The sequence below is a fragment of the Ictalurus punctatus genome, chromosome 8, assembly GCF_001660625.3.
Source record: "Ictalurus punctatus breed USDA103 chromosome 8, Coco_2.0, whole genome shotgun sequence".
NCBI lineage: Eukaryota > Metazoa > Chordata > Actinopteri > Siluriformes > Ictaluridae > Ictalurus > Ictalurus punctatus.
In genome coordinates, this window is record NC_030423.2 from 15,472,519 (window position 1) to 15,616,697 (window position 144,179).

Genomic DNA, 144,179 nt, shown 5'->3' on the forward strand with positions numbered 1-144,179 from the left:
GATTTATGGAGCATTCCACTAAGCTTCAGGTTTTAGTCAGTATGCTACCAATGAATGGAAGTTCGCTGGTTCCAGTTCATTTGTGTCATTTGTGTTCGATCATTTCATTAGAAAACTTCAAAAGCTTTCGGTGCTTTAATGTTTATTTATCCTGTCAAATCATTAAGTTGTTTATCATTCGCACATTATTCGCTTTTCTCCATCAGGTGTGGTTGATCTATTTGGTCTGGAGGAATTTGTAACATTTTGTCTCACACGAACATACTGATTAGTCACAAACATTAGGCACAAAATGTTTTCAGACAGGTTCAATAACAGGTTTCCCTGTAAGCACATCGTAAAGGAATCCCCATGAATATTTCCAGCAATTTCATTATGTAATGTTCGTCACTGTTTGAAATCAGACACCAAGGCCTGTTGCAGGTGCTGAAGGGAGGGGAATTGATCTCTCAATGTCTGTGTGGGCATGTTTTTATATCTTGGTGGGGACCAAATGTCCATACAAGGATAAGAATATTTGACAGATTCTGCAGCTTTTTTTTTTTTTTTCAAAAAAAAGAGTCAAATTTTCCACATTTGCTGCATTAAGGTATAGAACTAACTAGCTGCATTAATAATTATGTCAGTGGAAGGACAAAGGTGCGTGTGTGTGCGTGTGTGTGCGTGTGTGCGGGTGTGTGTGTGTGCGTGTGTGCGTGTGTGTGTTAGTGCATGGTTGCTGCTGTTTGTTTCAAGCTCAATCTGGAGTGAGAGACGTTCAGTCCCATGTCACCCTCCAGACTTAGAGATGTGGTCCAGACACCCAGTCCAGCACATTTCTCTAGGATGGTCAGTCTGAACGAACCAGCTCATAAACTCTGTAACAGATGATAATCAGCATGGCAAAAACACCAAACAAGAGTAGATTAATGGTGGAGCAGCACCATTAGCTTTGCTTACACAACAGTAGCACGCTGGATGTTAGAATAGTGTCAAAGAGTGAAAAGTTGCCTTTAAGACAGGTTTGGAGCATAAAGCCAACACACACACACACACACACACACACACACACACATTCACATATTTGTTTTCTTTCATCTTTCACCCATATAATTTTGGCCCTGCCTGTCTTTCCAATCTATGCCATCTGCCTCATCATTTGTTAAACTAGTTGATCTAACAAAGCAGATGAGGACCTATTTGTAGCCATTGAAGAGCTCCTTTTCTCCCTTTTGTCCCATTTTCTCTGTTTCTCTTTTACTAGATGGCATGTATCTGGAGGATATTTATTAGAGTGTAAATGCATTACAGGTTTTTTTCACCTCCTCGGCTCCCAGACCATGAAGGCCTATCACATCCCACTCAATAGTCTTGCAGATATTTTACTCAGTATTATGAATCACCAATTATCTAATCTGGGTGCAAATGAAAACAAACGACTTCCTTTTTTTAGATGTCATACATTATGTAATGTGCATCACATGAGTGTCTGCTCGGGCTGTGTGAAGAGGCACGCAAGGTTTGTGTATCGGGTTACAGGATGGAACTGGTGTGTGTGTAAAAACTAGGTTGCCTTTTTTCCATTACTTTATTATTGCATAACTCTCTGATTGCATAACTCGCTGATGTCCTGTCCCAAGAAAGAGCATTAAGACACTACACCCCAGGCTCTCCTCAAACACATATATTCTTTTTCTTTTTATACTCTATGCTTCTTATTAAATGTCCTTGTGTATGTTATCCAGGCTGATGTTCTAGTCTTATCATTTGCCCCTACACACCACACTACCATTTACATATGCTATAATATTCTTCTGGTAATTTTTGTTCTATTTCACCCCTCCTACCTACCAAGGGTTTTTTTTTTCTTCTCACCTCATACACACATAACACCACATGGACCTAGTCTCCTATCATATCCTCCCTTCTGTTCTGCTGTGGTGAATGTATTTTCATATAATACAAGTGGGTTTTTTTTCTGGAAAATGCTATAAATCTTGGTGTTTGCCAGTTAGATACGAACTGCTCTGTATTGTAGTTCAGGATTCACCTTTCATTCTCGCACCAGATTGGGTTCTACCTCAGCGTTCACATCTTACATGCTCTTCAGGTGAGGAACAGGAAGGAAGACCAGTTACTGGGCTATAAGAAGTGCTCTCTTGAAGGACGTGAGCTTCCACGCTGCACAGCTTCAGTTCCAGAACTAGATAGGTAAAGTTCATCATGACAAACTTTAATGTTGGCTTACAAAGCCAGTCGGAAGGGTTGAAGCTGATTCATAAGCTTGAAGCTAGGTTGAAGTTGAAAGACAGAAAGGGTGGCAGACAGATAGAAAGACAGACAGACAGTTACTGGTAGAAAGATAGATGACAAATAGAGTGATACAAGTAGAAAGTCAGATGGTGCTAGAAAGTGACACGAGTAGATAGGTGGAGAAAGTGTTATTAGTAGGAAGACTGAAGGAGTGAGAGAGTGATACAGGTAAATTGATAGAAAAAAGGAGACAGAACATGTGTGTGTACTTCTGGTAGATTGATAGAGAGATAAATGGAGAGAGTGTGTGGCATTGATAAAGAGATAGATGAAGTGAGAGGATCTGTTACAGGTACACTGACAGAATGAGAGGGAGAGAAGAAGGACTTCAGGACGTGTACACGCAGGGGTGTGATCGTTTTGACAGTTGGTGTTTGAAATCTTGAACAGTCTGTTTAAGTCTATGGGAGTTTTGGGGAAGAAACTTGAAAGCTCAAGGATTTATAACAGTCCAAATTTTTCAATTTAAGTCAATCAGAATTTTGGACAATTTGAGCCTCTGTAATGGGAAATAGCACACTAAGTCACAACAGGCTGTGGTGTCAGAACAGGCTGAAGGTCTTTGGCGAGTTTGGTGCAGGTAGCTTGAAAGGTCTAGGAGGAGTAGTGTTTATAAAGGTGTGGGTCTCATAATAATAATAATAATAATAATAATAATAATAATAATAACAACAACAACAATAACAATAGACTAAAACAGCAGAACATATTTCCCTCCAGGTCTTCCATATGCCTAGAAAGTAACTCAGATTGCTTTCTCAGATTCTTATTATGCTTGTCATAGCCGGATATGGATGTTTATGACTAGCAAGTTGCTTCAAGCCCTGTTTCTCTTTCGTAGCTCTGTTCTGCTTTTACTTCATATCATATTCATACTGCAAGGTACATTAAATTGTTTTTTGATCAGAAATGCACAAGTTCCCTACCTGCAAAGTAAAAATGGTAAGAATTCGATTGACTGTGAACTGTGTACAGACCAGGGTATTGAGGTAAATGTCAGTGTTACCTTAGAAAGGCTTGCTCCAACCCTTAATGAGCTGGAACTGGTTTTCAGTTCAGGAGGGGGTCCAGAAATACTGACCTTTCCCGTCTTTGCTCCAGCTGATGTCCTTTTCAAAGCACAGGCAATTCCATAAACTTTAGAAGCACAATTACCAAACCAGCTAACAATTTTAGTATTAGACAAAAACTTTTAGACGTTTCGGTTCTAGCAGCTTTGCCTTAAAGAAAATTCAGTCTAAGTTTTTGGCTAAATGGTTTGTAATTGTCCCTACAATTTTGCTGCAACATTAGTAGTTGTAGGAACATAAATGGTAGCAATCAAATTCCCATGATGTTATTTTTTGTCTGAGAACTATAACATTGTGAAACAAATTCTTAAGGTAGATAATTTAGGAACATTGCAGAAAGGTAATCTATATACATATATAATGTTATTTTCAGCTCCAGCTTAACCATCTTAGAACCTGCTGAATTCTTTCTGAATGATCTAATAATATTCTCAGCTGGCTGTATGTATCCTCAAACTCCGGAGGGTCTCCACGATGTTTTAGAAATAAACAACAGAAATAAAGAACACAAAATGTATACTAATCAAATGTCCACTGTCTATAGATTGTCTATGTCATGTACACTCTCCTATTTGAGCTCTCAGTCTTATGGTTTAGGCACTCAGAATATGATTATCAAGTGTAATTCCCTTCATACTTACTGGACAGTCTTCCTAAAATTAAAACCAAACCAGTGTTGACCAAATAAAAATATTCCTTTTTATACAATTTTAATAGCGTGTTCTTTGTTTCACAATGTACTAAGTAATCTGAACTCTCACACTGCCTGGAAACTGGTTGTATAATCTTCTATGCTTCAGGAACAGGAGCATTGCCGCAGGCCTTATAAAAGCCCATCCTCTCTGTTAAACACACTATTCTTAACCCTCCTGTTTACTTCAAATTAACCTGTCCACTCCCGAACCATCAGTAATTTCACACCTGGCACTCAAACACTATTCTCCAGACAATTATTTTTTTCTCAGCACTTCACTCGCACTGTATGTTATGTAAGATCTCCCTCTCTGGCTTTTGAACAACTCTGTAAAGTCTGCCATTTCAGCCATCCTCAGTATAAATTGTAGTACCTGAAGCCTGAGGTTTACTTCAGATACTTGTAAAATATATATTTCAAACACAAAATACTGTTTTGTCGTAAAAAGTATTTTTGATCTAGAAAAAATGTAACCAGGTTGGAGGAGAAGAGACAAACTGGTTCAAGCTGACAGGAAAGCTACAGTAATATCAATAACCACGCTTTACAACTGTGGTGAGCAGAAAAGCATCTCCAAATGCACAGCTAGTGAAACTTTGAAGTGGATAGGCTACAACAACAGAAGCCCAAATCGTGTTCAATTCCTGTCAGTCAAGAACAGGAATCTGAGGCTTGCTTGTAAGAACTTCATCTACTATGTCGAATGACCGACTAGAATTGATCAATCTTGCATCTTTTAATTTTCTCAATATACAAAGCACATTATTTGGACAAATGTTTGTGGACACCTGGCCATCACACTCATTTGTGGGTCTTCCCCAAACAGATGCCACAATGTTGGAAATATATAATTGTAGACAATGCCTTTGTAGGCTGTAGCATTACAATTTCTTTCCACTGAAACTTAGAGGCCCAAACGTGTTGCAGCATGACACTGCCCCTGTGCACAAAGTGAGGTTCATGAAGACATGGTTTGCCAAAGGTTAGGGTGGAAGAACTTGAGTGGCCTGCACAGAGCCCTTACCTCAACCCCACTGAACACTTTTGAGATGTATTGGAATGCTGACGGCACCCCAGGGCTCCTCCTCCGACATCAGTGCCTGACCTCATTAATGCTTTTGTGGCTAAATGAGCAAATCCCCACAGCTACATTCCAAAATCTAGAGGAAAGCCTTCCCAGAAGAGTGACAGTTATTATAAGAGCAAAGGTAGCACTACATCTGGAATTGGATGGTCATAAAGCACATATGGGTGTAATGGTCAGGTGTCCAAAAACCTTTGGCATTATAGGCCATACAACAAAACTGTTCTGTTGCCAAACCAAAACAACATGAACTACAAAACAACAAAACAAAACAAAAGAGTTCTGTCATCTATCCTTTCGTGCAGTTTGAACTTTGGATTAGACAATATGTGCTTAGTCTATCTACAGTGAGTTGTGGCTGTTGTTCTACTTTCCTCAGTGCCTCTAGAGCAGTGTCAGGTGTTCTCACACACCCCATAATTCCATGCACAGAAAGAGTAATTAGCTTCCTGCTGAGGATGGTGGCTTTAAGGGAACGTCCCCTGCTGCTTGCAGGGAATGTATGAGCATCTTGCCATCCACACTGAGATGGGACTGCGGCTCCACTGCATCAGTCCCCTGCTGGTTGGCCCACATCGCATTCTTTTTTGCAAGAACCTCTATAGAAGGAAATTAAATCTATGTTTGGTCCAATTTATGTGTATTATCTTTACTGCTGACAATTCTAAATGAAAAATCAAGCTTGTGGATCGAAGGTGAAAGGTTAATGAAAAGTGCACCGGGTTGTATTCCCAGTCAATTTGAAAGAATCGTTTAAATCCAGAATTGATGGATGATGTTTACACTGCAATGCAGATGATCCCTTACTTCATGTGTAGCTTTTGATGTTGTGAAATTAAACAGCATGAGAGCTTTAAATAAAACGATACAGAAATACAACAATGTTTTTATCTTTGGTTGCTGAACAAAATCCAGTCTGAAAATTAAACTGTCCACACCTTCATCTGTCACACTTCCACCTGCGATTTTCCGTTTTCCAGTGGAACATTCTCACTCTCTGCCAGCATAACTGGAACAATATCCTTCACTAGCAGCTGTAACGAGATCTTGATGATGTGTGCCTTGACATTATGGTGGAGGGTGCAGTATTCTGTCTGTGATAAAAGAGTTTACCATCCCTGTCACCCCTGTCCAGGGTGGAGTTATTATACATCACGTCACCTTCTTTCAGAATGCAATTTTTGTTCATGCAGGCCGCACCTTTTACATAGAAAACTGAATTGCAATTATGACTAAGCAAATACATGCCCTTACTTCTTTCCTACTTATTCGTGACACAGGTCTGAGATCAAGTATTCTTCTGTCATATATTAAAGAAGCAGGCAGAAATATGTTTTTTATTCTGTGATTACAAGCACGTGAGGTTATCTAGTTCTTCCACTGACTCAACATTCAGTTGGCTTGTTTTTGAAGTTTTTCTCTCGTAGTGCATTAGCAAAGCCGTGACGCACTCAGTCAATGAGACAAAGCCTTTCGCAGTGACTCATGGCATGCAGATTCTCAACGCTGTATTGTTCCCGAAGCAAAAAAAACAAAAACAACACAGATTATGTGCGGCTCTACAGACCAGAATAAATCCCCATTGTTTTTGCATTGTGCTTTTTCCCAGGCTGTGAGGAGCTTCACATGTCTACCTCATAGTTATCTAATCTCACCAGGGCTCTGCTTTCTTTGCCTAACTGCCTTCTTGATCCAAAGCATGCAGAATCAACAATCCAGAGTTTTCTCCAGGAAATTAATCTTGAGTCATTCAATAAGAGGATTATAGTTGGTAAAGGCAATAACAGGCTAAACCCCTATGACATCTCACACATGTACTGATTCAGTAAATATAATTTTCAAACCAAATTTACCAGAACTCTTGACTTTTATACCAAACATGCAGCTTGCTTGTAGCCAGACATAACATGGTGCCAGCCAGAGAGACCATATTCTGCACCTTTTTTTTTTTTTTTTTTTTGTCAAAGTCATCACGGTGAGTATTGTTATTGTCCTATTCATTCTGATTCGTTCTGTAATCTAAACATGTCACGCCATGCATCACTGTGCATAATAAGAGAAACATTCTGTGATTCTCGGGAAAAAACGTCAAACTCTCCCCCTCAAAATACAATAAAAGAGGCCTTTGTCTTATTGGTTTCCAATAATTTATGTCATAACATAGCAGCGATTACATGTTGGAGGGGGCTGCATCTCTGAACAACTTGATTAACGCCTCATGAGTCACAATCAAAGAGGTTGTGCAATGGGCAGAAGTAAAAAAAAGTCGAATTTCATTAACTGGAATTTCATTTGTGAGTTTTTTGGTGTAAAGGTTTTTTTTTTATTATTTGTTTTGAGTGACAAGAAATTAAGCAACTACAAAGATGTGGAAAATGCCTATACTTCCCTTATACAATAGTTATGTCTGGAAGACACAGTTGTTGGTGCAATTACACCAACAGGCATCTGCTTTATCTCCCGTGCCACCCATTCCAAGTAGGCTTCAGCATGCATCTAGATAATAAGCGTACAAAGCCGCCATTATGGTCCATGAAGAAATGGCCCTTCGTCCTGGGCACAAAATTGCCTTTGGACTTGTGTCTCATTCACAAATAGTTTCCGCAGCAGGTCAATGGCAGTTGCTAAGATGCTGCCCGCGCTGCCCATTAGTGGTGTTGCGTCTCGGCCAAGGTCGCACTCTGAGCTCAGAGAGAGGTGCATGCTTTTTATACCACAGCAGAAACCTACACTTTTGGTGTCAATTTTACCTACACTCATAACTAGTTAGCATAGGAGAAATGGATAATTATATGTTAACAACAGTGCTTGAACCGGAACCTGAGAAGCACGTGGACAGTCGCTATAGGGAAGTGTGGCATCACATCAAACTGGTAATGCTATAGCCGAATCAAGTGTCAAAAGATCATAAAAGAGCTGTCTTTCAGACCGCAGTGTTTTCAAAAATAGCTCCTGGCGAGGGAGACTGGACAAAGAAAAAGACTTTAAAAATTCACCACTCTCATGAATAGCCAATGAGGAAGAGCTGAATGCACAGCCAAGAGTGATTTATTTGGATGGCAGCACATTCTCTTTGGATTGAATATCTTACATGGACAATCCCCATACAGTCGCAGACTTTTTAAAGATATCCTTTTACATGTCACGTTAAGTATTTAAGACTTTAGTCATGTTACTCTTGTGTCGTCTTGCTGGTCTGAAAAGCATATGTCTTGCTGATTCATATCCAATTCGCAGTTAACAGTACTTTGAATAAATACCTCTGTAATGCAATCAGAATATTGCAACTTGAGGTAACATTAAATAGAAAACATTCAGGGAAGGGAAGTTCTGGGAAAAGATGGATTAAAGATTGTTGATGCAGCTGGTTTCTACTGGTGAAATTATACACACAATTTAGAGCCAATAACAGACTTTCCAAATGATCAACCAGGTCAAAGAAGGGTATTTGATGTTGATGTCACTAGGTGAACATACTATCACAAATGAAGCACTTGCCAAATTAAACCCAGATCTTTTGAATTTGGGGGGTGTTTGGGGGGCATGGGGGCTGGGTCTAGTGGGATTAATCAGGTTATTTAACTGCAATTTATTTTCGCTTTACTGAGATGATAGTTTGGCCTGCCACACTGACAGCTAAAACCTGCAGGGCTTTCTTTTCCCATGAGCCTCACTAAACTCATGCCACTTTCCAGCTGGATTATTGTGGGCCCCTTTCCAATAAAGCACAAGTCTGCATGGGGCACTCTGCCTCCAGTCCCGTCTCTGGCCAAGACACAAGTGCACTATTTGTCACTCTGGAGTTTTGGAGACCGCAATGTCTTGACAGCAGGTTTTAAGACAGCTTGGTTTATAAGAGCATGCCAATGGATTAACTCATTCTTATTATTTATTTTGTCAAATACATTTAAATAATTTCAACAAATATCAGACATATTCCCATGTAAGTTTTTTTTTTTTTTTTTTTTTTTTTGGGGGGTAGGGGGGGGTAATCTTTATTTATACAAAGCACACATTTCTGTTCAGCTCATACCTTATTAAACAATCGGTGCGATGCATTTGCATACATTAGTGCTGTGTGTGACGGCATGTACATCTAGTTCTCCAGAACTTTAGCTGAAACCAATCTCAGATCCTAGAGCTCAGTAGTCTCCTGAGTTATTACAGCTGCCTATGTGACTGCTGAGGGTTTTTTTTTTTTTTTTTTTACCTAAACAGCATGTTTATACACAGCATGTTTTCCTTCAGCTCATAGCTTATAAAGCCTTCTTCTCAGCAAAAAAAATTCATTAAATAAGAAACACATTTATAAGCTGTTTATATGGAGCAAATCCGTGTCTAAGTTGTAACTATACAAATGATAACGCATTTGAACGAGCAAATTAATATAAACCTTGCAGTCAGAGTCATTACTGAAAATGAATCAACACCTTCTGACTAATCAGATTTGAGAATTCAGCAATGAATAAGTTTACATACACATCAATATTCCGATATTAATCGAAATTTGGTAATATTCTAATTAGTATTGAGTCATGTAAACGCTGCAATCCGATTGCTAGATTCAGATTAAGACAATATTCTGATTACCCAGATTCTGATTCTCTCCCCTGGAATATACCTGTTACGGAAACTTTAAGGAAAATTGTTGCATGTAAACACCTTATTCAGAAAAACTACTGAAATGAGATAAATGCACATGCTCAGTCCACAAGGAATGATGCTTAGCTGTAGGCTAGGTATTTAGGAATGGCAACTCAGGTATACTTACCTTAAAGGAATTTGATGTGCATGTAAATGTAGTCAGTCTTGTGGTTTAAACTACATTATTGTGGCCCACGTCTAGTGAAAAAAAAAAAAAAAAAAAAAAATCTAACAGCCTCCTCAGACTTATTACAGTTAAATGACTGCTGAGAGAATGACAGGGATATGATATGACTAGTGGAGACTGGAAGACAGAGTGATCACGAGTGGAATTCTCCACTGCAGGACTGACATGAAAGCTACCATTGTTGCCTTTATATATCCATTACATAATTAATAGCACCTCAATGACTTCAGTGCTTCATTTTGCTTTTCTTTCCCTATTCTTTGGGTGCTTTACAAAGATACAAACATACAAACAATGTTAAAGCATCGTATGCCTTATTTAAACTCTTGTCTCCAATGAGCCTTAAATAAATACTCACTGCATCCATTTTTAGATGTGCTCTGTGCTGAAGGTACTTATATAACACCAGAGGAACACTACACCATAAAATGTGGAAAATATCTGAGCCGTGTACTGAAATGTGATTAGATTCACAGTTAAGTGATACTGCAAGTGGTTAATTTCTCCATAACAAGTACAGAAAAAGGCATACGGAAACTTTGCCAGGATTTGCTGTGCTTTGGGAAAGTAGGGTGCATGAGATCAGATCTGTGGCTTTCTGGTATGCGCTAATGCTCCGTCTGTTTATGTGTCAAATGGGTTGAGGAACAGTTAGGTTAAACATAAAACCTAAATAATGATCTCTGGAAAAATCGTTATGAAGTCAGACATACAGTATATTGTGAATTGTGATAAATGCTGTGCAAATAAAGATATTTGATGAAAGCCAGTCTGCTGCTGCACACTATAAATACACGTGTAGTATACAAGATAAGCCATGCTCAGCTCGAGTTTGCTGAAGTACGTGTTTGCTTGCATGTCACACTAAAGACCAAGCTGAGCAATAATCTCTAGCACTTTCAGGTGATAATGACACAGTGCACTGAAATTCCTTACTGGCAGGTGTTATGAAATGCAAATGAGTAAACACAAAGAATATGCTAGCAGACAGGCCATTTTCTCGCCAAAGCGAAAACCATTATGTGCATTTAACCCAGATTTAACACATGCCTGCCTTACACATTTACTTTGTACAGACAGGTTTGATGGGCACTTTAACATCAAAAAGGGTGTTCCTCTAACACAGTCTCTAGGCTGTTAAACACCAAATATTTACCAGCCTGGGTGTTTGCTAACCGCATTTTAAACTGCTCCCCAACAAACCTGATAAACCAATGTCAAAAAACCTTAGCCTATTTAAGCAATATTACATGAGGAAGAGTGCAGTTATACTGAATGTGTTACGAAACGGGACTGGTCTATTACGAAACGGGACTGGAGGCAGATGCAGGTGCAGGTCAAAGTCTTTATTAATTAGCAGGCAAACAAAACTCAGGGAGCGCGGTCTCTACTGACTATACTTAAACTCTGGACATCTAGCTACAACCGCTAGCATGCTACACGTTAGCACATACCGTCATACTTCATTGACATGACAAATGTAAACCAAATAATACTGCGCCCAGTGCGCAGTCATGGAGGGGTTTAAATAGTCAACATAATCAAACCAAAACATGGACACCTGGGGCAAATCAGAGACATGATCAGACTTAAATTAATGTCCAAGCAGGAAGCAAACGAAAACAAAAGAGTCACGTGACCAGTCAGAGGCCGTGCCGCAGTGCCCTCTGCTGGCCGTGGCATAACAGAACCCCCCTCCAACGGGGGTCCCGGGCCCCTGTGCGAACTGTCTCTCGCTGCCACGGAAAGCGAAGCAGCCTCCGACGGGGAGCAGAGGGGCGGAGCAGCACCCCCACCGGGGTTGAAAGTCGGAGCACCGCCCCCGGCGGCACTGGAACGCCGGGCAGCGGCTCTGGAATGCAGGGTGCAGCCCCCGGCGGCTCTGGGACTCTGGGCGCCGCCTCCGGTGGCACCGGAACTCTCGGCACTGCCCCCTGCGGCACTGGAGGGCTGGGCGGCCTCCTTGGCCGGGCAGGGCAGCAGGATGGCTTCCTCGGCTGTGCAGGGCAGCGGGACGGCCTCCTCGGCCGGGCTGGACAGCAGGGCAGCTTCCTCGGCTGTGCAGGGCAGCGGGACGGCATCCTCGGCTGGGCTGGACAGCAGGACGGCCTCCTCAGCCGCCTCAAGCTGTCCCTCTTAGGTCGCCATGTTGACCTCAGGTGGGTGCTCCACAGCTGAGACCTCCCCGTAGGCCTCAGGCTGGAGCTCTGCTGTCCTCATTGCCCCCCCAAAAAAAATTTCTGGGCCAGCCTTCACCTCTGGACTGCGCAGCATGGTGTACCTCCCCTGCAGTGGGAAGCCCCAGATGCTCAGGTCACTTTGCTGGCTGCGTGGCACTGTACAATTCCCCTGCAGTGGGAAGCCCCAGATGCTCAGGTCACTTTGCTGGCTGTGTTGCACGGCGTCGCTCTTCGGTGGCGGGGACGGGGTAAATGGTGCAAGGGATGACGAGGCGCGCAGCTCGGCTTTGCACTGAGCAATTTCCTCTTCGAGCTGTTTGCTCATCTCCAGGGATGAACGGTAAAGCGCCCAAATCCTGGCCTCTTCGGCGGCGCTCATGGATACCTGCTGCTTCCGCATTTTTGGCGAAGTATTCTGTTACGAAGCGTAGACGGAGACAAGCGCGGGTGAGCGGAGAGATGGTGTGTGACTGAACACAGAACGAGAATCGAATCGGGACAGAGCAGGTAAGCTGTATATCAGGGACGTAGGCAAATTCGTAGTGAGAGACGAGCGTGAAGTCGAGCACCAGGGAAAACACTTATAATGAAATCGGCTTGGTAAATGAACAGAGACGAGGCTGCTGAGCGGATACTTCGCAAGCGGCTAATGCTAGGAAGGCCCTTATATAACCTCAGGTGTTTGCAGGTGTTCGTGACTAGAACTCTGGCGAACTCGAGCGCGGGTATGACTGGGAAGTGTAGTCCTCCTCCACCACGTCCCTGGGCGGCACTACACTTTGTGAGCTGCTGCGCCGATTTCGCCGTGTCGTAAGAGAATGTCAGCATGGCTGTGATTTGCTGCAGGCACGACCCTCCAGGGCGAGTGCTGTAGGTAATCGCAGCTGTGCCGATATTCAGTATAACGTACAATTGCGAGTGCAATATTACAATATCACAACAGTTCTATAAACAAGAAATTAATATTGAGTAAATGTCATTTCAGACACAATATAGCCAATTGATACAAAAATAGATCTTGAAGAAAACACTCTCACTTTATAGCCCATATCCCACTTTATAGGCTAGCTAGCTCACAATTATTTGTACATTCCTGTTAAAGGTGCTTCCAAAATTGGCATTCTTTCTTCCTTTTCATCTTCCCTTTCATAAAAAGTTATATTCCTGAAAAGTATCATTTGCCATGTGCACTGATGATGTCACTAACTCTACTGTAATAACTGTTTCGATCTAGGAAGTGGAATTTTGCGTGTCGAACACAGTGATTCTCAATGAAATGTCCCAGTGTGGTTAAAGGAAATATAGGCACACTTGGAACGCTACTCAACCAATCACGTTAGTGGACTGGAACTAACTATTGCATAAATGTAAACAAAATGTTAAAACTCTTTTAGCCTTAAAACAATAAATATTACAAAAAGCTCTTAGTTTTGTTTTTCCGGTTCATTTTTCCAATTCGTTTTGGGGTTAAAATGAATGAGTATTCTTGAATGACCCAGATGTGTGTCAGCAATTACTGGGTAGCTAGTAGCAAGAAGGGTAGATTAAAGATTAGTTCCTCTTTTACATGCTCTACATGCATTAAAAAAAAAAAAAAAGGATATTCAAATCACCTGAAGTTTCTGCATATGTTAATCCTATCTTTTATTAAAACAGATTAAGTGTACATCTTAAACAGAAAATAGCCTAGCATTTCCAGGCAGGCTGAAAATGTACTAAAACATATTTTTTCTTAATTGGACTCATCAATATTCATGTATTTTTAGATGTACTATCAATTTTTTTTGTAATTAGTCAATATATTTAAATAATAATAATAATAATAATAATTGTAAAAAATAAATAACACTAAAATGTAAATCCCATTCAGTGTGTGCCAAGAAAAGGGGTGGAAAACCTTAAAGCAGTTACAAATACTGAAGTTACTTCAGAACAAACATGATGTTATGCAGAATTGGAGCTGAGAAGCTGTGGCCAGACTAGCTGGAATGGTTGATCAGAATGTCCTTGGCTGTCCAGATGGTTAACACTGTTTATCGGAGTGTGACACCATCAGCAGGTCAGATTTGACATTAAATCCACCGTCCCAACATGGTTGATGAGAAACACCACTGTTCCACACCGAAAAATCTACTCTCTAATTACCGCTCAGAATGATCTATGGCTCCCCCTGCTCAGACAATTAGGAAGCCATGGAAATTGCTTTACTTTCCCGCCAGTATCAACACCGGTGCAGCCCACAGCTGATTTGGACAATACCTTGGAGTACTGGCTCACTGGAAGCATGCCAGAGTAATGTTCAAACATTATTGTTCAAACAAATGCCAAAGTACTGTTCAAACAAGGCCTTTTAAAATAAAATCTCAATTTGATTGCTCATGATTTGCAGGTAGTGTAAGCCATACTTATGGACTGAGTTTATTTGCATGTCATAGGACAGAGTGGGAGTTTGTGGTATTTCCTGGGTCGTTGTTTGGCAGAGTAAAGGGGTCAGACACGGGTCTTTCAACTGGAGGAAAGAGTATCAGATATCAGGGACAACTAGCAGCAATGTGGGCAACAAGAACACTGCAAATTTTTCCAGACCGTTTTCCACAGCTGGAAACTAGTATGTATGTAGACAGCCTGCATTTTCTGAAAACAAGTTATACCAAGTTATATAGTTCTGAGGGTGAATGCTTTGATATAGACTTCGATTGGTTCTTCAGTGATTAGCACACACGTGCACAATCCAAGATAAATAGGTAGTTTTGATATGCAACAGCCTGTTTTTTGAAACTTCTTCAACTTCCAAATCTGAAAAAGTGCACCTTGAACCTCTGTAAACCGTCTACAATATGTAATTTGAAAAGCAGATAAAAACTGAATACAACTGACAGTTATGGTTGATTTGAATTTGGCTTCAGCACTCCTACTGTCTGATACCATTACATCACCAGTAATATTCCTATCTGAATAGACACCTGTCATGATGATGAGTGGCAGGCGGCTTCACATTTAATTGTTATGCTTTTGATTTCTCCCCCAAGCAGATAATGGACTGCAGATGGGCATTTGATGGACCGTGGCATAGCTGTGGAGAGCAAGGACTGAGTGCTTGGCTGCAGACCCAGGCACGGTGTGTTCAAACATTCATTCTGGTGCCTCCCACCACTGAGGCATGAAGAGGGAGCAACATTATTTCTCAGGGCTATCTTTTACAGAGCTAATCCCTCCATGGTGCTGCTGAGGAACACAATAGGTGCATGCACTCCCAAGTTCACAAATAAATAAGCATACTGTTCCTGAAATAGACAGGTAAAGAATAGAGGTGATGCAAGGTATTGGATCACTGCAAATTTGAAATGCTTAGGCATCAGATCAAAGAAAAAGCTCTGATGTCTAAACATATATCAGCTTTCTCAATGTCAGAAAACTCTTCCAATCCAGACTTCAGCAAACTCTTATTTGATCAACCATTTACTAATTCAGCTTATCATTTATTCATTCACTATTCATCCACTCTCATAAACAAACAGAATATTCCCATCTGAAACAGTTTGCATTCTACTGTTATTTTAATCTATCCATTTGTACAAATCCAGCAGAGTTGAACTTATTTTATCTCATGAAATAGTGAATCAATACATAAACCAAATAAGGCTCTTATAGTTATAATGATATAAGCTTTCAGGTAAGCTTGTACCATTAAGTACATAAATCTATCACCAAATAAGTGACTCACACCACTTAAACAAGGCTCCATTAACAAAACCATGCACCAGTTCCTATTACTGTCTCCTAATCATTAGGGCCATTCAAGCATACTGTTTGACAAATGTCAGCGATGACTCAGTAGAAAGGGTGGAGAGATTAGTGTGGACCCCGCACAATAGTCATCATGGGGTGAACGTGTAGGCTGACAGCTTTGCATTTGCATAATTCAGATCCGCTGTGTATTATGGACAGACAAAACTCAAAAGTCACTCTTTGAGTGTACTGCTAAAATTGTTGCATAAAGCACTTTTGTTAGTTATGTAAATGATCATACAAAGTATAATTAGAGTTAATGAATGTCACTTATGCTAGTACTGCATCATCATGGGTGTCACAATGAGGAGAAACTTGAATGGGTATGTCAAACCCAACTATCTATCATATAGACATAAGACAAGGCTAACAAAAATTTTCATTAATTATTAAAATATGTTCAGCTCCTGTTTCATTTGAGGGTGGCACATTGCCACCTCACAGCTCCAGGGTCCCCCATTCAATCCTGAGCTTTGTTACTCTTTTTGTAGATTGTCACATGGTCTCTCCGTGTCACTGTGGGTCAGTGTTCCTGGGATTTCAGATATACCACAACCCTGACGAGAATAAACTGGTTACTAAAGATGAATGAACGAATGAATGAATGAATGAATTGCATATACCCAGACAAACAGTAATAATAAAGGTGGAAGAAAACTGAGTTAATTGAATTGAGGTTGAATTGAGATTTGGGCGTTAGAAAAGCCCTGCTTCTTTTGTTAGGACTAACAACATGGGAACCATTCAATTTATGTTCTCTCAACATTGCTGAGATTGCTGAGGGTGGTGCCACTTGAAGTACCATGGAAATGGGTTTGGACCTCAATTTCACATGGACAATTTCGCTGTGCTGCTGGAACTACGGTTGCTACTATGGCTTTAGGATTGCAATTACCACATTCAGTTTTACACTCAAGTCTCCTTTAGTGGACAGTTCGACAAAACAGACTTAAAACCATAGATATATATATATAGATATAAAAACCATAAGGAACTTCCTTTTACTGTCACACTATCCGGTGTCACCCAGATGAGCATGGGTTCCCTTCTGAGTCTGGTTCCTCTCAAGGTTTCTTCCTCATATCATCTTAGAGAGTTTTTCCTTGCCACCGTTGCCACAGGCTTGCTCATTAGGGATAAATTCACACACTTAAAATCTGTATCCTGTGTTTTATATATTTCTGTAAAGCTACTTTGAGACAATGTTCACTGTTAAAAGCGCTATACAAACAAAATTGAATGGAAACTTCTTACAAGTGGGTGACCTTTTGTTTTCAGTTTTCAATTTTGTATTTTTCGCAATTTTGTATATCAATTTTGAGCAAAGACAGGCCTAGAAAATATAAGCAGCCCTTCAAATAACCAGCTAATCAATCAACAACTGGATCGAGTTTGTATTTGACATCATTTTCATACAAAGCCATGTGAAATGTATTACATCATCATCATCATCACTTATTTTTCCTAGTGTCCATCCCAAGCATTAGTCTAAATAAAGTCTAGCCTGGTCTGCAGTGCCAAACCACAAGCGTGTATAATCTTGTGTGAATGACGCCTGAATGAAACCAGTCCAAGAAAACAAAAGGCGTAAAATCTTATCTAATTATCTCCCCTAACGACGAGCGAACCATTTCTTCAACAACCCTTTAAAATTAGAATTGGTTGCTCTCTTCCTCTTTGCTTAAAAACAACAACAACAACAAAACAAATCGTCTCCTTGGCTGTGCATATTAATGAGGCGCGAGCGAGCCCTTTTTAAAAGCTGCCGCTCGAGCGCTCCGTCAGATGCGTGGACAGTCTGTGGTGGAGTCACTTCAACCTGCTCACGGCTGTAATCTCCTGAGACACACAAACACACTGAACGACAAAACTAGACCGTTTCCACACGTTCATGTCACAAGACATTGACTTCTGAGAGACAGGATATTAACGTTTAGGAGCGTGTGAGTTTGGTGAATAGAAACCCTGCTGAAGAGGAGCTCCTCAACCTGCACTGGGATGAATCGCTGCACAGCCGCGTTACTTCTGTTGGTCATTGCAGTTTATTCGCTCAACACAGAAGGTAAATATTCTCGTTTTCTTAATATTTTTCTGCTCTTTCTGTGGGGAAAACCCCCCGTTAAAGTTAATATGTTACCAGTACAATTTGCCACATTCTCAGGAAAATGTTACTAAACTGTATCTTTTCTGTGACTGGGGTACTTGTAGGATGTATTTTTTCAACACGGTAACGTCCATGTTGTGTATTTTTAACTGATTTCAAGTACATAGTTTCACCTTAAGGGCCAATGTTAGCCTATACCTTTTAATTAGCTTCTAGAGTAAAGAATCAAATCCCAGTTAACAAATGCTTGGCAGAACATTCTGGAAACATTTGTTTTTCATTCCAACAATGTTCTGAGACAACGGACCTTTTTTTAAGTTCCAGGAATGTTTTCTTTACTGAAATATAACATTTTGCACAGAGAACATTCCAGCAACGTTCGCATAACTTTTAAACAGCCTTATGAGAACCTGTGATGCTTCAGAGAACGTTCTCCTAACGTTTAGCTACACAAGCTGAACCTCTCAGGAACCTCGTGCTGGTTTGTAACATTCCCAGAACATTAAGGGAACATTCTCAGATCCATCAGGTTCAAATTATGTAAAGTTATCAGATTCAAACCTTTCGGGAACTTTACAGGAGTCTCAGGGAGAAAGTTCCCTTAATGTTATGGCAACCTTTAAATAATTTGAAAAATCTCAGGAAATGTGCGGTAACCTGCAATGGGTTGGAGAACGTTGTGTTTTTTAAGTTCTCAGAACATTCAGGAACAGCTCTGACCTTGTTAACCAAAATAAAACAGTCCCAGAAAGTTATGAAATTGGTCCACCAAGCCTCCCAAACAAAAACAAACAAACAAATCAAAAGGGAACAAAAAGTTAATTCTAGGGAAATGTTTTGTGTTTGCTAGAAATGTACACTTCCTGCACTTTTGCAAGTTAAAAATAAAAAATAAAAAAATAAATACAGGTTCATAAAAAAATAGAAAGATGTATTCTCGAGGGTCTGAAGATAGATCACAGCAGGTTACTGTAGGATATTATGCATGAAGGTGACTTGCCTTCATTCTTGCCTTCTGTTTGGATTCATTCATGTGCCTGAGTGTGTTATAGGAACATAGTCAAGGTTATAACTCAATATCATGTTAAACTATCTCTGCTTGGAGCAGCACAACTGTCAGAGCTGGATTTTTTTCTAGCTCTGAGTAAAAACAATTCTTCGAGCACTTAAAGTTGGCACAGTAGTGGTGTATAGTGGCTCATTGTGTTGGATGAGTTAGTTTTGGCCCCTGGCCCGGGAGGATGCTGAGTGGAACAGGAGAAGATTGGTGGAGCAGAAGATGTAGGTCACACGTCCTTTTTAAAGCCAGCAATCTAAACGCAAGTACATCTTCCACAGACTCGCGCGTGGTGGAACATATTGGAAACATCAGATGTCACGGTTTAGACCTGTAAACGGATAACAGGGTACATTATATTATTGTAAGCAAATTTGTAAGGATTTACACAATACACTCTCAGAAATAAAGATACCTTCTTGTTGGATTGGTACCATCAAGGGTACATCTTTTTTTTTTTTTTTGCACCTTTTGTACCGTTTTCCAAGGAATGTTCATGTGGCGTACCTTTACTTAGATTTTAGAGTAGTGATCCTACCAATTCTTGTTAAAGGTATCTACGTACAATATACATACTGTACTAAGGGTACAAAACATGTCCCCTTGATAGTACCAATCTAGCAGTAAGGATACAGTTTGGTACCTTTATTTATGAGACTGTATGGTCAATCAATATCCCATTGGGCACTACATGAATTATTTTGAGCAGGTGTTTCTCTTCAAAAACACTATTTTCTGAAGTATTTCTATAACCATTCCGTATTCAAACAACTTTTTTTATTTTTCTTACAGCATACAAATGCAGATGCACCAGGAAAGGCCCCAAGATACGATACAAGGATGTGCAAAAACTTGAAATTAAGCCTAAACATCCTTTGTGCCAGGAGAAGATGATATTGTAAGTGCTTAATCTTCTGTCTTTCCTCTCTGACCATGCATCCATTGTCATTTTCCTACATACAGGACAATCCATCGGTATGGGAAAATAATAAAAGTAAGGCAATATCCAATGTGTAACGAGAAAGAATGCGTGTTTGCTGTAGATGGTAACCTGATTGCTGTGTCCATCACTAAGAGCTGGGAAGGTTTGCGGGGGAGCTGCTTACTGCTCATTTATTATTGACATTGTGTTACATTAGAATCAATGAGACTCCAAATGGCATCTCATCTCTTATTTAATTCCAATTATCAGTTATCTGATATTAGTAATACCCTGAAAAGGAGTAAGCGGTTGAAGATGCAGATGGTTGAAGATGGATGGATGATAGATATTAGTAATGTTATCTTGTTTTGGGTTTTTTTCCTCATTGCAATGAAGAAAACATATTGTGCCCTTATTTATTTTAAGTAAATAGTATTAAACTGTTTTAAGATTATAGGGAATTTTTCATCAACTGGAAATTGTGAAACACAAATAAAAACAAAATTCCAGAGTATTTGGGGCTGTAATGCAATTTGGCCAAAAATTATTGTGCATGATTCGATTTATTGCAGTTCTGGGAAGTAGTAGATAGCAATATACACCTTGTGTACACAGACCAGGATGTTGTTCTGCCTGTTTATACTTGTGTTTATGCTGCATTCAAGTTGAAAGCCTGGAGGTACACAGATGGATATCAGCTTAAGAAAGCGTTCCTGAAAAAAAAAATGTATACACTGCTGCCACCTGCTGTTCTTTTTAGGAGTTATGAATGATAAAATATTCAAGAGGAAAAGTAAAGACTATCAGTATATACATATTTGCATAGTTACAGGGATATGTGGATAAATGAAATACGTGTATACGATACTTGGGAATTAATTAATGAATTATTCCTGTGAGCAAAGTGTCATCCTAAATAAAGACATTATACAGCATTTTAATAGTTTAATTCTGAGAGGGTTTTTGTTCTGTTTCAAATGTTTCAACACAAAGTATTCATGAAACTAAGAAAAGCACATTGTGAACATGTTAAAAGATTATTAAATTGGTAGCATCTCTCTGTCTTTCATAATTATGAGCATTCTCATATGAGGGATCTGTGTTATAAAATCTAAATTGACAAACGTATATATCAATCACACTTACATAATTCTCTTTCTGGACGCAATGCCAGAGGACCTCAGTGTAATCCTGCATAAAAAGGTCTGTTTGTATGAAATTGTGGGTTCTAGTCTGAGTGAAAAACAATCTTGCTGACTGCAGAAAGACTCCCTATTTTCTCTCTCTCTCTCTCTTCACTCTCTCTTTCCCAGTGCCTGGCAGCAGACTCTTTCTCACAGTTTAGCATTCTGGAAGCCTCCAAAGCCCCATCTTAGTTCTCACTCTCTGTTCTCCAAATGTAGTGAAGAGTTAAGTGTCAAGAGAAGGCTCTTCTGGCTACAGTGCTGTATGATTAAGTAGCAAATGAAAAGGATCCTACTTAGCAAAGTCTTAGTCAGCACATTTCATCGGTTTCTGTAACTATTAATTGGTTAGCAGGATTCTTATGACCAATTTAAAAAACTGCAGGATTGTGTTCTTTGCTACTTGGATTTGATTCTGTTACCTAGCAAATGTTAAGAGGATCACTCTGAGGACAAAGTGGTTTGAACTACTTAGAGGACGAAGGTAGAATTATCTATACTCAGTCCCCCTTTAGCTACTTCACAATGTTTTTACAATGGTATTACTGCATGTCATAATACTCTCACGCTTCATAATGACAGGATTGGACACAGGCCATATAAGAACCTAATAATAACAAAACAATGTATAAATAGTCTTCTGTTTGCAGATTATGACTGAATACATGTCTGCCCCCCTCCTCCTCCTTCTTCCAACCCATCCCCATGCTCTTTTCTTTTTTTTTTTTGCTCTCTCTGTTGCTCAGCGTCACCATGGAGAATGTGTCCCGTTTCAAAGGTCAGGAATACTGCCTGCACCCCAGACTACAGAGCACCAAGAACCTGGTCAAATGGTTTAAGATCATGAAGGACAAGCACAAGTAAATGGCAACACCAACAGAACAATATCAAATACAAAACACACTTCCCTTTGGCTTCACTGGATAGCAAATTATCTTTTATTAGTATGAAATTGCAGGAACACTGTCCTTTACAGTCCTAGATTTTGACTGAATCAGTGTGTGATACAAAAGATATTAAGTACTAATAAAAGTTATGATGACTCAAAAGGTTTTAATGAAAAATGTGCATTACAGATCTGGGAAAACATATACTAGATAGGCAAAAAACATTAAAGAAGAACACCCCATGACCAAGGACATAAACCAGAAATATGGTATATATACACAGTGTGATTAAGTAATAACAAGGCACAGATTCCTCCATGGCCGGGAACAAATGGAGCAAAATTGTCCATGCTCTCTGAGTGGGAGGATAGCATACTCTCTCTCCCCTGTCATTCCCATAGGCACTAGCCAATCATGAGCATCTGTAAGCTTATTTATGAGGAAGAGGGCAAATGGCACTTTCCTCTAAGTGCGATATCATGCAATTGTGATGTAGTTGGCTGGCTTCATGTGTCTCAGAGGAAGCAGGTGTTATCCCTCAATATCCCCATATATATTTATAACTTTTCTAACTATGTCAGCTGACTAGACAGTGGAGTACCTAAAAGATTTAAATCAGTTTTCTCTGATGTCTGCAATTTCTACCAAGACCAAAACTTTTTTTGATTCCATTTGTTTTACAGGGTATATGAAGCCTAATAGTGTGAAGAGTTACGGAGGTTGAAAGTTCTGTGGAATGTACAAACCCACCATTGTGCATCTGTGGATCAGCAGAGGACCAGTTTTCCAAGAATCGCGAGGCATTTGCTCAGACAAGCTTACCAAGCACAAGACCTTTTCTTCAGGAACAATGTCCCAAAAAATACAAATAAAAATCTTATTCACATTTCAAATGTAATTGTGGTCCAAAAGAAGCACTATGTATTTATTCCAAGTGTTAGACTTGCAACAAAAAAAAAAAAAAAAAAAAAAAAAAAAAAAAAAAAGGCCGTGTAAGAAGGTCTGTGAATCAGATTTAGATGCGAGTGATCACTACCTTTTCAGGTGGAGTGTTTTTAATCCCCTGATATAGGCTTCTCATTTATTTTTGGTCTGAGTCATTGTGTTGTGGTATGTAAAAGGGTAATGCCACAAATGTTATTTAACTACCTGAGAGAAGCCATACAGTAGTGTACAGTAGTGTCCAGATGGTTTAAACAACATAGAGATCTAAAGGGGTTATTCACTTCCCCAGTCGTCCGTACGTGAATACAGACCATATGTTATTTTGATATCTCAGTAAAGTTAGTTTCATATGTGGTGATATAGAGCACAACCATATTTGAAAAGGGAGTATGTATGTATATAAATATCTTGTAACTGTTTACTGTGTGCCATACCACCATACAGCAGGTAAAATTAGTTAAAAAACAGAATTGTGAGCAAAGCAAATATTTTCAGTTAGCACTGCCAAGAGTGTGCTCATCTGCACAGATTTGCGAAACCTTTCATTTATCTTCATGAACATCTCTGCACAGTTACATACTCTAGAGAGTTATTTAAAACCTCATATAGTTTATCTACAATATCTGAGGGAACATGTTCTTATTGCACTCCATTTCTTCCTCCAAACACTACTGAGGTATAACCTCTTCATACACACATTTCTGAAATATGAGCATGTGAATTTTGAGGCCTACAGTAAGACAGTTTGTTTACCTAAACCTCTGTATTCAATCCTAGCTCATCATAAATTCTCCACCACCATTCCATGGTCTACGTGGGCCTCTTCTATAAGGTTTTTATTACTCAGGCTTATTTGGTATAACAAGTCTGGTAGATTATTTCCAATGAATGGATTGTCATGTAAATTATATGTACGAGAAGTATGCATCTTGTAAATACAGAACATTTGGCCTAGGTGATTCGTTTCGAATTTCATAGTAGAATTATATGTTGTATTTTAAAGCTGTTTCACTATTTAAATATACAATAACAAAAATATTCCAGCCTTTGTGTTTGGGTTTACCCACCAAACACTGCTTCAGTTGCATTCCAAGGAGTGTAATGTACAAGCACAGCAATAAAACTATTTAAATGACTCTTATTCTGACTCTGTGTTATTCTAGTCCTGTTCACATTATACTAAGTATATAATTTATATACCGTTGAAGATTAGGGGGGAAATCACCTGGTCTTTTTCCAGTCTTCAAGTGTCTAGTTTGGGTGACTCTGTTCCCATGATAGCCTCAGATTCCTGTTCTTGGTTGACAGGAGTGGAACCTGATGTGGTCTTCTGCTGTTGTATCCCATCCACCTCAAGGTTTGATGTTTTGAGCATGCTGAGATGCTTTTCTGCTCTCCATGGTTCTAAAGAGTGATTATTTGAGTTTCTATATCCATCCTGGCAGCTTGAACCAGTCTGGCTATGTTCCTCTGACCTCTCTTATCAACAAGGCATTTCCACCCACAGAACTGTCACTCATTCACCTCTGATCTCTCACATCAAAAGGTGTTACATCTTGCAGACCCTCTGCTCACACAATCTTTTTTGTTTTTTGCACCATTCTGTGTAAACTCTAAGAGACTGCTGTGTGTGAAATTCTCAGGAGATCAGCGGTTTCTGAAATACTCAAACCAGCCCATTTGGCACCAACATCGATGCCACGGTTAAAGTCACAGATATCAAATTTTCACATGCATTGCGCTGCTACCACATGATTGGCTGATTAGATAACTGCATGAATGTGGAGGTGTACAGGTGTTCCTAGTAAAGTGGACGGTGGGTGCACATTTGATATCAAACCATCGTGTTACACTTGCATATAAACAGCAGGTGGCAGTAGTGCAGTATATAATTGATGTGTTAACTGAATTCATGTTAGGAATTTCTGATGTTTTCCAGATTCTGCTCTGGAAAAGGTCTTTCGCCCATGCACAGTTTGATTTGGAAGGCTAGGATTGTTAAAATAAGTGTTTGTTTTTTTTAAAGTCCAGATGTCCAAAGAATTTCACACGTGTCTTTGACTAAATTGGATCTGAGGTGAGAAAAAGGAGTAGAAGCAAAAGGGCAGATTGTATGCACTGCCCACCATTCAACATAGGGTGGTGCTCTTGTTCAGCCTAGGCCAAGTTCATGATGGTGATTAAAGACCCTACGTGCTACTTGTTAAAAACTGGCAAGTTACCTTACATTAGATTATTCACAACTAATGACGAGTGCTGTATGGAGATCTTGAAAATTAGGTCTATAAAGTTATACATTAGTTTAACTTCATCAGGATTGTCAAACTCACATTCTGGATGCCACAGACTTAGAGATCTGTGTTTTCCTTCTTCCGACACAAATTCAGCACATGAAACTAATAAGCCAAAGATTTGGATCTGGTGTGTTGACCCCTGTGGTGCTGTAGTAAACCTCTTAAACTGCATGCTAATCTTAGAGTATAAGTATGTATATATATATATATATATATATATATATATATATATATATATATATATATATATATATATATATATATATATATATATATATAACTGACTCTGAGTGTGACTAAAGTGATACTGCATCAGTCATAGCAAGGCCTTAATAAGTAATCCCACTGCACTACTATTAGAAAGTAGTCGCACGGCATTGTGGGTAAACTTGTCGATGAACGCTGATTAAACAAAAAAATATATATAAAACAAAACACCAATTTCAATACAAAAATTAATTTAGGGTACAATTGATGATTACATATTATAAAGATTAATATATTTTTATGTTAAAAAATAAAGTGTAAACATCACTCATGGACGGGAGAAATGGAAAGTTGTTTGTTTGTAAATCTTGAAATGTCATACTCGTCCTTTGCCTCACTCTACCTGAAATGTTTGGACTGCCCTGCTTTATCATTCCTTTTATTCCGCCTATGTGATAAGCACCGCGAAAATCGTCGAAACCGAAATTTCTAGAAACAACGCCATGTCTGTGAAGTTCTCAGGCAGCGGATGCTGGAGGCTGTCGAGTCGAGTGCGCGTGCGCAGAGTGAGAGGCGGGGCCAGGATTTTGGGATGCCTCTGTCCACTGTGGGTGTGTTGAATTTGGGCAGTACTGTAAACGAATTCGCGACGGCTCTAAAGCGTTTCACTCCATTTTAAGCGAACAAGGAATGAGTTAGAAAAGCTGAGCATGCAATTTGGGTATCTTAGCTAGTCTTTCGCTGTTGTATAAAGGAGCTCTGCGGGACGACAAATTGCAAAAAAAGCAATTTGTTGCTCTCGATTGTCGTCAGATTTGACCTGGTAAGTGTTCAGCTTTCTCGATACCATCGGAGTGACTAGCTTCGAGCTGTTGCTAGCTGCCTTACTTACTGTCTTAGCTTGCTAGCTTGCTAGCTTGCGACCTGAATGACCACTTCAAGTACGATCCAGCTGGCCTATATTCTCTCGTGCTTGTATTATTCTACTTGAATACACTCTAACCATTTCCCCCTTAGATATGTAGTTCTGAAAACGGTTGTCTTTTAATTATTATTCTATTTAAAGTGTTACGCTTTGTTTCTACCATCTGCACCAATAATGCAATAAACCTACATTCCAGTGCTCATCACAGGCAGAGCTAGTTACATGACTCTTTGAGGATGTCCTTTACCGTAGCTCTGTCGTTATTATTATTATTATTATTATTATTATTATTACTATTATTATTAATAATAATAATTTCACACCCACATTGTTATTAGTTTATCTCTCCAGCTAGGCGGGACGTGTGTCTGAATGAATGCGAGCACAATTTTGGTTCGTTGAGAATAACGTTACCTCTGTGTTGTTCACCTCAGTTTTCTGGAAATGGACGTTAGCTGTTTAGCTAGATATTAAAGTGTCTTAAATATTTTGTTTATGTGTAACGTTTCATTGACTGTATTGAGTTACGCGGTTAGTGTATCTGCTAACTCATCCTGACCTGTCAAATTCAGCCAGCTAAGCTAATTTACTAGTGAACATGAGCTATTAATAATTATAACTTAGTTATGGCTGCACGTCGCTGCCACTTCCGTTTTATTTGGCTAATATGAGCTCGATATTAAAGCATTATCTGTGTGGTGTGTGTATTATATTCTGCTTCAGCCCAATCCCTGTCTTCATCATTTTCATTAAGCTTGGTGTAAAGTTTCGTTATGGTTATGGGGTGTGAGTGTGTGTGTGTGTGTGTGTGTTCCTCACACATTGTAGCTACTCAATAGCCCCAGACGCCATTTTAACTGTAAATACAATTTTACAAACCCCCTCAATACTTATTTTCTAAGTATAATCAGGCTATTTGAATATCAGGCTCAGTTTCAGTTATAGTTTTAGTTTTATGGACTGGTGCATAGAACTTTCCAGAACTTTCCACCTTATGGGCAGTTGGACTGTTTATACTGCTTGTTTTATGAGTCATTCAGGTTCCTATTCAATTCCAGTCAACAGGACCAGATCTATAAGGATTCAGTGATAAATATAATTACTTTGAAAGGCCTGACCTCTTATTTTGGTTTCTACAGACCCCAGTTTGAGAACCACTAACTTAACCCACACTTATGTAAACATGATCTGTATGTTGGCAGAGGTACAAAAGGTCATATTTGAGTTTCAGCCAAGCTGAGTAAGGACAAAGAGATAATTCTGGTCCCTTGCATAGATCGTAGCTTAAATTTGAATCGTACGTGAGTATCTGCCTTTACCGAATGACTGAGACACTGAGTGAAGCAGAAAAACTCCAAGCCCTACATTCTGTATTGTTGTGGATTCAGATATAGATGATAAATATGGATAAATATGGCAAAAGCATTATGACCTTTGCGTTTGATAACAAAATGGAAGTAAACAAAAAGAAAAGAATTGGTCTTTGGTGTTTTTTTTTTTCATGTACCATGCCAAAAACGATTGATTTATATCAGCTATGTGTTCCTGTGAGTATCCGTGAAGTGGGCCAGTGTTGCCAATACCTATCATACTTTCAGAAAAATTGTATTGTAGTATAAATTATGCCAATTTAAATGATATATTGTTATAACACTGCCATTTGTATCATACTGGACTAATCAAGTCAATTCTTATCAGTTGTTATGTGTACATAACAACAATTTCTCCTTTTATTTGCAAGACGATAACAAGAAAAATATAAGACTGTGAAAATGGGAACACTATGAACATAAAATCTGAAAAGTAAGTATTAAAACACTATTTAACTTCAGGTTTCAGGAATCTCCCGGATAGAAGAGGTTTGTCGTGTTCGATTCGGAAGCGGGGACTGATCTGCGGCATACCTTACAAATGACCGTTTTCTGGTCAGTGTCTGATTTGTTATACTCAAACCACTTTCAAACGACAGAAGTAGCTCCTTTTTTAGGTGCATTTTCCTCATCTTTTAGTTGGGCTGATGCCTTTTCTGTCATGTAGGAAGATACAGTGCCCTCCACTAATATTGGCACCCTTGGTAAATATGAGCAAAGAATGCTGTGAAAAATTGTCTTTATTGTTTAAACATTTGATCTTTTGTTCAAAATGTTAAAGAGCCACTACAATGTTCCAGTAGTGTCTGGCAAACTGAAGATGCTCGAGTTTGTTTTTGGATGAGAGTAGAGGCTTTTTTTCTTGAAACCCTTACAAAAAAACTTGTGGTGATGTAGGTGACTTCGGATTGTAGTTTTGGAGACTTTCTGACCCCAAGACGCAACTAACTTCTGCAATTCTCTAGCTGTGATGCTTGGAGATTTTTTAGCCACTCGAACCATCCTCTTCACAGTGCATTGAGACAATATAGACACATGTCCAATTCCAGGTTTAATCATAATATTTCCAGTTGACTGGAATTTTTTAATTATTGCCCTGATGGTGGAAATGGACATTTTCAATGCTTGTGCTATTTTCTTATAGCCACTTCCCATTTTGTGAAGCTCAACAACCTTTAGCCGCACATCACAGCTCTGTTCTTTGGTCTTACCCATTGTGATGAATGACTAAGGGAATTTGGTCCATGTGTTACCTCCATATTTTCATCCCTGAAACAGGAAGTCATGGCTGAGCAATTTCCTGTTCCTAGTTACGCAGGTGTACTAATTTTTTTTTTTTTTTTTTTTTTTTTTTTTTTTTTTTTAAATATTAATCTGAATGTACTTTTTTTGATAAACCTTTGTTGATATCCATGAGAGCAGAGTATTTTTGTGAATTCTTTTTAACAAAAGAAAGTTAAACAATTTTTCACAGCCTTCTTGCTCATATTTACCAAGGGTGCCAGTAGTAGTGGAGGGCACTGTATTTATCAGTGGACATTTTTTCTATAATCCTACGATATGTATTTCCATATCGCACTAGATCACAATGTGTTTTTTGAGAGATATCACACACATCAGCAGTGCATATATGCAATGACTTACTGATCAACTCCACTCCCACTGTCCTGAAGCACCCGATTAAACATTTAAATATATTTTTGTGCCTAGTATTACCTAACATTAACCTATTTGTTTAATGCAGAGCAACTATTTAGTTGCTGCTGTGTTAGCCTAAGTATCATAATCCAGATTGTGCATCATGGAAAATGCCTTCAGCTCTTGTAAAGTGATATAATTGGCCTTATCACCCACCCCACTGATATAGCACATGACAATAGGTAGAGTAAGTGACGTGTGGCAGTTAATCATGTGTTTGTTGATAATTTTTCCATGTTCAACTCGTTATCTCCACCAATCTCTTTCGACACATTATTCAAGGGTATTAAGTGATAGTTAAACACCGTTGCAACATATTGTGATTTTTTGCGTGCACACACACACACACACACACACACACACACACACGCAATGATCATCATTTATTTTCTTGCACTCTGTGGCCAAACAAAACCAAGATCCCCTGAAGAGGCAAGAACAGAATATCTGAAAGACGAGACAAACCCATGCATTCACACCAGCATGAAACCAACTCGCTTCCCAAAACAGAAAAGCGGATGCTAGAATAACTTCTCGCAGGCTCTGGTTGCTGTACTGCATGATGCTGTGCAAAGGTGGCCTGCCCTTTAAAACATGCTGAATGTGTGTCATACAGATTACAGCTAAAGCCAGCTGTCCTCAAGGAGATTTTTATCTCTTACTTGGCCCAGATGAAGGCCTCTGTGCCAAGCGACAGCTTCTTTTCAGACTCATCCCACAATGAGCCTTGGAAACAGTTGGAGTACCATATGGGTGTGTATGTGTGTGTGCGCGTGTGTGCACGCGCGCGCGCGTGTGTGTGTGTGTGTGTGTGTGTGTGTGTGTAAGCAGTTATCTGGGATAATGCTATTCAAATGGTCACTGAATTCCTGGTCAGTTAGTGCCAAATCAAACATGTTTTAATTGCCGTAGGGTTTTTTTTTGTTGTTGTTGTTTCTCTCTCCCCAGTAACGAAACTGAAATATGAGCATACTTCCTGTTGTGTTCAGTGAGAGTGCGGTTTGTTTTCTCAAGGCGTAACATAGATGCACAGGCAAGAGAACCGATCAAAATAAAGCAGCACAAAAGCAAATATCTGACTCCTGCCTAAAAATATTTTTTGACCAGAAGAGAAAGGTGAATTTTTAGATTAGAATATGAAGTTAATCAAATAATTGTATGAGGTTTAAAATTATTCTATAAATACAATATTTATAACATTATTATTAGTATTAGTATTGTATAAGCATCTACTCAAACAATAGATTTCTATTTATTTGTTCTGTCAAAAGTAATTCTTGTTAGACCTCCTTTTTTCAATAATAGTATTTTCTGTCATACTCGGTGCCCTCCACTAAAATTGGCACCCTTGGTAAAATATGAGCAAAGAAGGCTGTGAAAATTAGTTTTTATTGTTTAACCTTTTGATGTTTTGTTTAAAAATTTCACAGGAATATGAGGTTACACACAGGCCAAATTCCTTTAGTCATTCATAACAATGGGTAAGACCAAGGAATATAGCTCTGATGTGCAGCAAAAGGTTGTTGAGCTTCACAAAATGGGAAGTGGCTATAAGAAAATAACAAGCATTGAAAATGGACAGGATGGCTTGAAGTAGGCTGGGGTTGGATCTTCCAGCAGGACAATGATCCAAAACATCAAAATCAACACAAAAATGGTTTACTGACCACAGAATCAAGGTCCTGCCATGGCCATCCCAGTCCCCTGACTTGAAACCCATAGAAAACCTGTGGGGTGAACTGAAGAGAAGAGTCCACCAGCAGGGACCTCGACATTTGAAGGATCTGGAGAGATTCTGTATGGAGGAATGATCTCAGATCCCTTGCCATGTATTCTCCAACCTCATCAGGCATTATAGGAGAAGACTCAGAGTTGTTATCTTGGCAAAGGGAGGTAGCGCAAAGTATTGACTAAAAGGGTGCCAATAATTGTTGGACACCTAGATTTAACAGAGTTTTTTTTAATTATTTTTTTTATAAACCTGTGTTTTGTTTGCAGTTGTTTGATATCCCTGAGAGCAGATTATTTTGTGAAATTTTTTATTATTTTTTTTTTTTTAAACAAAAGATCAAAAGATTAAACAATAAAGACAATTTTTCACAGCCGCCTTTGCTCGTATTTACCAAGGGTGCCAATATTACTGGAGGGCACTGTATGTGCCAAAATCGACACCCATGTGGAGTATTTGCAAATGTCAAAATCCAAACAAATTCAAACTTAATGAAGGTTGTAGCTGATTTCATTTTTGAAAATGTAATCTTATTTTCCATTTGCTCTTTTTTTGTTTGCAGTAGGGCTGCACAATTAATCGGATATCGATCACGATTACAATTTTGACTGCCCACAATTAAATGAACATGATTGACTACGATATTGACATTTAACGTTTGTCCTCCGCTCATAGAAAACTCCACTGTTTTCTCCACTTGAATCAAGCGCTTCCTACACTTACTGCCAATCACATAGAGAGGCGCAGGGCTGACGTCATTTTGTAGTGCCAAAACCTGGAAATGGAGTTAACATATAAGCACTTGAGCTTCCAGTTTCTCTGCGAGCTCCAACGCTTGCGCGAGGGGAAATCATGACACTAGCACGATGCATAATGAATAATTGTGATAAATAATCGAGATCTCAATATTGATCCAAATAATCAGGATTATCATTTTGGCCATAAGCGTGCAGCCCTAGTTTGCACACATGTAAAATCCCTTCGGCATCCATTACCATGGGAAAAAGAACATTCAACATAAAATAGAGAGATGATTGTTGGCTTGCCAATAATTTTAAAACCAGTATTTTGTAGAAAAAAGTTGCAGTACTTCAAAAAGCAAAAAATGTTTACTTAAAATGATCCAACATTTCTGTATGTCTATATGATGTTAAATATCATTTATTGTAGGTCTTCTTATTTTTGTAGTTGGGGAATTTTGATTGAGCTCATGTTTCCCAAGAAGTTGGATACTTCGGAGAACTGAAATACTAAAAATCCCCAGAGAACGTGTAGTTTGCTGTTATCCGGTCTCTCTGCTCTGTGTGGTCCCTTTTGAATTTTGCAAAAGTTTTGCCGGCTTCTCTCTAAACCAACCCCCCCACCCCCCCATGCTAATTATTAGTGCTTAATTTTGTGTTTCCTCTTTGCAGAGTGTTTTGAGGGTTAGTGCATCAGAGTGGAAATTTCCATTTGCCACAAAGAAAGCTCTCTTTTCATCCTGTAGACGCACTGAGATTCGTGTAATGACAACAGATTGGTTGTTTTGCTGTAGCCATAGTGCTTGTGTTTGGTGGGCGAAACAGGACGCACTATTGTGCAGGAAGGTTATTTGCAATCTCTGTGGAACTCTAGCGTATAAAATGCAAACACGTTCAGTTACAAGTTATAATGAGTTTGACGTGCATCATTTTCTGGTCAAAATCCAATTGAACTTGAGCAGAGCTAGTGAAAGTTATAAGGATAAATTCAGTTCCACATGCCCAGAGCTGCTCTCTCTGTGACCTGCTCCCCTGTCATTAACATGGCTGTCGTTAAGCCATCTCCTAAATAGATCCATCTTTACTAATTAATTACATGCACGTGAGATCTCATCTCTGTAACCAGCGTGTACACAAGTTAGTGAATTTAGATGATTTATGCTTGTCTCTGGTGCAGCACTAATGCTTGAATGGGAACAGTCACTGAACAAACCTGTCTGTTGAGATGTGTGTGTATATGTATAATACAAAATACTGCGTCGCAGAACAACGGAAAAATGTAAGAATGGAACATATGGTACTTAAACTGGAAGAAAAGAAAAAAAACGCACCACTCAATGATGGCACTTTGCCTGCCTCATAAAGTTCTTCAACAATGTCAGACTTTGTGAGCTAAAAGGTCATCGCTTTCGATTTGTGGGATTAATAGCAGAGCTCCTCTCTGTTGAACAAAAGCTAAGATGCTTGCACTTCACATCTTTCAGCTCAGTTTTAGAAGCAGTTTGGCCTCATTTTATTCAGGTGATACTACAGTAGGCAGCTATAAGTATAAATAAATATAGATCGTTCACAAAGTTTGCAAGGGTGTGTAATTACACAGTTGGTAGGCATGTGAAGTGGGCCGCTTTTCCAATCTCAAAAGAGCTTTGTGTGAATGCTGATTGAGGTAATTCAGTAACTAATAAACCGATGCCATGTTTAGAAGGGGGGCTGAGAGGAGTGTTACAGACGTCAAGCTTGTTTAAGTAGGTAGGCCGGATATTCAACCTTTCGTGAGGTTAGACATTGTTAGCTAACTTATTACAGTTTGAATGTTGGGTTTTATATACATTGTCCTTCAGTGCCCTTCCGAATCATAAATATGAGCAAAAATGAATACATATTAATTCATAAAATAACATTACACAAAAGAAAATTCTGTTGAAACATTGGAACAAAATGTTTTATTTTTGTTTTATTAAAAAGAATTCTTATTAAAACTACAGGGTGTCCTAAAAGTCTCCATGCAGAGGGGAAATTAATACTTTTTAGCAAAATGTCACTTTGTCTACAGTACACTACATCTACATTACATCTACACTACATTGATGTCTACATCAACCCTGTACCTTTCTGAAGACTTTAGCTTCAACCATATTTCCGGTGAGCCCACCGGACCATCTCATCATTGCTATAAGAAGTTCTTGATCAACTGAAACAGGTGTATTAGAGTTTGGTTGGAGATGAAACCTGCAGGAGAGGGTTGGTGACCACTGTGCTACATGATTACCATTTCTTTGTAAAGTCGTCTCTCACACTCATGATAAACTCATGTTAACACATGCATGTATTTATAACACGTTATGCATGTACTTGCATATTCATTGCGACGTTGAGACAGCTTCCTGATTCAGCCACGAGAACGGTTTCAATACGTTCTTCTTTTGTCAAAGGCATGAAGAAGTTTGGAGGACAGTTTGTTAAAAAGTGTTCCCTATGTGTGGAGACTTTTGACTATTTTATCCTGGTGCACGTATTAACAGCCTTTTAAATATCTTACTTAAACCATTTTTCCCCCATAAAATGTGTCATGCATGCAAACACATTAAATGCATTAAATGGCACTTTGGACCAAATATTTTGGATTATATACTTTTTAGTGTTTTTATGTACATGAAATGCCAGGAATGCCTTTTAGTCTTTTGTGAACACAGGGTGTGACCTTTACTTGTGTGTTAGTGACCTTAATTATGATCGAGTTAATAGTTAATTAATTTTACTCATTATGCCTGTTTGCTGTCCTCTCTCTTCAGTTTAACTACTGACGTCCTGTACAGGATTTGCGGTCCGTCAATGAGGAACTACAGGCTCATCTTTTGCCATAACCTGAAGCAGCCATAGATGGTCTTTCAGTTTACTGCTAGTGAGTAGAGCAGCGGATACAGCAAACATCTGGATTTTTAAATCAAAAACACGGTGAGTAATATTTTTCATTTCCATTTTAAAGAATCAGCGCTTATTATTGCTGCTGCCTTTTTTTTAATGAAAGTACCTTGAAATGGTACATAAGCTAAAAAGAAAACTAGACCATGAAAAAGTATTCTGATAGGTGTATTATATTATGTCATGTGATATATGTTGATAAGGATAGGACGTGATGAGTAGCCTTGCAGCTCAGCCTCCTGCTACCGTCAGTGTGGTCTGCGTACCATGTTTGTCGGTTCATTTTACATAACCTTGTCACCTCACTTATGTAACTCGGCTCCACGTCTCCACGTTTCAGCTTCGGCCTGCTTTGTTTTTGCTGTTGTATTTGTAGCATTTCCGTGACTGTTTTGTGTCTGTCTGCCATGCAGAGCGACTGAAGTGGTGCGGCTGTGGAAGCGATGAGGAAGAGCCTCTCTCGTACCCTGAGCGAGTCCCTCAGCACAGCCAGGGTGTTCGGTATCCCTCTGGAGGAGGTGCAGCAGAGCGGCCAGCCAGGCCACGAGGTCCCCCTGTTGGTCAGGACCATCGTAGAGTACATTGAGGAGCATGGTGAGTGGGAGCTGGCATCTCGTTTTAAATGGCATAAAATGTGGTGTTCTACAAGAAATCTACAGAGAAATCCAGGTTCAGTGAATATGCAAATTGGAAACACCTCCAGACCTACGTGCCCTGTCCCTTCCACTGGTAAACTGCACTGTCTCTATTTGCATGTTAGAACACAATTGGCTTATCTATTTTATGACATTCGCCACATGTTCAGTTCTATCTCCGATGAGATTTTTTACCTCTCCCATGTTTCTTAAAGGAGTGTAGAAAAAGCATAATCAGTGCGTTTACATGGACAACAATAATCCACTATTAACCCGATTAAGACAATACTGTGATTAAGAAGCTACCATGTAAACAGCAATTTTTAATTACCTTAATTTGATTAAGGTCATACTCGAAGTAAGCACTAATTGAATTAAGACACATGGAGTACTCCTGTTTTAGTCGCATTATGGATGTGTATTACAGACATGTAAACACCTTAGTCACATTATTAACGTTATGTGGGAGTTTTCACCACATTTTGCGACAGGACACGTACACACATGGCAGTGCTCAATATTTTACCGCGAGCAAGAGAGTACGGCTGCGTTCCAAACCGCATACTTGCCTACTATAGGCCTGTAGTGGGGAAAAATACATGTATCTCGGCTACTATATAGTAGTTAAGTACACGGTTTGGGCGCAGCCCACGGCTTCAAGCAGTCGTCTATTTTCACGTACAGCATGACAAATAATTAACTACACTTGAAGCTTTCGTAAAAAAAAAAATTTAATAAAAACACCCAAAACTGTATACGGTGCCATAACGAACAAACTGTATGTTGATACGTTGATGCATGCATTAGGACTATAGACTTAAATGTGAATGCTTTTCCCCCTCACTTATGAATACCCTTATGGCCCTGTGCAATTCACTTTCTAATTAGCGGCAATTCATTTTTATTCTTAATGCAAAACACAACAACTACGAAACAGTACAATGAATTATGAAGTGTTACATATGAACTTGACAGTACATGCAAGCATCTTGTCTTTCCTGACAGAATTATACTGTTGCTCATAGTAATAGTGTTTTTATTGACTTTATGATTGCTTCTTTTAAAAAGTCCTTTAAAAATATGACCGAGGTGGACTGTGACTTGGATGGTCACCTGTGCCGTTAGTTCCATGTAGCAGTCCACCCCTGTAAAGTCTGCCCAGTGGCATCTCCCTTCAGTTCATTAGAACATAGTGTAGGAGGAAGTGTAATTAAATACAACAGGCAGCAATAACTCTGTTATATTTCTGTGAGGATGCTAGTGAGACCTCCCATAAGGTAAGTGGTTATCTTCTAGTGGCATCTGGGATTTAAAGAAGCAGCTTCTGCCCAGGCAAAACACTTTCTGCATGCTAATTATAGTTCTAGTGATGTATAAACCAGCACAATCTAGACCCCCAGGGCCTCAGCAGTGAAAGCAGCTTTTGTTATTTTCCAACAACATTTCTGGAGATAGAATTGTAAATGTGGTCAACAGTTATGTCCAAAACGTAGTAGACTTTTTTGACAGCTAAATATGTTTGTCAAGGGCTAATTCTGAAAATGGTGGCTGATTTGATTTTGGCTCAAGGACAACAGACAGAACAAGTTTTGTTTTTAACATATACTAGAGCTGCTAGGTATTTAGGGCCACATTCAAGTGTGCTGTAAGCTGTCGGTCATAGACCACAAGTTATTTTAGGCATGTGAAGACAGCCTACTCTTGACCACAAACTTTTTGTGATCTTTACCAACTGAGAAGAGCTCATTAATTTTTATCAGATAAATTTTACTCCTAGATGGATGCAAGTGGCATGACAATCCTGTGTGTTGAGAAACTTTTTTTTTTTTTTTTTTTTTTTTTTTTTAAATCAAGACTGAGTTAATTAATATCTAATTACAACGATAAACAACCGAGTTGCAATAATTCCAACAATGCAGAGAATAACTTTTAGTTAATGAGATTTTCCCATCAGGCTTATAACAAAACAGTCCTCTATATGTGGATTGTATGCTAATTCCAGTGTCTAAAATCCAGCCTCGAACTTGACATGATCTGCCTTTGAATAGATGTCACCCTTCTTGCTTTAAATTTTATCTTTTAAAAATTCCAAGCATTGCAGAATAGCATGAAGCGGTAAACAGGCCTTGGTCCTGCAAAATAACAATGTGTGTGTGTGTGTGTGTGTGTGTGTGTGTGTGTGTGTATGTGTTCACAGGGGGTCTGGGCCTTGAAGGTCTGTTCCTGGTGAACGGAAACGCCGAGCAAGTTGAATGGCTGCGGCAGCGCTATGACAGTGGTGAGGAGGTGAATTTGGAGAAGGAGGCAGATCTGGCCTCAGCCGTCAGCCTGCTGCGCCTCTTCCTGCAGGAGCTCCCTGAGCCCATCATCCCTGCAGACCTACAAACACACATACTGCAACTTTATCAAGGTGAAAGTGTGTTCTCAGTTTCTGTACAGAATGTCCGATTACTTTGAAACATTGCTATGCTCAGTGTGGGTTTTGTTTGTTTGTTTCGCTTTGCGTTTCAACGAAGCATGTGCTTTAAGAATGCCATGGTTGTCTTTGTCATTCTTAGTCACATTTGACTACAAGTACAAAAATAAATTACCAAAAAGGGGACAGTAAACAAACAATATAAAGGTATTTTTTCAAATGTAAACATGGCTGGCACCACCCAAACTTCATCCGTTACACAATCATGTGGTCTTCGTTCCAAATGTGAAAAATCAGCTTTGATGAATAACAGCCTTTGAATATTTTCTCATTCTATCTCTGCGTGTTTGCTACTGTATCTATCTGCATGCCAATCTTGCATGCAACAGTAACACCCTTTCCTTCACATTCTCACGTCTGCAGTCTTGTTTACCTCAAACATATTTGACATTTCGGATCTGTTTGACGTGGTTTCATACTTCATCCTCAATGAACCGACTATGTTTTCACCCATTGTAGAATATAGCGGCGAGGATGAGTTGGCGAGAAACATGAAATACGTCTTGCAGCAGCTTCCCCAGGTGAACTACAGCTTGCTGCGTTTTCTGTGCCGCTTCCTCTCTAACGTGGCTTCTCTTCAGGAGGAGAGCTGGAGCATCAGCGCCCTCGCTGCTGTCTTTGGTCCTGACATCTTTCAGTAAGACACTACACGGTCGTGATAGTAATAGTGATAATGATTTTGCATCAAAAAATACCCACTTACCTTCAGGGTTCATTGGAATTCGTTCATTGTTGTCTTGCTATTTTCACTTGATATAACTTTTGTGTTCACCGAGTTCTGAACGCTTCACGTGTGTTCTGTGCTTTGCAGCTTAGATACAGATGTGGAGGAGCTGAGGGAGCAGGAGTCAGTGAGCCGCATTCTGGCTGAGCTGCTTGAGAACTGGGAGGACTTCTTTGACACCGAGGATGATCTTTCCACTTCTAACGACTATAGCTCCATTAACGAACAGGTACACATACGTGGTCACTATGTCATCATGTCAACAAATCAATTTCTATTCACAGTCTAACTTTGTCTAAGGCAGTACAACCTTCTTATCTTTATTCACACCGAGATTGTGCATTAGGATGTATTGTAATGACATTCTCTTAATCATTCATCTTTAGTTGAACTCATGGAAGTGGCATTATTTTTATTTTGTTACTTGTTTGGGAAAGAGAAATCGGAGACACACAAATCCCCCAATCTGATTAATGACTTATATATACTTACTTATTCAATAATATCATGTAATTTTCGTTTTCTAGAAATAAAAGAATGAGCAGCTGTATCACTGTCAGAACCATGATCATCTCATTTTAGACGCTGCAAATATACAAAAATATCATTGGGAACGATCAAAAATGTTGTTTATATTCAGATCTCTAATGCATATAAAACTGTATATGGCCAGGTGCATCCAGGCTTTTAGGGGTATTAACCCCAGAGAAACTTGCTTGTCCCATGCTAAATTAATTACTGTCCTGACACGAGAGATTTATCAAAGAGGAAACATGTAAAAGTTGTAATACAGACTTCATCCAGAGGTAACAATCTCATCCAGATAGGGCTTAAGAGTATATTAGATTGATATGCTTAGTTCAAAGCAGATTTTTACAAGAGCACCACTGTGGCTGAAAAGGCGTGGTTATGGGCTTGGTGGTTGGTGTTTGTTTAAATGGTTTCAAAGTTTGTTGTTACGTTGAGCTCATGGTATGATAGTACAATGGCACAATGTTACAGTGTCTCTAAAATTATGTTTCACTTCTTGCTGCCTTAGGAAAGGAAACCAAAGCTGTGTCTATCAAATACATATATCCGGCAAGCCGCACAATCTTTCACATGTGGAATGATACTTGTTATAGTCTGACAATTACCTTATGGGACATTGAAACCAAAACATGCAAAGCTGTCTTTTTTCATAAAAGAACCCTAATTTGAGTGAATTGGCCTAAGCCATGCCCATGCAAACAGCCCGTGACACTCTGGGAACCTCGTCTAGACATACACTACCAGTCAAAAGTTTAGAAACACTCCTCCTTTATTTTTATTATTTTCTCCACATTTTATAATAATAATAAAGTCATCAAAACTTTTGAGTAACACAAATGGAATTATGGGAATTATGTTGTGATAAAAAAAAATCCAAAATAAATAAAAAATAATTGAGTATTTTAGCATCTACAAAGTAGACACCTTTTTGCCTAGAATTTCCAGAGTGTATTCTTGGCATTTTCTCAACCGATTTCTTGAGGAATTCCTCTGAGATGCTTTTTAAACAGTATTAAAGGAGTTCCCGCCTACAATGGACAGTGGCTGCTTTTCGAAATATTTTGCTCCAAGTCTTGCATTTTCAAAAAAAATATAAAAAATAATAATTTTTGTAAATAAAATGTTAGTTTTCTAATGAAAGAAATGAATGTGTTGGCACTATTATATTTTTGTCTACAACACCTATTTCAAACATTTAATCATACACCCTCAGATCAAAAGATTTTTAAGATCATGAGAAACATTTCAGTCGAGTGTCTCCAAACTTTTGACGGGTAGTGTACAGGTCTACAGTCTCACTGCTGTACACGTCAGGAGTACAAAGCCTGAATGAATTTATGAGCTGGGATTTCTTCTCGTGCATGCTGCAAGGCCATAGGCTCGCTTCTGTGCACCATACTGGGAAGGCTTATCCTAACACTCCGTTACTGTCAGAGAGAAGCAAAGAGAAGACATGTGTAGACATACGTGAGTTGAGCCTTCTGGCTTGAATCCAGAGTTGCATCGGTTTTCAAATGAAAATTAAAATGGACATGAATCACTGGGCTCTGTCTCTTTCTGTTGAGACACATCCATCCCCATTTGTAGGATTTAGTTTCACCCTTTCCTTTTGCCTAGTTACCACATTTTGTTATGAAAATTCGTTTTGAAAAGGCTTTTATGAGCATCGCAAGTCAAGTCTGTGGTATTATTGCTTGCATGAATGAATGGCCTTGGCCTGAAATAGTAGAAGCTACAGCAGGTTATGGCCTCCTACATCATGTACTGTCTGTGGTCAAAAAGGGACAGAATATGGAGAAGAAGAAAGAACAGTCTCACCAGTTCAGCCCTAGTTCTCTTTTGAGATAACAAAACAGTTGATAACTTATCTTGATAACTAATTGATTGAGCTATCACTACTTTAGTGCAAACCTATTTTAGGGCACTAGTATAGAGAGTGGTTCAGGGCGGATCTGAGTTTATTTTGTTGTGTAAATAAGACCAAGCAGGTGATTGAATCTTTTGCTGCTTTGGATGTTGCCTAGCATGTATTTGACGGTTTAAAAGCATTTACTTGATTAAAACATTGAGATATCACTCTATTGAAAAAAGGCTTTCAAGTTCCAAAGGTTCTTCTCATAATGATGGAGGAATCTCTCTGTTGTGACTCGTCCTCTTTGAGGCACTAATCTCATGTCTGGACTTGGACAGATGTTTTGGGTGTTTCTAAGGATAACCATCCATGCTCCAATATTCCTACACAATGTTTTTTCTCTTTTTTGCCAAAGGCCACGTCTTTTTGTCCCTCACATTCTTAAAGCTCCCCACTTGTCTTGTGTGGGTAAACCAACTGTGCCAACACACAGAGAGCTAATTTGTCGTTCCACCTATGTGCACAGACAGCAGTATGTGCTTATCTATTCCTCAGTGAGTGAGAGTACACACCTTTAACGTGTGCCTGTTTGCACGTGTACACTTAATAGCTCTTAATTAATCATTGCAACTGCTAATTAGGCATATGTTGTGTAATCAGAATATTCCGCATATTAACAAAGCCTCTTGGGGCGAAACAAAAGTGCATTCTCGGCATAATTTCAGCTGCTTGCAAGAAACAACACCCAGTTACAGGGAATTTAGGAACAAATCCTAAATTTAGATGATTGATTGTGTTCGATTTAGAGCTGTTCTATATCACATGTAACCAAAAACAGCCTCTCAAAGATAAACTTGTTAAGAATAAATTCTTTTAGTTAGGGACATCATTTAGTATGGCAACAGTCACAGATTGCCTGGTGAGGGTTTTTAAAAAAAAATAAATTATTAATTTAAAAAAATAAAAATAAAATGAGCTAAATGATCTCAGAATGGTTGAATCATTTAATGCGCATTGGACCAAAATAATCAAAAACTTCAGCACGTCATCATCCTCTACCCCCGTTCTGATATCAAAGACTGCTGTGTGCTTACTGTTGCCAAGCAGCAAGACAGAAAACAGAGAATTCTGACCCTATGAAGTCTGTTGCAATGAGAAAGAAACCTATTTACAGTCTTTTAATGATTAGCTTATTGGATTTAAAAGACCCAGCCAAATGAAGTTACTCTAGCTACTGTAATTAGATGCGTGTTAAGTCTATTTGTGTTGTGCTTTTGTTGTCAAGGTATTTTCTTACTACTGACGTTGTTTTACCGCATGTTTGTTCTGTGTCTCTCGGTGATATTGATTCACAAAATAAAACCAGCTATTAGATTGCCTGAAAAAATTAATCTCATTTTTGTTTTGTAATAGCTTTTACTGTTTGCCACATGGTCAGGATTGAGTATTTGGGAGACTTGTATTGTCAACTATTATAGTACTGCTTTTTGTTTAACAAAATGATGTTGAATGCTTTCCTTCAGGATTCTGGCAAAAAGCAGTGTTCTCCCCTCAGGAGTGCTGGACGTTACAGGCACTGTATCATTCCCTGACACTTTTCTAAATATCTCTGTAGAGTGTTTATCTAGGCTGAAACCTCCATCAATGTGACGTACAACTCAGTATTAGCTAAGTGGGCCTTTAATTTTTATACAAAACACACTCAAGACTCTTTTTCTTTTTATACTAGATGAAGATTTGAGGGGAAAACCCCCATTTCACCCCCATTTCTAAACAATGGCCTGGTGCTTAACACCCGAGTGCGCACCATGCCCAGACCTGGAACCCACTCGCAGAGGGCCTGTTGGGTTGGTGATGGTTCCGAATGACAAGGACCCCTGGTGGTTATCCAGTGTTCTTGTGATGGTGTACACAGTGAACGACAGTCACATTTGTAACTTGTGTTATCTTCGCTGCACAAACTGCTCTTTACAGGATTTTAGCTTCCTACAAGGAACCAACCTTCCTTGAATCTTGAGGGATGGTGAGTCAAGTCAAGCCATGATTGTAGCTCAAATGGAACATAATAAGTGACTTCAGGAAGGTGCAGTCTGGCCCATTTTTTTCTTTGTAGGCAAGCATCATTGTTTTAAGTCTGATGTTGGCAGCTACATGGAGCCAGTGGATGTAAAGCTGCAATGGAGTGATGTGGTGTAACTTGGGGAGGTTGAAAATGAGTGGTTGGATGGCACACAGGGGAAGACTTGCCAGGAGCAAGTGGTAGTAATCCAAACTCAGGAAGACAAGGGACTGCAAAAGTGACCATTATGGGGAGAAAAGGCCGGATTGTCCTTTTGTTGTAAAACAGAAAACGGCAAGACCAAATCAGATTGGCAGCATGAGCAGAGAATAATAGCTGGTTGGCCAGAACTACAAATTTTTGTCTGTTGTTAGATGTCATAATCATTGAGTTTTTCAGGGAATTAGTTTTAGTTGATGAGCTACCATGTTTTGTGAGATGTCCACCAGACATGTCAAGATGCAAGCTGAAACTTGCGTGTCTGAGGGGAGGAAATGAGAGAGCGAGTTGTATATCAGTGGTATGTGAGGATATGACCTTACTGAAAATAAAAGAGGGTTAAACATTCAGCCTTGTGGGATTCCAATAAAGAGTCAGCGTTGACGTTCATTCATCCGGATGTCTGTCCAGGTAGGAACAATCCACCATGATTATATGCCAGTGACTCCAAGTCTCTTGAGGATGGTCAGGAGAGTCTTGTGATCGACTATGTCAAAGGATGCCGAAGAATCGAGAATCATCAGAACCAGTGATAGCTTGGCTGATATAATGGCATGAAAGTTCTCAGTAACAGCCACCAGGGCAGTTTCTCTAAAGTGTGCCACTTTCAAAGTAAACTTATTAGACTAAAGGAGGTCATTCTGAATCTAATCATCCTCAGGGTTTGTCCGTATTAATATTGTGCACTGTCTTACCAGTTGATAATGATAATTAAATAGTCTCAGTGTTCTCCAGCCTTGCACCACGTACATCTCAGCTTGCCACTGGTGTGGCACCGGTTTAAACGAGGTTTAAACCAGACAGTTTTCACTGGCCTGCTCCTTTCTTACTGTACCTGCTACTTCAGTAAAAGCCCCAAAACAGAACAGTGGCAGCCCTGGTAAACATGCATTTGCATTTATGGCCTGTACATTTGCATTAATGTCGTAACCATCTGAACGTGTGTTGGAAAGTGTGTATGGTCTAATTATTACACTGCAGAGTGACAAATTTGTTAAACAACAGTGCAGCATGGGCAGACAAGAAAGCAACAAATTTTTTATTTTGGGCTGAATCGAGCAAGAGAGTAGTAAGACGAGGTATCTCTATGCACTATGTGAAGACTGGATGTGCTAAACACTATCATTATTACATTAATGGGATAATAGCTCTAAGCCTGTAGAGATGTGTGTAGATCCAGATCCTGCAGCACAGCCATTACACCTGCCGCATATGACTCATATCTGCATACATGATGAGTAGCAACCGCACACAGCCAATCAGAAGCGGCCGGTGCGGTTGCTATGGCAATGTGGCAGTAACACTGCAGCAGATGTAGAGGACGTTTGGGATTCAAAGCAGTGCTGCAGGCAATCATGTAGGCCATGGGGCTTTAGGTTACATCTATGCCAAAGGCTTTTCACGTTACCATAATGACTGCTGTTTTTGTTAGTTTGTCATTGCCCTACATCAGCTTGAAGCATTCATCAGTAATACTGTGTTTTAGATGTTATATAACTCTGCAGTATATCATGTCCTGCACTGATTCACATCAACTTAAGTTTGTGATAGAAGCTCACTTTATTACAGAAGTGTGAACAACAAACCTCTGATGTCATGGGGTCTACATTTAGCTTAAATCTATACACAGAGTTCCTATTTAACAAGTAATAACTGACTAAGCAAAGCACGGTCTAATGTTACCTTGGGAGTGAGTATAATGTCAGATACTTCATCAGCTGAATGAAAGAGATCAAAATGTACTGCAACACAAAGACGCATGATAAAACGAGGGTCAGAGATTGACGTGTCTGTAAGACGTCCATGTGATTCAGAATCCTGACATGTTTGTAAGATGACAGCTGCTTGGACACGGTTCTGAAATTTTTCCCTTCATATTGTAGATCAGTGAGCTCCTGGAAGATGAGAAGATAGAAGCGTGTGAGGAGCTCCTGCAAGATGCCGAGGACGGTCCTTCTTCACTCTCCCCAAAACACCCCAGTGTCACCCCTTCTTCTAGGTAGGAGCATCTAATTTTGAGCCTTCTAACCCATTTCAGTTTATTTTTAGCTTTTTGAGGATGATTTTACAGGACTGATAGTTTATTATTATTATTATTATTATTATTATTATTATTATTATTATTATTGTTGTTGTTGTTATTGTTATTTGAAAAAAGTTTGTTTAATTAACTTGACTTAATGACTGTCCTGTCTGGCTTTCTCTCTGTATATCTGACAGTGAAAGCAATTACAAATTTTAACCATAAGCAAGTTGGGTGAAATGGGAGTAATGATGGGAATGAATGTCTCAGTCTATTCCTATCACTCTGGTCCAAAGCCTAATCTAGTCCAGAGAGCATGAACGTAGCTTGCCGAGATAAACAGAAACGTGCAAGGCTGTGTTCATATTTTAGTGCTTTTTAAAAAATAAATAAAAAATAAATAAATAAAAAGCGACTGCCTACATTTTTTTTCTGCTGATATGAAAAAAGCATATTGTGCTATAGTGTAACATCATATCACAAGTTAATTAAAGTGTCAAAGTGTTGAGGGTAAAAAATGATCAGATACAAAGCGTAGATACAAAGAGTAGTCCGTTGTTCTGGTTACAGACATTTTTTCATACCGGCACAATAAAGCAGCAGCATTTTTACCACTAAAATTAGAACATGAATCCAGCTCTCAGGTCTGACAAGCTTGTTTAACACATACTCTCTGGCTTGCAAGGTTGTTTCCTGCATTGTAAATCAATAAACATTACATGCATCACAAGTGGCTAGTTAACACATTGTTTTTCACTATGAAGTAGGTACAAAAACATACAATACATTACTGTATTTTATATAACATCACCTGAAAGTAGGTGGAGTTTCTCTTGAAATAAAACTTTCATTTTTAATTCAGGTTTTTTTATGAATCCATGCAACCGGGTGTCTTATTTCATGTTAAAATGCGTGTGGGCCTGCTGTGTTTCTTGTAAGCACAAGACAGTCAACAAATTGAAAGGAGTAAATAGATGTCTTAATAGATGTCTGCACAATCAAAACAGTAAATTGTAAGAATACTTTAATCTTCAATGAACATCTAAAAATTAGTGAAAATGCAGAGAGGTTTATAAACCTTACCAGTTGGTAAAAAACAAAAACACAAAGCGCTGAGCAGTGCAATGTCATTCTACTCTATGCACTAGATAGGGCATTGAGGATTTTGTTATGCTTTATGTAGAGCAGTAAACGAAGTAAATAGAAAACCATTTGGGCTGCACTATTTTGAGCTCCACAAGTGCTGTTACCTGGGCAAGAAGTATGATTAAATTCAGCCGGGGTACTTGAGTAAGCCAGAGATGTGGAGGATCGTGGGTAAATTTGCCGAGCCACAACCATCCACTGGAAAAGCGCTAGTAGTGTATTCTGGCATAGACTTGGACCCTCAGATTTAGTAGTGGAAGGCATGACCATGTTGTGTACTTTGTCACATGATCCTTTCTCCCATCCAGCTGATGGTGTATCCTGAGACACTGCACTGGATAAAGACTTAGTGTTTTTAGCGTGACAGTTTTTAATTTTAAATCCAACATATTCCAGTTTGGCAGAATTTATGTTTGCAGATTAGTCATGTGTAAAGCATATTTTGAAATGAGTACATGCTTCTAAACTGTTAATGTGCAACCAGGGCAATCTAACTTAAATGGTACATATCTTTTATCTCCGTTTATTTTTCTTTTGTCACTTAAGACTATAAAGCACTATTGCGATTACATAGTTGAGCTGCGGCTTTGCTGCTTGTGCAGTCGCTGTTTGTTTCTCCCACCAAAGCTCCTGTGATCCCTGCTAGGCTAAAAGGGTACAAACTTGATTGAAGAAGAGAGTTGAGCCTGGAGGTCGAGACTAGAACAGTTCTATTGGCTCGCTGTTTGAGCCCTGATCCTCCCCACCTGTTCCAGCTTTGATGCAAGGTGAGCAGTCTGGGACTTTAGAGTATTGCCCCAGCCTGCCATGTCCTAAATGTCAGTCTGCCACAGTGTGGGGGATGCTGTTAAATCATTAAAGGCAGGAGCCTGAGGGGCCTGTTTGAATAGGGAAAATATACAGTCCACATTTACATGCATTTTAAAGGTGTGTCTGTTTTTATAGACATGCTTCATACTTTGAAAATGCTGTGTACAGTGGACACAAGTCACAACCAGTATATTTGAGTGGCAGTGCCCTGGTACTCTATCCATGGGAAGTCTAAGTGGTAAACATAAAAAAAAAACAACACATGATGTGTTTCCACTACTTGGTTCAAGACGTTTTACTAATTGTCATTTTGAGCAATGCAATGAATTAAGAGCACGTCAAAATATTCTGGCATTATCATGGATAGGTCTGAAATAATGTCAAGTATTGTCTGACTAAAAATGTGACATTTCTAGCACATCAGCATGTGCTAGAAATGTCAGTGCATTGTGATTTTCTTTTTAGTTTTATTACATGCTATAATATGAAAATGTAGTACCATTAGCTATATTTACAAATAGTTGATGGTGCAGTGTGTTTACAGCACGGTAAAAGTCATGCATAATAATATTAACAAATACTTATTGATTTGTAGCTGTAAACAAAACTCCCAAATACTTCTCAAACCAATGGGATATTGTTACCGTACTTTGAGTACATTAAACCCTAATCTGAACAAAGACTGGCATGATGGCATTATTATTATTATTATTATTATTATTATTATTATTACTATTATTATTTTGTCTTTGAAAAGACCCAGTCTGCATCAAAATATTTTTTTTTATATCTCAGTAATTAAGCACTTCTTCAGACATTGGGAATCATTTATCAAGCTGGATACAAACAAATATACTCCACCAAGGATTATGAAGTACTTGAAAATCCATTTAGTTCTGAAAAAGTTTGTATCCTCCAAGAGCTCTTGAGTTATGCGTTACTTTATGTATGAGGAGACTCGCTAATGTGAGCCTCAATTTTTGGGCTTCATATTGTAACATTGGTATGAGTTGCTGCAATTTTATATACAAATTATGCTGTCAAATTTAAATAGCGTATTTATTTCAATTGCATACACAAATTTGATAAAAATCTTGACACCTCAGCCATTTCATAACCTGAAAGAAACCAATCCAAAACAAATCGATATATAAATAAATAAAAATTTAAACAAGAAATGGCACCGTATACAAGAAATCAGTGTGTACCTGTGGTAGCTATGGTATTTGGGTATATATTATTTAGAAGACTCATCAAACCTCATCTAGCAGAGGCTTGCGTGAAATCTAAGTACTCCGGTTTGTTATTTGCATTACTAAATGCATTTAGAAACTGTCATACTTTGGCAAATAAGTGGCAGGACAGTCTAGAGTTGTTTGTGTCGCAGTCCTGCGGCGCTCCCAGTTTCAATCTGACAGGTCGACACACTTCAAAGCTAAATTTAAACCCCACCATATATCCATTTCTCCAGCTATGGAAAGTATTTTTCATCTGCCCCTGAAATAAACAGAGCGATGTACTTCGGTGTTCTTGATGTACTTTGTTGCGAGTGGCTGGAGGACATAAGGGACCATGATAAATACATGTCAGTCTAGCATGTCGGTCTAATTTCAGATTCTCAGAAGTGTCACCTGAGTGCCTTCCTGCTCCCATTTGACCACCTGATCACGTGTTAAAGAATCAAAAACAAATGCTCTGTTCAATGATTCAAAATGACTCTGTTCAAAAACAATGATGCTCTGCATCATTTATATCTCTGACCTCTGCAGACATCCATAAAACATTGAGGTCAAGTGCATACATCTCTGCCTCTTGATGTGTAATTCTGATGGTCAGGCAGCACGCCACCATCAAATCATATGCACTATATAAAAAAAAAGTTTGTGGACACCTGACCATCACACCCAAATGTGGTTCTTCCCCAAACAAAGAATGTCTTCGTATGCTGTAGCATTACAATTTCCCTTCACTGGAATTAAGAGGCCCAGACATGTTCCAGGATGACAATGCCCTTGTGCATAAAGCGAGGACCATGAAGACATGATTTCCCAAGGTTGGTGTGGAAGAACTTGAGTAGCCTGCACAGAGACCTGACTTTAACCTCACTGAACACCTTTGGGATGAACTGAACTCTTGTGGGTAAATCCCCATAGCCACACACCAAAATCTAGAGGAAGGTCTTCCCAGAAGAGCGAAGGTTAGTATAACAGCAAAGGGGGGACTAAATCTGGAACGGGATGTTCAGCGAGCACATATGGGTGTGATGGTCAGGTGTCCACAAATATTCATATAGTGTATGGGTGGCAGCCTGTGAAATCCTTTCACATGATATAATTTTCTACCTTGGTCTCTGTGTGTGTGTGTGTGTGTGTGTGTGTGTGTGTGTGTGTGTGTGTGTGTGTGTGTGTGTGTGTGTGTGTGTGTGTGTGTGTGTGTGCAGGCTTTCCTGAACTGAAATGTTTCTTGTTTGCATCTCAACCAGAAATTAAGTTCTAGCATTTGAAAGTATGATTACCTCTGGAAGTGAGAAGATTTAATTCCAGCTCTGGTGCAGGAGCCTTGCTGTCGTTTTGACAACGGTGACGGTTTAAAAATGGAATACATCTGGCTTACATCCGTTTTGCTTAGTGTTGTCATGGTACCAAAATTTCAGTAGTCTGTACCAATGCCAGTAGAATTCCACAGTACTCAGTACCAAAGCAAAACACAAAAACATGCTAATTGAACAACACGTTATTTTATTAATAAAGTTAAATATCAATATAATATGTATTTTTAAAAATGCAACTTTGTGTACTTCAAGTATATAATTATTACTTGCGCTACTAGAGTTATCCAGCCAAAAATAGAAATGTTTTTTTGACTGATATTAACGACATAAACAGTGCTAGCCACGCATCTGTTTTTTTCTAACACATACATTTCAGATATATCGGTCATCAAAAATCCTCTGGTGTGTAAATTTAGGAAACCCCATCATGTCCTCCCATTTATTTTCCCCCAATAAAAGTTAAAGCATTAAATGGTCAATAAGGACTCCTGACCGTATTAGCGTTGAACGTACGTATGCTAAACATTAAGTATGCAAAAACAAGGATTTTTTTTAATACACTCGAATTAAACTATGCTACAACATGCATAATGCAACTGCTGCCATCATTTGAAACTCACCTGCTTGAACTCCTTGAGTAAATACTGCAGTTAAGCCAGCTGCTCCTCCTGAAAGCACAGTCAATCTAGCCGCACATAAATTTTAGGGGCGTGGCTTTTACACACTTGGGGGTAATAGCACTGAAAGCACAAAGCGAGCATCCGAGAGCTCCTACACAGCAAAAGCAAATTAACATGTGTCTGAATTTGCATGTATTTCGCCTACTATATAGTAGGTAAATTTGCGGTTTCGGACACAACCATTGTCGTCTTGTTGCACCCATGAAATGTTTCCTACGTCAGTACCGGATTGACCTGGTAGTCGGTACTACCTTACTACCCTACATTACGACATATGGCAGACGCCCTTAATCTCATCTATACGTTTCATCTGAGCAGTTAAGGGTTAAGAGCCTTGCAAGGGGTTTGAACTCACAACCTTCCAGTTGGTAGTCCGACGGCTTAACCACTGAGCTACCACTTGACAACCCTGGTGAGACATCTAGATTTAGACAATGTTTGTTTCTTAAAGCTGAGATGTCAGAGTATTTTATAGCGCAGAAACTCCATGTATGTTATTTAACAAAACCTGATCTTTTCATCCTTCTTATCTATTTAACTGAGTCATGTCAACAAGCTACTGCATACAAAGTGCGATCTTAGTTTGTCTGAGTGACAGAATTCTTCCACAGCATCAGTAAAGGTTTTCCCAGACCGTCAGACATATTCCATGTGAACTTTAGATCACAACTTGTGCTGTTAGAAAGTATGTGGTGCTTGTCAAGTGTTCATCTCAAACTGCTTCCTCATCTGTTTATTTTACCCTTCCTGTATTATTGCGCTTATCTCAACAAAGCTGCCGCTGCAAAGGCAAATGAGTCGGAGTAGGTTCAGGCAGAATTGTGCTTGTACATGTCACTTTTTCCTGATACAGCTGTCCATTCTCATGACTCGCGTCAGGTGACATGAAACTGTGGTCTGCCTGAGGTTTAGAAAAGTCTGAATGAAGAAGGATATGTCCAGTGTTACTGTACTGAAATGTACTGTATTGTCTGTGTGGGTGTATCTGCGTGCGTTTTTCCTCAGAGGAGAAGATGTTGTGTAATTCTCTCAGAACTATGCAAGCACATTCCAGTAAGGGGTTAAGGATGAGTGCATCAGGATGCCAAGGAAAACCACCGCCGAAAGCAAGTTATATAAAATAGAAGTGTGACAGGTGCTGGGCTGGCTGTCTGTCTGTCTGTCTGTCTGTCTGTCTGAGATCTGCAGTGTTGGGGTGGTTGTGTGTTTGTGTGACCTTACACAGCGAGTTGAATGGAAGATGTAAGGATAAGCCCCTCCCCTGCAGGTTTTTTATTGGTTCAGAGCGCTGCTGATTACACTGCGTCACACAGCCCTGTATTTGAGGGGGGTCCAGCTTGTTTACTGCAGCACTTTCCAGCAGAGTGCCGAGCCCTGCACACACACACAGCGCAGACCGTAGGCCGCATGATGAGCGCCGGCAGCCTGTGCTTGCTCTTTGACCTGCTCATACAGACTTTAGCTCCTCAAAGCGCCCAGTCCGGATAACCAAGTGCCCCAACTGGAAACGCAGCAAAAACGGCTCACTCGCGCAACCCAGGCTGCCGAAAATGGCTTGTGAAGTCCTCCTACACAGGTGATGTAGAGAGAGAGAGAGAGAAGAAAGAGCTAGGAAATCTCTGTGGGCATACTGTGTTTCATAATGGGACTGAATTACTTGTGAAAGTTTCTGGAAATGGAAGTTGAGCTGCTAATTCAGAGCACTGTTCTCTGGAGTTGCTCAATTTATAGTGCCTTTATCCCTCTGGATCTCTAGGCCAGGGTTTAGCGATACTTATTTCTGCTCTGGACAGGGTTTCGTGTGACATTTGGATCAGATTAAGTGCTAGTTACCCACTGGCCTAGCTTCACAGCAAATGCCATACTAGACCTTATTTTTGACAGTGCTGTTTTTTGTGGGTATATAAGCAGAGTTGCTTATTATAATGTAATTCTGGGCAGTGAATGAAGACTGAGAATTAATATCTATATGTATTGTGGTGAATGAATGTTTTTTTTTTGTTGTTGTTGTTTGTTTTGTTTTGTTATTAGCATTGCTAATTCTGCCGGGAACTGTAAAGCTGCTGAATCATGACCAGCTTCTGCATTTGACAGCTTTATGCTCTACACACATTTGGTTAGCAGTGTGTGTGTGTGTGTGTGTGTGTGTGTGTGTACATGAGCTGTCAGCAGGCTAAAATGCCAAGTCAGAGGAAGTGTATTTTATTTATTTATTTATTTTCATTTTTTTATCCTTGTTTACTTCTACCTTTATAGCACATTTCTCTGCCTGTAAATGGCATGAAATAACATGCACATATTTTACCATAAGGTAGATAGAGCATGACATTTCATCAGTAAGGATTCTTGTCAAATATATTTCCGTTTTGGCAGTGTGTCACTTAATGATTAAGGGGATTTTGTCTAGGCCAGTCTTTGAGCTTTGCCCATACCATTACTCTTATTAAATCTTTATAGTTATTATTTTCCTGGTATTTGCTTTGAGGCTTTGCCCTGGGTGCAAGTAGAAGAGGAAGCACACAAAGTTACTTTTCTATAGAGAAATGTGTCTTATGTTCAGAATAATAATAATAACTTCTGTAGTGATCTTGACTAGCTGTCTAAATATATTATTCTGGGAAAACAAACACTTGATTGACAATTAGTGCTCATGCTCTGAGAAGTCAGGGGCACAGAGAAATCTATCTCACTATACTCGATTCATTTTGTTAAAACTGCGGTTGGGGCGGGGGGTTTCAGTATGCTGAATTAAGTGATCACACACAACTTTCACTTCCTACTAAGGGATAGAAGTAAAACACATTCTCTGATCTGTGGTTAGGAATCTGAGCACAGCACAGCTCTGTGAAAATGTTTGTCCAGCAGCACAGTTCAGTGTAGACGCTGGCATCGATCCAGACTGCACCATAGCGCCTGAATAGCTATCTGACTTGGAATGTACCTTTCCGCTGCGTACATACAGGACTGTTTATTCGTGTCGCTGTTGCTTGTTACACTGAACCACAATGTCATTGCAGGCTCTTAAAGCACCTGTTGTGTCCGTGTCATGTTTTCTTCTACTCAGACCATTAATCTGACCATTAAGCAAAAGCTGGAACTCAGCATGTCATGTAAGCAGCATTCCCCCCATGCCAAACATTGTTTATAGGATGGAGAAAACTGCTGAATAACCCCCACCCCCACACTTCCTGTCAGACACCGTCTTCCTGAACTCTTCACTGTAAACCTATCACTTTCAAGGAAGGACAACATATACTGTATATCCTGCCCCTGGTGGCAGTGGAAGGAAGGGCTTCAGGCTGTCTGTAGATGAGTCTGGTGCACTGTTTCAGGGTTATGGTTCACCAATATTGTATCGTGTGTGTGTTTTCAATTCATAAAAGTCATACCAAATACATGTATTAATCATACATATTAATGCACTGTTTGTTAAATATAACCACAAAACATATTTATTATATATGGTCATGGATATGGCTTATCTTTTCATTCAGAGAGATAACACATCATAATTTTAGGCATTCTATACATTTAGAGCCATACAGTGTATGGGCAAACTAGCATTTAATGGACCCATCTCCCACACAGTGAAAAGCTTGCACACTCCTACATTTATACAGATCCAAGGCTGTTTTAAAAATGTGGACCGTTAGAAGTATTTATTTAATATTTATTCGCATCCCTGAATGGTTATGCCTCTATTCATTGAATAACTTGCATGAATGCAAATTTCTCAAGACTGGATCACTGATGTACTATGAGTGAAGGACTAAATGAAACAGTAGATACACATCTAGCTTTGTTTATCATTAGACTATCCTTAATCCTGATTCTCAAGAGAGTAATAGAGTCAGCATTTACCTAAGGTTAGCAGAGTCAGCGAACATTGTAAACTTTTGATGCCCTCATGTTACTAAAGAGAGCCAAAGAGAATAGTATTTTCACAAAATGTCTGCATCTTAGTGTTAAATTCAATTAAAAATATCAGTTCAATTTTAAAATTTCTGGTGCTTGATTAAGGCAGAGCAAAAGTGGCCTCTCCTGAAATGGGCAAGTGCCACACCTTACCAAGCACCCGTGCCCTGTAAACAGTCCTAACTTGGTATGTCCCAACATTTAAAATAATATTAATAATTTTTTTAAAAATATCTACCAATCACCGCTTCCGCATTCATTTCTTCAGTATGCTTAGTTCCACCTTGCACAATTCTGTAATGCTTAGTTGAGACCTGATGCTACATATGGTCAAAGGCTGTGTCAATATCCTCACATTACCTTTCTTTTCTTCTTTTCCAGCTCGCATATCACTTCCATCAGCATTCTTCCAAGATCTGCAGAGTAAGTGCCCAAACATCTTCCTTTCCAATCTCTACTCGTGCAAGTGTGCTTGTTCATTTAATTCCATAATAATGTGAGGCAAAAAACGTTCAATATGCTTTGCACTTTTTAACCACAAGTTGTGTGTGTGTATGTGTGTATGTGTGTATATATATATATATATATATATATATATATATATATATATATATATATATATATATATATCTTTTTTTAAAAATTCTTTGTATTATAATGTAAACCTGACCAAATGTACAGTGGTAGCGATGCCATAAACAGTCTTGCAAGGTGGAAGGTGAGCAAGACGAAGCTGAACAAATCCGATTATAGACCTTAATGCACTTAAGGCTTGCAGACAGGCTCCAGGAGAGAGATCCGAGAACAGAAAGTCTGTCAGATCATTAATGGAAACCAAAAAAAAAAAAATTTATGCCCAATGACTTATATTTTACTTCAGCATCAAATTATTCAGTATGAACAGGGTAAGTCAGAACAAAGCCTATGCGTCCATTGCAGTAGTGTAAAGTGTGAGAGGAGTATAATGGTTGACAAGTACAGATTAGCAGGAGTGTGCTTTCTTCTGTTTGTCCAGACCTTTTAGTTGTTAGCTAATTTAATGCTGTGGATGCAGAGCAACAAAACAGAATAGTGTAAAGAGCTTGCACTAACAGGAAATTTGCTGCATAGCCAGGGGCCCATTACTGATTCTACTGAACTGTGCTGTCACTGCATTGATCTATTGGCTATTTCTCTATCATATAGCATTAGCATATATTCAGAATGGCTTCGGGGATTGCTGATGCATATAATCCTGAACAAATGTTTCAGGATACATTGGCCAGAGCTAAGGTCTTTAGCAATTGCTTCACCAGCACAGACAGTAAAGTAAGTCTCCACAGAGAGATGAGTAAGGATCTGTGCTGTGTGAAGTTTGGCATGCATAGTGGCAGAGTGACCCAGCAGCTGCATGTGGACCAGTTGTACACAAGTCATGAGTATTCGGCATCCCAGTGCCACAGCTGTGCAAGCCATTGCCTTACATGGCAGCATGGCCTTCAAGTACTTGGCCATTAACCAAATCAAGCTCAAAATACCCTCAACCACAGACCTCAATGGATCGAGGTGCTTAGGATGGTGGGTTATTATTCAGGACTCAAGGCAGTGCTCACAGGGTTGCTTCCTCCCAGCGAGAGAATTGTCTCTAACCTTGTTAAACTCCATTTCCAAGCTCTAAATGGGTCACACAGTATCAGAGAGCTGAGGAACTGAATGTACTGGCCTAAATGCAACACTGTGCTCTTTCCGCCTTAATGGCAAATTTCTGTTCCATGTCATTGGACGAATGAGCTTATAGTTGTCATTATATTCCGCTTTTAGTTATGCGAATCTATTAAAACACACCTTTCCTGAATGTTCTGGCTAAATGACCCTGGTTTCACTTAAGGTCAGAAGGGTTAAATATGCACCTGTGATTACTTTACTTTGTTTCTGTCGTTTAGACAATGCAAACACAATGTAAATCTTTGGCAAATTGCTGCAGCACAAGATGAATAAAACGCTCAGCTGAAATAATCATCGGCAAGGTGGTGTGATGTCCTTACCACCTTGAAGTGGTTGTAAAGTGTTTTCTTTGACTTGTACCACAGAAATTTGCCAAAGATTAACCATTTTTAATTAATTAAAGAATGACATGAATTTTTATTCGCTTATAGTTCATGTTTTTGTTGTGTGACGTTATCAAAACAAGTTAGTTCCTGTTACACCCTTGTTATAACACCAAACAAAGGTTTGTCGTTCCCTTTTCTGCCTCTCTTTTTGTTTTCTGTCTGTTGAAGTCAATAACACAAAAAAAGGAGAATGTGCAAAGTTCTCCGACCCAAAGACTTCTCTGAAAACATTGCCTACGACAGCTACAAAGTGCTGACCCTGGAGACACCTTTCAAAAATGATAAATAAATGTCTCCTCACAGAAAACCTATCATATCAACAATTACATACTTTTAAATTGGGTTTATGTGCAGCATCTGCATACAAGTCCCTGTGCTAGCTGCTACTATCTGCTGTGCTGTTATAGAAAATGAATCGACACCTTCTGACCAACCAGAACCAAGCATTCGGCAGTGCTGTAGTATAAATTCAAATAATAAATATTTTAAGTGATTTTAAAATTTGCGTTTGTGTCTTCGCAGTATCCTCCAGAGAACCATCCGAGCTGCCGTGGAGCAGCACTTATTGGATCTGCAGAGCTCCATAGATCAAGATCTCAGCAACTATGAGAGCCAAGGCTCATCCTGCCAAGCTGGCCTGGAGTGAGTGTATACATCCACACACGATTATAGCACACTCTAGCAAACCTTTTTTTCCCTATGCAAACAAGCAGATGAGTGTATTTGGAGCTATATGTACAGGAAGCTGTATGTATCTGAGGTTTCTGAGCTGTGTTTGGCTCTAACATGTTGGCCTCCACAGGGACTGTACGAGTGAGACGACTGTAGGTGCAGAAGAGCATGGAGCAGAAGAGAAGACTAATGCTGGATTGCTCACTCCTGCAGACCCTGACCAGTGTGCAGAAGATGAAGAGGTTTGTCAGCATTGGTTTTGTGTGTGTGTGTTGTGTGTGTTTGTGTGTGTGCTCACAGCAACACAATAGTTGGGCACTCAGATCTGTGTAAGTAGAGCTCCAGATATTTTGCACTGTAGCCTGAATCTCACTAGTACAAGGCGTGCTTAGGGTTTCAGTTTTACACTTGTTTCTGTACACTTGTTACACACGATGACCTCCAATAAAGAGAACATGAGAGTTTTTTTTTTCCAAATAAAAAAGTATGTTCTGTTCCCAGCAGACCACAATCAGCACTACTGATTTTTTTTTTCTTCTTTGTACACATCAAATCAGTGGCCTGCCTCTAGCTACACACACATACACACACGCACACACACACACACACAGAGGAATGCCACCAAGCCCTTTTCTTATCACAGATTAACCTTGAGAGGTTCGGGACTTTTGCTTAGTTTTGCTCTGTAGCCTTGTGTTTAAAGTACTTTATATACAGTTTTTTTTTTTAAAAATTGCTTCAAGTTCAGTGTCCTGTTTGTGTACACCCATATAAATTCAACCAAGCATTTCAATCCTGTTCCTGCTTTAGCTTGCAGAAAACAACACATGAATATTTTGTGTTTAGACATGAAACAGAATCATGTTTCTTTTTCCCCAGGCATTTCAAGGTTCCCAGCCTAGTGGCCTTGTGCCAGAGGAAAATCTGAGAATGGACCTTGAAACAGAGGCTCTCGTAGATGCTGAGAACAATATTAACACAACTCCAAGGTTAGTTCTGAAGTGTTCGCAATCGAGCACGGCGTTCGAAAGATTAGATTTTAGAGCTTTTGAAAAAGTAGTAAAGAGTCTTTACTTTCCAAAGAAAATATGTGATGCTGGTATATTTGATGCTGAACTATGCAATATTAAATAGGATTTTATACTGCAAAAGCTAACTTATAAAGCATTCTATTATTTCCTTAAATTTTGCCCAAACACTGCTTTGCCCTAACCCTAGAGCCCACATTCCAGGGTTCATCGCACATGTATGAGGCCTGTAATATTCCTCTTATTGTAGATTATTTTGTATTGTATAAAAATTTAATAAAATTGTAGAAAAATTTTCGGCCAGAAACACCATTTTTGGCCGAAAGAGAACAAAGGCTGAAAATATGAGCCAATAATATATGCCGCCATGCCCCGCCCCTCAGTGCTCTGCTCTCAGATTTCATTCTCGATCTAGCCGACGGTTATTGTTGCATTGCAACATTACTAGATCTACAATTTAAAGAACATTACTTTGACGTGGAGAAAAAGTAGTGTGCACAGGAAATGATACAGGCAGAGCTGGAGGGGATGAATGTATCTGTTGAAGGATCAACGCACAGCACAGAGCCAAGTGTGCCAGAGAAATGGGTGCGTACAAGTGATGATGAATTTATTAAATTAAAAAAAGTCTAATATTAATACAATTATACAAAAAATTTAATTTAAAATGGGTTTAAAAAATAATTAAGTTTCGGTTTTTGGCCAAGTGCGTCCTGAATTTTCGGTTTCGGCCCAGATTTTTCCTTTCGGTGCATCACTAATTTGAAGTTGTCTATGAGAATCTCCTATAGCTTTGTTTATATGTCCGCTATTAATAGACCCCTCTGTGAGCATATTTAGAGGCTTCACCGTGACTGTGAATTTAACAGCATTTTAACTGTTCCAACCGTGCTTTGTCTTCATACAGGCTACAATTGTACCCTGAGTGTGAGCACATGGAGCAGATTGATGTCGCCACCTGTGTGAGTATACTTCCAGAGTGTGGGCTAACACCAACGCTGATGCTTGGCCCAAAAACTAACCTGATACTATCTCTCTTTTTTTTTTTTTCTTCTTTTTTTTGTAGGATTCTGCCGCAGATGTGTGTGATCTGAATGCCAATACAGAAAGCAGAGAGCAGCCCAACCTGGTGGCCCATCAACTTCAGTCCCACTCTGTCATCCATGACGGAGAGCGGGAAGGTAAATCTCCCCGTGTTGTTCATGAGTACGTTCTAATGTCCTGCTTTGCATCAGCTGATCATTTAGAATGATGAAAATTCCTATATGGAAAACAGGGTTTGATGCAAACACTGCACTTTTGTAAATCCATGCCCACCACAGAGACGTGCCTTAAAGCATGTTTCCATTTACACATCATGCAGTTATATCAGCTTGATCTGTGCTTGTTCATCTGACAGGTGTATACGGTGGTGACCCTGTGTCCTTGATGAATGAAGTAGAAGAAGGTATATAGGTTTAATAGATCAACTGTTAATGAAAGCTTATTAAGAGAAACCCAGCTCTAATGGATCAGTTATTAACTACCCTTAAAAACATGTTCCCCACCCACCACCCCAACTTTAACACAGTATTAGCCTGCCTCAGGGGCAGTGTACACCTACTGAAACTTGAAAGCTACTTAGTAATAACTCATCACCTTAGCCATTACTCCATATCGTTGTATGATCCAGTGCTGACGGATGGCAAAACGTAAAACTCAACACATCTTCTTTGCTATCTGTCTGTCTCTCTATTCATTTCTCTCTATCCCTCTATCTCCTCTGTCCTTCACCCATGTCTGGTCAGCTTCATGCCCCTACACTTTCCCCCGCATAGACTTCAAGTGTATGCACCTGCAGAGAGAAGGTCATGGTAAGTATTCACTTGAAGGCCACTGTTGGGTTCTTCTTTATAACGAGCGTCTCTGCTAATCACCCCTTTGAGATCGTGACTAACTTTTGTGCCTCCACTCCCCTCACACCCAATTAGTATGGCTGTCTCCCACTGGTCTTATTCTAGCCTCCGCAAAAGCAATAGCGTTCCCCTAATGAATCACCTGTCTGAGACATGGAAAGTCTTGAGCGGACAGGCTAAGTTTCCATAGCAGTGGGCCGCCTTCCAGTATATTCTCTTTATTCACAGACACTCTGGGCCTCTTTGGCACTAGGGGATGGAATCTCGCTCTAGACCTTGCAGGCCAGCATGATCGTGTTAGCATGCTTCGCTGCACCCTGTGCTACACAGCAGTACTGAAGCCCAGTGTTGCAACTGATTTAGTAGTACTGAGCTTCCTCACAAGTTTCCTTTTGCTGACCCGTGTTGTGTTTGGGTGAAATTGAAGGGCATTTTCACACTTTTTCACATGCTTTTTTTTTTCCCAAGACCTGAGACACAGAGACGTTGGTTAGGTGTGAAAGTTGCTTTCGTACTTGGCCATGGTTCAAACAACAACCTCCACTTACAAACTCCAGACTAGCATTTGTGTGTGTGTGTGTGTGTGTGTGTGTGTGTGTGTGTGTGCGCGTGTGCTTGTGGTCTGCACCATGTGTGAAGGTGATCCACTACGGAGGGCAGGTATTGAATAACGTGATAGTCATGTAACTTCCGCTTGAGGAACTTCTTCGTGGTTTTAAATTGAACAACGGCAAGGAAATGACAGAAGGCATAAAGGTTTCATAGCCTTTTCTCCCAACTGAAAAATGCTGCAGCTGGCTATATATGGAGCATTTAAAACCCAAGTGACTACTATTAATAGAAATGCCGAGTTAGTTTTTTTATATAAGCGAACAACTTTGACTGAAAATCTTTACCATAACTCTAATGAGCAAAGGTAAAGCATTAAGTTTTAATAATTACAATAAAGGAATGTACCCATTATCCCTAATGTTGCAAAGTAGGCTTGCTGTGATAGCCGGTGTTACACGGTGCTTGGGCGCACACTGGTTATATCAAATGCCCACTGCGGCACCGCCCCCACTGTCGTTTTTGCCTTTTTATAGGAATAATTTCAGTGCTGTGAAATTATACAGTTGATACGCAGTTTGAAAGGGATTTATGTGTGCGTGTGTGTGTGAAAACGAACCTGTAAAATGCCGTTCATTCCCCCAAATGAGCCCACAGTCAATCCTGGGCCAAGTGTGAAAATGCCCCGATTATGTGAGCCTGTATTGGAAGCCCCCTCCTGCCCCGACTCTTCCTTTCACTATCTATGGGTATCCTGTATGCGATGCACTCAGTGGGTCATCTGTTTTCCAGCGGATTCCCCTGATCCTCAGCGTGCTGTGCTGGCCGCATCCCTTACTAAATGCTTCATGATGGCCCTGCAGCAGATCCCTAAAACCTCATGTGACCCTGGGCGTTAGTACTCAATGCCAAACTGTGTCTCTTGTGATTCTTTTGAGAGTGCTGTTTCATTTTAGGTGACCCTTCCTATGTGTGTGTTGTAGATCCCGTTCCAGTGTTTATGTCATGGCAGGAGGAAATTGAGTCTGGAGAGGCGCAGTTGTCTCCACTGGCAGGCCGCATGTTGCCGCTACCTCTAGGGGAAGATGCGCAGCCATTACTGGCACGTCACTTCCTGGATTTCGGTCACAGTCAGCGTTTCCTGCAGCAGGATTCTGATGCCACATCTTCAAATAAAGCACTGTCCTGTGGAAGGTGAAGAGATCTGGGGACAACTTGCACTATTTTAATAATATACGTTAATTTAGTGGTGTTGCATTTAGGCTCATCTGTATTTTCCTCCATTCTTTTCTAGGCCTCGCCGGGCCTCCTTCAGCTCCAAGGAGAGTGCAAAGGGAGACAGTGTCTGTCAGCAGCTCACCAAGAAACTCCAGAACCTCAAGAAAAAGATCAAGCAGTTTGAAGAGCAGTTTGAAAAAGACAAGAACTACACGGTTAGCACTGCTAACTATAATATTGTCATTTTGCCCTTGATCCTTTATCTAACTGTATAGGCATACAGTTAGTATGCCTCCCGTAATATTGGCACCCTTGATAAATATGAGCAAACAAGGCTGTGGAAAAAAAATATTTTATTGTCTATATTGTTTAACCTTTTGATCTTTTTTTTTTTTTTTTTTTTTTTTTTTTAATCAAAAAAATGATGTGCTCTCATGGATATCAAACAATTGCAAACAACACAGTTTTATTTAAAAAAAACAATCTTTGTTAAATCTAGGTGTGCAACAATTATTGGCACCCTTTTAGTCAATACTTTGTGCTAGCTCCCTTTGCCAAGATAACAGCATTGAGTCTTCTCCTATAATGCCTGATGAGGTTGGAGAATACATGGCAAGGGATCTGAGACCATTCCTCCATACAGAATCTCTCCAGATCCTTCACATTTTGAGGTTCACGCTGGTAGACTCTCCTCTTCAGTTCACCCCACAGGTTTTCTATGAGTTCACCCTGATGTTGTGGTCAGTAAACCATTATTTGTGTTGATTTTGATGTATGTTTTGGATCATTGTCCTGCTGGAAAATCCAACCACGGCCGATTATAATATTTCTGGTAGAGACAGTCAGGTTGTAATATGTTGATGTTTGATTGAGTCCATGATGCCATGTATCCTAACAAAATATCCAGGTCCTCTGGCAGAAAAACAGCCCCAACACATTAAAGAGCCACCATCATATTTAACCATGTGCAAGAGGTACTTTTCCATATGACTACCTCTCTGTGTGCGCCAAAACTCCTCTGGTGTTTATTGTCAAAAAGCTCTGTTTTGGTTTTATCTGACCATAGAACCTGATCTCATTTGAAGTTCCAGTAGTGTCTGGCAAACTGAAGACACTTGAGTTTGTTGTTGGATGAGAGTAGAGGCTTTTTTTCGTGAAACTCTTCCAAACAACTTGTGATGTAGTGTGTTGTGGAGACTTCAGAGGATTTCTGACGTCAAGACACAACTAACTTCTGCAATTCTCCAGCTGTGATCCTTGGAGTTTTTTTGCCCACTCGAACCATCCTCTTCAGAGTGTGTTGAGACAATATAGACACATGTCCAATTCCAGGTTGATTCATAACATTTCCAGTTGACTGGGACTTGGAATTATTGCCCTTATTGTGGAAATGGCCATTTTCAATGCTTGTTATTTTCTTATAGCCAGTCCCCATTTTGTGAAGCTCAACAACCTTTTGCTCCACATAACAGCTATATTCCTTGGTCTAACCCATTGGTCTTACCCAGTACCTATTATGAATGACTAAGGGAATTTGGCCTATGTGTTATCCCATATTTATACCACTGTGAAACAGAAAGTCACGGTTGAACAAATTCCTGTTCCTAGACACCCAGGTGTAAAATATCAATGGGAAAATACTTCAAATATTTTTTTCTCATATGAATTCATAGGGGTGCCAATAATTGTTAAACCTGTATTTAAAAAAGATTTTTTTTTATAAACTTGTTTGTTTGCAATTGTTTTCTTTGCAAAAGCAGAGTATTTTATTTTAACAAAAGGTTAAACAATAAAGACATTTTTTTCACTGCCTTGTTTGCTCATATTTACCAAGGGTGCCAATATTAGTGGAGGACACTGTATGTAATATGTTTGAGATTACCATTGACAAATAATTTTGACAAGTCTTCCTGTATTATTAAAAGGAAAATGTGTTCACTTGAAACTTACAGTGGAAAATTAAGGCAGTTGTGAAATTCTGTCTGGCTTTAAAAATGTCTTTCATTTTCAGCCATCTCATGCTGACAAGGCAGCTAATCCCAAAGTCCTGAAGTGGATGTCTGACCTCACCAAAATCCGTAAACAGCTTAAAGGTAAGCCCTGATTGAGTGACCAGCGGGGGTGCCTGGGTCTTGAGTTGGTCCTCAGTGATTAACATTAGCTTAGTTAATGGACAGTGTGACCCTCAAAACAGAGAGGTCTCCCCATCACTGCTCCATGTCACACGGTACCCCCACCCACTCTCACATTTTGGTCGATTCTGATTGGCCGCCACCCTTTTCATTCTCCATTACCATGTGACGCCCCCTCAGAGGTGCACTGCCGAATAAGTTTTTCTCTCTCTTTAACTAAACTCCCCTGGATGACCTGATCAGCAGGACGACAGCACCTCTTACCCAAAGCTTCCCTGAGGCACCAGGCAGTGCTTCACTTGCACAGACGCCACTCCTCCGCTCTGAACACACCCTATTTTACACAGTCACGCCCCCTCACTGTCTCTAGACAGACACCCCACTTCTGTAAGTACTCTCAAGCAGCAGTAAGTAGACATAAGCGCTATTTTGTGGTCCTCTCTCCTGTCCTCTTTCCTTGGTTTTGTCTGATTGCGGCCTTGTAGAACCATTCCCCCATGGGTGGACTCTCAGCCTTATGTCGGGTTTTTAGTCCAGTGCAAAGAATTCTTTTTGTTTTGTTTTTGTGTTTTTGTTGTGTCCTTTTTAAAGGGAGGGGTGATGGTGTCGTCTCTACATACAGGTGCATCTTTAAAAAAATAAATAAATAAATATTGTGGGAAAAATAAAAATTCCGTAATTTAATTTAAAAAGTTGAACTTTCATATATTCTAGATTCATTGCACATGAAGTGAAATATTTCAAACGTTTTTTGTTTTAATCTTGATCATTATGGCTTACAGCTCATGGAAATCAAAAATCCAGTATCTCAAAATACTAGAATAAAGAATTTAGAATTCAGAAATGTTGCAGTGTCACAGTCCTAGTGTCAAGCCACTTGACACTAAAGCGTCTTACCTGGCTAAGGAGAAAAAGAACTGGACTCTTGTTCAGCAGTCTTCTTTTCAGATGAAAATAAATTTTGCATTTCATTTGGAAATCAAGGTCCCAGAGTCTGGAGGAAGAGTGGAGAGGCACAGAATCCAAGTTGCTTGAAGTCCAGTGTGAAGTTTCCACAGTCAGTGATGATTTGGGGTGCCATGTCATCCGCTGGTGTTGGTCCACTGGGTTTTCTCAAGTCGAGAGTCAATGCAGAGTCTACCAGGAGATTTTAGAGCACTTCATGCTTCCATCTGCTGACGAGCTTTATGGAGATGCTGATTTCCTTTTCCAGCAGGACGTGGCACTTGCCGAAAGTGCCGAAACTACTATACTAAACTACTAAATGGTATTACTGTGCTTGATTGGCCAGCCAACTCACCTGACCTGAACCCCATAGAGAATCTATTAGAGACACCAGACCCAACAATACAGACGAGCTGAAGGCCGCTATCAAAGCAACCTGGGCTTCCGGAACACCTCAGCAGTGCCACAGGCTGATTGCCTCCATGCCACGCCGCATTGATGCAGTAATTCGTGCAAAAGGAGCCGCAACCAAGAGTGCATAAATGAACATACTTTTCAGATCAACTCTTAAGATAAATTCTTTATTCTCAGATAAATTCTTTATTCTAATATTTCGAGATACTGGATTTTTGATTTCCATGAGCTGCAAGTCATAATGATCAAGATTAAAGCAAAAAAAATGCTTGAAATGTTTAACTTTGTGTAATGAGTCTAGAAAAATTTTTCACTTTTTGAATGAAATTGTGGAAAAAATATACTTTTCTCACAGTATTCAAATTTTTTGAGATGCACCTGTTCAATCTCTAAACAGCCTGTTTCTTCTGTGCAGACCTTCTATGTAATATATCAGCCTAAAGAATGTGTTATGTTTAATAACTTATTCATCATTGTGTGGACCTTCTATAAATTGCGTTAAATGGCAAACAAAGTTGCACAATTTTTCCCCGGGTAGTTGATCATCCAAGACATGTTTGGCATTTGACTTTGCTTCTGTATTGTTGCACTTGAGCTATAATGTACCCAAAAAGTGAGAGAAATCTAGCTTACTAAAGATAGTTTTAGCTAATATTGTGTAAATATTTATACTGCATGCAGTTTAATGTATTTATGAAAAAAGGTTCAGTATTTTCGGATTTATATTTCAGCTCTATCTGAGTTGACCTTAAGTGCACTTTTTAAAAAAAACAAAAAAAAAACAAACTGCTTACTCTTTGTGGCAAGCCTACAATCTTTTACCACTTAGCCCTAACATCTCTCTTTTCCTTTTGGTGTGTGTGTGTGTGTGTGTGTGTGTGTGTGTGTGTGTGTGTGTGTGTGTGTTTGCACAGATGCCAAACACAAGGCAGAGAGCGAACTGACACCACAGACACGCCCACGCAGCAACACACTGCCTAAGAGCTTCGGCTCCACGTTGGAACACTCGACTCCTGAGGGCCTTGCTGAGAGAGAGGGTGAGGGACGGGGGTGCCGGCCCACCCGCGAAGAGACACTCCAGCTCATTGAGCAACATCTAAGAACCAAGAGAGAGGAGGACGACTGGCCCGAGGACATCAGAGTCAGTATAGCTGTAGCGATTCCTCTCATACATTGTGTTTCCTTGTAATAGCTTCAAACTCTGTCCTTTACCAGTTTTAACTGCACTTTAACCAGTATGGTTAAAAGCTTACAAAAGATAATGAGGTTAATTTAGCATGATCTCATTTGCAGAATGATAATGATCCTCTGCCAGCTGCAGACAGCAGCACTAGCCTTTTTCTCATTTATATCCTTTATGACACTAACAGTTACAGCCATGAGAGCTTTTTATCCGTGATATAAGTTTTTGTGCAAAACGAATATTAAACATTACCTCAAAAAAAAATCTGACCTCAGCATAGCAGGATGAAGGGTATATATAATATATAGTATAATAGAGATTGGAGCCCTTTTGCATTTCTTTCCTGCTCCGATCAGTGTATGATAGTCTTCCAACGCCAACAAACCTGCACAGGTGGGGATTGAGGGAGGACCCAATGTGCAAGCTGTGTGGAGGGAGAGGTACATTGGCGTACACAATGGCAAGGTGTAAGACTGCACTTAGTCAAGGAAGACACAGATGGTGTCATGATGACGTCCTCAGAGCGTTGGCTGACATCTTAGATCAGGAGAGACAGAAAAAGCGTCAGACCCACAGGAAAGCGGCCCCATCCATTCAGTTCATCAGGGAGAGGGAGAAGCCTTCCTCCTCCAAGGAGACCAAGAACGGCCTCCTGCAGGCAGCACAATCATGGGAGATGAGGCTGGACTTGAGAAGAAAGCTACAGTTTCCTCAGGTCGTCCGAACATCCCTGAGGCCTGACATGGTCATATGGTCTGAGGAGGTAAGGAGGACCATTCTGATTGAACTGACGGTTCTGTGGGACGATGGATGCGAAGAGGCCTCAAAGAGGAAAGCCACCAAGTATCAGGACCTGGTCCAACAATGCAGGGGCAAAGGGTGGCAGGCGTGGCTATTTCCAATTAAGGTTGGCTGCAAGTGGTTCTCTGCGCAATCTGTGCAGAAGACGCTCATAGCTCTGAGAATAGCAGGAAGGGAGATGAAGATAGCTGTGCGCAGGTTGAGATGGACAGCAGAAAGAGCCTTTTACTGGCTCTGGAATAGGTGGGAGGAGTTGAGCTGGAAGCCAGTAGAAGATGGGCAGCGACTGGCCATTGTTGCCGACCCGCCAACTGGAGGGCACTGTGGTTTAGGATCGAATCATCCGATGAACGTTGGATGCCACCTAACATCATCTTCTCCTGGCCAAAAGCAATAGTTATAAGCAAGATACTGAAGGTGTTAGCATCTAGATGTATCTAATAGTGGAAAGTTAACAGATATTTGTTCCTCTGGACAGAAAATGACCAAGGAGCAGCTCAGTTGTGAGAAGACGGTGCTGCAAAAGAACTTACTGTATTACGAGGGACTGCATGGTCGTCCTGTAAGTCTCAACTCTATCACACTTATTTTCTTATACACACAGACAGAGGCAGGTGCTATACCCTGACTAGGAAATCCCAAATGTCTTTACTATATATTGCATATAGGTATAACAGAGAGCGGTTTATATATATATATATATATATATATATATATATATATATATATATATATATATATATATATATATATATATATATATATATATAAAATAATTTTACCTTACAATACCAGTATGTACATATAAAAATTTTAAATGGTGTTTGAGCAATGTGTGTCCAGGCCACTGCTGATTTGTGTATTTATTTCAGGTCACACGTGAAGAACGCTTGATTGTCAAGCCGTTGTATGATCGATACCGGCTGGTGAAACAGATGCTCACCCGTGTCAGCATCACACCCATTATTGTAAGGCCTTCCTCTCTTTTTACACACATACTAACACATTAAATATTATTGGGAATTTTGTGTATAGTGTGACATTATATTTACAATTTTGATGTATATATGTGCATTAAAATAGCTGTCTCAATAAGTGAGTAGGTGAAAGCTCAAATTTCCAAAGAGGGACAAAAATAGACACTTTTAAGTCTGTGCCAGTTTTGCTTTAGTACAGTAGACTCAGGTGATATAAAACTCATGTGAGCTAACTTGAAAATGTTATGGCCACAATTACCCACACCTGCTTTCTTCCCCCTTTCTTTATTTCTCCCTTCCCTCCTCCTTTTTTCCTTACTTGTCCTGTCCTCTTTCCTCTATCCTTTCCCATTTCCTTTCCTATTTTCCTTCCTTCAGGCCTCGCCCTCCAGCAAGAGACGCAATCAGACCCTACAGCCCATCATTGAGGGTGAGACAGCCCACTTCTGTGATGAGATCAAAGAGGAAGAGGAGGAAGAGGATGAGCAGGAGGAAAGTGGAGGAATGCAGAATGAAGGGTCAGAGGTCATCATCGCTTTGGACCCAGCAGCCCAACCCAGCTCCCAGCAGCCTCTGCCTGACAGCATCCTAAGGTCTAAGATGGGCGAAAGCTCGGGAAAGTTGACCCTTGACCTGCGTCTGTCCAGCTCTAACGCCTCCTCCATGTAAGTGTGATCACTTGCATTGACCTGCTCTCTACTCAACAACTCCAGCTTTAACCATTCGGGCCTTTAGCACTATTATTAATGCAGTGCAGTTGTAGTTTTAAGCTGCTTAGCTGCAGCTTTGGACCTCGAGTGCATGTTTGTGTACGCACGTAGCTCATGCTGTAATTTTCAGTTTGAGGCGGACTTCTCACACACATCACGAAAGCCTATTTAAAGCGCCTGTAGTGTCTGAAAGTCATTGACCTCAAAGCCTCAAACCGGATAAGACAGCAATCCTTTTAGAAGAAAATGAGCAGCATGTTGAGCTCTGTTGCTCCCGCTTCTGGTGCATGTAAGAATAAATAAATTCATACATTTAAAAAAAACAAAAAAAAAAAACAATCTTAAACACTTTGTATTTACTATACATAGAAAGAGTGACTCCAGTAAGTACTTGATGTATATGGTAAACTACCGTATTGATGATTTATTTGCCATAATTTACTGCATATTGTGTAACATCTCTTTTCAAAATCGTACTCTATTTTATTCAAAAATGTATACATCATTTAAAATATGAAAAATAAATAAAGTTGCATAAAGTGTGTGTTTCAGACCCGTGATCCTACATCAACCAAGAGTCAACCAAAAATATTAAGGATATGTAGACTTGATCTGACTCAAGGCATTTTGATCAAATAATAATAATAATAATAATAATAATAATGATAATAGAAATACTAGTGGTTTTAATGGTCAATCAAAATGATGTGCTTTGTAAGTGTAATGGAAAAAATTCCATATATGGTCAGTGGACATTGGCTGCAGGTCATGTGATACTACAACATGATACACCAGTTTGATACTGTAATGTGATAATGCTTTATTCAACAATTCCCTAAACAATAACACTGATCTAGTACATTGTGACATTTCAGACACAATATGGCATTTTATAGATTTTTTTTTTTTTCTCAGTCAAGGAAAATAGTTCCAGAAGAAGCCAGAGCTGGGTACAGCATTACCATGCGTGTTCCCCTGCAGTGCTCAGACTGACAGACCGCATCTAGGAAGTGTAGTTAGTTTCAGTGTAAAACCTTGGACTGGAACTTTACCTAGCAAACACAGATGATGGGATTAATCGTAGCCGTGCTGTTACACTAAATATCACCTCTCTCAGAGCGGCCGCTCGTCCGGTCAGTGGACCAGAACTGAAGTGCTGTATAACAGAGCATTATAACTCCTCCTGCATCTCACAGGCCTGAGCTCCTGGAGCAGCTGTGGAAAGCCAGAGCAGAGAAGAAGAAGCTGAGGAGGACCATCCGCGAGTTTGAGGATGCATTCTACAAGCAGAACGGAAGGTAAGATACACACGCTTACTTCATCTGCAGAGCTGAACTGCTGCTCACAGTTTCTACACTTACTACTTACACACTTACTAACCATGACAGGAACTCTTATTAGGAAAAATCACACGGACACACACACGAACACACCCGAACACACATGAACACGAACACGCGTACACAAACACCCACACACACATCCGAACACGAACACGCATACGCACACACACACACACACACACACACACACACACATCCGAACACGCATACACACATGAACGCACACGCACATCCGAACATGCATCAACACGAACACACATACACACACAATCAGATCTGAGCTCAGATCTCCAGTGTCAGGAATAGATTAATAAGAGATGAAGAGATTGGATCCTAGTGCAGCTCTGGGAAAGTGCACTGCCGCAGTGTTTGATGATGAACTGATGGCCTCAGAATGAAATAAACCACACGGCCGCTCCACTGACCAAGTCACTGTTCTTCCAATAGGAACGTACAGAAGGAGGACCGTGTGCCCATGTTGGACGAGTACAAGGAGTATAAACGCATCAAAGCCAAACTGCGCCTGCTCGAGGTCCTCATCAGCAAGCAGGACTCCTCCAAGTCCATCTAGAGTCCAGCATACAGCGTCAGCAACACCCCCCCCCACCATCACCATAACATCCACATCTGCATCCCATCACCTAGCAGCTGACTGCTTTCACTATCAGAGATTCAACAGGAGGACATTCTCTGTCGCAAGTTTTTTTTTTTTTTTTTTAACGTATTCCATTTTTGCCTGCTTGAGTTTGTTTGATCGTAGTGAGAAATCCTCAGCATGAAGAGGGACACACTCGGCGTTTGAGCCGATTCACCCGAAGTGTGTGTGGACAACAAGAACAGAACTTCCAACCACATCCACAGTCAGCAACGTTCACAGACTTCTACCATTTCTTAAAGCTACATCCCCAAACCCTGGGGACATGATACACTATTCATGCGTGTTCTGGACAGAATTCTGCGTCTGTGTAAAAATCATACTTACTGATATTATACTCTGAATGTTGGTGTTTTTATGTTGTTGTTTTTTTTTTTTTTCCTCTAACAAAAAAAAAAAAACAGAACATGTTGGTGCTCTTTTTCTTTTGTTTCTAAACAAAAAAATATCCACGTGACTTCTCAGCGACCGGAGGGTTAATCAGACTGAGCAGAGAATTTAACGCCGAATTTAAGCTCGACTGTCGTGTAGTATTCCTTCTCGTTTGGCTCTGTGTTTGAGTAGTATGTAACTAGATGTATATTTATTTAAAGCATTTCTTCACTGTTCTTGATTCACTTTTCTCCTGGATTCATGCACAAATAATGGATCACAGACACAACGAGGAAATGCGTGTGCTAAGTATCTAAGCTGATGTTGGGAATTAGTTCTGCAGTCAAGGGGTCATTTTGTGCTCACTCATGTCACACACTCGGGACGTTACTGTTAAACCCATGCTCTATTAATGAGCCTGGCTGGGGGAAGATCGTCTAGGGCAGTGCAGCTTTGATGAATTCCTGATGAACCTCACTCGCTGTCAACAAAAGAAATTCATGCTAATTTAACACAAAGTACAGTTGGATCTAATCACGGCTGAGCTCATTTAAAAACCCTACAACCCTACATTCCTACATACAGCTTTACTTGCACTAAGAAAGACTGTAACGTGTCATCACGGACACTTCCTGTCCAATCCGCTTCCTCGTCATCTTGGACTTGCTGAGATTAGATGGTTATCCTGGAGGACACTGTAGCTCAGTGGACTAATCACTGACCTGAAACCATGACAACAGTTGTATATCATAGTTAAAACCATCAAACGTATATCTAGATGTCTTTTACTTGTATTTTGCTTTTCATGCTTGATCAAGCAGCTCGGAAGTGAAAGGCACTGCTGATGTATCGGCTTTAAGTGCAGGAACAACGGGCACTTGTTGGAGCGCACTTGCTCCAAAAAAGCACTAGATGAGAAATAGAGGTCAACGGACGCACTCGGCTTTTTCTCGAGTCACTCCATGTTCGTGAAAGTAGATGAGAATGGGGTGTTTTTACGAAGGGTGTAGGAGCTAGTGAATGTTATTTGCACAGCATTCTGAGAATGCAGCCCACTGTTTGTTCAAATTTGCTTGTACATTTTAAGCACTAATTGTATCTGAAGGATGTTTTTTTAATGCATGTTAAGCCCCTGTGTCACTTTGCAATGGTTACATGCAGATCTTTCTTTTTTTTTATGAGCATTATTTTGTACTCATTTTTTTTAACCTTCACTTTCAACAAATCCATCTTTACAGTGTAGTTTCCTGTATTAACTAAATGTCTGCTTGTTTTGTAAAAAAAAAAAAAAAAACAAAGAAAAGAGTCAGTAGTGAGTTTGCATGGCAAATGTTTGTATTTAAATTTTTGTGCCATGAAAAAGAAGCAATAACAAGGCATCGAGGTCTTCATCAGTGGAATGAGAGGACGTCTGCATCCAGTCTGTGCATTTCTAATAAACAGCTTGTGAGACATTCATGCCTAAAAAGGAGAGACTTGCTTTAACACCACATTGCTTTTTATTTATTTATTTATTAGATATTGTGCTTGTAAGAAATTCTTTTTTTTTTTTTTAAAGTTACAGAGAAGAATCGTCACCTGCCTTCCAGGAATAAATACGGTTTGTATAAGTAACTGAAATGCAGCAACAAAGAAAGGGAGTGAAATCCAACCCAGTGAAAAAGGCGCAGCGATGTTCTTTCTCTCTGGTTTGTGTGTAGTTAAAGTCTTCCTCTGCTACTCACTGACTCCTCACCTATATTTAATACAGTGGTGTGATTTAGCTCGAGCAGTTCAGTTCACAAAAAGTGTTTAACAGTAAGTTTATTTGACTAAATGTATATTTTCTAAGATTAGAACTAAGAGTTTTCACTACATCTACAAAACAAACATAAGCAGTGATGCCTTTCAGCACAGACTGAACGACTAAGGAATGTTTTTGTTTTTTTGCATAAACGCCTAGAGATTTTCACATTGTCATCTTTCACTATGTCTTTACTGTACATGCTTATGTAATGAATGGATTTTGGCACGACACATTTTTGTTCACAAACTTTAAACTGTAATTAACAATGACTTTGCAAAGCCAACTGACAGTCCTTAATTACCAAGTAAAAAAACAAACATATGTCCCTCTGAAATTCCATACATCACTGGTAAATGTAAAGATTAGAAAGCAACATATCATACAGTTCATTTTTAACCAAGTGGCTTAAAGAACACACCATTTCCCTAAACGGTATTTTTTCCAACAAAAGTCCTATAACGATCTATTATTGTTGCTTTTGCTGTAAACAGAATAGCTGTGATCTTCACTGACGCATTCATGTAATAACGTACACAGTACACGAGCAAATCTCACATGCTGGTGCGGGCTGAGACGTTTACGGTGCGTGGGCCGTTTCCATGGTGATGTGTATTTTTTGCAGATTTTAGGGCCACTTGAATGTGAATTTTAATATACTCTATTATGTAAGAAATAAAACACAATAAAGCATGCTGTTATAGGAAAACAATCAACAGCCACGTGGTGTGACGCTGTTACCACCCCAACGTGTTTATTTTCCACTAACTATGTTATTTGAAGTGTTTTATTCCCCTTATACCATCGCAAATTACTAATGATTAAAAATTGTATTTATTAAAGAACATATCAATATTTATAGATACATTTAATGTCATGGAATACCCGCAAAACAAGTTAGATCCTATTATCACTTATGTTATAGCAGCTATAAACAGCGTCTCTCTTATCACGTTAATAAAAAAAATAATAACTCAGCATATTAGGGAGAAACTGTCAAGTCCTGTGTGTCAGAAAACTGTACAGTGTTACCTGTTACAAAGTGCTTACACTGTTTACTCTTTCCTAAACTGCTAAATACTCCATCAACAATTAAAAATTAACTTCACCATATCCACAATTACATATGATTTTTAAATCTCCACTTTAAGTCATTGTTATTTGTTACTATAGAAACAATTTATTAAAATGTGTGCATTAATATAAACCTATGATTTGCTTTGCAATCAGCACTACTGTCAGTTGCTGTTATAGGAAATGAATCAACACCTGATCAGTCATGATTGTGAAATCAGCAGCGCTGTGGAATAAACAGATATGAACTCATCTAATGTATGGGAAAAGATCCAAGCCAGAACAGCCAAAAAATATATAATCAACCTGCAGCAAAGTTCATAATTTTAAAATAAATAAATAAAAATCCAGACCTGGTAATATTGCTCGTTTTTTTATTTATTTCGCTGATGACTCCATGTTGCTGATGAAATGCCTGCAGCGCTCCGCTGGTCAGAGCTCTCCTGACACCTATTATTTGATTATTTATACATTTCATTGTGGGGCAATAAGTGGATTAAATAATTCTTTGGGGAAAGAACATTTAATGATGCTGTTTTAGAAAGTTGTTGTGGATACATGACCAAAGACCAGATTACACGCTGTAACATCGTTTACACAACTGCAGAGCTTCAGCTAATATAGATACTGATACGAACTGCATTAACATTTGGGTGTTATCATCACTTCTGACACGAGCAGAACGCGTTGCAATAATTCAACACTTTTCTGAGCCATATCAAAGGGGAAGTTGGTAACTTGTAGCACCCTCTGCTGCCTGTAAATCAAAATGCAATTGCAGTGAAAAGTGATGTGTTTTCCCCTTCTCAGACAGCGCAACTGTGTTCAAACAGAAACCTGAAAGTCCAGAGTTCTACTGCATGGCAATATCACGATTCGGTTTCTCTTAGCTAACTTTGAAACTATGTTATTATTACAGGTTGAAAAAGAAAGAAAAAAAAACAAACAAACAAAAAACCACTGCACCTTTAACTGCATAGTCACACAGGACGTTAATGTAAATGTAAGGACTTGCATTTTAATACTGTTTCTCTTAGAAATTCTGAGTTACTGGTAAACAATACTGCTAATGAGTCAGTTGCTTTCGATAAAAATAATAACCCACTGCTTGTGTAATCAGGCTCTAAACCTGAATAAAATGTCGTTTCCTGCTCATTAAACATACTACTCTCTCACCGTTGAGAAAGTTCTTCGGAGCTTATTACTGAAATCTGCACTGCTTTTATTGGATTTAATCTCCTGACTATCCTCTTCCTATATAAAATACATCTGTTAGAAAAATGTTAAACGGCCAACCAACCTACATCAAGAGAACGAGTCGAAATAATACTTCAAACTGTTCAAAATTGTGCTTGCAATAGTGTTGAATTAGAGTTCTTTACAAAATATGAACATTTTATTGCCACTGAAAATTGTACTGGCTCTGTTAAATCTACTTACAGTACAAGATCATGATCATTAGAGAGCCAGTGCTGTTCAGTCGATCTGTTTACAGAGGACGAATGATCCATCAGTCCGAAACTAACGCCCAGGTCATGTACGAGTTGTAAACCCAGTGAGAAATTTACACCGAGTTGCCACATTTTGTATATTAGGTGCACCAGTCTTGGCCGTTTTATCGGGTCGCGATGTGTGTTCATCGTTCTCTCCCCATCATCGGCGTCAGTTTCTGACCTCAGCACCACTTCCGGCTGGACAGAACAGTGGAGCAGTGATAGAGTTGTTGCTGATACACTAGTAGCAACAAAACAAACACACACTACCATGTCAGTGTTATGGCTGTGCTGAGAACGACTGAAACTGTGCTGAGGACAGTCGGTGACTGTGCCTACAAAAGTGTCTGGAAGATGCAGAAGTGCCAACAAGAAACTCCTGGCAGGCAGAAAAATAAAAACAGAATTTTACCAAACACTCATGTGGACGATTTTATTTTGTTGCAATTTCCCCCCCAAATATACGCATATTTATGCATAAGCAACAATAAACTGCACGGCAAATATCCGGTGTGAACACTAGCTAATAATAAGCAACTCCTCGTTTTTTTGTTTTTTTTAACTAAACAGACACTTAAGCCCTGCCTTCTCATTTTCTATTGGCTTACAAAACTGAGGTTTGTGAATTCACAAGTCAAAGTTCATCTATATAAAGCTGGTGTTAAATTCACCTGGTCCTTTCTCCTTCGGTGAATTGTTTTTTCAACAGGGTGAATTTATTGAGTTTGGTTTGCCTGCTGCTTTAGCTAAAAAAATTTTATATAATTTTTTTAAGAAAAGTTACATTTTTTGGCATCTCCTCTATCGGCATAGCATGCTGGAGAAACGCTACAGTTAAACTGTACATGTTGGCACCTCTGGCAACTCAGTATTTATAACCACAGCTACCAGATCAGTTCTTTCAGGTATTTAAGATAATACTGTCTACGCCTACAACATTCTTCAGAATGTTTCCATAGCTCCATACTTGGTAATATATGATATTTATATAAACACTCGGGTTCACATGATAGAATATCTAAATGTTTGGTGCACCTAATAACCTGGCACCTCCGTGTATTAGTGGGCAGGTCTGCCTGATAAAAGTGCGTATATTTGCAGAGTCTCGACATTCATTTGACACGTTTCACTATAGTGTTAATGACCTGTTTCTCTGTGCCCCAGCACAGATGTGCAAAATATTAAACACTTTATGGCACAAAAGCAGCTGGCTACAACCACACTCTGTCTAGTTGCTTTGCAGAGTTGCTTCTACAGTACATCTAGTCCATGATAAACCCTGTTAAGTTGAAAAATGAGAACATGAGTAAGAGTTTGAGAACATGATCTGAATAACACCCTTGTCCTGCTCAGAGTTTAACTGATGATATTCAGTGGTACAAGCTGTTTGAGCTCGCAGTAGTGGTGTTGAGACTGAAGGCTGGGATGAAGGATGTATATTGTAAAGCACAGACCCATTTCAGCCTTGGAATTTGCCTGGATGACAGAAATGGCTTTATGGTGTGTTATAAATCAGTAGTAGAGCAGAGAGATGGTACACTCTGTACCTGCAGTTTAAATGCTGCTGTGCAGATCTGTGCCAGGCTGAATGACCGCTTCACTTCCTTCTGCTTGCCCTTTAAACTCTGCCCGCTCCAGCCAGGCCATTTTCACTGATGATTTGTGGCCTCTGATAATCAGCAGAAGCAGATGGCACATTTCGAGGGCTTTTTAGCGGTCAATCTGGCATGATTTACGCACTATTATGGTGAGCACAGGCTCAGCGTGACCAGGGCAGAGAAACACTCCTTCCACAGAGTAGCTTTAAATGACTGTATGTCTACCTCGGCCCTTCACTTCAGTCAGCGAGCTCCTGCTCACCGCAGCTCTTAGTCATAACAGCTTGTCGATAACCGACACCCCTGAAATGAAAGTAAAACCAGTGAGCACAGAGTACGAGTAGAAACAGATCTCTGAATCAGCAGTCTACAGCAAGATCCTCACCTGCATAGCTGCGTCCGTTGCTCATGTTGGTGGGAATCAGACTCCACTTGTCAGTAGCAGGGTTGTAGAACTCCACAGAAGACAGGTTACACGAGCCATCGTCCCCACCGATAACATACAGCAGGCCGTTTATAGCACACACTCCTGCACAGTCAAATTACAATACACACGCACACATGTAGCCCAAGTTTGCTGAAAACTTTCTCGACATGCAAAGCACGCAGGAGCCCAGTATTTCCAGGTGGATGAAGTAAACCTGGTGGAGTCTGTTGTTGTTGTTTTTTCAGTTTTCATAGAATAATCGTATCATTTCGAAGACACCTTAGAAAACTGTCACACAATATTCCAGGTAAGCTGGAAAAATGACACCAATATCTGTGACAGTGACATGTCTCTACTGACCCCTGATGGAGTACCCTTTGTAATGGAATACACCACTGGAATGAAATCTTAAACATTGAAATGTAGATATTTTTTACTCCTGCCTTCAAATACACAAGTATCGTGACAATCTAGTTTCTACACTATCTGGCCAGAAGTATGTGGACAGCTGGCAATTAGGTCTTCCCAAAACTGTTGCCACAAGGTTTGAAGCACACAGTCGTATAGGATATGTTTGAATGCTGTGACATTACTGTAGCCCTTCACTGGAACTCAGGGGCCCCAAACATGTTCAAGCATGACAATGCCCCTGTGCACAACGCAAGGTCCATAAAGACATGGTTTGCCAAGGATGGTTTGGATGACCTCAAGTTGCTTGCACAGAGGCCTGGCCTCAACCTCACTGATCACTTCTGGGTTGAATTGGAACACTACCTGCACACCAGGCTTCCGCACCAAACATCAGTGCCTGACCTCACTAATGCTCTTGTGACTGAATGGGCAAATCCCCACAGTCACGCTCCAAAATCTAATTCTCAGAAGACTTGAGGTTATAACAGCAAAAGGGGAGGAAATCTGGAGTGGGATGTTTCAAAGGCACATATGGGTGTGATTGAGGTGTCCACACACTTTGGGCCATACAGTGTATATTTTATACAAGGTGAGTCAAATGAAATCCGGGCACAAGTTAAGCTCTGCAACACTTGCGTTGGATGAAATGAAGAGCCAACCTTGTATGTACACTACTGGTCAAAAGTTTAGAGACACTCCACTGAAATGTTTCTCATGATCTTAAAAAACTTTTGATCTGAAGGTGTATGATTAAATGTTTGAAATCATTGTTGTAGACAAAAATATAATTGTACCAACACATTCATTTCTTTCATTACAAAACTAACATTTTATTTACAAAAAAACTGTTGTTTTTTTTTAAATGCACAACTTGGAGCGAAATATTCCGAAAAACAGCCAATAAGTGTCCACCATAGGTGGGAACTCCTTTAAAACTGTTTAAAAAGCATCTCAGGGGAAATCCTCAAGAAATCGGTTGAGAAAATACCAAGAATACATTCTGGAAATTCTAGGCAAAAAGGGTGTCTACTTTAAAGATGCTAAAATACTCAATTATTGTGATTTATTATTTATTTATTTATTATTACAGCATTTTGATGACTTTATTATTATTCTAAAATGTGGAAAAAATAAAGTAAAAATAAAGAATTAGTGTGTCTAAACTTTTGATCGGTAGTGTATACACCATTTATTTATATACACCTACAGCACTTCTGCCATTGCATGAGTGCTGAAGGAGGTCCTGTAACTACTACCTGCCTTGATATTTGTCTCTAAACCCTTTCCATCCTCTCACCAGCTGCTCACCTGCATTCCTTCTGCACATGTTCATATCACACACCTGCTGCCAGGTGTTAGTGGCAGGGTCAAACACCTCTACACTCTTCCTCACAAGTGGACCATCATGTCCCCCTGCTGCATACAGCTGCCCATTCAGCACTCCTACGCCTGTGAAACACACACACACACACACACACACACACACACACACATACACACGTAATGTTTATATCCTGTGAACTTTAGCATGCCACTCAAACAGAATCAGCAGATGGCAGCACAGAGTACAAATTAAGGTAGATGTTGCACATGCATTTTCAGATCAGTTTAGTACCTGCTCCACTGCGTCTGGTGCTCATGTCAGCTACATAGTCCCATTTGTTAGTTACTGGATCATACTCTTCCACAGTGTTGAGACACTGACGAGATGCACCATCATAACCACCGACTGCATACAGTTTACCTGAGAACACACACATTCTCAGAGAATTAAATACACCTTACTTACACTCACCAACCACTTTATTAGGAACGCCTGTACACCTGCTCACCTCGCAGTTATCTAATCAGCCAATCATGTGGCAGAGGTGCAATGTAAAAAAATCATACAGGTACAGGTCAAGAGCTTCAGTTAATGTTCACATCAAACATCAGAATGAAGAAAAAGTGTGATCTCTGTGACTTTAGCCATGGCATGGTTGTTGGTTCCAGATGGGCGGGTTTGAGTATTTCAGAAACTGCTGATCTCCTGGGATTTTCACACACAACAGTCTCTATAGTTTAGACAAAATGGTGCGAAAAAACAAAAGAACATCCTGTCAGTGGAGGGTCTGCAAGATGAAACACCTTGTTGATGAGAGAGATTAGAGGACAATGACCAGAATCTTTTGAGCTGACAGGAAGTCTATGGTAACTAAAATAATCACTCTTTACTAACACAGTGAGCAGAAAAACATCTCAGAACACAAAACACATCAAATCTTGAGGTGGATGGACTACAACAGCAGAAGACCACATCAGGTTCTGCTCTGATCTTCTGTTCTTGTAGTCTGTCCACCTCAAGGTTCAATGTTTTGTGCACGTTGAGATGCTTTTCTGCTCATCATGATTGAAAAACAGTGATTATTTGAGTTACTATATCCAATAAAGCCACTTGACCTTGAACTACTATATCCTTCCTAGCAGATCGAACCAATCTGGATATTTTCCTCTGACCTCTCTTATCAACAAGGCATTTCCACCCACAGAACTATCACTCCCTCCATGTTTTTCATTCATCATAAATGCTAGAAAATGTGTGTGAAAATCCCAGGCAATCAGCAGTTTCTGAAATACTCAAACTAGGCCTTGTTACCAATCATGTCAAGATCGCAGAGATCCCTTTTTCTTCATTCTTATATTTGGTGTAAGCATTTCCCGAAGACTTGTATCTGCATGATTTGTTGCATTGCGCTGCTGTCACATGATTGGCTTATTGAGTGTACATACTAATATACAAAAGGCAGCTGCACAAAGTACCAGAACTGTTAGTTTCTAGTAGCAGGTTTTAATTAGCACAGAAAGGAACTACATGGTAATTGTGGTTTTGGTTATGTAATTGGGGTTGGGCTGTTACTTACTATGGTCATACATACAATCAGACATCATGCTGTGTTTGTCCTGACAGTTCAAATTGTGGTTGCTCAGTGATTAATACAGTGGACTCCTGTTCAGAAGGTCCTGAGTTCAAATCCCAGCATTACCATCCTGCCCTACTGAAACCTTGAGCAAGGCCCTTAATCCTCAACTGCTCAGTTGTATAAAAATGAGATAAAAATGTAAATCACTCTGGATAAGGGCGTCTGTCAAATGCCATAAATGTAAATGGTGTGTTATTACTGTATTCAGGTTGAATTATTTTTCATATCATGAAGCGGTGCCAACTTTCTTAGTGCCTTAAAAAAGTTATTACAGTGTTGTCTAGCACCAGCTGAAATTAAAAATGTATTTAATTTTGTCAGTGACATTATTATTGACAAAATCTAAAAAGCTTTTATCAATTAGCATTTTTGCCAGTAATTTTGTTGCTTATATAAACTGATTAAACCAAAGAACTGATCAAACAAAGGGGCAACGCTCATCAAGCATTTCCCCATGTTGAACATTGGCATCACTGTGGGTTCTGTAGGTTCCTGTTTGGGCCAGTTTTTGTTTGTACAAGTTAAAAACACCAGTGTAAGAAACTAAAGGTCCTGGGTTTGCATTTGTTGCCAAGCTTTTGTAAGCAGTGCTGTTCGGTGGAGAAGCAAGATAAGAACCAAAACAGTGTTTCATAACTAGAGCTGAAACCAAATTACATTTTACAAAACGTGAAATGTAAGACTGTTTACCGTCCACAACTCCCACCCCCACACTGCTTCTCCTAGTGTTCATAGGAGCCACAAAAACCCAGTCATTAGTCTTGGGGTTGTACGCTTCCACTGAGGCCAAACCTGGGGAGAAAAAAAAAAAAAGACCAAAAGAGTGAGTGTGTAGCAATGCCTACATGTGCACAAGCAACCACATGGAAAAAATCATATAAACACAAAGACAGCAGATCACCACATATGGTATTCTCTCTTACTGAAGACCTGAAACAGAGCCGTGTGCCTCAACCTGCTGCTTATAATCCAGTCCGCCACGAACACAGTCTTCTACTACTGCTCTAATTCTGTGCCACGCTGCAGTACACATCAAAGGAATAGTTTTACCCTTATCCCAAATGCAGGTGTTTAGCTGATACATGTTCAACTTCAGGGGTCTGACATGGCTAATGTAGCTAACAAGTCAGGGATGTCTTGGGAATGGTTCAAAAGAGTTCAACAAAATTTCAACCAACAGTCATTTTAATTACCACAAGAGCTATTTACCATGAACTACACTTTATGGCCAAAGGTTTGTGCACACCTGACTATCAAACCCCCATGAGCTTGTTGTACATCTCATTCCACATTTAATCCCCCTTTGCTGTTATAATAACCTCCACTCTTCTGGGAAGGCTTTCCACTAGATTTTGGAGTGTGGCTGTGAGGATTGGTTCATTCAGCCACTAATGAAACACATTCAGCATTAATGAGGTCAGGCACTGATGTTGGTTGAGGAGGCCTGATGCGCAGTCAGCATTCCAATTAATCCAAAAGGTGTTCGGTGAGGTTGAGGTCGAGTGTGTAGGCCACTCTAGTTCTTCCACACCAACCTTGGCAAACCATGTCTTCATGGAGCTCGCTTTGTGAACAGGGGCAGTGTCATGCTGGAGCATGTTTGGGCTTCTTTGTTCCAGTGGAGATTTTAATGCTACAGCTTACAAAGACATTCTATACAATTCTTTGCTTCTTGTGGAATGGCCTCTATATTTCTGCTCTCAAAAATGTCTTTGATTGTGATACCTTCACCCCTGCCCTGTGGAGGTTGTTGGTGATTTCACTGACTGCAGTTTTTGGGTTTCTCTCCACAGCGCTCACAAAGTTTCTGACATCAGCTTTTGTTGTTTTCCCTGGCCGACCAGTTCAGTGTCCGGTTGTCACTACACCAGTGGTTTCTTTCTTTTTCCGGACATTCCAAATCGTTGTATTGGCTATGCCTAATGCTTGTGCAATAGCTCTCATCGATTTTCCTTCTTTTATTAGCTTCAAAATGGCTTGCTTTTCTCTCATAGACAGCTCTCTGGTCTTCATGTTAGTTTATTCTTTTTTCAGATACACCTCCCAGCCTCAAAAAAGCAGCCTTCTCCGAAAGGCTTGTTGATGCACAGCAACATAGATACACATGCCACACTGTCAAAATTTGGGAGATGTGCACACCAGTCCATCAGTACGCTTCTGTGCACCATGCTTAACCATAACCCCCTGCTCTCTGCTGCAATGCAAATACACAAAGATGTTTCAAACTAGCCTTCACCATAATCTACAAACGTAGCTGAATACTGTAACGATATCGGGTCTTGAACATTGGGATCACTGTTTTTCCTTTAGTCAGTACAATTTAAATATTAGACCCAGCCTCCATATCTTTGACCCATATATGAAAGGCCCAGCCTTCATATGTTTGAAGATGAAATTTTTGAAGACTTCTGGATAATAATATTGTTCCACTTTGAAGTTAAATATGTAAATATAGACTATCCATGTTATTATTTGAAAATAAAATAATTTGGGCAGGTATTAAAAAAAGATTTTGGATGAGAGACAGATTTCTATTACGTGTTAGCTGTACTAGCCTTGTAATTCCAGTGTGAAAACTACATAAGCAAACATGAGACAACAAAAAAATCCCTCATTAGACATAACGGAAAAAAATATATAATTTTTTTTGCTGAATTTGCGTTCATTCATGAGGAAGGTAGACAATCGATTATTTATTATTACAAAAACATATCCATAAACTCCTTTTAAACTCCTTTGTTTAAAAAATGCTTTAAATAACTATAATTTAGGATGAAAACAGCATGCATGGTGAATGAAAATAATGAAATCTAGCTGTACCTGTACTGCCATCAAAACCCCCAACAGCGTAGAGCAGGTCCCCCAGCACGGCGGCTCCCAGTGTGCTGCGACGTTCCTGCATGCTGGGAACCGAACTCCACTGATCCCTCACACCATCGTACACGTCCACTGTCCTCACTCGCAGAGAACCATTAAAACCCCCCACTGCATAAACCTTACCAGCCATAAACACCACCCCTGTACAGCACACACACACAAGCGCACACAGAGGGTTAGAGGGTTAGGGCTACTTGAGTGTGAGCAGTGAACAGTGAGGACAGGGGCACTAAGAGAAGACATGCCTGCTCGGCAGCGTCTCGAGGGCAGATCAGCCACCTGGTACCAGCGATCCTCCTGGAAATCATAGCACTCAACACTACGTATGGCTTTAGGGGCCTGACCACCTACCACAATCATCACCTGGAAGAAAAAAAAAAAAAAAAAAAAAAAAAAAAAAGACACTTTTCAAGTCATGCACTGCTCAGACACCATCTTAAAGGAATACTCTGTTTTTAAACTAATGTTTAACTGCTGTAGCATAAGTGTGAAGATATCTAACAGAATACCTTTATATAGGTAGACCAATTATAAATTAATTCGCTAGCCAATCGGACAAGTTAAAACCCCAGTGTGTTACCCAGTCCTATTATGGCCTAAAAGTAAGGTAAAAAGTGGTTGATAACATAATATAATAGCATATAGAGGTAGAAGTAGAGTCTAATAACATATGAATTAAGTGCAGTAATATGGACTGGAATGGAAACGGAAAACAACAGGTATAAAATGGAAACACACAGGTATATCATGATCATTAAAGCACATCACATTTGCCCCTTTGAAAATAAATAAATAAATAATAAATAAATCATTGACCAACATTTCAGCTACAAGCTCTGATGTTCTGTCCTCACATTGCTTGTGAACAATATTATTCAATCCTGGCTAGCATCTTTGTTTTCTCTCAAAATATTCAACCACAAGGTAACTAGGAAGTGCTAGACGGAAAGATATAAATATTATTGTCTACTCCTGTATTTATTCAAAATTGAATTTGAATGGAAGTCTCAGGGCAGTTGTTCAGTCAGATTTCTATTACATGCAGGTTTTTAAGTAAATGAGTCTTCCATTCTTTTCTTAGTAAACGCCCCAGTGATCAGGTTGAAAAAAATAAATAGAAAAGTAGATGGACTGTGAGTGAAAGGATTTTTCTCTCCATGTGAGCTACAGAAAAACTTATCTGAATAAGAGAATATCTTGAGAAAAGGAAGACCACACACATTACTTCACACCTTAGGCAGGCTGACGGGCGTGCGTGGCCGAGTCCTGTCTGTCTTTATCAGGTGCCGCTGGTCTGCAGGTAACAGGTGGTACTTCATGGCTTCAATAAGGAAATCCTTACACGTGTTGTTGTTTTTTATCAAGGCCTCCTCCTCTACAATCTAGTCAAATACACAAACACAGCAGTAATACTAAGTGGCTCAAAGAAAAAAAAATAAACGCTAAACTCTCAACAACAAAAAAAAAAAGAAAAGAAATGTGTGCTAAAATATCAGAGTCAATACAAAATGAATGCCAAGTACACAGTTTGAGCAGATTGTATACTGGCCTACCTGAACCAAGTAATCTCTGGATAACAGTGGCAGGCGAACATGCTCCATAAGCTTTGGCATGTGCTCCAAGCGTGCTTCCTTATCATGCTTTATCCATGTAATCATAGCTTCAAACACCTGAGGGAAAAACAAAAATAAAAAACCTTTTAGCTCTTTCAACTGCTACAGCCTAAGCAAGCAGAACGCCTCCGGTGTCACCTGCTCACATTGCCACTGCTTGGATCTAACAGCAGTTGACAGCATATCAATGTGTGAACGCTAATGTGGGAGGTAAAGTAGAGAACAGCTAATGGTGTGTGATGTCTCCAACTGACACACGGCTCATCTCCTTCACTCTAACAGCATCCTGCTGATCTGACAGCCTTCGTGCATGTATTTACTGAACAAAACCAAATGGAGCTACAGTGAGAGTCGTACTAAGACTAGCACATGCTCTATATTAGTGTGATCAGAACTAATTTAACTGTTTGAAATCTAACACAATTTTCATATTGTTTATGTTTCTGAAGGAAAAACATATATACATTTCAATTTTCCTGTGAGAAAATTCGGCTTAAAATAGAGAATGTAGTGGAAACATAACTTTTACGTTTCTAAGCCAACCTAGTGTCTTGTGACGTCTACATTTCTAAATATTTGTTTAAATGAAAAAAAGTGTCCTAAAAGTTTGATTACATTTTAGTAATTTCCAAACTTTGTGGATGAATTCCACATATACAGTATACATAGAGCACTGTATGTGTAACACCAATATATTCTACTCTATGTAGTAAGAGTATACACAGATCAGCCATAGCACTGACCGGTGAAGTGAATAGCATTGATTATCTCGTTACAATGGCACCTATCAAGGGGTAGGATGTATTAGGCAACAAGTGAACATTCAGTTCTTGAAGTTGATGTGTTGGCAGAATGAAAGTGCACCACAGCTTGTTGCCGCAGACCGCTCAGAGTGCCCATGCTGACCCCTGTCCACCACAGAAAGCTCCTACAATGGGCACGTGAGCATCAGGACTGGACCATGGAGCAATGGAAGAAGGTGGATAGGTCTGACGAAACACGTTTTCTTTGACATCATGTGGACAGCCGGGGGCGTCGCTTACCTGGGGAAGAAATGGCATCAGGATGCACTATGGGAAGAAGGCAAGCTGCTAGAGGCTGCGTGATGCTCTGGACAATGTCCTGCTTGGAAACCTTGGGTCCTGGCATTCATGTGGATGTTACCTTGACACATACCACCTACCTAAACATTGTTGCAGACCAAGTACACCCCTTCATGGCAACGGTATTCCCTAATGGCAGTGGCTTCTTTCAGCAGGATAATGTGCCCTGCCACACTGCAATAACAGTTCAGGAATGGTTTGAACTCTTGACTCGGCCTCCAAATTCCCCAGATCTCAATCCACTCGAGCATCTGTGAGATGTGCTGGACAAACAAGTCGGATCCATGAAGGCCCCACCTCGCAACTTACAGGACTTAAAGGATCTGCTGATTGGTGCCAGATACCACAGCACACCTTCAGAGGTCTTGTGGAGTCCATGTCTCGATGGGTCAGAGCAGTTTTGGGGGCACAAGGGGGACCTGCACAATATTAGGCAGGTGGTTTTAATGTTATGGCTGATCTATGTATCGTGAAGAGGAAATCACTTTGGAATTTGGTCTAACTGTGTGTTCCTGTGAAGATGAGGCTTATACAGAGATCTCACTTAACACAAGTAATATAAAATTGCCCTGAATATCTGCTGCATGGAACAGTACTGTCTGTAAACAAAAACAAATCTAAAACATTTATGATTATATTATGATATGGACTTCTCATGTTTTCACGTGCAAACAGTACAGTTCTACAGGTCATGTTTGCAGCAGTATAAAAGTATGCAATTCAAATGCATCAAACATTGCCTTCAAATGTTTGGCGGTTAGAGAGGAAATTGAATTTGATTATTGATAGATAACTATGAACAGACCACACTGTACTGATGAGATGAGGGTTGTGGGAAGGAAACAGAAATAGCAGCTACCTTCTCTTCAGTGGACACAGTCAGCTTGTCACTGGAGATGAGACTGCACACCTGCTGCAGGGAAAGACCCATGAACTCTTCTCCCAGCATGACCTCGGTAAAATGCTGCTCTGAACAGCACAAAAACACCATATACACAGGTTAACCAACTACTGTATATTCTTGAGGTCTATTTGGATTTGCTTGAGCAGGATGCACACAGTTAACCAACTCACCAGCGTAGGCATGGGACTGGCTGAGCAACTCAGTGCAGGTGTGCAAGTCAGCGAACGCACGGATACCCAGGCAGTTGGTGGGATGGAGCTGGGCCTGCAAGAACTCACAACACACCTGTCTCACCTCCATTAGCTGCAGTAAGCTGGCTGCCGGCAGCAGCACCTGTGTAGACATGTTACACATTGTGTGGATCAGCTCTAAACATTAATCCTAGTGCTCCAGAACGTTTTTTTTTTTGTGGCTTAAGATTTAGGTACCAATGCACTATTCACAGGAATAACGTGGCTCTTCAGAAATCCTGTTCTCCACAGCCAAAATATTTATAGCTAAACAACTCCTTTTACTAACAAGCAATTCAACAAAATACCCAAAATATCCACAACAGGGTCTGATATTCCCCTCACTTCCCTGAGCCATCAGCTCAAAAGACAATCACAGTGAACAAAGGCAGGACTTTCCTTGCACTTTACACGTTTCCCCTGTTAAAAATGAGAGGAAATGCATGCCTCAAAGAGATCCAGCTGGAGAAGCTAGAGAAAGAAAGCCAAAGCACATTCCTACATGAGTAACAGAAAAATAGGCAGGTGAAAAAGGCACCGCTGAACTTGACAAGATTAGAGGCACATAACCATATTTATCGACACTCTTATGATCTTATGATAGGCTGTGTTCCAACGTACCTGCACATTGTCTTCCGTTACTTCGATCTCCGCTGTATAAATATAATCCACCAATTTCCTGAGTGTCTGTCCATCCACGTCCCTTATCTCAACACATGTGGCCTTACTTTCACTCATTTCCCCTGAACACAGTGAACACAGTATCAGCTGAAAACATTCTGCCATCAGTCAAAGTCACGCTGAAGACTCTTCACAAATAGAAATCAGATTTGATCAAAGAGAACATACTCTTGGGCTCAATGAGCAAGAATTTGGATCACCCTTTCTACCCGATGGAGTCTACTTAATAGATTAATTAAAACCTGCTCTCTGTAAATCTCGGTATACAGGATTATTGCTAAAAGAAAGGAACCTGTAAACATAGCGCAGAAGTAGGGACTACAGGAAGCCAGCACCACTTTATGGGCAGGAATCTCCTCTTCACCGGCTAACAGCAGCACATCACAAAGCATCTTCCTGCTGTGCTCACATGCAACAATAAAACAAAATAATTTTTTGAAACAAGAGTATACCATTTTTCTTTCTTTTTTTTTTTTTTTTTTTTTTACAATAAAAGTCAGAAAAACTGAAGTAATTTCCCCAAAAACCCTGCACATAAACTTATAATATTCAACATATGTGTCACAGTCTAGGAAAACCCATCATATGTTTGCTAAATTATGGAACAGCCCAAAAAAAAACTCACAACTTTGAAATTTCTACTCTAAGAACGCAAATAAATTTTGACTAAATGTAAGTCAAATACAGTCCCCTCCGAATCTACTGAAATGGCTAGGCCAATTAATTTGTTTGTGCGACTCTGTCTTTTTCAGGACATTCCAAATTGTTGTACTGCCTCTACAAAGTTTCCCTCTTTTCTCACCATCAAGTGTCTTGCTTTTCTCCCATAGACAGCTCTCTGATCTTCATGATGGATTATCCTTTTTAGCATCAAATGCTTCACAGGTGAAACTAAAAAGCTAAAACCATGAGTAGATGTTCAAGATCTCTTTAACAGGACATAACTGGGTAACAAGGGACACCTGTCAGTCACATTCCAATATTTTTGCTCACTGAAAAATTGGGTGATCTGATTCAAAATGTGCCATGTCTTTTAACACCTCTACATATAATTACCAGGAAAAAAAAGCTGAAATTATAAGCTATATATTTTCATCTTTTTATCTCAAACCCAAATGTCTTTAATCTACAGTAAAAACAAATGAATTGGCCTTGAAGTTCCAGTCGTTTTGGAGGGGGCCGTATGTGCAGCAGTATGGAAAAACCCATTATACATTTGCTGCGACTAAATTCTGGAACAGCCACACAAAAAAAAAAAAAAAAAAAAAAAATACAAAATAAAATACAAAAAATAAGGGTTGACCATTTTTTTTAAATGAATACCATACTTTGAAATGCCCATTTTAAGAAAGCAAATACATTTTAACTAAATGACATGGACTTTTTTTTTTATTTAGGCTAATTTCTAACCTTGCCTTAGAGTCTGCATGCAAAGATCATATCGGGTAAGGAGCCAGTTTTACAAACCCAGCTGGACATGCAGTCAGTCTGCCTAAAGATCTCAAAAACCTTGCTAGTCATAAGTGTACATTTCTCCCATTTCAAAATAAACAGAAGTCTAATCAATTCAGTTTACGCAGCTATTGGCTACTAACATTTCTGTGATGCTCCTGCAACATCACCTCATTGAAACAGAGAACCGCGCTTACACACTCTGTTAAGATGACAACGGACAAAGTTTTAAAATGTTAAATTACCTAATAAAAAGACATTAATAACAAGAAATGTAGCCAACAGTACAAAACTGACAATTAATCTGCGGTTATTTCCTCATTGATCTTAGTGTGAACAGCCATCAGTTGAATGAAGAGACGACGATGAGGCTTTTACCTCACATGATGAGAGAGTCAGATGCAAATGATGCTGATATTCAAAGTGAGAGTTAATTTCCAATGGTAAATTTAGAACGAAAAATTGGCAGTAAATGTTTTTCCATGAGTAAATCTTTTTTTTTTTCTAGCAGTGGAAATGAACTTTAAATTTTTAAACGCTTTTTTTTTTGTCCTTTTTCACTGTTGAGAGTAACCAGAATTTAAAATGCTGTAACTTTAATTCTACAGGGTGTCCCAAAAGTCTCTATACATAGGGGAAATTAACACTTTTTAACAAAAAGTCTCCCAAATTTCAGATAACCTTCAACTAAATAGTCATGTAAGAATGTCTTTGACAAAAGAAAAACGTATTGATATTCTCATGGCTCGATCTGAGGTTGTGGCAAGGTTGTTATGGACTTGTGATGGACATGGCGAAGACATGGTGAACACATCATACACGTCACTGTTGCGAAACTGAGAGTCAAAGTTGGGAGAGATGGCTGTGTGTGTTTACAAAGAAATGGCAATCATGTTGAGGATGTTTTGTAAATAAAGTTACATTTTGGTAAAAAAATAAATAAATAAATAAATAAAATTTTAAAAAGTGACAATCTCCCCATGTATGAGGACTTTGGAGACACCCTGTAGTTGAGGTACATACAAAAGAGATACATGAACAGAGTTCAGGAGTTTTCAGTAATTGTCAGAATTATATGTTGTAGAAAACGTCAAAATGTGACCATGTGAAGGGTTTTCTCAGGCTGCCACACATCTTTAATATAACTGGAAACATTCAATAGCCTAATTTAATTCCATGCATTAACCTTCTCAGGTCATTCATGATCCTAAATGCTTTCCTCATATGCATGTGATTGAAGGTGTGCATCCCTGGCTCTCGCCCATCCTCGTCTAACTCCAACGCTGTCCCGGATGGAGCTTGGCTCCTGGTAATGACATAAACAACATTGTACACACATTCAGGTAAATTCCATTTTTATTTGTATATCATTTCTTATCATTATGCATGGTCATAAAGCAGATTTTCAGAAATCTGGATGTAGATTAGATTTGGATCCCTAATGAGCAAGCCAGAGGTGAAGGTCATAAGGAAAAGCTCTCTGATATGACATGAAGCATTGAAGAAACCTCGAGGGGAACCGAATTCAAAAGGGAGCCCATCCTCTACTGTGTGACAATGAATAGTGTGATTATAAATCATTACTCGTTTCGATCCGTACACTATAAAGTCAAAACAGTACTAAATGTGTTGAAATGATGTTCAGTATGAGCATCAAAATCTTTATGATTTTGGTAGTGGTCCTTAGATGGAACAAATCTACAGTATCCAGGTGAAATTAACCACTGAAGCAAGGGTGATATTTGGGCATGTAATGTTTTTGGAAAGTGCAAATCCTTATGATACACACACATATACATACATACATATACATATATACACATTCTATATATATTTCACATTATATATATATATATATATATATATATATATATATATATATATATATATATATTTCACATTCTATATATATATATATATATATATATATATATATATATATATATATATATATATATTTCACATTATATATATATATATATATATATATATATATATATATATATATATATATATATATGAGAGAGAGAGAGAGAGAGCCATCTACAGCAACAGAAGGTGAGTTAGGAGTTCAGAAAGCTCCAAGCATGAGGATGAATACTTCACACATCCTCTACACATGTGGTCTTCAGTACTAGTCCTGATGTTCAGCTTAACTCACTCAAACACTTTTGATCTAACCCATCTGCTAATCATTAAACCTTAAGGCAGCTTGGAGCCAACAGAAAACACAGCACATGCAGTGCATCGTTTCCCGAGACTATTATTGAAAACTAAAGTCAGTTCACTACTAATATTGCAAGACCTCCAGTGTTGTTAAGTCTTACCATAAACAACCAACAAATCACCTGAACCAAGTCTTTTCCAAATGTTTAACTCTTCATGTTTCACTCAAGTTATTCAATGTAAATTGCTAACGCATCTCATTAGAAATTACTTCAATGTTTAGCTACAAAGTATTTGATATTGTGCAGATAAAGTCATGTGTTGTGTTCACGAGCACAAGTTAAATCCTTTCTGTAAAATGTTGACCAGGACCATATCATAAACACCACTAGCTAGGTTGGCTAACGTTGCATTCTATCACCTCATGCTAATATTATCTCATTTGTCAGCAGTGGTTTGTGTATTTTAGTTTACTTACAGATATAAATGCTAAAGCCTGAGTGAAAAGCAGTTGTATAAGCACTCACCCGACAAACTCCATTATTTCCGGAACACTAGCGCTGCGGCTAACGGTGGCAGGTTTGCTAAAGCTAGCTAGCTCTACCGTTCAACCGGCTGCAGCTCGCGCCTCATAACCGCTCACTTATCCCGCTGTTCGTTTCTTTATGGCCGGTCAGGTTAATTATTTTCCCACCCAAAGTTACAGGTAGCGCACTTAGCCGTGGGTTAATTTGCTTGGTGTTTCAGTGAGGCTGAATATTGTTTACATACTGAAAATCAAAAGTCTCAGGACCGACCACCTCTCTCTCTCTCTCTCTCTCTCTCACACACACACACACACACACACACACACACACACTGGTGAGATCATGCTCAGCATCGTCCAATCAGTGCCGAGACATCCGTTGCCAGGTAACACACTAACGTGATCCTGGGTTTGTTCGAAATGGCAGGTCTATAAAATGCATATTTCATACTACACCACTATATACAGTACATCACACTCTGTTAGTACTATGCAGTATGCGACAATTATTATTTGGTCATCCATCCATACTACCCATCAATCAGATTCATTCAGAAAAATCTCGATCCAACTGCTTCAATTTTGTGCAGTAATTTCTGATTATCTTCAGTTACAGTACCCCAAAATATCTTATCTTAGCAAAAATGGTGTATTGAGGTAGTAGGAAAACGTTTTATGGCGGAATTACTTTATCTTTTAAGGTTTCTAGCAGAAATCTTCTGTATCAGTTAGTAATCCATCACAGCAGGTGTCAAAATAAAGTTACAGTCTTTAAATCCATGTGCATTGGTGTATTTTCTTCAGTCTAGTCCTTCAGAAACAGTGCTATATATTTCTATTTATAAATACTGAAAGTAAAAATGAGATGAAACTGTTTATCAGATTACAAGACACTCGATTTCATTCACTGACAATGAAAATATGAAAGCTATCTGTTAAAAATGGAAAGTTGAAGAGCACTTTATTAGGAACACCTATACACCTACATATTCATGCAATTATCTAATCAGCCTATCATATGGCAGCAGTGCAATGCATAAAATCATGCAGATACAGTCCAGCAGCTTCAGGTACTGTTCACATCAAACATCAAAATGGGGGGAAATGTGATCTCAGTGATTTTTTACCATGGTATGATTGTTGGTGCCAGATGTGCTGGTTTAAATATTTCTATAACTGCTGATCTCCTAGGATTTTCATGCACAACAGTCCAGTGAGCGGAAGTTCTGCATACAGAAATGCCTTGTTGATGAGAGAGGTCAACGGAGAATGGCCAAACTGGTTTGAGCTGACAGAAAGGCTACAGTAAGTCAGATAACCACTCTGTACAATTGTGGTGAGCAGAAAAGCATCTCAGAACGCACAACACGTCGAACATTGAGGCGGATGGGCTATAGCAGCAGGGGTTCCACTTCTATCAGCCAACAAAAGAAAGCTGAGGCTGCAGTGCACACAGGCTCACCAAAACTAAATAGTTGAAGACTGGGAAAACGTAGCCTGGTCTGATGGATCTTGATTTCAGCTGAGGTACATGGATGGTAGGGTCCGAATTTTGTGACAACAGCATGAATCCATGGACCCGACCTGTCTTGTGTCAACAATCCAGGCTGGTGGACATAGTGTAATGGTGTGGGTAATGTTTCCTTGGCACACTTTGGCCCATTACCAATCAATCATGGCTTGAATGCTATTTGAGTTTTGTTGCTGACAATGTGCATTGCTTCATGGACACAATTTACTTTTACATCTTATAATGGCTACTTACAGCATGATGCATCATGTAACAAGGCAAAAGTGGTCTCAACTGGACATGACAATGAGTTCAGTGTTCTGTTCAGTGTGTTCAATACTTTTTTTCCTGTCATTCCACTTTATTACACATAACTTTATTTATTGATTTTGATGTTGTGAATTCTTTATTTCCAGATTTATTGAGTTAATACTGATGTCTGGTGAAAATTTCATGTGAATAGCCTCATTGAAAAGATATTTACTGGAAAAAATGTTAAGGGGTCCAATACCCCCCCCCCCCCCCCCCCCCCCCCCACACACACACACACACTGTATTTGGTATAAGCTAATACTGGTCGGCGCTACATTGTCACTTACTGCACCTATTGTCCTATTTTAGTTCAATTCAATTCAATTCAATTTTATTTGTATAGCACTTTTTACAACAGACATTGTCTCAAAGCAGCTTTACAGAAATATTAACATGGTATACAGATATTAAAGGTGTGAATTTATCGCAACTGAGCAAGCCACTGAGTGGCGACGGTGGCAAGGAAAAACTCCCTAAGATGTTTTAAGAGGAAGAAACCTTGAGAGGAACCCGACTCAGAAGGGAACCCATCCTCATCTGGGTAACAACAGTTAGTGTGAAAAATTTCATTATGGATTTATATGAAGTCTGTATGGCCTTAGGAGCAGCCGTAGTCCCAGCAGTCTGGAATTAGAGAAGATTTGAGCTCCATCCAGAGGCAGAAAGGATCTGGATCTCTAGTATCTCCATAAATTCGTGTGGGGCTCGGCGAAAGGAGAGAGGGAGAAAAAAAGATTATTATGACTGCGAAGTAGTAGAACAGAATCTAGTCAGGGTAGGCTTGAGTAAACAAATACGTTTTAAGCCTAGACTTAAACACTGAGACTGTGTCTGAGTCCCGAACACTAATTGGAAGACTGTTCCATAACTGTGGGGCTCTATAAGCGAAAGCTCTCCCCCCTGCTGTAGCCTTCACTATTCGAGGTACCGTCAAATAGCCTGCATCTTTTGACCTAAGTAGGCGTGGCGGATCATATAAAACCAAAAGGTCGCTTAGATATTGTGGCGCGAGACCGTTTAGTGCTTTATAGGTTAATAAAAGTATTTTATAGTTAATGCGAGATTTTACTGGGAGCCAATGCAGTATTGATAATATTGGTGTGATATGGTCGTATCTTCTAGTTCTAGTTAGGACTCTAGCAGCTGCATTCTGGACTAACTGGAGCTTATTTATATTCCTACTGGAACATTCAGACAGTAAGGCATTACAGTAATCTAATCTAGAGGTGACGAATGCATGAACTAGTATTTCCGCATCATGTAGTGACAATATGTTTCTTATTTTAGAAATATTTCTGAGATGAAAGAAAGCTATCCTAGTAATATTATCTACATGAGCATCAAATGATAGGCTGGAGTCAATAATCACTCCAAGGTCTTTAACTGCTGTACATGATGAAACAGAAAGACCATCCAGAGTAACCATGTGATCAGAAAGATTACTCCTAGCTACACGTGGGCCTAATAAAAGTATTTCTGTTTTATCAGAATTAAGTAGAAGGAAGTTAGTTAACATCCAATGTCTATTGTCCTTTACATAATCCTCAACTATACTAAGCTTCTGTCTGTCCTCTGGCTTCGCTGAAACATACAACTGTGTATCATCAGCATAACAGTGGAAGCTAATTCCATGTTTACGAATAATTTGTCCTAGGGGTAGCATATATAAAGTAAAGAGCAGTGGGCCTAAAACAGAACCCTGTGGAACTCCAAAAGTAACCTCAGTACGCATGGAGAAATCACCATTTACATCTACGAACTGATAACGATCGGTCAGATAAGACCTGAGCCAGGAGAGGACTGTTCCCTTAATACCAACATTTTGTAATCTATCAAGGAGAATAGTGTGATCTATAGTATCAAAAGCTGCACTAAGGTCGAGTAACACAAGCAGCGAGACACAACCCTGATCGTAGGTCAGTAGGTCATTTACTACTTTAACTAACGCTGTCTCTGTGCTATGATGAGGTCTAAATCCTGACTGATACATTTCATGAATGTTATTCCTATCTAAGTACGAGCATAACTGCTTTGCTACAACCTTTTCTAAAATCTTAGAGATTAGTAGTACACTGGTGCACTTTGTAAAACTGTGTCGAGCTTATTTAGTTGTGTTCTCATGCAGTTAGTGTCTTGTTTTATGTAGCACCGCGGTCCTGAAAGAATGTTTTCATTTCACTGTGCACTGTACCAGCTGTATGTGGCTGAAATGACAAAGCCACTTGAACCTGAACTGAACAATAGAATATCTTTTTCAGATGTGGTAGAACAGCTGTGCAGCATGAAAGTTCACCTGAGAAATCTACAGGAACTGCATGATGCAAACATTTTAACATAGACCACAATCTCCAAGGAATGTTCATCTTATGCAATCCATGCTATGAAGAATTCAGGCAGTTTTGAGAGCAAAGGGAGGCTCTACACAGTAATAGTATTGTTTCTCTAATAAAGTGCTCAGTGAGTGTATATCCACACTAGGTAATTATGTTTTGGGGTGTGGTTCAGAATAGGAACCAGTAATTTTATTAGTTGTCCCCTGAAACATAATGAACATCATTGTTACTCAAACCTTAGATAAAATCGCACTAAAGAAATGCCCATCAAGACTCAATCTACCACAAAAGTGAAGACTGCACTACCATAATGACAGTACATGCAGAGATTATATGGGTGATAAACTTGGTTGAACCAACCACATTTTGCTCCAAGAGGAAATGAGAATCATGCTCAATGACCATTTAAATAGGACACAAGAAATGCAGAGGGTAAATCTCACATGGTGTAACAAAATTAAGGTGGATTTTGTTTAGACTGCATTTATTGTACATTATGTTTTTATGTCAGAAGTGCTCCACATGTTAATTCATGGTCCAATCACAAGGGTCTTTTGTGTAATTATTCCAGGACCACAACCCCACCTTTATCAAAAATAATGGCCAAACAAACCTGGGTATTATATACATAGTATTCCTATTTTAGGTGGCTTTAAACTTGCAACACCTTTTCTGAAAAGAAAGAGATACAATCTCAACATCAGCATGAAAATCCCAGTAAGACACTGATTCAGATGTTTTGTTCACAACTTTTATTATATGAAGTACATAAGTAGATTTTCAAACACCCCACCCCAAATGAAAGTCCATCAACACAGGCATTTTAAACTAGTCACAGACATTTCAACTCTGTGTGACCAGCCTACATCACATTGGTCATCATCTTTCACCTCCATGGCAGAAACATAGGGAAACATGGCATACCAGGTTCAGTTTGACCTGACAAAATATAAAGAAATAGTTTGAGCACTAGATTTGCAAATATGAAAACAGCTCCATTCATAGATTCTTGTTGCCCTCTTGGGTAGAGAGCAGCTCCCGAGTTTCTTGATTTTCCAGTATAGCAGTAACAAAAGTTAATACAGGTTTATGGTGCAAAAGCAAACTCACCAATGCGGCATTATCCAACAGTATCCTGCATGTAGGTAGGAGCAACCATCCTCCAAAGACTGTCCTTGCTGTAAAAAGAAAAAAATAATTAAAAGGGGGGGGGGGGGGGGGAGATGATTGAATATTTTAATACCAAGCAATAATTGCCCACAGAAGCAGATCTCCAGACTACTGTTTATCTGGAAACTTCTGATTAAATGAAAATGACTCTGGACCTCTGATACATGTACTCACTTGAAAGCTTTCCAGTGCCCACTTTTTCAGAGCTTCAACCAGCTGGGCTCAAAACTGAGGAATTATCAAACTCCGTCAGTTTGGTCATTTCTGCAGAAGGGGGAAAAGATAGATATAATTACTTTAACTCAATGAGAATGAGAGAAGTTTCTTTAAAAGCAGGCCAAATAATCTGCCCAACCCATTCTGTGATGAATCATCACCATCCCTTCAGGGCATTATAACTGCCATTAAGTCATGGGAGGTATAATGCAAGCTTAGTTTCTTGTTCACCCACACACTTCAACAGGCCAGACCAGGACTTGTCAGAAATACTTAATGCTATGAAAGCTTTTCTGCTACAGTGTAACAAATAGCCAAGTCCTCACAGTGTACCATAAATGTATTGGGACACACACAATCATAACACCGAGATGATGAGGGAAGGGGAATTGATAAGATGTAAGGTAAATAACTGAAGCCACAAACCTTGCTTAATAATGCTGATCTCCTTGCATTTGGTGTCATTAATATCTGGAACTAATGCATCAAGTAAACAGGAACTAAGCCCCACACTCCGGTATGGCCTTAAACTGAAAATTGCCTAAAAATGTTGGATCAAGACAAACTAGAGACGAATATAACCACAGCTTCACACACACAGAACCAAACAATATTCTAATTACCACCTCGGTCATTCACATGATAAAGTTAATTCTGAGTACTAAAGAAATGTTGCAAGTTAAATTGCATGCACGCTCCATCATCTAACAAATACCCGATGTAAAGAGGTCAATCATTCCAGGTGGATCCATACGATGTGATGTCTTATGTATAAAGTATTTCTACAAACCTGAAACCTGGTGTGAATATCCTATGGGCTTTCAGCTGGGTTTCTACAGCTCTGGCGTACTTCTGGAGAATCCAATGATGTAGTAGTGGACACAGCTAAGGTATAGATCCGCCTTATATGATGACTAAAAGTACTGGAACAAAGCTCTAAACATATTTTACAGTAAAGACAACATATCCTTATTTAATAGTTGGGGAGATTTTACATTCCCCACTCATGTGTGTGTATATATATATATATGGTCAGAATGCAAAGAAACTTTGGGCTCATGACCATGTAATGGAAGCACTATGAGTTACTGAGATGCGAACTAAACTCTCTGGTTTAGTCTACCAGCTAATAAAGGCTCATCTAGTGAAAGACATAATAGCTAATAGAGTAAGAACTTTTTATTCATAGAAATACATACAGCGTGCTTGGAACTGAAACAATATTTAATAGGGCAATAAGTTTTAAGCAGTAATACAATGAGACAGCATTTAAAGGAAGTCGTCTTAATTGTTTTAACTGGAGCAAGGAATAAACTAGACCAAAACCTATGAAACAAGTTCACTGTTAACATCTAGGACAATGTTCATAATAACCACTCAACTATTTAACATGGTGTTAATTAGAAGCTGCGCGTCTGTGTGCGATGAGCGGCCAAAGGGACACGTGACCTCTCAGGCGGGAGTCGCACCCAGCCTGCTCAAATCTAATAACCAACAAGCCTAGTTAAAGCAGATCGAGTTCACGAGGATTAACATGGCTAGTTGATCAAAAAAGTCCCATATTTAACACTTAAAGTAGTAAAAATGAAGATATACAAGATACAATACATATCCTAAAAAGGAAAGGAAAAAAATAACATGCCTAGGCTAACAAAGCAAGTGTACTAATCTTAACTTAACTCAAAAGACAAATCTTGGTTTAAAAAAAATAAAATAGTTTTACGAGGATCCGGAGTAAGAGTCCTATGTATGTCTTGAAGAAATTCCGCCTAGTACCTTAGGGAGGAGGACGATATGGAGGTTTTGAACTTAATCACTGGTGCGAGTGTAAACGCCGTTACTCCCTACACGATTCTCTAGGCTGGGTTAGATCGAAGATTCTTGTATATGGATGTGCTAAATTCACTCGAGTCCTGGGATGAGGGGGAACTTTACTCTATCTATAAAACCCGGTCTTTAATACGAGGCTCCATAACCCCCCCTGCCTCCGTAACCACCACCACCGCCGCCGCCACCTCGGGAGTAAGGAGCGCTGTTTCTGCCCGAGTAATTACCTTTCATGGGGCCGTAGCCCGAGGCCTGTTGGCCGTAGCCGCTGCCAAAGTCATTGTAGCCGTTGCCACCGCCGTAGCCTCCCATTTGGTCCCCGTAGCCGCCGCCATAACCGCCACCGTAGCCTCCTCCGTAGCCGCCGCCATACCCGCCGTCGTTTCCTCCGCCGTAGCCACCACCATAGTTGCCTCCGTAGCCGCCGCCTCTTCCACCGCCGTAGCCATTTTGAGGTCTTCCCATGCCGCGTCCTCCTCTTCCTCCGCGACCGCCACCGCCACGACCCCCGGCGCTCTGCATCTCCTGCTTGGTCAGGGCTTTCTTCACCTCCACTTTGTGGCCGTTAATGTTGTGAAACTTGAGCACTACAGCCTTATCGGCCGAGTCGTTGTCTTCGAAGTAGACGAAGCCGAAGCCACGCTTCTTGCCGGTCTCTTTGTCTGTGATCACCTCGGCTTTCTCGACGGCACCAAACTGCGAAAAACAGTCAACCAGATGCTGGTCCTCGATGTCGTCTTTAAGACCGCCGACAAAGATTTTCTTGACCTTTGCGAGGGCTTCCGGCTTTCCAGCGTCTTCCCGAGCCACTGCTCTTTTCAACTCCACGTTGTTGCCATCCAGCACATGAGGCCTAGCGGCCATGGCGGCGTCCGCTTCCTCTGGCGTAGAGTAGGTCACGAAGCCGAAACAGCGGGAGCGCTTTAGCTGCTGGTTTTGCACCACCACGCAGTCGGTCAGGCCTCCGAACTGTTCAAAATGCTTGCGGAGGCCTTCATCGGTGGTCTGAACATTCAGTCCACCGACAAAAAGCTTACACAGCTGACTTTCCATCTCCATGAAGCTGCTTGTTGTGTGCGTGAGCAGATGATCTAAAATGGCGGTCTTGAAACACTGAATAAATGGCGGCAGTCATGTGGGCGGGGCGACTAGTGATGATGTCACCGATTGCGCTAAACCTGCCCTAATTCATATGCAAAGATTCTGAACAGGAATATTAGTATGCTCAAATAGTATTAATAAATGCCCTGAAGTAAAAACACACGCATGCACTGGAATATACGGAAAAGTATATAAAGACCAAAAGTGTTCGATCCGAAAGTAAGGAAAAATCCCATAATTCCAGTGGTTTCAGAGGCGCGCGGTCAGGTTTGAGAAGATGGCGGACGCGTGTGCACGCAATGCTGCTTTACAGCATGTCTCCATAAGCGAGATCTGCGAACAATAGCTCGACTTTTTCTTATTATATTTAAAGCGTTGCATAAAAAGTACAATGTGTTTTACTGCGTTGCCTTAAAACATATGGAGCTGAAACTTGCACTGAGATTAATTTAGCGCTCTTGGGTCGCTGTAGAAAGACTAGGCACTATTGTTCCCTCCTACTGAGCTCTATATCTTACCAGTATCACTTGGTATCACTTTTTCATCAGGATTTGAGAAAACACCACTTAGAATTAAAAAAAAAAAATCTTAGCATTGAGTGTAAATAAAATCATTCTACTAACCTTTTATATGTTTGAAAGTACAGACTGTATTGGCTAATTATAACAGGAAAAAAACTAAGGAATGGATGTTTGTGGCATTGTGATGGTTGGGTATATTTTATATATACACGGTTTTTCCAAATAAAATATATAATTATAGAAATCAAGACCAGCTTGTCCCGTGTTGTGTTAACATTCACTGTGAGCTTTTATTCGTGGTTTTTAAACAGGGGACTGAGTAGTTCATACTAACAGAAGCTATGAGACGGAATATACGCAAATTAATCATAATGTACGTATATGGCTTTTTCTTGTTTTCCATACTCTAATGCTTTCCAAATAAAATCAAGATTATGTTATATATCTTATCCCACTCCTTTTCTACTTTTTCTCCTTTCACCATTTAATATGCTAGAACTGAGTGAAACGCTACTGTTCTGAGGAACAGTTGGTTGAGAAGTGGGGGGTTTTGTTTGAAGACAAAAGGACAGAAATCAGAAGGTGATGGCGCTGAGGAAGGTTTCGTGGGGGTGCGAACATCTGGCAGCGTTCATGTGGTGCGCATGCGCAGTGCACAGTGCACATTACGACCATTACATCAAAAAATGGCGGCGGCCGTTGAGAATGTTGTTAAAGTGTGAGTTGATTTACAGATTTTTTCCCCAAAATTACAATGAAAATTCGTTGGTTATTTGTATCTCAGAATCGATCAAGTTTACTCTTAAATAATCTGAACGAAGTTGTGTGTTAGTGAAAGAGTATCGAGTTAACTCAATTGACCGATTTAAGCAGTGGCTTGCTAACCGTTTCCATTCATTGTTTTCCAAGAAATAAATAGCTTATTAGCTGTATACTTACTAACCATAGTTATTGGACATACTGTATTGAACCATTATGGGTTAGAAGTCATTCTGAACACATTTTACTCGCTGCATGGAGTTTTTGTGTTTCATTTGTTTATGATGAACGCTTCCTTGTTAAGAATATAGAGGACCTAGCTGTAGCTATTGTTTGTTAGTTGTGTGTTTAATCGAATAATTGGTTAATTGGCGTCAAACTGCGACATTACGAAACACCTGGATGTCTTTTTTTCATGCTCTTATTTATTTCCGTCTTGCAATTTGTGTGTTTTGGGCGTTAGTATGGGAGAGCAGTATTATAAAGATGCCATGGAGCAGTGCCACAGTTACAATGCTCGGCTGTGTGCAGAGAGAAGCATTCTCATGCCTTTTCTCGACTCCCAGACTGGAGTGGCTCAGAGCAACTGCTACATCTGGATGGAGAAAAGGCACAGGAGTGCAGGTTTGATATGCTTTTATTTATCCACTTACTCCACCATCTAAATGATTGTCACTTGTTTCCTTACTGCCTTCTTTTTCCTCTGCAAGGTGTAGCACCAGGGCAGCTCTACACATACCCTGCACGCCGCTGGAGAAAGAAAAGACGGGCCCATCCACCAGAGGACCCTGCTTTGGTTTTCCCCCCAATCAAAACAGGTAATCCACCTTACAGCAGTTTTATCTTATCAGGAATTTTAAAATGCAACTCTTTTCCACCAACACCCATACTTTCTCTCTTAAAGCCGAACTTGAATTGGGATTGAAAAAAGATGGGTTGGGGCCTTTGGATGGAAGCAGCCTGGAGGCTTTGCTAAAGGGAGAACCTGTGGATAAGAGAGCCGCTCCAGAGCTTAGGGGCCCAGAGGAAGAACAGGGTCTGGCAGACATCACAGGCACTGCTGGGGCCAGTAGCCACAGTGGATCCACACGTGTGAGAAAGGTATCTGGTTGATGCGATATCCACCACCAAGCTAAGTTTGGTTCAGGCAACCTTTTCTTCACTTTTGAGTGTGGATGGTTTGCAACAAGTGAATTCTGGTTTGGACTGCACCATGTGTTTAAGTGATCTGCTCCCTGGACCAGGCAGACAGTAATGTGATGGAGTATACATGTCATGTTTTACAGTGACAGAGAAGGGTATGTTTTGATGTGTAAAGGCAACCAAATGCCTTCAAGTGAAAAGATGGAATTTTGGAATAGTTTTTATTTTTTATTTTTTTTACATGAAAGCAAGCAGTTGTGACTATACCCAAATCGTTGATCAATGTTGAGCAAAAACAGATAAAATAATGATTGCATGAGTAAGTAAACATTAAAATGACAATAAAGGAAAAGTACACCGTAACATTTTGCAAAGATTACTCGCACAACAGAAATCTAAAATTGTAGAGTGGATTCTCAGATGAGACGACATTTCATATCACTTTCACACAAACCAGCTTAGAATCAGTGCCGGGTGTGGCCTCAAGCAATCAGGCTTAGTCTGAAAACACCCTAAGACTGTTACAGAGTAGTAGATAAATATTGAGAAAAAAAATTTTCAATGATTGTGTTTTCCTAGAGTCTGTTCTTTATCCACTTGTTTTCTCAGAGAATCCTAGAACCAGAAGACTATCTGGATGACCTGGACGATGAGGACTTTGAGGAGGAGACCCCAAAAAGACGGAAAGGAAAATCTAAGGTAGCTGACACCGGATACACTGCAGCCTAATTATGATTTGCTGATGGAATAATTTTGTCAGAAACAACAATGAGCTGATATTCTTTGTCTGTTAGGGTCGTGGAGTTGGAAATGGGAAGAAAAAAACAGAAGCAGCTGCAGCAGCTTTGGAAGATCGTGATAAACCATATGCCTGTGATAGTAGGTTGCTTTCTTCTGGTGTGCTTCTTCTGGTGGCGTTTGTGTGTGCTGGCCCATGTTTATTTTAACATGACAGGTGCATCTAGGAAAATTAGAATATCGTGGATAAAAGTGGATCTTTCACATATTCTAGATTCAGTACACATAAAGTGAAATATTTCAAGCCTTTTTTGTTTTAATCTTGATGATTATGGCATACAGCTCATGGAAATCAAAAATCCAGTATCTCAAAATATTAGAATAAAGAATTTATAATACAGAAATGTCGATCTTCTGAAAAGTATGTTCATTTATGCACTCTTGGTCGGGGCTCATTTTGCATGAATCACTGCATCAATGCGACGTGGCATGGAAGCAATCAGCCTGTGGCACTGCTGAGGTGTTCCCGAAAGCCCAGGTTGCTTTGATAGCGGCCTTCAGCTCGTCTGTATTGTTGGGTCTGGTGTCTCTAATAGATTCTCTATGGGGTTCAGGTCAGGTGAGTTGGCTAGCCAATCAAGCACAGTAATACCATGCTCAGCAAACCAGTTACTAGTAGTTTTGGCACTGTGGGCAGGTGCTATATCCTGCTGGAAAAGGAAATCAGCATCTCAATAAAGCTTTTCAGCAGATGGAAGCATGAAGTGCTCTAAAATCTCCTGGTAGACGCTGCATTGACTCTCGACTTGAGAAAACACAGCGGACCAACACCAGCAGATGACATGACACCCCAAATCATCACTGACTGTGGAAACTTCACACTGGACTTCAAGCAACTTGGATTCTGTGCCTCTCCACTCTTCCTTCAGACTCTGGGACCTTGATTTCCAAATGAAATGCAAAATTTACTTTCATCTGAAAAGAAGACTTTAGACTGCTGAACAAGAGTCCAGTTCTTTTTCTCCTTAGCCCAGGTAAGAAGCTTCTGACGTTGTCTCTGGTTCAGGAGTGGCTTGACACTAGGACTGTGACACTGCAACATTTCTGAATTCTAAATTCTTTATTGTAATATTTTGAGATACTGGATTTTTGATTTCCATGAGCTGTAAGCCATTAAAAAAGGCTTGAAATATTTCACTTTGTGTAATGAATGTAGAAAATATGAAAGTTCCACTTTTTTAATTAAATTACAGAAAAAAATCCACTATATTCTAATTTTATGAGATGCACCTGTATGCCTTGTGTCTAGTCTGTGGAAAACGCTATAAGAATAGACCAGGCCTGAGTTACCACTACACCCACTCTCACTTGGCTGAAGAAGAGGGAGAGGAAAAAGAGGAAGCTGAGATCCACACTCCTGCACCACAGGAGGAAACCAAGAGTAAGTCCTATAAATCACTTGATTTCAGTGTCATGCAATGTCCATTACTTACAGTCCACTCCTACCAGCATGAGTAAGAAATTCACAAAACACAAAATTATATATATATATATATATATATATATATATATATATATATATATATATATATATATATATATATATATATATATATATATATATTTATTTATTTATTTATTTTCTTATCGAGTACTGCAGGTTCTAGTCCTGCTGCACACCTCTAATTAGTAGATAAATAATGTGTACTATGCTACACTGGGGTGGATAACTCAGTAACAGGAGCTTGGGACAAGCAGGTTTCAAGGACTACTGATGGTCTTTTTCAGACTCAGCAACACAGGTATATGGAACCTATGATGGAACTGAGCACAATAAAGTTTGAACACAATAAAGTTCAGGGGAAAAAGCTGTCTAACACTCCTGCTGCATACAGTCATGCTGGAGTTCAATATGCCAAGACAGCACATCTCATAGAGCAGTGGTAGCTGAGTGTTTAAGGCATTGGACTACTGATTTGAAGGTCTTGAGTTCAAATCCCTGCATCACCAAGTTTCCACTGTTGGGCCACTGAACTCTGATGTGCTCAGTTTTATCCTGTCTCCACTGTAAGTTGCTTTGGATAAAAGCTTCAGCCAACTGAGGTAAATGTATATGTCATAGCTGAAATGTTAGCCAACAACTGACTTTTTGTTGTGGATGCAAAATCCATTTACTGTGTGATAATATACCTGTTTATTTTAGTCTAAATTAATGCAATTAACTAGGAAACATGTACATTATTAAATTGTTATCTACCAATATCTACTTAGACTAGTCAGTTTCTGGGCAAATATAACCCGGAACTGGTGAGCACATTGGAGCATTTATTTCCCGTGATTTGTTTAACCACTGTTAAATTATATTATAGTATAATTAGCTATCCCTGTTCAATAAAATGTATACAAAGCATATTTTAATACAAATTGTTAAATCATACACACAATTTTTAGCTAATGTCCACTTTGTCCTTAGCTCCTAAGAAAGGTCCCAATGGCTTGGCTCCACCAAATGATTACTGTGATTTCTGCCTGGGTGACTCCAACATGAACCAGAAGACTGGCCTGTCTGAGGAGCTGGTGTCCTGCTCTGACTGTGGACGCTCGGGTATGGCATTTCCCTCTCATCCAATCAAATTGCAAGCCCTACAGAAACAACCTTGTAGTCACTTATTTCAGCACAGTAATTGTAACACACTTAGGTTGTTGTTTAGTTTTTGTCACTGGTTATTTCTTAAATTGTTTATTTGTTTGTGTAAGAAAAGCCAAGGACTTCTGTTGCTTGTGAAAATTTTGGCATTGTGATCGATGTTCTTATTAATTCCCACTTGTCTCAGGCCATCCTTCTTGCCTGCAGTTCACAGCAGTGATGATGGCAGCGGTAAAAACATATCGCTGGCAGTGCATTGAATGCAAGTGCTGCAACGTTTGTGGCACGTCTGAGAATGACGTGAGTTCAGTGACCTCTTCAGACACTCAGACTGTGTCATGTCTCAATTCCTTCATGTCTTGCATTCAGATGTTAATGTAATTCAGTAGGTCTATTTGCACACATTAATGTCCCCAATGTGACTGTATCCTCTTCTGATTGTGCTGATTCAGGACCAGCTGCTGTTCTGTGATGATTGCGACAGAGGATACCACATGTACTGCCTCACTCCTCCTATGTCTGACCCACCAGAAGGTAAATCGCTTTAGACACACTGCAAAACATTAATCCTTCAGGCAGTGCTCCCTTTTAATTTTTATACATGTTCATTATCAGTGTTAAATTTGCCATCTTTATTTTATTTAGTTTTCATTTTTACTCTGAAAATAATATATATATATATATATATATATATATATATATATATTATTATTTTTTTATTATTTTTTTTAAATTAAAAAAAATGTTCAATATTGCAAGAAAGGAAGGAAGCTCAGTGGACTTAAAATCTGTAACTATGGCAATGACTAGTTTTAATAAAACTTGTTTGCTAGAAAATTAATGAATGACTAAAAACTTTACTAACAAAAAATACAATAAGGAATCTGTTACAACAAAAACATCAATTTGGTGTGAAGCCACTTGGTGTCACTAACTGTCCAACTAACATATTCCTTTTTTTTTCTTTGCCCTATTCAATATTGGAAAAAAATATGTTCTGTATAAATTCTTCTTTAAATGTGTGTATAATACATTTACTAGTATATTTTTGTAGCCTTACTTGTTCTATATCATGAGATACTGATTTAAAAAAAATATTTAAGAGGCATTTTATTATGGCTGTTAAGTGTTACTTGTGCTTTTCCAATTAAACATAATTGATAGTATATGGGAAATACACAAAATAGTCTTTGCCTTGAGTCAATGCTGTAGCAAAACAGTTTTCAGTTTGTTTTTAGATTATAGTTTCTGTGGCAGTCTAGCCACAGCTGTAGTAAAACAGTTTTAAAATTCCAGCAGAAGTGCTTTCATACATTGTAATGACAGTCAGCACTGCGATTATACTGTCATTAACAATAACATGTATTTCATCTTTTACACACACAGGAAGTTGGAGTTGTCGTTTGTGTCTGGATCTTCTGAAGGAGAAGGCTTCCATCTACCAAAGCCAGAATCCTACAGTAGAGTAATCGCATCGACAGGACTGCTCATGAGACAACACATGATCTCACACTCCCTTTGATCAAGTTCATACACACCAACTAAATATCCTTTTTACACTACATGATCTAGACTTGGATGTCTTCACATCATAATTAGCCTGGTGTGGCACAGCTGAGGAGCTGAGAAAGTGGAGTGGGAAGGAGACCTTTATTTGGCAGCACTTGTGCAGAGACCTTCACTTCACACCACAGTTGCAGCATTATTGTCTGACACATTACTACATATATTAAGTGTTTTAAATGATTTGAGCACTAAGGAAAGTATAGAAAGTGATTATTTCCATAATTATCCCTCACTAATGGATATGAAGAGCTGGGTCATGTTATATCTGTTGCCAGATTGTTGTTTTTGTTGTTTTTTTTCCCCTTGCTTGTTTACAGTGCATGTCAGAAGAAATCAAATGGCCTTATCCTGACAAAATTATGGCGTATTTTAATATCTATATGTATCGAAAGTACACTTTTATTGTTGCTGAGTTTTTCCTTGCAGGAATTAATGGTGCCAAGGTCAACATTATCAAAAGCATTTTTCCTTCATTCATTTCAGTATTTGACAAACTGTGGAATTTTGTGTCTGTTAGTATTTGGTAATGAATGTGTTATGCTGTCTTATGTCCCTTTTATATTGCCCTTTCTTCAATAAACATACATGTAACACAAGTGTTTATGGTTTAAAATTCTTTTAAACCTGGTTCTATCGTGTATCGGCACAGAAACACCTGACATGAACAGAGTTAACAATATATGCAAAGCAACATGTTTAACCCAATATAGCATTCTCAAAGAGTAAAGAAAGTTTTAGTGCTTTTTGATTGTGTACTTTTCTTTTTGCATGTCCTCCTTCAATGTCAACGTCATTGTAACATTAAGCCTTCTTCCTCATTTTTCATAATCCAAGCTTTTCTTAATTTAATCTGGAGTGACACCTAAACCAAAGTTAATAGTGCATTGTTCAAGAAATCCACACCTTTATGCAAGCAACAAAAATCTTGACAATTTTATAAAAAATTGTTCTTTTTAATACTCAGTTCTACATTCTTCAGCCCTGGACACTGATCCATCATCATTATCATGAACATATAAATTCTTTACATTTGTTCAGAGGAATTTGGAAGTAGGGATATCACTCACCTCATATACACAGTAAGTCTTTTTTTGTAGCTCATGATGGTAAAACATTGTGCACCTCCCCAAAAACAGATAGGAAAATAATAATAAATAAAAAATGATGGGTTAAATGTACATGTCCTTATGATATGCCCATAGGTAAGTTAATGGTATACAATTTTGTAGGCTTAAACATCAATGTTTAAGAAGGCAATGTACACATGAAATAATGTTTTGACTGATGGTAAATTAATTACACTGTGTGTAAGACGTGTGTAATGTTGAGTGATAGTCCATGCAGTTGTGCAACAAGCCTCAAAAACTGCACTTCAAAGAGCAAGGATGTCTCATTTGCTAAATTCCCTTGTGCTTGTATCTTATTAGCTCCCCTCTCTGAGGATGCAAAGAAAGAAAACAAGGAAGTGCAATTAAAAAATGAGAGGAACCCACAGTCTCCAGTGAGTTGACTAACTGTCCTGTGAAAAAGTCCATCTTTTCCCCTTCCTCTGCTCCCTCCACCTGCAGAATAACAGAGCCTTGAAGGTGATTTGAAAGTGCTTGTTGCAGAATGCATAGCAAACTGGGTTCACTGTGCTGTTGACGTAGCAAAGCCAGTACCCCAACTGCCAGAGCCTCTCAGGAACACAGTGCTCACAGAATGTAGACACCAGCACCATGATGTTGTAGGGTGTCCATGTCACGATGAAGGCCAGTAGGATGGCACACAGGGTCCGTGCAGCTTTCTTCTCTCTGATCAGCGACCAGCTACGTGGCTTACGAATTTTCTGTGTCACTGTCTGTGAAAGAGGTGACGCTCCTGTAGTTGTAGTGGGACATTGTCTGAGGGACTGTTGACTGTCTGATTGGCAGTTTGCCAATTGGATACCATCAGAATCAACATCAGAATCATTCAGTAAGTCCATCCTCTTAGTAATCTGAGCAAGAGGAATATATGTAGCATTTTTCTGCCCATCATCACTGTTGAGGATACAGTCTATGCCAGTTTGTGTGGGGCTGTTTACAGTGTGTGATGGAGCTCCAGTGTACTGTATCCTACTCTTCTTCCACCATGCTGCTGTGCACTGGGTGAGGGAGGGACTCAGGGTTCTAATGCTCTCTTCTGGCTCTGGCTGGATGGTTACCTGAACCCTCGTTTCTTCGAGGTCGCTTGCATAGCTGTTACTGGACTGGGACTGATAATGACAAAAAAAAAGAAAATGACATCTAAAAAAGTTGGTGTAACGTGCCCTAAAATCTACATATTGGTCTTTTTTTGCTTGATCTGGTAATCCAAATTTTCCAATAAATCCATAAATCTAATGTAGAACTGAATATCAACATTTGTAACTTACCTGTGATGACTTGTTTGAGTCACCCCCACGGGACGCTATTAACCCAGCCAGTTGCCGCGAACGTCTCTCTGTCTCTTGGTACACTCGCCAGTACAGACCCACCATCACACTGACAGGCAAGTAGAAAGCGGCAATGGCTGTCCCAAATGTAATCACAGGCTCAGACAGGAACTGGATTGCACACTGATCCTCAGGCACTGTCCTTTCACCTACTATGTGCTGCCAGAACAATATGGCTGGTGCCCAAAGCAGGAAAGATATACCCCATGCCAGAGCAATAAACAGTGCTGCCCTTCTGTTTGTGCGGCTGACCCGGTAAGTCAGAGGTCGCGTGATGGATAAGTAACGGTCAAAGCTAATGACTAGCAGGTTCATGACTGAAGCATTGCTTGCTACATAATCCACAGCCAGCCACACATCACAGGCCAGACTGCCTAATGTCCAGCGTCCCATCACAATGTAAGTGGTGTATAGGTTCATTGAGATGGTACCCAGGATAAGGTCTGCCACAGCCAAGCTCAACAGGAAGTAGTTACTGACTGTCCTGAGGAGAGGATTGACCTGGAAGGCAACAATAACCAAGATGTTGCCAATGATGGTGATGGCCGAGAGCGGGACTGTAATAAGAGTGACCATAGCCATCTTCCAGGTGATGATATAACCTCCAAGAGGTGTTGCCGTCACATTTGTTGAACAGGACAGCGAAAACATGGCCGTCGTAACGTTCATCATGATGATTTCCTGAAAGATTATCTTGATTTGCTGGTCTTTAAATGATTTTCATAGCCACCAGAGCAAGTTCTATTGCTCTGCATTTTTGTGTTACAGTCATCTTGCAACCTATCAGAAGAAATGAGTAGCTTATCAGTGCCAGACAAAAGGTAAGACACAGAATTAGTCAAACATAAATGTAGTCCAATTGTAACAAGGTGAAATGGACACAGAAAGTACTTTTACCTTAAAGTCTTATCTAATCACCTAGTAGTGTACTTTGTGATTAAATATTTCTAGTCACTTACATGGTGCACTATTGCAGAGCTGTGTTATACGAATCACTGCTGTAATTATGACTTGTTTTCTACATTCAATAAATGCATATCACATTACTAGGTATTTCAAATAGCTGTTGAAACACTGTCCTGTTACGCTGTCAATACACTGCATGAAAGTACCACTGGTACTTTACTGATACCACTGGTACTATATCCTGATCAGCTCTGTATATGTGTCATTGTGTTCTGTAGTGGGAACTGGTACTGCTATAGAATAGAATCTTGATTGCATTTTAACGTTCTTCTGTGAAATCTCACCTCATAGTTTTGCATAAAACTTTATAAAATCTAGCTGCAAAAATAACAGTTCATTTCCCCTCATTCAGCTACACATGATCTCAAAGTTTTGAGAACAAATCTGAAAAATATGAAGGACAAAATACTCCATAATCTCCTACCTCTTGTCCCACGGATGCAGATCCTTCTCCAGAAATGACCAGCTAATCCTTTAGAAGTGTGCTTCGTCATTAACAGTAATCATTTAGAAACACCAACCACTTGCTCCACCCTTTATGACAAACTAGTAAGTTCAAATAAAAAGGCAGGAAACAAACAGGGTCAATATGGACCATGCTACTCCTATAGCTTTTCCTCCAGTTGTCAGTTTGTCGTTAAAGATTGAAGGATCTAAGATTGCAAAATATTTGTCATTCAGTATGTGCAGTTATTTTCACACGTACTGTATTAAAGTTAGAAAAAAAAAACCCATACAAATTAAATGTAACTCTGAACAGATAAAAAAAAAAGAAGCATGGTACACTGTTAATGAATGAATGAAAAATTTGAATTGTTGGCAAATTGTTGTTGTATATAAAATATACATCACTTCAGGACATGCTGTTACTGGAAAATAATAAACTTTGGGGTGGTACCACCCCAGTTAATACTTCATGTTGTTATTGATTCTTTTTCATTAACAGCACATCTGGTCTTGTTTTATTCTTAATGTTCACCATCAACTACTCATTTGTATTCTGTCTGATTTGTAGTTTGCTTTGGATAAACGTACCAGCCAAATTAATAAATGCTCCCAAAAAACATAATGTATTTTGTTATTTGAAATCTACAGTAGGCATTTGGTGATTTCTTGAAGTTATTCATTCATTCATCTTCAATAAGTTTATTCTGATCAGAGCTGCAGAGCATCTGGACATGAACACTAGGCATGAGGCAAGTAAGGGCACCATGGACTTGAATTAGTATGAATAATAATCCAAGTCAACTTACTGATGAGTCCAAGTTAAATGTATAATAATGAAGTTTTAATGAACTTACCTAACCCAAGAAAAGGGAAAGGAAGTTCTATGGATCCTTCAATAACATTAAAAGAAGCAAAGTGTCATAATCATATAGCAAATTATAGCAAGTCATACGTCTAAGTGTTTGTTACAAAACACTTCATGTGGTTGGAAAATTGCTCCAAATGATGAATAGGAACTAATCAGCTTTGCATACTAGATGGAACTGCTGAGAAGTCCTATTTATCAAAGACCATAGCTGATTAAAAATGACATATCTCTAAATATAACTGGAAGCCTAAAAGAAAAAATTAATAAGTAGCCTACCTTGCCAGTTTTACACCAGGGCTTATTTGTAACATTTTTGAGGTATTGGGCATCATGTATCCATGCAGTGTGAATTACTAAACAACTAAACCAAATCTTCACATCACTTAAGAGAGAGAGAGAGAGAGAGAGAGAGAGAGAGAGAGAGAGAGAGAGAGAGAGAGAGAGAGAGAGAGAGAGAGAGAGAGAGAGAGAGAGAGAGTGTATCAGAGCAGGTGTGTGACGTCACTATTTAAATATTAGTTGCTTTAACTGTATTCATTGGAACACTAACAATGGTCTTAACACTTTAACCTAGTACATATGACCACCTAACTACACAAAATATTGACATAGGTTACATAAGATTTGGGCAAATACAATCCATATCAATCCTTAACAATGACAAATAAGCAAAAGCTCAAGTGTATAGCTCAGCACCTTAGCGTACTCTGTATAAATAGTATTAGTGCAAAGAGTACAACACAAATGCATGTTTTTCAAAAATGAAAAAGGTTAAAATCTCTTCCCAAATTGTTCATTACATAATTGTTCAGATCACAATGTAATTCATTAAAACATTGGGAGCAGTATATTACTATTATGGTAAGCTGCAGTATATCAGAGCTAGAAGGTTCTAATATGTTATATTTTCAAACTGATGATACGTCTATGAGATTTAAGCTTTGCAAATCAGTGATGTACTAATCAAGTCCTGGATTTGGACTTAAATCATGCTTTTTCTTGACTTGGTCTTTAAAAAAACATTCTGTAAATTTAGTGTGTTCTCATAAGTATATTAAAATTACAACAGCTTACTGAAATTATTCCATTTTATTATGAAACTTGTGTCTACTCTTGATTTGAACCCTGGGTTTCACCTGTGAAGACTTCATTTGTTGTTAAAAAGGATAAACCAACATGAAGACTAGAGAGCTGTTTATGGGCGGAAAATGAGCCATTTTGAAGCTGAGGAAAAAAAGGGAAAATCGATCAGAGCCATTGTAGAAACATTGGGCACAGCCAGTAAAACAATTTTGAATGTTTTGAAAAGAAAGAAACTACTGGTGTACTGAAACAAGTCATGGAATGACAAGTAAATTTTGCATTTCATTTGGAAATCAAGCTCCCAGAGTCTGGAGGAAGAGTGGAGAGGCACAGAATCCAAGTTGCTTGAAGTCCAGTGTGAAGTTTCCACAGTCAGTGATGATTTGGGGTGCCATGTCGTCTGTTGGTGTTGGTCCACTGTGTTTTCTCAAGTCGAGAGTCAATGCAGTGTCTACCAGGAGATTTTAGAGCACTTCATGCTTCCATCTGCTGACAAGCTTTATGGAGATGCTGATTTCCTTTTCCAGCAGGACTTGGCACCTGCCCACAGTGCCAAAACTACTAGTAACTGGTTTGCTGAGCATGGTATTACTGTGCTTGATTGGCCAGCCAACTCACCTGACCTGAACCCCATAGAGAATCTATGAGAGACACCAGACCAAACAATACAGACGAGCTGAAGGCTGCTATCAAGGCAACCTTGAACACCTCCAGAACACCTCAGCAGTGCCACAGGCTGATTGTCTCCATGCCACGCCGAACTGATGCAGTAATTCGTGCAAAATGAGTGCCGACAAAGAATGCATAAATGAACATACTTTTCAGAAGATCGACATTTCTGTATTGTAAATTATTCTTCACTTCCCAACCCTGGCTGGCCCTGTTGTGAAATTCTTTGTTTTCCCAGCTGAATCATCTAATTAACAGTCTCTCCTGTGTGTGTCTGTGTGTGTGTGTGTGTGTGTGTAGGAGAGAGAGACAGAGAGACAGAGAGAGAGAGAGAGAGAGAGAGAGAGAGAGAGAGAGAGAGAGAGAGAGCGCTCCTGGACACATTTTGTTTTATGAATAGCGACACTCAGTGTTCAAATTAGGTATTACACATTTTAAAACTGAGGAGACACAGAATACTGAATGCACGTGGGAAGTGAGTTTGATTGGCAACTATTGCAAGGTGGCGATTAATAGGCGCCTGAAATTGTGTCGTTGTATCGACTGCAGAGAGACCCTTACAAAAATGGACTGCAGGAATTTAAGCCTTTGTGAAGAGATTGTGAACTGTGCTGCTATTATGAAATCCCACTGGGTACAATGGGGTTACCTGCAAGATTCTTACGTTCTTAAAAACCTTCACAATTATAAATATCCATTCAGGAGTGCTACAAGTCGTAAACATGCAGTATATTGATACTGCACAATATGATTACTCTTGCAGTATTTAAATATTATTACAGGATATGGTGACTCCTGTAGAACATCCTGTTTCTCCAGAGTCATTGTGTATATCTTTGCTTGCACAGTGGATGAAGGAAATTCACCTGGAAAATCCTGTTTCCCTGCAAACTTTGTGTACTATTTGTACTACTATCAATTTTCACTACATCCACCATCATATATAGTTCTGCCCTTAAGTTTACATACCCCAGGCAGAATGTGTAAGATGTTTACCATTTTTAGAAAATATACAAGAAAAAATTATTTAACAGTATGCATTACGAAAAGGTTATAAAAGACAACCAAACATTAAAAAATGTTAATCTGCACAATTCAAACTCTGATAAAGGAGTAGAAGTGCATGCTTTGAATACAAGCAACAATCAGGAGATCAAAAAAATTTCTGAGATAACCATCAGAAAAAAAAATGTCCAAGATGCAAACAAAAAACCCACAAGCATCTTCTACACAAATATTGGCTTATCTGAAACTAGTGACATGGTGATTTCAGAATGTACTTAAACAGAATGGGCTGCAAATACACAATACAAACACAATACCCTTTCAAAGGGAACTCCATGTTGTGTTAGCTTAATGCTGTGGGAAGCTCCCTCGCACATGACTGGCATCTGAAGCTTGTGTAACATCATGCCTATTTATAGGCCTGTCGTGAAAAAAAAGAAAGAAAAATCTCTTAACTTTTCTGTCCCTTTAAAAAAAAAGTGAAGAAAAAGGAATGAGAGAGAATTCAGCAAGTGTGTTATGCCTTGCTCCCGTTTCATCACGTTGGGGGGCATACATACTTCCTGTGTGATGTGTTTAGGATTGGAGCATGCCACAACAGCCCTCAAGGGGTCTGACTGTGAGTACTGTGAACGCCTTACAATTAGGCAGCTCCGCTCTCAACTCGCTCTTTTCTCGGCCGAAGGGAGATGGGTTTCATTGCCTCGCAGAGCTGCCAAGGTAGCCAGCCAGCTCAGGTCCTGGGGATCTCATATGGATCTGGAAGAGAAGCATGAGACTAGCGCTGCTCTATCTCTTGCTCTGTCTTCCGAGTCCAGCTCTCCGCCGGACTTTGGAGCTCGCGTCGTGACTCATCCTTCCACTATGGAAAGCCAAAACACCTTCTCTGACTCCAAGGAGCCAGTAGGGGGAGCCATTGCACCAAAAACAAAGAGAAGCTATCATGAAGAGCTGCTTGAAGTGATTACTAGGGCAGTTGATAAACTAAGTCTAGACTGGCCCAGAGAAGAGGAAGTGGCTCCTAGCAGGCTGGATGAGCGCTTCCTCCTCAGTGAAAATAAATCACGCTTCTGTGGAAAACCATACACTAACCATGTTTACAACCCTGAGACGTCTGATTATTCGGCTGTCGAAGGCAGTGAACAGCACGACTATTTAGCTATGCCGAAGGTGAAGAAGGCACTTGCAAGCCACGTCTCTCCATCGACGGCAGGTAATTTACGGCAGGTAATTTACGGGGGCCAGCTTTGCCTTCCAAGTCATGTAAGTCCACCTCGGTGTTGGTGGGTAAAGCCTATGTGGCAGCGGGTCATTCTTGTGGGTCACTGCATACAATAGCAGTGTTGTAGGCCTGTCAAGCAGACCTGCGGAGTGAGCTCGAAACTGGGGAGGGAATTGGGCCCGAGGCAGTGGCAGATCGGCGCTGCTCCACAGATTTGTCTCTCCAGGTGACCAAGCAAATGGCCCGTCATATGGGCTGTTCAATGGGTAGCTTGGTTGTGGTGGAGAGGCACCTATGGCTCAACCTCTCAAGGATGGGGGACAAAGATAAGAGCCTGGGCCAGCGCTAGTGCGAGGGAGGCACAGAAGTAAGTGTGGTGGCCTGCCTCCCCAGGCGGAGAGCCAGGGGGACCGGGCGGCCATAGTCGCAGCCTGCTAATAGGCCTGATCTGAGAATGATCATAAAGGCCAAGCAGGTAAGGAAGGAGCAGTCCTTATGGGCCATGGAGGGGCGTATCAGGGGATGTGAGGTTGTTATGGAAGATAGCCCCCAGTGCTATTGTAGGGCCTCCCCTAGCCAAGGCCGTCCCAAGTTTTCAGTCTTCTCTGGTCAGTGAGCTGTCACAGGGCAACAAATGTCTGATACTTTCCCTCCAACAGAATGTGAAAAAGTTAACATCGCTAAAAGCTATCTGGCAGCGTGGAAACTAGTAAATATTGGAGTATGCAGCCAATTTTAGATCTGTGTCATCTGAACCGTACTCTACAGACATACAGGTTCGAAGATGCTGACGCTCAATCTTGTTTGAGCACTGGTTTGTAATGACAGATCTAAAAGAGAAATATTTCCACATAGGAATATCACCAGTCACAGGAAGTTCCTGAGATTTGCGTTTGGAGTCAACGCATACAAATATCGGGTTCTTCCCTTCGGGCTAGCTTTATCCCCTCGCACCTTCACAAAGTGCATGGATGCTGCTCTGGCTCCCTTGCGACTCCAGGGCATTTGTGCCTAAACTACCTTAATTCTAGCATGGTCCAGAGAACTGGTGCTTCAACATCGAGATGTTGTTCTCGCCCACATGAGGAGGTTGGGGCTCAGATTGAAACTCAAGAAAAGTATGCATTCTCCAGTGCAGAGGACAAGTTTTCTAGGGGTTATATGGGATTCTACTATGATGAGAGCATTTCTATCCCAAACACATGTAAGGTCAATCCTATCAACATTGACAAGATAAAGCTAGATCTGGGAATCCCCTCCAGTCTTTAAGAGAGACTGTTGGGCCTTATGGCAGCAGCAGCCAGCATCATACCATTGGGCCTATTGCACAGGAGACCGTTTCAGTGGTGGCTGAAAAGTCAGGGGTTTCATCCAAGGACGAAACCTCTGAGAGTAATCAGTGTCACGTGGTGATGCCTACGTGTTCTGAGAAATTGGAGTTGTCCCTGGTTTCTAGCCTCGGGTCACACTTCAGGGGCATCTCTTTATCGCAAGATGGTAATGACAGATGCTTCCCTCATGGGCTGGGGCACGGTCTTAGATTGCTGTCCAGTTTGCGGTCTTTGGAGCAGCCCTTCTCTGGAGTGGCATATAAATTACCTAGAGATGCATGAAGTATTTCTAGTACTGAAGTTCTTGCTTCCTCAATTAAGAGGTCACCATATGCTAGTTGTGACAGACAACACAATGGTGCTCTCATGTATCAACCAGCAGGGCAGGTTATGTTCATGCTCCCTGTTCAGGCAGGTGCAACTAATTCTTCTCTGGGCAGAGGGAAGGTTCTTGTCAGTGAGTGCGATGTACATTCCGGTTAGCTGGAATGTGGGGGCAGACATCCTGTCAAGGCAGGCGCTGAGGCCTGGGGGTTGGAGACTCCATCCTCAAGTGGTGGAGTCCATATGGCAGAGGTTTGGCCAAGCAGAAATGGATGTGTTCGCCTCCAAGGAGACAACACACTGCTCGCTGTGGTTCACCCTCACTCCTCCTGCACCATTAGGGCTGGATGTCATGGTGCACATGTGGGGGAGGTCACAGCTATATGCTTTTCCCCGATCGCTCTGCTCGTTTCTGCAACGTTTTGTCCTCATGCAAGGACGTTTCTCAGGGGTGTTGTCTCCTTCTACTTTCAGGGTCTATGTGGCCACCATTTTGACCAGCCACACCCCTATTGATAGAGCCTCTGTGAGGCAACATCCTCTAACTTCGAGGTTTATGTGTGATGTCAGGCGGCTGGGGCCCATCTGCAGACCATGCATAACTTCCTGGGACCTTTCTGTGGTCCTGGAAGGTCTGTCAGGTGCCCCATTTGAGCCCTTAGTGTCAGCCTCTCAGAAGCTTCTGATTCTAAAGATAGCTCTTCTTGACATCTCTCAAGCGAGGAGGAGATCTACAAGCTCTCTCTGTTGTCCCTTCCTGCCTTGACTTTACCCCTGGTTAAGCCAAGGCCTTCCTGTATCCTAGGCTGGTTTATAAGTCGGAGCAGCTGCTGGTCTGCTTTGGCGGTGATGGTAGAGGTGATACTGTGTCGAAGCAGCGCATCTCTACTTGGATAGTGGAAGCAATCTCTATCGCTTATGAGGCTTGTGGTCTTTCTATGCCTCTGGGCATAAGGACTCATTTCTCTATGTGGGTTGCCTCCATGAAGGCTTTGTCCAAAGGGGTAGCCTTACAGGATGTGTGTGCTGCTGTGGGGTGGTCGCACACATTCATTCAATATTACAGCCTGGATATACATTCCGCCCCGGGCTCGAGTGTCTTGCAGTGACTCTCTGGCTTGGATCTTTTTGTACAAGCCATACCCTCGGTATGACGTAGTGGGTATTCTTGTTCCCACAGCATTGAGCTAACTCAACGTGGAGTTCCCTTTGAAAGGGAACGTCTGGGTTATGCATGTAACCCTGTTCCCTGAGAAGGGAACGAGACGTTGCGTAGCTTCGCCTGTGAATTGCGTCTTTGCTTTAAATAATAGAGACTGACGGCGCAGTTCACAGGTGCTGTATATATATCATGCGGCGTGCTTAATTGCCATGTCACCTGATCACGGCAGGCATATAAATAGGCATGATGTTGCACAAGCTTCTGATGCCGATCACATGCGAGGGCGCTTCACACAGCATTGAGCTAATGCAACATCTCGGTCCCTTCTCAAGGAACAGGGTTACATGAATAACCCAGACGTTTTTGTGCCTACACCACAAAACAACAAAGCATCTAGAGAAAACTCAAGACTTCTCAATAAATAAAGCAATTTGAAGTGATGAGACAAAAAATTGAACTTTATGGTTGCAACCATAAATGTTATGTTTGGAGAGAAGTCAACAAGGCATATGAAGAGAAAGGAAACCATCTTAACCATGTTATTGGAAGTAGATCTCTACTGTTTGGGGATATGTGAGCCACAGGAAATTTGCTTCAAAATGATTACAGCAGATTTTCAGAAAATCTACACTTTATTAGGTACATCCTTGACATTAAAATACTCCTGTAACATGTCAATGTATTATTTTTAAATGAGCATTGAAACATACTTGAATAATTTAACTAATCTAGTAAATGATGTTTTGAGCATCGTATTGTAAATAACTCCAACACTAAATTTGTCAGAATGTAAAATTTATACATGGATTTTCAATAGTCATTCACATGTGGGATTTAAGGATGTGGAGTAAATTCCTCAAGGAAAAGATCATTCTTGTGCGGACTTCCTTCATGTTTGTCCTGTAGGATTTCTTCAGAATACCCCACAGGAAAATAATAACTGAAAATCCAGTTATATTGTATTCCTACAGAAATATCCTTCACACTCTTCCTGCAGCAATTACCTTCACAATTTATAAAATTACAAAGTGGGAGGTTTTTTTCCTGTAAAGGAAGTGCAAGATTAGCATTTCCTACAAACAATATATCAATGTAAATGGAGCAAATCTCATCAAATAAAGAAGACTTTTGCAATTAATATTTCTATGACTAAGACTGATCCGCTGGGTTTCTAACAGAGTAGTGGCAAAGTATTTGTTGTTCAATGTTTGTATTATTGTAGTTGCTTTTTGCTGGTCTAGCTTGTCTCTACTGCACTCTGGAGGTTATTTAATGTATTGTCTCTATTTTCTTCACCTTTTCTTCCTTTTTTAAAGTTCAGGCAAACCTGAACCCGCACGTATCTGCAGTCAAAGAGATGAACTACAACACTCTTTCTCGCTAAATGGTTCCCCTGGACTGTATAACAAAAGGTTACACAATTTGCTGCTTGTAGTGAATCAAATCTTTATCCATAGGGAATCATGGGGGAACCTGTACTATTCAGCCTAAAGGTCCATTCACACTGGGACGTTTAATGCCCCAATGGCTGTCAATGGGAGTGTTCACACCCACGTGTAAAACGCGTGGCATCAAAGTGTCACATTATTTATTTTTTTACCAGCTCCTGTTTAAAAGAGTATTATTATTATTATTATTATTATTATTATTATTATTATTATTATTATTATTATATAATTGTATAATAATGAGAATAATTAGAATAATTAGAATCTTGTGGGAAAAGGTTATTTTTTTCCTGTAATTTAATTCAAAAAGTGGAACTTTCATATATTCTTGATTCATTACACATAAAGTGAACTATTTCAAGCCTTTTTTGTTTTAATCTTGATGATTATGGCTTATAGCACATGGAAATAAAAAAAATCCAAATCAAACATATTAGAATAATTAATTTATTTTATTTACATATTTTTTTATTTTTTTATTTTTAAAAGTATATTGTTTACAATTAGAACTTTAAGGATTTAGCTTTAAAGAAGTATTTGTTGCAATGACCAAATCACCAAATACCTTATATTACCATACATAACATCCATTCTCAGTTAGCTAGTTCACAAAAAGTGTGTGAATGGCTTTTTTTCAAATGTAAATACTGGCTCTTTTCTTCTTCTCAGTGATGAGCAGGTGTCAGAAATGGAAAGTTGTGCAGCCCCACCTTGTGTACCGGGCTATTTCTGCTTTTCAATAAGCATCTACTGTCAGGGAGTGAATCTGCACTTTCATTCAGCGTGTTGCCTGCGTTTAACGCCTGAGTGTGAAGACAACAAAAACGCAAAACGGACCGTTGTGAACGGTCTGTTTTATGTCTGGTTTTCCTCCAGACTTAAATACCTGGGAGTTCTACAGACTAGTCTGTATAATATTTCCTGCAAATATTAGTAACATCCCGATAATACTGATTGACAGTATTATTAGACAGACATCTTTATCCAGAGTGACTTACATTTATACAGCTGAGCAGTTGAGGGCATTGCTCAAGGGCCTAACAGTGGCAGCTTGATGGTGCTTGAATTCCTGACCTTCCAAGCAATAGTCCAGCATCTTAACCACTGAGCTACCACTTCCAACATTGCTTATTTACAATACCATATCTCATCATTATACATACACATTAAACTATCCTCACTAAGCAGGGTCAATATAAACAAACGTATATAAACAGACATGTTTGAGCAATTAACCTAGAAGCTGCATATATGGAATTCTGACCAGATTTAAGAATTATCATGTGTCAGAATATGCATATATTGTTTAACACAATTCTTCCATGGGGCAGTGGGGCATGGAGTATTAATTGTTAGCACGTTTGCCTCTAACCTCCGGGGTTGGAGGTTTGAATCACAGTGTATGTGGAGTTCACATGTTCTCCCTGTGCTTCAGGGGCTTCCTCTGGCTTCCTCTGGCTTCCTCCTCAGTCCAATGACATGCATTGTATGTTGATTGGTGATTCTAAATTGTCCATAGTGTGTGAATGGGTGTGTGAGTGTGATTGTGTGATGAGCTGGCACCCCTTACAGGGTGTCCCCCACCTTGTTCCCCAAGTTCCCTGAGTGCCCCAAGCTCCCCCTGTGACCCTGTGTAGGATAATCTGTATGGAAAATAGATGGATGGATGGATCGGCAATTAAAGATTAAAGGGCTTAAAGATCTACTCCCTTTCATTCTTGACTGCCAGTATGGAGAAGAGTATGTGTCAGCATTCAGTTCATCAGTGCATTGCAGTAGTGGCACACTTAAATGCAATCACTATCTACTCACAGCCATAGCCCATTTTTGGGGGTGTGGGTGTAAACAAAATAATTTTCTGGGAGGTGGTTTATGTCATATTGCTTGTTAATTAAAAAAGCCTATTGTATTAGCATTCAGGTGTTCTGGCATAGGAAGTGCTTGAATGTGTTTTTGGGTGTGAGTTTAGTGGAAATACTGAATGAAGGTGCTATATTTGAATATTTTGAGTATAAGAAATACAACAAAGTACAATTGATTTCAATCACAATCACTGACTATACCTTTAATTCTCAAGTAGAACTGGGTTTTTAGTAAAGGAAGGTTGTAGGATGTTCCCTTGGTCCTTTCCAAGAACATTTTGATTCCAAGGGTGGTATACGCTTAAATGCCTAAACTGACAGTTGTTTAGTCTTGCTGTAATAGAGCATGCTGGAGCAAGGAGCTTTTCCCCAGCTGTACAATTCAGACTGATATGATATGGTGCTTTGGTAGGATAGAGAGATTTGCAATTTTGCGTGTCATAGCTAGTTAATGAGGTCTCCACATCCCCCTCCCCCTCTGTGGCTCCTGTGCCAACCTGACAGCCTGTAAACACCAGTGGGGCTACGTCCAGATATGCGTGTGTGTGTGTGTGTGTGTGTGTGTGTGTGTGTGTGTGTGTGTGTGTGTGTGTGTGTGTGTACACGCACACAGCTTTTTCAGCTACCAGCTGGCAAGGTCAACATTCACCAGTTAATCTCTCTCCATCTCTGCCTGTGTTTAGTGCTTTCTCTCTCGCACCTTCTTTCACTCTCCTCCAATTTCCTTCAGTCTCCTGAGCTTCAGTGTGTCTACTTCAATGTCTTCTTTTTAGTATCTTCTATCCAACCCACACACAGTGACAAATTAATGGAAAAAGGAAAGTGTTTTAGTGAGGTGTCGGGTCACCATGGGCCACAGCTTTTAATGCACCTTGGCACTGATTCTACAGTCTCTCAAACTGTACTGCAGAGTTGAAAACTATTCTTCCAAAAGATATTCCCTCAATTGGTGTTTTGAGGATAGTGGTAGAGAGCATGGTCCAAAATGTTGCTCCAAAATCTCCCATCATTGTTCAGCTAGATTTGAGATCTGGTGACTGGAAAGGAGATAACGTATGAGTTGCATTATTTTCATCGTCATCAAATTATACAATGAGCCCTCGTGCCTTGTGGATGGAGGCGGGGTTATTCTAAAAGACAACTCCCATCAGGATAGAAACTGAATGATTCAACATGGGTATGGGCATTTGAAACACATTTTGATAATTTGGTCCAGGTTGTGCTCAATTCAATCCTACTGTGTTAACCATGTAACTATTTTAAGGCCTTTTTCTTTAATTATGTGATGCTAATTTTTCTGGGATTAAAATACAAACCATGACTTAGTGTGGAATCCATCGATCCATCCATCCATTTTCCATACTGCTTATCCTACACAGGGTTGCAAGGAGCATGGAGACTATCCCAGGGCACTCATGGCAGGAGGCAGAGGATAGCCTGGGCAGGGTGTCAGCCCATCGCAGGCCACATCACACATACATTCCCGCACTATGGACAATTTAGAGATGTAAATCGGTTTACAATGCATGTCTTTGGACTTAGGGAGGAAACTGGCATACCCGGAGGAAACCCCCAAAGCATAGGGATAACATGTAAGCTCCATGTACAAGATGGAGCTTGCAGGTGGAAGAGGGATTCAAACCCCCAACTCTGGAGATGCAAGGCAAACATGCTAACCACTAAGCTATCATGCCCATAAAAAGCATTATTTAAATAAATTTTAAAAATTGGATAGAGCACATATTTTAAGAAGAACAGGAGAATAAATGCTCTAGAAAAGGGAACCCCATGGACTGCAACCATACACACACACACAGGTTTACCTGCATGTCACAGTGTACAGTGTAATAACTCACCTATCAGAACAATAAGTCAGCAGAAGAAGGTGGCAAGAAGAGGTGATAATAAGTCTGTTAAATGATATAAGAACTTGTGATTCTCACCCTCTCTCTCTCTCTCTCTCTCTCTCTCTCTCTCTCTCTCTCTCATCAGGCAGGATTTAATTACATAGATAGGTCTATGTGTCAGACATGCTTATTCTTATTCTTGATAATAACTATTGCTGACTGGCTAATTATTGGACACGCACAGACTCTGTGCTGTCTCTCCCAGTGCTGGGACTCTGCTGGATATTGTTGTTCCTGTTCTGCTCAGCTGAGGATTTCTGTTTTTGCTTCTCTATTTCACCATCTCAGGTGGCATGTGACATCTTTATCATTATGTGTCGAATATTAGGCAAGGGGATGGAAGCTTGCTGACAGAATTTGCGTATGTCACAGCTTGGAAACTGAACGCACTAGTAATGTCCTTCAGGCTGTCTGGCTGTCTTCACATCTCTCCATGCCTCCCACTCTTTCTCTCACAATTGCTTTTTCTCACTCTTTTTATTTATACCTGTTTATCTGTCTAAATAGTATGTATATACACTTGGAGCTTCATAGGTAAATACATGCTCTTTTATGCTTCTTCAAAGGCAGGGGATGTTTAAGTAGACACAAAGGTAAGAGGGTGAACCAGAGCAATTAGCATTCCTAGAATTTTCCTTTTCTTATTCCAGCTAAGTCAGCAGTCTGGGTGACTCCAACATGAGCACACAGACACACATGCTTCACACATGTATGTAGTGCACACAAACATGGTCATGCATACACTGACTGTGAGCACACACATTTAGTCACTGGTTCATGCACACACACAGAAACAGATGCTGCACAAAAATATAAGATGCAAATAAAAAATTAATACAAATTGCATTAGCCTTGACTAGGTTATGTGTGGTGATGTGAGCAGCCTATAAGCAATCTATGAATGATAAGGAGCCTTTGTCTGGTTTCTTTCCTCTATTGCAAGTGTCTGACCTTTAATTGTGGCATTGCTATCATTGCTTATTATAAATAAAATGCTTCTAAATTCTAAATATTAAACTAGGGTTTTAAAGGGTTTTAATTTCTGTAAGTCTGATTAGATTTGCTTTGACTTTAAGATCTTTTGTATTTCAACATATAGGCGCACAGTTTAAAATCTATACCAAGGGATAATCTTCAGTTTGGCATGTTATTGTCTGCCATGTACAATAAAGTAGGCTAAGTACCTTAACATATAAAATGAATACACACACACTGACATTTGCTGAAGGCATTATCCTCCTGTCAGTAGACAGTTAAAGGTTAGTGTGTGTGACAGGTTTCTGAGCTGAGTGAAGACTGTTCAGTGTCTCCCTTCCCCCCACCATCCAGCACTCTGTCCTGTCTCTCCTCCCCATGTAAACATGAATACCAACCAGCCACCTCATCCGTCCATCCAATACGATACACCCCAGAGCTCCCCTGTTCCCCAAATCCTGCTCGTCTACAGCAATGTGCTACCCTCCCTTCTTTTATTTCTCTAATGCCAAATTGGCCTGAGGACATAACGGAGCAACTGCACTGCTCTCTCCATTCCTGTTGCTGGAGTTGTCCCACTCAGAACCAATTCCATCACATGGACTCCGCTCATTCTGGGATTCTACACATTTTCTAAGCAGGACATTTCCAAATGTCTCACCCACAACCATTCTATGTTAGGTAAAAGTTGATAATCAGCACTCTGACCATTTTCCATCTCTTACTAATATAAGTTTGCAGTTCTGAGTGTGATTCATTAAGCCTTCATTCAACTGACAAAAAGATAGAGAGACCCACCTATAGGCATAAGAGGTATCGGGGTAACAAAGTTATCATTTTTAGATGTTTGATTCCTAATTAAAGGAATATTTCATTGTGTTTAACCTAATGCCTACCTACTACATCCGCAGTTCATGTGTGGCTACCAAGAATGAGAATTTTGACACATTTCCCTGCACTCAAAAATGAAAACCTCTGACTCAATAATGGATACCATTGGGCAGTGGTTGGCATGGTGGCTTAGTGGTTAGCATGCTTACCTCACAACTCCAGGGCTGAGGGTTCGATTCCTGCCACTGCCCCACATGTGTGGAGTTTGCATGTTCTCTCCCTGCTTCAGGGGTTTCCTCCAGGTTCTCTGGTTTACTCCCCCACTCCAAAGATATACTTTGTAGGCTGATTGGCATGTCCAAAAAAGTGTCTGTAGTATGTGATTGTGCGCTGCAGTGGATTGGCACCCTGTCCCAGGTGTCGCCTGCCTTGTGCCCCGTTCCCCAGTAAGGATAAGTGGTACAGAAAATGGAGGGATGGATTTTTGTTGACACCATCAAGAGTCAAATATTATTGTTTTATTTTTGTTTTGTTTTTTGGAAGAATGTGCTCATGATATCTTCAGCCAAGTTATTTGTAAATTAAGGTATATTTGCCCATCCATCCTCAGTAACTGCTTTATCCTTTTTGTGGCTATGGTGAACCTTGTGAACCCTAGGACTCTGGGAATACACACTGATTGGGATGCCAGTTCATCGCAGGGAAAATTAAGATTACATTTTTACTCGTCTATATTCAAACTACTTATACAAAAGGGAGAGTTTTGGTAGGTCAAAACAGAGATTTGCCTCATGGTGGTATAGGGATATGACAAAACATTCAGGAAAGTGTAAGTATCTCTTAAGTGATGCTTTTGTGTTGAAAAATGGGATAAAACTACTTAAGAACTGCTTTAATAAGACTCTCCCTCATGTTTGTCTCCCAACTTTAATTGTCCAATGATTATTGCTTTGAGTTTGTATTATACAGTATTGTCATTTGTGTAGTGCATTTATCCAAAAACTGCCCTTAGGCATCTACTATAAATGTATTAATTGGGCAATTGGGTTTTCTGTGCATTTCTCAGTTCAGAGAAACATGATGATATTCTTGTTTGCTGTAATCACATTACATTATATGGGGCAGATAGCGATGAGGTTGAAACAAGTTGGAGTATTTCTTTAATACCATTGTATCTAACGGCAGCTGTTTTAAATATTCGACAAATGGTAAATATGAAATGGTAGATTTAGGAAACTCATAGAGTTATTATCTTAGATGCCATAATTCATTTTCTCTTAGAGTGAATGAATGCACATGAACAATCATGTACCATTTGTGTTGTTCCATTAACAAGTCCATTTAGGTAGTGTCCCAGTGTTTTCATACTCTCAGGCCTCCATCCTGCCCTCAAGCCCTCCACAGAGCTGCTTACTTAACCCTCCCACCACCACCACCATCTCTATCTCAGTTATCTGTCTCTGTCTCTTCAACACACCCATCCATCTATCCGTTGTTTATATTAATCCACCCTGTGTCCATTCATCACTCACACTTGCATCCATCCATCCCTTTTCCCAATACACCACTGAGGTTTTTTAAGCTTTCTTAAATCATCCTTGCATCGGTGAATCAATTGATCCATTAAGCCAACCATATATAAGTTCTAATCATGATTCTGTATTTTCACTTTTTAAACCTCTCTGTCCTGCTGATTTTTCACTTACACATGCTAGCATTTATTTTGTATCATTATATTTTCTCTTCTCTGATACCATCCATCCTATCAGAAAGCAGGCTACCCCCAATCACACTTCTCATTTCCACCCTCCCCCTCTTATAATCTATTCCTGTGTTCCTCCTCTCTCCAACGCACCCAATATCCAATGTCCATCAACCAGTAAACCAAGGTTTTCCTCAGCTATCCCTACCCCCCAATCTTTCTCTCATGGGATGGGATACGCAGATAGTGAGAAAAGGGATGCTTAATGAATAAGTGATTACGATTGACATGGTTGCACTCAGCATCTGGGGGTCTGCTCTGGCCTTGCTGTCTTTTTTTTAGTTGTTGGCCTCTGAACCGCTCGCACTTTACTCTCCCTGTCTATTTCACACAACAATATGGCCATTGCTACTTATCATTTCAACCTCAGGTCCCTGAGGCATCATTATTAGGAACATAAGGCTTTAGTCCTAACTGATATGCTAAGTTATTTCTCAGGCTTTGGGGCAATGTAGAGTTGAAACACATTTATGAAAAATAATTTCTTATAAAAATATGTTCAGATTGTATTTACAAAACCTGATGAACTGAATGAACTTTGGCATTTACTGTGTTTAGCTCTGTTCATAGCCATGTTCAATTATGATAGTCTCGGCATCAAGGACATCATACACACGGTCTTTCCTGGCTGGTGGGTTTCTGAAATGGAAAAAAACACTGATTATTTTGCAAGCTAAATAATCTCAATGCAAATCAATCTCAATCATATTTGCACGTTTTAAAGAATTCACCCATTCTACGGAATACACACAATACTGTCTGACTAGCTTATTGTATTTATCATGCTAATAGCACTTATACCCCCCACATTCCAGAACATTATCACCTGTCCCTAATGCAGCAAGCAGATATTTGGGTAAACAAACAAAGCCCAGAAAAGAAAACAGGACCAGTTATGTATTTTATAAATGATAAGATATAGATAGTTTCAAATGCTGCTACAATACTAATGCTTTCAAATTCTTAAAATAATTTATTCCTTAATTCAACTTGAACTTGTAATTTAATAAGCAATTAATTTTGATTGAAACTTATAATGGTAACAAAGAAGACATTTTAAACTTGTGAATGATCAAAAACAGTATGTTTCTATTAGTATTATTTTCACATGGAACAGGTGAGAAGTACAATTCCTTCATGTAATGTGCAAGGTGTATAGGCAAATTTCGCTACCTCTTTCACCCAGTGTTGTAAAATTACAATATTAACATAACAAGCTGAAAATCTAATATGATCAAAGCATTCATCGTACCTTAATATCTGCATGATCTAGACATATTACTACTCACAGAAAAAAACAATATGATGTGCTTCAAGGCAAGTTCGCAGGATGTGTGAGTTCATGGCCAGGTGACCAGGCCTATTTACAAAATCTACTATCCAATAGCATTGCAAGGCTGAACAATAGGACTTATTAATTGTGCAAATGTAGTTTTAGAGAAAAAAAAACGTGCAAATTTATTTTAGTAGAGCTAAAATTTATGGTGTAATATTACAACAGTGGGCCTCACAAGGCTAACTGAATGCTAACAGCTGGCTGCCAAAATAAACTACCTCGATAAATGCAAAGTGTGCAGTGTTACAGTTTAGATTTGTTAGGAATTTGAAACTCTCTGATTCTAAAACGTCACCATATGATGTGACAAATAAATGATTCTAGAGAAATGTAGTGATGAATCTTTTAGTGGAAAGTAGATATTTTTTGTCTTTAGAAGAGTAAGTAAAAAGTCAAAATCATTAGATCAAAGAAAAACTCAAGCGGAGTGCAAATACTTTAAATACAGATTTATTTGTAAGTACATTAACAATGTATTTGTACTAAGTTGCTTTTCACCTCCAGTGTTATGTTAGTGATAGTAAAAATATAACTGGCATACCATTGGATTGGCCAACTTAATTCAGGGCAGGCTAGCCCATTCATGGATATTTTAGGTTGTGGTTCTCAAATTAGGGTATGGAGAAGCCATGGGTCTGTGAGCCATAGAAATAAAATGCATTTTTTGTTACAGTTTGATCAATTTATTGTATTTTCTATTGGGTTGTTATAGTTATTAGTTGATTTGACTGCTCAGTTGAATTGGGTTTAATCCAAACATTAATAACTCAAAAAGAAGTTAATATCAGCTTGATTCTGATGACAGTTTTAATAGAAATGTGGGTTGGGAGTAATAAATTTCCAATAAAACAGCTTTATGCCTCCACTAAATAGAAAAAAATATTATTGTGGAAAATAATAAGCCTAATATTTGAATAGTTGGATGATGGCTTGGGGCACAGTGGCTTAGTGGTTAGCACATTTGCCTCCCACCTCTGGGGTTGGGGGTTTGAATCATGCCTATGCCCAGTGTTCATTCTCCCCATGCTTTGGGAGTTTCCCCCTGGTAATCTCGTTTCCTCCCCAAGTCCAAAGACATGTGTTGTAGGCTGATTTCCAAATTGTCCGTGGTGCATGTGATTGTACCCTGCAATGGGTTGGCATCCCTCTGGTGTCCCTGTCTTGTTCCCTGGGATAGGCTCCACACTTCCCCAAAACCCTGTGTAGGATAAGTGGTACAGAAAATGGATTGTTGTAGGAAATGTAAATAGCCTAATATTTGAATAGTTGGATTTTGTTCATGAAACCGAGGGAATTTATTTCACATATTCACATAATTTATTTAACAAATTCCGTATAATTTATTTCACAGTTAAAGGTTCCCGGCTACAAAAAGTTTGCGACACTTTGGGCAACGGGCATCTATCGTGAGTCCGAGGGGTTCTCATATGGTGCAGGTTGATGTACCCACGTCTTGTTATTTGACGTGCTTCTTTCACTTTAGATATGCCCACTTGACTGAAATGCATGCTGAAGTACAGTAATACAATGCATAAATATTCTATTGAAGCCACGAACTGTGGCTTGTAATATATTGGAAGAGATGGAGAGCAACAGGGCCAAAAACATCAGTCTCCTCTCAGCTTCTCAAGCAGCGCAATGGAAAGACCGCTACACATACACTCACACAGAACACACACACACACACACACACACACGCGCAGATCCCAATCAGCCGATCGCAGTCTTGCTCATGTGTAGTGTCTGAGCGCGAGCGCGTGCGCGTGTTGTGTGTTGTAACTGTGCGCGTGGGTGAGCGCTCTGAATTATACTAGCGCGTCTCTCACACGGAGACAGTGGGACAGCTCTGGATCGGAGATCTGAGAAAGGGATATCATCTATCTTATATCTTATGCGTGAGGACGGAATACTCGCTGCAAAAAGAGACACGTTTCATCTGGTCGCATTTTGCCGGTGAGCAACAATGATTTATACTCGTTTGAGTACCTCGCTATTCTCACAAATGCTTCGGGTTAAAAAAAAAAAAAAAAAAGAAAAAGAAAAAAAAAGAGAGAGAGAGAAAAGAAAAAGAATAGACGAACGATCATGATCATAGTGCATGGGGTATTCAATTGCATTTCAGGATAAACCAATTGAGCGATGTTTTTCTTTTTGGGATGACTCCTCAACCCGTGCATTAACGTTAACTGAGCCTACACAATATTATGCTATAGCCTATTCGCTTGTACTGGCAGTTTTTTTTAGACCCCCTCGTGTATCAATGCACTGCATCAATATGCAGTGTGCTCTCCAGTCAGGTCGGTCGTTTTCTCTCTTGGTAACGGTTAAGAAAGCAGTGCCTGATTAAGATGGGGGACGAGGCTCCGTTAATAAAAGCCTCTCCGGCTCTATTTTGGAGAGGAAGAAGCGGCGGCCGCAGTGAGAGCCCAGTGTCCCCCAGCCATGCTGTTGTCATGGTTACTGCGCCGGGAGGCTGGGAGAACATGGCTGCGTCTCAGCCGTGGACAACCTGCGCGTTTTGAGCGCATTTTACTCCACTGATGCTTGACACTAGAGTTCAGTGTGTGTTCAGACCGACGGTATATCTGTCGCTCCCCCCCCCTCACACACACACACGCACACGCACACACACAAACAGAAGGATGCACTATGCCAGAGTGCTGTATTGTTTTTCGGCTCAGCCCTGAGGTGAGGTGAGCTGGTCTGAACAGGTGTGCAGCAGACACCATTTCACGCTAATTGTAAGGTAGACTGAGTCACAACGCCGGCTTCCAGCATGTTCCAAATGATCATCCACCGTCTCCTATAAACAGTCTTTAACCTAATATCAGGCTCTGTGCTGTTACAGGCGTGGAAAACCCAACGCGTGTCCTAAAAAGTGTCCATTGTTCAGTGTTTATTTAGCACGCCATTGTTAGACTGACTGCGTCCCTGTCGGTTAATTCAGCGAAATGAAGGCGTGAGACAGACAGCGCAGCGCCAGACGAGACACCGGCCCACCAAAAAGACACTTTCTCTTTTTTATCTCCTCCTCCTCCTCCTCCTCACGTGGCTTGACTAAGGGAAAGCCTTAACAATAAGATTTATCCCCGTAAATGATTTAGGGGAAGACGCTGAATGGGAGACGACATCGATACAGCACGAGGTTTGACCTTGAAGTGACAGTACGAGGTGATTTAAGGCCAGTTTTGCACGGCCCGCTGCTTCCCACTCGCTCGTTAGTCTCCAGACATGTCAGAACTGAATGAAAATACTACCTGTACCAACAATGAATACCTAAGTTCTGTTCTAGAAAGATATTCCACATTCACCATATCTACTGTAAATTATATAATGCATGCTGAAAGTGATATAATGCACTACAACTAGTGTATGTGGTTAATGCCAAGACCTGGCCTTGCGGGCTTTCGTGTGTGTGTGTGTATGTGTCTGGCTGCTGGCGTCTTCTTCAGACTGAAAGGGGTTAGTGGGTCATGACAGAGTATGAGAATCCAGATTACATGCACTACATACAGAGAGGCAGAGAGGAATGGTGAGGTGTGCATGCTGACATGTGCATCCTGAGCATCCCATATTTCAGCCCAATTGAGCTGTCTGACTGTGTCACGCTTTTTTTTTTTTTTTTTTTTTTTTAGGGGGGTGTATAACCCCATATGACCTCCAGTGAGACAAAACTCCACATTGTCACATTGTAAGTAGAAGGAGATTGAGCTAATTAGCAAGCCCCTGTTTGCCAACTTGGGCCTTTTCCTTACATCATCAAACTACCATGAAGCCTAAATTTGATGGGAAAATGTTATAGTAGTTTGTCCTGCTCACTGTTACACTGATTATTGTTTTGTATATACAGTTGAGTTCCTAAAATTTTGAGCAGGATAATTGGTGTAAATTGTTATTATTTTGTCTTCTGGGAGACATGTAAATATCTTATCTAACTTTGAATGGCAGTACTAAATGGAAAAAAAAATCTTTGAACAAAATAATAACAATTTTCACACGATCATCCTGTTCTAAAGTTTACACCCCCAGGCTCTTAATGTAGTGTGTTACCTTCCTGAGCATCAGTGAATGTTTGCATCTTTTGTAATAGTTGTGTACGAGTCCCTCAGTTGTACTGTGTGATCAAGTCTTGCTTTGGTATTGGTGATCCCTTTTTTATTCGCGAGAAGTCCATTTGGTCCAGAATGCTTTATGCTCTGGGACTCTTTTGTTGTGCGTTGTCATTGCATAGCATAATTCTGCATACTGAGCTCCATCCCCAAGGAAATGGCACTTTGCTTTAATACAATCAATAAGGTGCCTAAAGAAAATGTTAGTGGGCAAAATGAAGACATGAAGGGAATGAGGGAGCCTGGAGAGAACACAAAGCATGCAATACACGGCATTTTTCAAGCCCATCATTGCACGTTTTCAGAAGTATTGGACACGTATGACTTCAGCACCTCAACATACTCAGAGGAGCCATATCACTATGAGACATTTATTATTGCATGATCATGTCATACTTCCTACCACTTCAGGGACCCTTGGCCAGAGATAGCACATAGCACAGCTGATGATACCAATGCTACATATATAATCTACCTACAAATATATATAGTCACCAGCCACGTTATTAGGAATATCTGTGGACCTACTCATTGATGCAAATCAGCCAATCATGTAGCAGTAGCACAGTGCATATAATAATGCACATACAGGTCAAGAGCTTCAGTTAATGTTCATATTGAACATCAGAATGTGGAAAAATGTAATCTCAGTGACTTTAACCATGGCATGGTTATCTGTGCCAGATGGGCTATAATAATAATAATAATAATAATAATAATAATAATAATAATAATAATAATAATAGGTTTATTTTTTATAGTGCCTTTACACACACTCAAGGTAGCTTTACAATGAGAAAGCACTTATAGCACAGCAAGAGAAAAAAAAACAGTCACAGTTAAGAGACACAGAAACATTGGACAAAGAGATTTTAAAATAGGTTTTGTGTTGTTTTTTAAACTCTTGTACAGAGGTTACGGGGGGATTGTGGGATAGAGTCCCAAAGTGAAGGGGCTACTCTGCAGAAAGCCTTAACACCGAGTGAGGACAACGTGTAACGTGGAATGAATATTAGGCCAGTATCAGATGACCTGAGAGAGCTTGATGGAGTGTAGGGACGGACGAGATCAGCAATGTATGAGGGAGCTAGACCATTTAGGGCTTTAAAAGTGATAAGGAGAACTTTATATTGGATCCGATATGAAACAGGTAACCTGTGTAACCTGCGCAGGACAGGAGTGATGTGTGATGATTTCTTTGAATGAGAGAGAAACACGGCTGCTGAATTCTGGATGTATTTCAATTTATTGATTGTTTTAGTAGGAAGGCCAGAAAAGAGAGTATTACAATAATCAAGCAGATAACTGATGAAGGCATGATTTGCATATTTCAGAAACTGTTGATCTCCTGGGATTTTCATGTTCAACTGTGTCTAGGGTTTGCACAGAATGATGGCAAAAACAAAAAACACAGAGTGAGCAGCAATTCGGTGGGCGGAAGCACCTTGTTGATAAGAGAGGTCCGAGGAGAATGGCCAGTCTGTTTCGAGCTGACATGACATTTATGGTTACTCAAATAGCAACTCTGAACAACCGTGGAGAGCAGAAAATCATCTCAAAACACACAACACTTGGAACCTTAAGGCGGATGGCCTACAACAGCAGAAGACAATATCAGGTTCCGATAAGGAAAAACATTGCCTGGTCTTTTTCCCATCTTCAGCTGTCAAGTTTCAGTATCAATTTATTGTGCACCTTCTTCTCAGTATAAGGTGTTCAAAATGAAGTAATAAAAGGATTAACAGCCTTATTAAACTTTATGAAGCCTTATTAGATATTTATAAATATATAGTGGCATTGTTTACAGTGCTTTGATAAAGATGTTGGAGTACAGTCAATCAGTAGGAGTGTTTGAGTTTGTGTATAAAACCCTGGAATTGTATGTTAGTGGGCAGTGTGTGTGTGTCATTGCTGGTATGTCGACAGTACAGACTGAGGGAGTGTGGTGGGTGGAAGGTTGACTGTAAGTAATTAAGGGTAATTGATCGTTCTTAAGGACCTGCTGTTCTGCTGACAGCACAGGAACTCAGTCTCGCAACTATACATATACATGGCAATAGGTCCATCATGCATAATGCTCAGATTAGAGAGATAACAAATTTCGATCAAATATGCCAATTCCACTGGACCATCATGGACCCCGAAACAGTCTATAGGACAGCTTCCTTGGTTTGCTTAAGTTTTCTCTTTTTGAACACAAAATAGCTTTTTCACTCATTTATCCTTTTCCCCTTGTCATTTTATCTATTAATCTTCATTTCTTGCTTAAATATTGTGCCAGAATAATCATTCAGTCTCTCTTTTCATCTCTCAGAGGAATGGTTAGTTTGTATCATTGATCTGAAGGCTGGTTTGTGGTTGTGTAGAAGTGAAAGCTGTATTCTGACTCCACGAACATCTGCCAGTGGCTCAGCACTGGGACTTTTAGTAATGCTCTAAATAACAGGCCGCCATGCTGCGGAAAATTAGCCTGCGTCTGTGTTTGGTGTGTGTGTACATGTATTTGTGCTTTCCAAGCCAAAAGCAGATTTGCTATTATAGTGAAGTTTGCTGATTAAATAAGTTTGTGTGTAAGTATGTGTGTGTGTCAGAGAGAGGATGAAAGTAAACCTTCAGAGTAAACATTAAATGTCGTATGGAATAATTTTTTTCCAGCGAGACTGTGCTGATCCTGTAATCTTTACTATAAAAACCAAAAGGGAAGGCGTTATAATACCGCAGAGACAACCTGCCGGCTCAAACAAACGTGTCACTTGGACACGCAGCACAAGCGTCGTGTGCTTGATTCAATCTACTTATCATAAAACTTCAATCATGCCACATATGTGCCAACAGAAAGGTATCACTAAATTTCAGATTCAATTCTATTTCTTGGTTAATGCAATGGAAGTTTCCACAAAGGGCCTGATTTGAACTGGAGCTGCAGTTTTATGACTGTTTGATCGAATTAGGTCTTAGGCTTTAGATATTCTTAAACTGCAGCATGTGCGTCAGAGCTGCAGCTTCTTTCTCACCCAAGCTGCAAGAAAGGAAAGGTGGGAAAATCTTCCTTCCTTCCTTCTTTCCTTCCTTCAGCTAATAAGAAAGAGTACAGCATCTTAAGCATGTAAGCCATTTATATGACCTGCTGTTCAAATCTCTTTCCCTTTCTTTCATAACAGATTCCTACTTGATTTATTCTGTCAACGGAGTCTACCAGACAAGCATAGTGCTGTACACACAGTCAAATTTAGTCCCTGATTCAGCTGCCACAGTGACTGTAATTGCCAGACTGAGCACTGCATGCTGTCATCTGATGAACTGTATTGGACAGAATGTGTCAGTTACATTGTACTTTTGCATACTCAAGGTCATAGTCAAGCTTAAATTATTATTATTTTTTAAAATATGCTATATGTGGAGATAAATGGAGAGGAGCCAACACTAAATGAACTGAAGTGCTTGTATGTAAATTTAGCTACTGTGTGTTTGAATGTATCACATTATACCCTCTCCTGTGTGGGACTCGATTATCAGACTTTTCAAAGTTTAAACTTCTCTTATGGTAAAGTTTAAGTGTGAAGTTCCAGTTCACTTCACTAGCACCCCAGTCTCTGAATAGATGAGACTCTATCTATTTTTAATTTGATATGGGGAGAATAACCACATACTTCTTTGTCCATTTGCCATCTTTAAATATTGTTTTTGTTGTCTACTTTTTCTTTTAAGCAAGCCGTGTTTTCATTTGCCCCAATCTGTATTCCTCATTAATCACCTTATATTCAAAGAATATTTCTCTCCTTACAGCTGTAACTTTTGACTCCTACCTGGACTGCCAGCTAACTGTGACTAAAGAGGCCACCATGAGCCAGGAGGGGCAGGATGACCCCCTCCACATAGACACCCCACCTCCAAATACACCACCAGAGCCACAGCAAGATACAGACAGCCCTGAGACTGTAAGTGTGGAAAAGGAGACAGAGGAGACTGGAATTCAGGAGGATGCTGCAGAGAACAGGGATGCAGGAGAGACAGAAACATTGTCAGGGGGAGCATGGCCAGATGAGATAAATAAGGATACACTGACTAATGGAGCTGAGGAGGAGGAGAGGAGAAAAGAGGAAGAGCAGGTCAAAGATGGTGCTGGGAAGAACGGGGAGACGGAACATAGCAATGGAGATATCGTTGAGTGTGCGGGCTGTGATGACCCCCTGCCTCAGTTAGAGAATTCAGCAGAACCAGAGCACGCTGTAAGGTTAGTAATCTAATTATGTATAGATTTATAGCAGCCTTACCACAGAACAGCTTTGGATTATCCTATAAAATACATTTCATTTGTACAAATTGTTCACACTCTCAGAAAAATATGATTGACTAAACTGGAGGTGCTGCAGCATATATTTTTATTGTAAATGGTATATTGGTATGGTATATGATTGTAAATCACAATGAACACTCTCTCTACCACTTGAGAAGATCGTAGCAGCACAAAGGTTTTAGGAAACTGTCTTATACCTTTCAAATAACTTTTTCAAGGTGTGTTCTTCCTTTAGTTAAAGGATCTAGTAGTTAATACTAGATAGAAGTAGTTAATCATGCACTGTAATTTACATAATTGGCCATTAAAGGTGTGACGAGTGATTTTTAATCAGAACATTTTGGGAATATTTGGTGACTTTCTCCTCACATTCTGAAAGCCATCAGTAAAATATCTGCTGAGATTGAAAAGGTCTCGGTGATGCCCCAGCCTCTGTAAAAGGGAGCAAACCAAATAGTGTGAACTAGCAACATCCAACTAATTAGGACAAGGAGTCATCTTTATTTGCATGTCAATTCAGAAAGCTCTACCTCTGGCACTAGTATTCAGCCGTAGGAGCCTATGTTTAGAATAGCCTATGTTTTGGGGTGTGGCTTTAGATGTTGTGTTTCAAAACAGCTATATTTAGTTACTCACTATAAAATCACTGCATATAACTTTAAGAACCACTGATGTCCCTTTAGATAGTATAACATACCTGTACTGTATCTTTGTGCCAAGGGAGACATATCGGACAGGAAGAGATAGAGGTCCTTTGAAGGTCAGCACTGTCAAAAGAACAAAGTTTCCTTCTCAAACCATATAATCAAGAAACCACAGATACAGTAACAATATAGACAGGAATGAAACAGTCTTATGCTAGTGGAGATATTTTGGGGCTGAACAGAAGTCAGGGAGCTATTACGTGTGTTTCAGTTAGAGCAGTGCGATATAGTCAGAGTTGAGCTGTAACACGTGTGTGAGAGGAAGGTGGAAGAAGATATTTTAGGGCTGAGTGGCAGGGGAGCTGTCCTGAATGAGGCTCTGCTCTGCTGGGATTCTGCTGCTCTTGATGCATGAGTATGACAGCAGCACAGCTAAAGATAGGAGACACACACACACACACACACACACACACACACACCTTCCTGCTTTGCCACTGCTGCCGTGTGACAGCCAGACGTTGCATCGTTTGCATAAGATGCTATGTAGTTCGAATTTCATGTAGCGTAGTGGACTTTCAGAAGGAATTTCAGGAGACATAGTGGATTATGATATGCTGATGTGCATGCTGACTGTGTGTATGAATGCAGTTTGGAGAACGGTACCAGAGAGGACAGCGAAGGACAGGAGGAAGAGCAGGACTGTGATAAAGAGCCAGGACAGGGGAACCTGGACACATTCAGTTCCACCTTCGAGCTTTCAGTCGAAGAGGCAGATGCAGAGATAGACGGAGAAGATGAGCCATTGAACCAGGACAGCTTCAGCTCAGCATTCGAGCGCATTGTTGAGCAGGTTGGCCAGTCCACATCAGTCCAGGAAGAGGAGGAGGAGGAGGAGGAGGACGGCGAGGACGAGCGCGACAGGACTAAAGAGAGCCAGGACGGCTTCAGCTCTACGTTCGAGCGCATCGTGGAGTCGGAGCTGCTGAGGGGCGGGACCTGCTACAGCAGCCTGGATTCACTGGACGTGCTGTCGCTCACGGACGAGACAGACAGCTGCGTGAGCTTCGAGGCACCGCTCACACCGCTCATCCAGCAGAGGGCACTGGCGGGGCCTGAGCCCCCGGAGCTGGAGCTGGAGACTGTGCAGGAGAGCGCTGAGACGCAGGAGGGGGAGGGAGATGGGGACGAAGCTGGATCAGACAGTCCCCTCCACACCTCCATCCCAGGCAGCAGGTCTGAAAATGTGCTGAGCCAGCCAGCGCAGTGGAGCATTCCCAATGGATTCCACAATGATCTGGCAGGCAACGTTCAAAAGACAGCAATCCTCCCCAGCTCTGTCAGGTAAGTGTGTGGTGTATGTGTGTGTGTGTGTGTGTGTGTGTGTGTGTGTGTGTGTTATGCCAGGTGTCCCTGCTGTCTTCAAAACAACAAACTAATTTAATGGTGACAGGACACCTGTGACACTAAATAGGGACTGGGACTAGTGATGGTGCTGGTTTCAGCTGACAGGAGGTAAGGGCCAATTCCTGGTGGCCATCTTGTCCAGTGGATAATAGGAACACACACAGTTGCACAGGTGCAATGAGCAAGGTTCTGGTTTTCTGGAAAAAAAGCACTGAATTGCAGAAAATTCAAAAATAACCCAAGTCATTCTAGACAAATAAATTGCTGTAATGAGTAATGTAGTAGTGGAGATCATAATTTCCTACTGCCACAGCCTATGGTATTTAAAGTATTGTACAAAAGCATTCATATTATTAAATAGAGTGTGATTAGGATGGATTTAGTCAGTATGCCCATTTAAACAAGAAGACAATCAACTACGTCATTTCATTTCAATAAATGTTCAAGCACATTTTAACTGTCCAGCCTGTTCATGCAACTGTATAAACACCACAGAAAACGTACTATTCTGGTAAATATGATGGAGCTTGTTCTCTAAACATCACATCACAGTAGTTTAACTTCCTTTTGAAGCACAAAGTGTAAAATATCATTAAATTATTAAAGAAATGGCCATGCTTGTGAATGAAACAATAGAATATCTAGTTTCTCTAGAAGCCGACATGGAAAAATTATTCTGTCCAGTATTTAAGGCTAAAAAGCATGAGTTAAATATTGCCAGTGTATATTGGGTTAGATCTCTACCCTATTTATTTAACAAGAGCCCCACCATATATCCGAATAACAAATGTTAATTGTCATAAAAATCATCATTCCTCACAACTCCATGCATTTAAAATGGCACTGAATTAAAATAACCTCTTTTGAGTGAACAATGATTTTAAAAAGAATTCCTTGATTTGCTAACCTTTCTGGATGTTGCACAATTGTGGCGCTAGCAAGAGCACTGCCACTTTTAGTGGTCAAACATGGTGCCTGCAATAAGTGCAGATACAAGCCTACTGCGACAGGAATCCCAGGTCCCCTTCCCTGTGAACGTTTTCAGTGGAGGATGAGCAGAAGACAGCACAGTTAATATGAATATGCTTGGAGGAGATCACTAACTGGCCTATTTCCCATAAATGAGCTCACAGTTGCTCGTAATTGGTTATTGTTGTCCTGATAGATAGGGTAGAGAGATATGCAATCCTTCCACCCAGAGAGAAGGCCCGTTATGTAGTCTTGGACAGCTGGCAACAGATGGCTATAAATATCATTATGTACCATTGTGCTTCTATAAGTCCATTGTTATCCATTGAAACAATTAACTGGATTTTACATTTTTTGTTGCAGTAGTTTCATTTACTCTCTGAATCCAGTTTCCCTTAAAATGGCTGAATGTTTCATTGAAGCAAGCAATCATTTAATTTCATTAGCAAAAAAAAATGAAAGATTATGATAGATATTGTGTATTATAAAAATGTTGTCATGCATCAAATGTGATATTTTTGCCTTGTCACCTACACCTAGAGGAATCTTGAATTTTTATTAGAAGAAAATCAGAAAACAATAAATAATAGAACAAAATTTCCCAGCTTTCCCAGTCCTATTTCTCCATCTGAAACATCCTGGTTCCATGGTGCCACCAAAGCTGTTACTGGAAAGCTGACATTTGTCCAATTCTGACCAGTAGATGGCATGCAGAGTCCAGTTACAGACAATGCCTATTTCATTTTCTGACCAAAGTGGTGAATTAGCTGGCATTGATTAAGCTATTAGATACAGATGATGTGTAGATGTAACATTCCTGAGACACACAGAGCTTTGTAAAACAATTGCTCTCACAGAATGGATAGAACATATGGTGGATATTTTCCATTTCATGAAATCCAACAGCACTAGAATACATATTGTAGTCCAACATTAGTGGACTTAATGTTCTCTCCTGCTGTTCTGGATCCGCTGCATTTGAGATGGAGGCTTCGGCTGGCTTTTCTCTGCCTGAATTTGACTCGGAGCCAGAAAGAAGGAGTGGAAAGAATTTTGACTGCTAAGAGAGAGCTACTAAAATCAGGGCCCTGTGCTGCAGTAGATATGTTTCTCAAAACGATTTTCTTGTCAAGCATCTGACTTGGTTTCTCAAGGGGACTCCCTCTTTCTTTCTCTCTAACTCTCTGTCTTTCTTTCTCTTTCTCTTCCATCGTCCGTCTGGAATGCTAAGCAGCAGATGTTGCTGTTTATTCTTTCCCCCTCTTTTTAAACGACTAACAGCTTCCTGTCCCCTAAGTGCGGGCTGAATGAGGCATTGTTTTTGAAAGAGTGACATCATCGCCTTTGGCTTTCCTCTTGCATGGCGGGAGTCCTGCTCTAAATTTCACTCACATTGTTTGGCCCAAACTGCTGCAAGCCTCATCAGCGCATTAACCTTCATTGCTCCATTACTCTACGAGAGATCATCTAGATCACTTTTTACAAACAGTGGGGGGCTAAATCTTTCTTAATGTGGTATCTGTTAACATGTGAGCTGGACATATGGAAAAGACTAAAGAATGCTTTTTTTGGTAGCTATCATAATTATCCTGAGATTCTACACTGGTTGCATGTGCTGCTAATCAGCAGCTCTTTTGTGCATTAGTGTAAGTTGCACAGAGACTACAACCTTGATGATGGGGAAATGGTCCTTGTCTGCTTGTCTCTTACACATGAATCTTTTACTCTTTACTGCCATAAATCAGTCTCTCCAGGATTTAGCGATTGCAGAAATTAACGCAAAATCAAGCAAATGCCGTAATATTCAGAGAAGCTTGCAATTTTTCAAAATTTCCACAGATTTTAAGCAGATTTGGGCCAAGACATATCATGTGACATCATCACAACATGCATTCAGTCAAAAAACGCTTCCATTCTCATGCGTTGAACATGAGTACAGCTAAAGTTCTCATTTACCAACAAACATCACTGCAAAAGACTATCGAAAACAATTTCGTGCAATTGCAATTTTGCCAATTCAAATAGGTTTCTATGTAAAAAGCACAAAAAACTCAACAACTTGCATTGCAAATTTTGAAGAAAAAAAAACAGCAGCAAAATCAAGCATTTTTGGCCGCAACAATCACAAAAAAAATCGAAATTCTTTATGGACTGATAAACACTGTTGTGCAATGCTTCAGTGCTGCTGGGCATCTTGGGTATACAGCTCCTTTCATTATTTCATCACAAGTATGTGCTTTTTAAAAAAATATACTTCAAAGCTAAGCCCTAACCTGAGTTCATTTAAGTCATGTAGGTCATTTGCAGCCAGATGCATCTTTCAATGTAAAATAATAATAATAATAATAATAATTCAAATATTCCGCATTGTTCATCTTCAATCCGAGGTTCGACTATTGGCCGAAGCATCCGTTCCAGCACCTTGGAGTAGAC

The 144,179-nt window shown here is 39.9% G+C and overlaps 7 protein-coding genes across 16 annotated transcripts; 4 read left to right on the top strand and 3 right to left on the bottom strand.

Annotated features, from left to right (window-relative positions):
• Window positions 1-17,732: 17,732 nt before the first annotated feature.
• cxcl14 (chemokine (C-X-C motif) ligand 14) lies at window positions 17,733-23,066 on the top strand. The gene is made up of 4 exons (NM_001200204.1): window positions 17,733-18,002; window positions 19,894-19,999; window positions 21,954-22,067; window positions 22,778-23,066. The coding sequence occupies exons 1-4, from the start codon at window positions 17,939-17,941 to the stop codon at window positions 22,791-22,793; spliced, it is 300 nt and encodes a 99-aa protein (NP_001187133.1). The 5' UTR covers window positions 17,733-17,938; the 3' UTR covers window positions 22,794-23,066.
• A 3,072-nt stretch (window positions 23,067-26,138) lies between these two features.
• fam13b (family with sequence similarity 13 member B) lies at window positions 26,139-72,832 on the top strand. 7 transcript variants are annotated; one of them, XM_017474099.3, is made up of 26 exons: window positions 26,139-26,363; window positions 28,298-28,390; window positions 34,795-34,957; window positions 35,338-35,518; window positions 37,757-37,969; window positions 38,495-38,672; window positions 38,847-38,988; window positions 45,304-45,419; window positions 54,927-54,968; window positions 57,158-57,277; window positions 57,438-57,549; window positions 58,187-58,296; window positions 59,243-59,297; window positions 59,402-59,516; window positions 59,735-59,782; window positions 60,123-60,188; window positions 61,763-61,973; window positions 62,074-62,212; window positions 64,009-64,090; window positions 64,373-64,516; window positions 66,403-66,629; window positions 67,951-68,034; window positions 68,345-68,440; window positions 68,828-69,114; window positions 70,356-70,457; window positions 70,950-72,832. In XM_017474099.3, the coding sequence occupies exons 4-26, from the start codon at window positions 35,368-35,370 to the stop codon at window positions 71,071-71,073; spliced, it is 2,964 nt and encodes a 987-aa protein (XP_017329588.2). In that variant the 5' UTR covers window positions 26,139-26,363; window positions 28,298-28,390; window positions 34,795-34,957; window positions 35,338-35,367; the 3' UTR covers window positions 71,074-72,832. The 7 variants fall into 7 exon arrangements, with proteins under 7 accessions (XP_017329588.2, XP_017329590.2, XP_017329594.2 ...); XM_017474101.3 differs by having other exon boundaries at window positions 64,376-64,516; XM_017474105.3 differs by lacking the exon at window positions 64,373-64,516.
• klhl3 (kelch-like family member 3) lies at window positions 72,258-93,141 on the bottom strand. Of its 2 annotated transcripts, XM_017474106.3 has the most exons (15): window positions 92,829-93,141; window positions 91,322-91,441; window positions 88,976-89,082; window positions 88,624-88,745; window positions 87,943-88,105; window positions 87,728-87,837; window positions 85,706-85,822; window positions 85,385-85,534; window positions 84,398-84,515; window positions 84,096-84,293; window positions 81,966-82,067; window positions 79,931-80,059; window positions 79,624-79,764; window positions 77,863-78,006; window positions 72,258-77,780 (listed from the first exon to the last, which is right to left on the bottom strand). In XM_017474106.3, exons 1-15 carry the CDS (start codon window positions 92,840-92,842, stop codon window positions 77,752-77,754), a joined length of 1,764 nt encoding a protein of 587 aa, XP_017329595.1. In that variant the 5' UTR covers window positions 92,843-93,141; the 3' UTR covers window positions 72,258-77,751. The 2 variants fall into 2 exon arrangements, with proteins under 2 accessions (XP_017329595.1, XP_053537972.1); XM_053681997.1 differs by lacking the exons at window positions 91,322-91,441; window positions 92,829-93,141 and having other exon boundaries at window positions 88,976-91,315.
• Window positions 93,142-94,901: 1,760 nt separating this feature from the next.
• Window positions 94,902-101,312, bottom strand: hnrnpa0a (heterogeneous nuclear ribonucleoprotein A0a). 2 transcript variants are annotated; one of them, XM_017474525.3, is made up of 4 exons: window positions 98,795-99,656; window positions 98,327-98,416; window positions 98,093-98,160; window positions 94,902-97,921 (listed from the first exon to the last, which is right to left on the bottom strand). In XM_017474525.3, the coding sequence occupies exon 4, from the start codon at window positions 96,637-96,639 to the stop codon at window positions 95,416-95,418; it is 1,224 nt and encodes a 407-aa protein (XP_017330014.2). In that variant the 5' UTR covers window positions 96,640-97,921; window positions 98,093-98,160; window positions 98,327-98,416; window positions 98,795-99,656; the 3' UTR covers window positions 94,902-95,415. The 2 variants fall into 2 exon arrangements, with proteins under 2 accessions (XP_017330014.2, XP_017330015.1); XM_017474526.2 differs by lacking the exon at window positions 98,795-99,656 and adding an exon at window positions 100,423-101,312 and having other exon boundaries at window positions 97,720-97,921.
• Window positions 101,313-102,406: 1,094 nt separating this feature from the next.
• dpf2l (D4, zinc and double PHD fingers family 2, like) lies at window positions 102,407-109,266 on the top strand. Its single transcript, XM_017474523.2, has 11 exons — window positions 102,407-102,535; window positions 103,040-103,200; window positions 103,287-103,394; window positions 103,481-103,677; window positions 104,329-104,418; window positions 104,514-104,598; window positions 105,767-105,898; window positions 106,931-107,062; window positions 107,292-107,404; window positions 107,557-107,638; window positions 108,491-109,266. The coding sequence occupies exons 1-11, from the start codon at window positions 102,462-102,464 to the stop codon at window positions 108,571-108,573; spliced, it is 1,257 nt and encodes a 418-aa protein (XP_017330012.2). The 5' UTR covers window positions 102,407-102,461; the 3' UTR covers window positions 108,574-109,266.
• Window positions 109,267-109,559: 293 nt separating this feature from the next.
• Window positions 109,560-113,796, bottom strand: chrm1a (cholinergic receptor, muscarinic 1a). 2 transcript variants are annotated; one of them, XM_053682105.1, is made up of 4 exons: window positions 113,683-113,796; window positions 112,516-113,428; window positions 111,066-111,905; window positions 109,560-110,906 (listed from the first exon to the last, which is right to left on the bottom strand). In XM_053682105.1, the coding sequence occupies exons 3-4, from the start codon at window positions 111,795-111,797 to the stop codon at window positions 110,181-110,183; spliced, it is 1,458 nt and encodes a 485-aa protein (XP_053538080.1). In that variant the 5' UTR covers window positions 111,798-111,905; window positions 112,516-113,428; window positions 113,683-113,796; the 3' UTR covers window positions 109,560-110,180. The 2 variants fall into 2 exon arrangements, with proteins under 2 accessions (XP_053538080.1, XP_017330009.1); XM_017474520.3 differs by having other exon boundaries at window positions 112,516-113,796.
• An 18,305-nt stretch (window positions 113,797-132,101) lies between these two features.
• LOC128633499 (PH and SEC7 domain-containing protein 2) lies at window positions 132,102-140,718 on the top strand. The gene is made up of 3 exons (XM_053682363.1): window positions 132,102-132,276; window positions 138,219-138,666; window positions 140,022-140,718. Exons 2-3 carry the CDS (start codon window positions 138,275-138,277, stop codon window positions 140,716-140,718), a joined length of 1,089 nt encoding a protein of 362 aa, XP_053538338.1. The 5' UTR covers window positions 132,102-132,276; window positions 138,219-138,274.
• Window positions 140,719-144,179: the final 3,461 nt, after the last annotated feature.

Bases quoted from the DNA above. Each gene is read 5' to 3' on its own strand.
- cxcl14 (NM_001200204.1), top strand. From the start codon at position 17,939: ATGAATCGCTGCACAGCCGCGTTACTTCTGTTGGTCATTGCAGTTTAT. The intron at 18,003-19,893 runs GTAAATATTCTC...TTTTTCTTACAG, and splicing joins TTATTCGCTCAACACAGAAG to CATACAAATGCAGATGCACC. The intron at 20,000-21,953 runs GTAAGTGCTTAA...TCTGTTGCTCAG, and splicing joins TGCCAGGAGAAGATGATATT to CGTCACCATGGAGAATGTGT.
- fam13b (XM_017474099.3), top strand. From the start codon at position 35,368: ATGAGGAAGAGCCTCTCTCGTACCCTGAGCGAGTCCCTCAGCACAGCC. The intron at 45,420-54,926 runs GTAGGAGCATCT...CTTCTTTTCCAG, and splicing joins AGTGTCACCCCTTCTTCTAG to CTCGCATATCACTTCCATCA. The intron at 62,213-64,008 runs GTTAGCACTGCT...TTTCATTTTCAG, and splicing joins AAAAAGACAAGAACTACACG to CCATCTCATGCTGACAAGGC.
- klhl3 (XM_053681997.1), bottom strand. From the start codon at position 89,219: ATGTGCAGGGTTTTTGGGGAAATTACTTCAGTTTTTCTGACTTTTATT. The intron at 85,535-85,705 runs GTAGGCCAGTAT...GTATTTGACTAG, and splicing joins CCAGAGATTACTTGGTTCAG to ATTGTAGAGGAGGAGGCCTT. The intron at 84,516-85,384 runs GTGTGAAGTAAT...TTTTTCTTCCAG, and splicing joins CGCCCGTCAGCCTGCCTAAG to GTGATGATTGTGGTAGGTGG.
- hnrnpa0a (XM_017474525.3), bottom strand. From the start codon at position 96,639: ATGTATCAGTCAGGATTTAGACCTCATCATAGCACAGAGACAGCGTTA.
- dpf2l (XM_017474523.2), top strand. From the start codon at position 102,462: ATGCGCAGTGCACAGTGCACATTACGACCATTACATCAAAAAATGGCG. The intron at 107,063-107,291 runs GTATGGCATTTC...CACTTGTCTCAG, and splicing joins CTCTGACTGTGGACGCTCGG to GCCATCCTTCTTGCCTGCAG. The intron at 107,639-108,490 runs GTAAATCGCTTT...TTACACACACAG, and splicing joins TATGTCTGACCCACCAGAAG to GAAGTTGGAGTTGTCGTTTG.
- chrm1a (XM_053682105.1), bottom strand. From the start codon at position 111,797: ATGATGAACGTTACGACGGCCATGTTTTCGCTGTCCTGTTCAACAAAT. The intron at 110,907-111,065 runs GTAAGTTACAAA...TGTCATTATCAG, and splicing joins ACTCAAACAAGTCATCACAG to TCCCAGTCCAGTAACAGCTA.
- LOC128633499 (XM_053682363.1), top strand. From the start codon at position 138,275: ATGAGCCAGGAGGGGCAGGATGACCCCCTCCACATAGACACCCCACCT. The intron at 138,667-140,021 runs GTTAGTAATCTA...GTATGAATGCAG, and splicing joins GAACCAGAGCACGCTGTAAG to TTTGGAGAACGGTACCAGAG.